Source organism: Gobius niger, assembly GCF_951799975.1.
Source record: "Gobius niger genome assembly, chromosome: 24".
NCBI lineage: Eukaryota > Metazoa > Chordata > Actinopteri > Gobiiformes > Gobiidae > Gobius > Gobius niger.
This window is the reverse complement of record NC_136875.1, coordinates 14,984,271-15,128,449: the sequence shown is the minus strand read 5'-3', so window position 1 is coordinate 15,128,449 and position 144,179 is coordinate 14,984,271. Positions and strand designations below refer to the sequence as shown.

Genomic DNA, 144,179 nt, shown 5'->3' with positions numbered 1-144,179 from the left:
GACATGACCTCCCACCTGCTGCAGAGGGCGGAGGTCAGGGCGCTCACGGAGGTCGCCAACACAGCAGGTACCGCGGAGATTACTGCCAATCGGCTTGTTGCGCGGTGTGGCTATGCTAGCTCCTCTGACCTGGAGGTGTGAGCGCCTGGACTTCCTGTCGGTTTTCTTTTCCTGGAATAATAATCAGATTTTCTAAAGATTACGTTGTGGGCGGTGAGTTCCCGGTAGATGATCATTTACTGTGTGTTCAAATCATGAAGTTCAGATCAGAGACGCCTGTGATCATGAAGGATCGATAGTTTGTCTTGAAGCTAAAGGCTAACATGCTATGAAAAATATATATATAAAGGCACTATTTCAAGTTGTGTAATGCATTAACCGCTTAACTCCCATCTGAACCGAGCACGTTTTCTCGACGAAAACAATGATGGAAATGTGGCAAAAATGTCACAAAAATGTCACAAGAAATTGACAAAAAATTGACGAAAAATGACAAAAATGTGATAAAAAATTGACAAAAAAGGGACGAAAAATTGATGAAAAAGTGGCAAAAATGTGATAAAAATTTGACAAAAATTGACCAAAAAATGACCAAAAAATGACCAAAAAATGACCAAAAAATTACAAAAATGTGACAAAAATGTGATAAAAATGTGATAAAAAATTGACCAAAAAATTGACCAAAAAATGACCAAAAAATGACCAAAAAATTACAAAAATGTGACAAAAATGTGATAAAAATGTGACAAAAATTTGACCAAAAAATGACCAAAAAATTACAAAAATGTGATAAAAATGTGACAAAAATGTGATAAAAATTTGACCAAAAAATTACAAAAAAATTACAAAAATGTGATAAAAATGTGACAAAAATGTGATAAAAATGTAACAAAAAAATGACCAAAAAATGACCAAAAAATTACAAAAATGTGACAAAAATGTGACAAAAATGTGACAAAAATGTGATGAAAATGTGATAAAAATTTGACAAAAAAATGGCAAAAAAGTGGCAAAAATGTGACAAAAATGTGACAAAAATGTGACAAAAATGTGATGAAAATGTGATGAAAATGTGATGAAAATGTGACAAAAATGTGACAAAAATGTGACAAAAATGTGATGAAAATGTGACAAAAATGTGACAAAAATGTGACAAAAATGTGATAAAAATGTGACAAAAATGTGACAAAAATGTGATAAAAATGTGACAAAAAAATGGCAAAAAAATTACAAAAATGTGATAAAAAGTTGACGAAAAAATGAAAAAGAAAAAAAAATGTGACCAAAAAATGACAAAAATGATGGGGAAAAAAATGTGATGACGTGAGGAAAAAAGATCCCCTCGGTTCAGGCGGGAGTTAAGAGGTTAAATCAGCCTTTATCTTCAAGACAAACTCACTGATCCTCACAAACATAAACGTCTCCTCTATGGAAATATTTCTACCAGAAACTCACTGGTCTGAGCTCATCTTAATGGAAATGAATACGAACAGGAAGTACTAGCGCCCACAGCTTCAGCTCAGAGGAACTAGCGTAGCCACATTGTGCAACAAGCCTATAATACTGCGAATAATACTGCCAATAATACTGCGAATACAACAACGACGGCCCCGTGTCTGTGTCCAGGCCTGTGCCCCCTCCACGTGGCCGTCCGGTCCAATCGCCTGGGCTCGGTGCGGACGCTGCTGCGACACGGGGCGGACGTGGAGCTGCGGGAGCGGACCAGCGGGCGCACCTCGCTGCACCTCGCCACCGAGGCCGACAACGTGTCGCTGGCCGGCTGCCTGCTGCTGGAGGTGCGCACATCAGCCAGTCTAACGTCTCTGGGGGAGCTGTGTTTTCGCACATCCTGGGTGTGACCTGCCGAAATAAAAGCAGCCATTTCAAAATAAAAGTCTATGATGCAATGTACTGGAAACATCCACACTTTTAGATTCTGGTTTGTTGTGATGAAACCTTTTTGATTGGATGATCAGATGAACAGCGTGGTCAGAGCGAGTTTCTCTAAAAGACTGAGGCTGTGTCCGAATGTCCACACTCGTCCCTAATATAACCCCTCATTCACTACATAGACCCGCACTATATAGTGGGGAAAAAAAGTATTTGGTCAGTTTCACATAGACATTGTATTGGATTTTGGCCAAATACTTTTTTTCCCCACTATATAGTCACTATATAGTCACTGATTCTGTTGGCGATTCGGACACAAGACACTACTTTCTCCAAGCTGCAGATAAGTTTTTTTTTTTTTTAATTCTGAATTTATTTATTTTTACAAACGTTTATTTCATGAAACAGAACGACTGTTTTGGCACTTTTACAGGCGTTTTATTTGTCATTTAAATCAAAATTAAAACTATCATCACAAAAAAAAGTCACTCCAGCGTGAGCTCAGAGACGCCGAAAGTCGGTCAGAGCTCGGTGTCCGAACACCAGCAGATTGAGCGACTACGTCTGATAAAAGTTCAATAAACTCCGGGAATAAAGTATTTCCGTGATAAAAACCAAACTCCGAGACAGTGGAATATTTATGGATTAATACGAGTCAGATACTTTATATTTAACATGGATTTTACATGAATGGCTTGGATTATTCGAGAGGAAGCTCTCAGTCATTTAGCTCCAGCTAAAGGTTAGCAGCTAACGTTAGCATCTTTTCACCGTAACCGTTTTATTTAGGTCGTTTATTCATGAGAAACACAAACACTCGACTGAAACAGCTGATTTACTTCAGTCGTGTTTAGTTCACAGACCTGTCTCTGTCAGGCTCTTCTCCCACTCTCGCAATGCATTGTGGTCTATATTGACCCGTGTAGTGACCATCGATGCTCACTACTATTTCCAGATGCATTGTGGGAAATTTCGAGTGCACGACTTTTTTCTCTCTGGACATTCGGACACCCCTACAACATGTGACCACTATATAGTCACTATAAAGGGAATAGTGTGGACATTCGGACACAGCCTGAGATGTGTGTGTGTGTGTGTGTGTACTTGTACTTACAGCTTTGTCAGGACCAACAGAGTGAGGAAATTTTGGGTGGTCCTCACTTATCTGAAGGACTGTTTGAGGGTCAAGATGTGGTTTTAGGGTTAGGATTAAGGTTGGGGTTAGTCTGGGTGATACATTATGTCCTCACTGAGATAGAAGTCCGAGATTGTGTGTGTGTGTGTGTGCAGAGGAAGCAGCACTGACGGAGCTGTGTCTGTTTTAGGGAAACGCCGACGTGAACAGCTGCACGTTCGATGGATCGACTCCTCTGCACGTCGCGTCAGGACGAGGCTCGGCCAAACTCACGGCTCTGCTCATGGCCGCAGGTCACTCCTCTTTTCTGTCATGGACTTCCCTACAGGGGCGGGGCATCAATGCCGTGGGGGGGACAGTGTTTGCTCAGTTCCCCATAGACTTCCTATTGGGTTTCGGGCCAAATGCTTTTACTTTAAACACTGCAAAAGGTAATCTTTCCGGAGTCCCTCTGGGGGTGATACAGATAATTCAGAGTCACCAATACACACTAATGGAAGCGCGAAGAAGAAGCTAACAGGCTAACGGGCAAAGCTAACTGCGGGCGAGCGTCACTTAGACAGTGTTTACAGCCAAGTCTGAGGGGGAAAAAAAGATCTCCGTCTGAGCCAAACACGTTTTCTCCTGTTCTCACAAACTGATCTAAACAACTCTTTTTCATTTTCTTTTTCATCTCATTTTTGCCACATTTTTGTAGTTTTTTTTTGTAATTTTTTTTCTCACATTTTTCTCACATTTTTCTCCTTTTTTTCTCCTTTTTTTCTCATTTTTTTTCTTATTTTTTTCTCATTTTATTCTCACATTTTTCTCACATTTTTCTCACATTTTTCTCACATTTTTCTCACATTTTTCTCATTTTTTTCTCATTTTTTTTCTCATTTTTTTTCTCATTTTTTTCTCATTTTTTCCTCATTTTTCTCATTTTTTCCTCATTTTTTTCTCACTTTTTTCTCATTTTTTTCTCACTTTTTTCTCATTTTTTCTCATTTTTTTCTCATTTTTTCCTCATTTTTTTCTCACATTTTTCTCACATTTTTCTCACATTTTTCTCACATTTTTCTCACATTTTCCTCATTTTTTTCTCACATTTTTCTCACTTTTTTCACTTTTTTTTCTCACATTTTTCTCACTTTTTTCACTTTTTTCCCTCTTTTTTTTCTCACCTTTTTCTCTTTTTTTCTCAAATTTTCCTGACATTTTTCTCACTTTTTGGTTAGTCTTGTTGCTTTTTTATTCTTTTATGCTGCATTTTCATCCTCGTTTTCTTCTTGCCGCTCCTTTGATGCTTTCGTTTGAGCTCTTAGATTTGGGTAAAGCCGGCGTCAATGTCCTCGCTTCAGGCTAAAGCCCAGACGTCTTCTCGTGTGCAGGCGCCGACCCGCTCAGAGAGAACATGGAGCCTCTGTACATGTGCGAGGACGAGGAGGGCGACGAAGGCTACGTCCCCGGCACCACCCCGCTCAACATGGCCGCCACCGCGCAGGTACCGCGGGACCGCACGGCCGCGCTCGCCACGGCCGCCGCACACAGCTGACCAATGCTTTCTGTTTCAGGTTTTAGAGCTCCTGAACGGGAAAGAGTACGAGCCCGTCACTCCGCAGATCTCAGTCCCGCCTCCTCAAGGTCAGTCCCGCCTCCTCAGATCTCAGTCCCGCCTCCAGGGGCGGGGCGTAAATGCAAAAGGCCACCTAGCATTAAGCATCTCATTGCAGAGTTTTTCCTCTTTCTAACCCATGTTATAACACGGGTCGTTCGAGAGATGAAAGCAGCACTAAGTAACTTGTTTACCTTAATAAATCCTTTCCGTAGTGATACAGATACAGATAATTCAGAGTCACCAATACACACTAATGGAATCATGAAGAAGAAGAAGCTAACAGGCTAACGGGCAAAGCTAACTGCGGGCGAGCGTCACTTAAAGAGTATTTACAGCCAAGTTTGAGTGAAAATAAATGAACTCTGTCTGAGCCAAGCGGATTTTCTCCTGTTCTCACAAAACTGATCTAAACAACTCTTTTTCATTTTCTTTTTCATCTCATTTTTGCCGCATTTTTGTAGCTTTTTTTTTCTATTTTTTTTCTAATTTTTTTCTCACATTTTTCTTCTTTTTTTCTCACATTTTTCTCACTTTTGTCTCATTTTTTTCTCATTTTTTTTCTCATTTTTTTTCTCATTTTTTTCTCACATTTTTCTCATTTTTTTATCATTTTTTCTCATTTTTTTCTCATTTTTTTCTCATTTTTTTCTCATTTTTTCTCATTTTTTTTTCTCATTTTTTTCTCTTTTTTCTCACTTTTTTCTCACATTTTTCTCACTTTTTTCTCATTTTTTTCTCACATTTTTCTCATTTTTTTCTCATTTTTTTCTCACTTTTTTCTCATTTTTTTCTCTTTTTTTCTCATTTTTTTTCTCATTTTTTTTCTCATTTTTTTCTCACATTTTTCTCACATTTTTCTCATTTTTTTCCTCATTTTTTCTCATTTTTTTTCTCATTTTTTTCTCTTTTTTCTAACATTTTTCTCACTTTTTTCTCACTTTTTGTCTCATTTTTTTCTCATTTTTTCTCATTTTTTTTCTCATTTTTTTCTCTTTTTTCTAACATTTTTCTAACATTTTTCTCATTTTTTTCTCATTTTTTTCTCATTTTTTTTCCTCATTTTTTTCTCTTTTTTCTCACTTTTTTCTCACATTTTTCTCACTTTTGTCTCATTTTTTTCTCACATTTTTCTCATTTTTTTCTCACTTTTTTCTCATTTTTTTCTCATTTTTTTCTCTTTTTTTCTCATTTTTTTTCTCATTTTTTTTCTCATTTTTTTCTCACATTTTTCTCACATTTTTCTCATTTTTTTCTCATTTTTTCTCATTTTTTCATCTCAGTCCCGCCTCCTCAAGGTCAGTCCCGCCTCTGAAACGGGAGGAGCCGGAAAGTTTAAACACGCAGCCGTTCTTTACTTCGTCCTTTTCCGCAGGCGACCTGTCCAGCCTGGAGCCGGCTCTGAAGCAGGACGTGTGCCGCGCCCTGGACACTGGGGGATTGTGGGAAACGGTGTCCCACAGTTTGGGGTTGGGGATTTTAAACAACGCCTTCAGGCTCAGCCCCACGCCGGCCAAGACGCTCCTGGACAGCTACGAGGTTCGTTCTGGAAAGATGATTGGATTAAAGTTGAGCTGGGTTAAAGCGTGGCGACTGTGCAGGTTTCCGGGGGGACGGTGAAGGAGCTGCTGGCTGCTCTGAACACCGTGGGAGACTGCACCGCCCTGAGTGTCCTGAAGGGGGCGCTACTACAACCCGACACCTCCACACACTCGCCTGCAGACGCCACAGGTCAGATTGTTATTATCATCATCGCAGGGAGGGCTCGCGCTCTGGAGGTGCGTTCATGGGCTCCTCGGGAACTACGGCTTCCCCAGTGCGGGAGTTCACGTGGACGCTCGGCTGGGCAAAACGGCGGATGGGCTCGGGTCTTACTTGAGAAAAAAATGAGAAAAATGTGAGAAAAATGTGAGAAAAAAGTGAGAAAAAAGTGAGAAAAAAGGGACAAAAAAGTGAGAAGTGAGTTGAGATTAAAAAGAGTGTCCAGGCCAAGATTGTTTACAATTAAAATATGCAATAATTTGCCACAGAAAGTAAAAGGAACCTGTAATACATAATTATGAATAAATTATATTTACTTTACAGCCTGCAATGGCATTTTTTGTGTAGCATGTGATTGGGATTATTCATTGTTTTTACTTATTTACAACTAGCATAAACACTATCTTTAGCAGAACATTAATGTGTCATGTTATCTTTATCAAACAACATTAATGTGTCCATCCATTTTCTTCCGCTTTATCCGGGGCCGGGTCGCGGGGGCAGCAGTCTTAGCAGAGATGCCCAAACTTCCCGATCCACACACACCTCCTCCAGGCGACACCAGGCCAGGCCTGGAACACCTCCCGCGGGACCTGTCCCCGACCCGGAGGCGTAGGGACGCGACCCTCTCGTCCACTGACACGTGACGGCTGAGCTGGGGGGATATGAGCAAACCCACCCCAGCCCGCCGCCTCTCCCCGCGGGCAACTCCAGAAACATGGAGAGTCCAGCCTCTCTCCAGGAGTTGGGATCCGGAACCCAAGCTGTGCGTGGAGGTGAGCCCGACTATATCTGGTGTCTCTCAACCTCCCGCACAAGCTCAGGCTCCTTCCCCCCCAGCGAGGTGACGTTCCATGTCCCGAACGCCAGAAGCTGTGCATGTGGACCAGGTCGTCGAGGCACCTGCCTCTGACTGCCACCCAGTCCTCTCCGCACCCGACCCCTACGGATCCCTCTGCGGGTGGTGGGTCCACAGGAGGGCGGGCCCACGTCGTCCCTTCGGGCTGTGCCCGGCCGGGCCCCGTGGGCAGAGACCCGGCCACCAGACGCTCGCGTTCGGGCCCCAACCCCAGGTCTGGCTCCAGGGTGGGGCCCCGGCTGCGCCATGCCGGGCGACGTCTCGGTCCTTGAATGTGTCACGTCCATAAGAGTCTGAACTGCTCTTCGTCTGACCCGTCACCTCGGACCTGTTTGCCATGGGAGACCCTACCAGGGGCATGAAGCCCCGACAACATAGCTCCTCGGATCATTCGGGCTCAAACAACCCCACCACGTTAAGGTGGCAGTTCACGGGGTCGATTAATTTCTTTATCAAACAACAGAAGCATCTACCATTTCAAAATTGGTTCAAAAGAAATCAAAAAATGAAATAACTCGGTTAAAGTCTCACGTTCGTTGAGTTGATCAAATCAATCTTCCCAAGATCTAATACCGTCGTACATCCGTCTTTACCAGCAGAGGGCGCACTGTCACGGTGGATTCGCTTCACGGTATTTCTGTCTCGGCAGCTTCCCCGACTCCCACGACCCGGAAACGGAGAGTGGAAGAAAATGGATGGATGAAACGTTATCCTTAATCTGAAAGTTCATTCTAATATTTCACACCTTCTGCTTTATATTTCTGTATTTTCGATGAAGTTTTCCTCCGGTTTTCACCCCTCGCTCTCCGCAGACGAGCTCCCGCCGCCGCTGCAGGACCTGAAGCTGGACGTGCGGGTGGACAGCGGACTCTGTGACAGCGGCGTGGAACTGTCCAACGCCTGATCAAGCTCCGCCCACACCAGGACAATCCGCCCAATCACAAGGCAGCGACACGACATTACAGAGGGCGACCGGCCAATCGGAGGCAGAGGAAACACCCGGGGACTGACTGAGGCGACCAATCAGGGCCCGGCACCGCCTGACTCCGCCTTCATGACGCCTTGGGAAACACCAGCTCCAGACACCAGTGAATAATGATCACGATGATGATGATGATGATGCAGCCGTGTCTTTACAAACCGTCACAAATGCACGACTTTAGGGCAGAAAAAACACCTCTGATTCTTTTCCCTATTTTATCTCAATTTATTCAATAATGCTCCCTGTTATTTGGCTTTTTCCACTTTTTTATGCTATTTTTCCCCCATATTTTCTCCTCCATTTTTTACATTTTTTTCTGCCATTTTGTTCCTCGTTTTTTCCCCCGTCAGAGAAAAGGAATGAAACAGAAAACCAGAAAACTCTGATTAGACAAAGTAACGAGACATTACAAAATACATTTGAAGTAAAGTACTTTCACATCACCCGTGTTCGCCTCAATAAGCCCCCCCTGAATCCTGAAAGTGTAGCTTCACCCGAGTACAGTTACTCAAAATGAGTACTTTAAATACATGTATTTAGTTCCTCCCCAGCCACGAAACAGTTTCAGTCACAAATGACTCCACATCAGCGCTGGGTTTTTCCACAGTCGCAGCAGCTCCTGAAGTGAACACAGGGGCCACTCGGGGGCTTTGATTCTAATGAGACTTCAGGCTGTGAAAATAGCAACAAAACTGAGACGAAAACAATGATGGAAATGTGACAAAAAAGTGACTAAAAATTGATGAAAAAGTGGCAAAAATGTCACAAGAAATTGACATTAAATTTACGAAAAAAATGTCACAAAAAAATTACAAAAAATTGATAAATAATTGACAAAAAAATGACAAAAATGTGACAAAAATTGACGGAAAAAAATCTAAAATGTGACAAAATGTGACAAAAAAAATGACAAAAAAATGATAAAAAAAAGACAAAAATGTGACAAAAAATTGACGAAAAAAATTCTATAATGTGACAAAATGTAACAAAAAAGTGACAAAAATGTAACAAAAAAATGGACAAAAAATTGACGAAAAATTGACGAAAAAAATTCTATAATGTGACAAAATGTAACAAAAAAGTGACAAAAATGTAACAAAAAAATGACAAAAATTTGACAAAAAATTGACGAAAAAAAATCTATAATGTGACAAAATGTAACAAAAAAATGTGACAAAAAAGTGACAAAAATGTGCCAAAAAATTGCCGGAAAAAATTCAAAAATGTGACAAAATGTGACAAAAAAATGGCAAAAATTTGATAAAAAAAAAAGACAAAAAATTGATTAAAAATATGACAAAAAATTTGACAAAATGTAACAAAAATATGACAAAAATGTGACAAAAAAATGACAAAAAAGTTACAAAAATGAGTTGAATACCCAACAAAAAATGTTGGAAAAAAAATGTGATGACGTGAGGAAAAAGACCCTCTGGGTTCAGGCGGGAGTTAAGAGGTTAACCATTTCCCTGGCCCTAACCTTAGTTTGTGTCATGATATCTCACGTTTTCACAGCAGACCGTCCCTCCGGAGCAGAACATCTAGCACTGACCCTGATGAAGGCGTTGGTGTGTTTTAATGTCTCTGGCCCATTAATAAAGCCTTTTATACTTATACTATATATGAGAGCCTGGACCTGATCTTTCCCTCCACACGACACGGACACTTTGATATTATTATTATCATTTGAGGAAGTCTCTGCGGCTCAAGGCAGCGTCACTGGTGTTGTTTTTTCCCAGGCGTCATGAAGGCAGCGGACGGCGGGATCAGGACCAGGCCCGGGTCTGAATGTTTGACGAATGTGACGGACTTTGATATTATATTATTATTATTATTATGTTTGAATGTGTCCTTTGTGTTTTTGCTGAAATGTTGAAGCCAAAGAATTACGACTGTTTCTCTTCTTTTGTTTGTGGACGTTTCCATGGAGACGATCCGAGATGGCGGATCACTGTGGTTCAAACAGGTGCTAAGTGTTTGTGCAGGGAAGGAGCGAGGCATTCTGGGAGATGTGGTGTCCTCGCGCAGAGCGGTACAGACGACGGCTTTTTATGGTTTGATGTTTTTAATAAAACTCTGGAAGAAACGGATCGAGTTGTTTGTTGTTTTTGTGTGAAGGAGGTGCCGGGGGTTCAGTGAAGGCGAGGCAGGTTTGAAAACAGGTAAGGGGGAAACAATTTGGAGAAAAATCTCAACTTTCTCTAATTATTCAAAAACTGCTTTAACTTTTACCTCCCGCCTGAACCAAATGCCTTCTGTCCTCTTTGGCCATTATATAGGTCTGTGTAACACCTCATTTGAAAGCTAAGACCCACAAAACTGATCTTTTTCCTTGCGTTGTTGTTGTGTTGTGTCACCTTTTGTATGTTTTATTTTTTGTATTTTTGTCACATTTTTGTTGAATTTTTGTCACTTTTTTGTTGAATTTTTAGAAAATAGCAACAAAACTGAGACAAAACATTGATGAAAATGTGACAAAAAAAATGACCAAAATTTGATACAAATTTGACGAAAAAATGAAAAAAAGTGACAAAAAATGACAAAAAAATGACAAAAATGTGACAAATATTTGATAAAAATTTGACGAAAAAATAGAAAAAAAAATGACGAAAAATTGACAAAAAAAATTACAAATATATGATAAAAAATTTACAAAAATATGACAAAAATGTGATTTTAAAAATGTCCCGCTTGGTCGTATATAATGTTAAACAGTGATTCTCTGCTGGGGGGCCGGGACCCTAAAGTGGGTCACAGAACCATTCTCAGTGGGTCGCTATAGGGAACTTTTATTCAATATTTCCATCTGAAACTGCTCAGAAAAGTCTTAAATTGAAATCTACGGCTTGTTCAACAAAAACTTGGGTGGAAAATACCATGTTTTATTCGATGTGTGACGTGTTGCTGTTTGATTTGGGTCCTCGGTGATGGTGGGTCCCAAAGTCCTCACACTTGGGAACCACTGATGTAAAACATTGGCATTTGCAGAAAACAGTTTTTTTCATTTTCACTTTAAAACCCTTGACAAATGAGCAGGGACTGAAAACACGGATTGATTCTGATCAGGAAAGTCCAAGAGTTCAAATCCAGTGCCGTTAGTTTATGAGTTTATGGCTCCGTTTCCTTATCCACCAACGGGCCCTGAACAGACACGCTTGAATTTTGCATAAAGTCCATTCAATTATTCAAAATACTGCATTATCGAAGTTCTGCCCCACAGTACTGTAATACCCCATGTAAGGAAACTACACGGCTCAGATAACACCCAGAGTTTATGAGTTTATGGGGTCATTTCCATTTCCACCAACCGTTATCCAAACGCTGCACAACAACGAAGAAACACATCGGGAAAACAGTCATAGAAATATGATGAAAATGAGAAAAATCTGTTGTTTTCCTGTTGATTTCGTGATTATCGCGACGTGAAATGACCCTCAGAATGTCCCTGAGTCTTTGGGCAAGACACTTCACCACCGCTGAATGAGTGTGGCGTGTGAGTGAGTGGTCCCAGGCAGCTGTGGCTACAATAGAAGATAAACTTTGCACATCAATACAATAGAGTGACGTCACGACTTCCGGGTCGTAGCAGAGCGGCTAATAAATAATAAAACTCTTTGGCTCATGGGCCTGATAAATAAGTCTGTTCAGGAACTCTCGGTGGAGTTTCACAAATATCGATTGTGGTTTAAACCTCTTAACTCCCGCCTGAACTGAGAGGATCTTTTTCCTCACGTCATCAGATTATTTTTTAATCGTTTTTTTGTTGGGTATTCAACTCATTTTTGTAACTTTTTTTTTTTTAAATTGTCAAATTTGTATCAAATTTTTGTCACATTTTTGTTTTGTTTTTTCGTCAATTTTTTATCAGATTTTTGTCATTTTTTTGGTCACATTTTGTCACATTTTTGCCACTTTTTCATCAATTTTTCGTCCCCTCGGGCCGTGGCCTCACTGAGGGGGAAAATAGAATCTTTTAAGAAGCATAATTTTCTGGTTGAAAATCAACGTATTTCTCACATATAAGTAAATTCCAGTGTAAATCAGGTCCATATGGATGTTTATTCACAGCAGATTGTTCTGTAGAAGTGAAAAAACAGCAGTCAAAGCAAGCGCTAGCTAGCATTAGCATTAGCACGCTGCTAATATTTAGCACCAGGTTAGCATTCTCTGTTATTTATGTGTTTATGGGCTGTTGAACCACTTTGCTCCTCTCCATGTCTTTGCATCTTTATTTAGTAGAAACTATATTCATAATTCTGTGTTTGTTAAAGTAGTTTTTGAATAATTAGAGAAAGTTTAGATTTTTCTCCAAATTGTTTAACTGTTTTCAAACATGACCATGTATTAACATCAGTCACTGGGTCCATGACGCTGTGATGTTCCATGTTCCATGTTTGAGCGTCCTGAAAAGCGTCGTATAAAACGAACAGCGGGGCCATAAAGTCCTGACCGCCGCTCTGACCCTCGCCCGAGTCAAATGAAGGACTTATCTCTGCTCTGCTCGTTTCCATCTAACGTCTGGGACATGATTTGCTTAAGCTCCGTGTCCGTGTCCAGTATAAGAGCCCAGGTCCAGAGCCGTCCTCCACTGCTCTCTCTGAGGACAGAAGCTCACAGAACAGCGCCCCCTGCTGCACAGCCCACTCTCTCCAAGGTAAGACTTTGCTTCTGATTTTCTAGTTCAGACCTGACTCTTTAAAACGTTCATAGAGGCCGTTTGAGGACCAGCCCGAGTTTAGTCCAGGTGGTCAACCCTCTTCCCTCACAGCCAGAAGATCCCGGGTTCAGTCCTCCTAAACTTTACTCACTTCTCCAAAGAAGTAAGGAAAGTTCACCCCTGGTTTGAGGAACCCGTCCATCTTCTTCCACTTGTCCGTTACCGGGATCGTAACGCAGGTGGTGGGTCCACAGGAGGACGGGCTCATGGTTCTACCCAGGTCTGTTGGTCTCTCATAAGGGGCCGTCACCTATAGGACCTGTTTGCCCTGAAAGACCCTACAGGGGCACGAAGCTCCGATAACAGAGCTCCAGGATCATTCAGAATCAAACCCCCACCACGTTAAAGGAGGCGGCTCCAGGAGGGGGGTAGACACTTAAAATTGGCCATTTTACAATAATCATTAGTCTGGAAAGTGTTTCCCAACCAGTGATATGGGGGCCCCTAGGGGTACTTGGAACTACCGAGGGTTTAAAAAAAAAAAAAAAAAAGCGCTAGCTAGCATTAGCATTAGCACGCTGCTAAGATGTAGCACCAGGTTAGCATTCTCTGTTATTTATGTATTTATGGGCTGTTGAACCAAACGAAAAAAATACACAAAAAAACAAAAACGAAAAAAAAGAAAAAAAGAAAAAAAGAAAAATAAATAATAAAACGAAAAAAAAGGAAAAAATAAAAAAAGAAAAATAAATAATAAAACGGAAAAAAAGGAAAAACGAAAAAAAAAAACACAATTTTTTTCCCTACAAAAACAGGAACAAGGAAAAAAAAGGAAATAAAAAAAGACAAGAAAAAAAGGAAAAATAAAACGAAAACCGACAAAAAAGGTAAAAATGAAAAAAAAACACACCTAAAAAACAAGGAAAAAACACCAAAACAAAGGAAAACCGAAAAAAGGAAAATTACGCCTTACAATATAGTCAATTATAGTCCCCCCTTTTATCCGCTTAGAAAATCCACACTGTTTAATTGTGTGTAATTATACTTTGTAGTGGAACACTTCACGTAACCATATTTAAATAGGGAAAACGTGGCAGAGCTTGGTAGCTTCTATCTTGACCTGTTTTGGAGCTAAAGAGGAGAGAGGGAGAGGCTAAATGCTAACGCCGTCTGCGCTGTGTTTACGTGACTGAAGATCAGACAGGTCCTAAAGAACTCGTCACAGCTCAGGTAAGAACATATCTCAGTGTGGAAAAACGCTGGCCTGTTCCTTTAAAGAAACCAGGCTGGTTTTCGTAAGAAGAATTTCTGAAATCTGGTGCTTAATGAGGGTCGGACTGTTAGCATTGGAGCAGCCCGAGCTACACGTCACACAAGGGCGGAGTCTACGGTGAAGATCCCGCCCTTATGCCCTTTTTAGGAACACGCTTCGTCAGAGCTGGGGAGGCGGAGTCTGTGAATCCTCCATGAATTCCCCCACGGCCGTGAGGAGCGAGGAGGAGACGTCCATGATTTTTTACATTCTGTGTGTTTTTCTTACAGCCATGAAAACCCCCGTGTCGGTCCTGGTCCTGGTCCTGGTCCTGGTCCTGGTCCTGGCTGTGGCTGAAGTTCACGCTGATGCGTTTGGAAGCTTCCAGGATAAGCACATCTTCACAAAGACGGAAGATAAGTTGGTCTGCACAGACTTCATGAAGCCTGTCAATCGCGATTACCCGGTCCCTGGCGAGGTGTATCGTGAACACAACCACGTCATCATCGCCCCCCCTGGGTCGACTGTCGTGAATGATGTGAAGAACATTTGTATGAACGGAAATGTTGCAAAGCCCAAGGACACTTACCCGAGCGAGAGAGAATTTCGAGTGGTTCGGTGTGATATTAACGTGGCGGGTGTATCTAGCTGCACATACCACACCACCAGTGAGGGGGACAGAAAAATCTCTGTGAAGTGTGACAACGGTCAACCATACCACCTTAATAGTCCCCAAATCATAAATACATAAATATGCTTCTTAGCTTCATTATCCACGGATGAAGCTTCAACATGAAGAGAAATAAAAGTCCTTCAGGCGACATCGTCTTGAAATAAACGTGAAACATAAACTTGGTGTGGCGTCTTCCTTTGGTTCATTCACTCTTTACACTTTAGTCCTGTGGTTCTCAAACTGTGGCCAGCGTCCCGGAGGCGGAGCTTGGACTCCTCCAGGCGGAACAGATCACCAGGGCACAGGGAGGATTGGGTCAGTTGATTTGGGGGGTCCAGACCTGGGTCAGCAGGGTGGGCTCTACAGTAGCAGATTGTTCAGTAGAAGCAAAAAAACGGCCATCGTAGCAAGCGTTAGCATTAGCACAATGCTAACATGAAGCATTCACTGTTATTTATGTATTTATGGGCTGTTGAACCACTTTGCTCCTCTCCATATATATGTATATAGAGAGAGAGAGGCCTCTAGGCTTTATGTTTAAATAAATGTTATTGCTAGCTAGGGTGCATCAAATGCCCCAATGTCAACCAATGATGATGTCCCCAGTTTTAAGAAGAAGAAGAAGAAGATCTTTATTTATATAGCGCCTTTCACAGACATATAGTCACAAAGCGCTTTACATGAGACAATTGTACATTCACTCCATACTCGGTGGTGGTAAACTACGGTTGTAGCTTCAGTTTCCCCTGGGGGAGACTGTCAGAAGCGCTTTCGCGACTACACACGTCTGCGCCAACGGACCCTCTGACACCACCATACATTCACTCACACACATCATTCATCCTGGCCTATTGTGCATGTTTTTAGTGGTGGGGAAACCGGAGAACCCGGAGGAAACCTACGCAGACACGGGGAGAACATGCAAACTCCAGAAAGGCCCCGTCCAGGTGGGAATCGAAACATTCCTTTGGTCATAAAAAGAATTTCTACCAATTTTTGTCTCATTCCAGCATTGTTTAGGGCGTCCACGTCAATAAGCAGGATTTCCATTATGAAGTACATGTGATATTCATTTAGCTGAATGTTTTGTGCTGTTGATCTCTTTACTTATTTCATATTTTACAATGGTTTTGAAGTTGATTCAATGACTATTCTTTGCTTGTTTATTCAAGTTGTTTGTGAAGTCTGTAATCTTTGAGTTTTTACAAAATATTTAGTATTAAACCTTCACAAACTGTTGTTACAGGGCTGTTAGATTTAGCACATTCTGACTGTAACACATTGAGCGCCAACAATCCAGACCATTCTTTGATCTTGGAAGCTGAGCAGGTCAGGCCTGGTTAGTGCTTGGATTGGAGACGCCTGAGAATACCAGGTGCTATGAGCTTTTACCTCCTGTCCAGGCCGGGGCTAAGACCTCCTGTCCTAACAGCTCCAGGGGTCTGATACTTCGGGCCCGGTCCTAACAGCCTCAGGACGGGGCTGAGACCTCCAACTCACTCCCATCAGCTCCGGGCCGGGTCTGAGACCTCCAGCCCTGTCTCAAGACCTCCAGCCAGGCCCCATCACCCACCACAACCCCCCCTCTCTCTCATCCACTAACCCTTCCCCGGTCAGGGCACCCCCAAACCCGCCTACCTGCACACACTCAGCCCCCTGGCTCCTCCGGACCTCCAGGGACACCCTGCGCACCCCTCGGACACAGGGACCCACTCCTAAGCACCTTTCCCCGGACCAGACCCTAACTGGAAAAACTGGAAATATTTTGACAATTCATTCATTCATTTGAATGGTGAACCACCTAAATGTACTTCAAACTTCACCAAACTTTGCCATACATTTTCTTATATATATATATATATATATATATATATATATAAAACAGCTAGACTAGGGACAAAATGATCCATTGAAGTTTTAAAAAATATGGGGCGTATGATGCACCCTAATGCGAGCATGTGTTTTATGAAAATAGATTAGCAACTTGACTTATTTTTGTAGAACAGGCGTCACCAACCTTTTTTCAGCCGAGGGCGAATTCAAGAGCTTTAATGGGTCTAAATCCTGCAAAATCAACTTTTTGGAGCTTTTAGCCGAGTTGTTTTGCTATTTCCTTATAAAAAAAAAAAACCTGAGTGTTTTTGGCTTCATTCACGCAGCTCTCAGTTCCTCCTGAATCCTGCTCTGAGCAGCTGCTCCGCCTCTGCTGGAAAACCCCTGAAGGGAACAAGGGGAACCCCTGAAGGGAACAAGGGGAACCCCTGAAGGGAACAAGGGAAACCCCTGAAGGGAACAAGGGAAACCCCTGAAGGGAACAAGGGAAACCCCTGAAGGGAACAAGGAGAACCCCTGAAGGGAACAAGGGAAACCCCTGAAGGGAACAAGGGAAACCCCTGAAGGGAACAAGAGAAACCCCTGAAGGGAACAAGAGAAACCACTGAAGGGAACAAGGGGAACCCCTGAAGGGAACAAGAGGAACCCCTGAAGGGAACAAGGGGAACCCCTGAAGGGAACAAGGGAAACCCCTGAAGGGAACAAGGGAAACCCCTGAAGGGAACAAGGAGAACCCCTGAAGGGAACAAGGGAAACCCCTGAAGGGAACAAGGGAAACCCCTGAAGGGAACAAGGGAAACCCCTGAAGGGAACAAGGAGAACCCCTGAAGGGAACAAGGGAAACCCCTGAAGGGAACAAGGGAAACCCCTGAAGGGAACAAGAGAAACCCCTGAAGGGAACAAGGGAAACCCCTGAAGGGAACAAGGAGAACCCCTGAAGGGAACAAGGGAAACCCCTGAAGGGAACAAGGGGAACCACTGAAGGGAACAAGAGAAACCCCTGAAGGGAACAAGAGAAACCACTGAAGGGAACAAGGGGAACCTCTGAAGGGAACAAGGGGAACCCCTGAAGGATACAAGGGGAACCACTGAAGGGAACAAGGGAAACCCCTGAAGGGAACAAGGGGAACCTCTGAAGGGAACAAGGGGAACCCCTGAAGGATACAAGGGGAACCCCTTCTGGTTTAGTCCTGGTTTAGTCCTGGTTTAGTCCTGGTTTAGTCTTGGTTTAGTCCTGGTTTAGCCCTGGTTTAGTCCTGGTTTAGTCTTGGTTTAGTCCTGGTTTAGTCCTGGTTTAGTCTTGGTTTAGTCTTGGTTTAGTCCTGGTTTAGTCCTGGTTTAGTCTTGGTTTAGACCTGGTTTAGACCTGGTTTAGACCTGGTTTAGTCTTGGTTTAGTCCTGGTTTAGTCCTGGGTTAGTCTTGGTTTAGACCTGGTTTAGACCTGGTTTAGTCTTGGTTTAGTCCTGGTTTAGTCCTGGTTTAGTCTTGGTTTAGACCTGGTTTAGTCCTGGTTTAGCCCTGGTTTAGTCCTGGTTTAGTCTTGGTTTAGTCCTGGTTTAGTCCTGGTTTAGTCTTGGTTTAGTCTTGGTTTAGTCCTGGTTTAGTCCTGGTTTAGTCTTGGTTTAGACCTGGTTTAGACCTGGTTTAGACCTGGTTTAGTCTTGGTTTAGTCCTGGTTTAGTCCTGGTTTAGTCCTGGTTTAGACCTGGTTTAGTCCTGATTTAGATCTGGTTTAGACCTGGTTTAGTCTTGGTTTAGTCGTGGTTTAGTCGTGGTTTAGTCCTGGTTTAGTCTTGGTTTAGTCGTGGTTTAGTCGTGGTTTAGACCTGATTTAGTCCTGATTTAGTCCTGATTTAGTCCTGATTTAGTCCTGGTTTAGTCCTGGTTTAGACCTGGTTTAGTCCTGATTTAGACCTGGTTTAGTCCTGATTTAGTCCTGATTTAGTCCTGGTTTAGTCCTGATTTAGACCTGGTTTAGTCCTGATTTAGTCCTGATTTAGACCTGGTTTAGACCTGGTTTAGTCCTGGTTTAGTCTTGGTTTAGTCGTGGTTTAGACCTGGTTTAGACCTGGTTTAGTCCTGATTTAGACCTGGTTTAGACCTGGTTTAGTCCTGGTTTAGTCTTGGTTTAGTCCTGGTTTAGTCTTGGTTTAGTCCTGGTTTAGTCCTGGTTTAGTCTTGGTTTAGTCCTGGTTTAGTCCTGGTTTAGTCCTGGTTTAGTCTTGGTTTAGACCTGGTTTAGACCTTAGACCAGGGGAACCCCTGAAGGGAACAAGGGGAACCCCTGAAGGGAACAAGAGGAACCCCTGAAGGGAACAAGGGGAACCACTGAAGGGAACAAGGGAAACCACTGAAGGGAACAAGGGGAACCCCTGAAGGGAACAAGGGGAACCTCTGAAGGGAACAAGGGGAACCCCTGAAGGGAACAAGGGGAACCCCTGAAGGGAACAAGGGGAACCTCTGAAGGGAACAAGGGGAACCCCTGAAGGGAACAAGGGGAACCTCTGAAGGGAACAAGGGGAACCTCTGAAGGGAACAAGGGGAACCCTGAAGGGAACAAGAGAACCTCTGAAGGGAACAAGGGGAACCACTGAAGGGAACAAGGGGAACCTCTGAAGGGAACAAGGGGAACCTCTGAAGGGAACAAGGGGAACCCCTGAAGGGAACAAGGGGAACCTCTGAAGGGAACAAGGGGAACCTCTGAAGGGAACAAGGGGAACCCTGAAGGGAACAAGAGGAACCTCTGAAGGGAACAAGGGGAACCACTGAAGGGAACAAGGGGAACCTCTGAAGGGAACAAGGGGAACCCCTGCCAAGCCCGGCAGCTCAAACACCAGAGCCGCTCGTGTTCGGGCGGTTCCTGGACCACGTTCTGCTCTGACGGTTTTGGAAACAAAGTGTTTGAGGCGGATGATGATCGAGATCTTCTTAGTCGGGATCTGTCCTTCACTGCAGTCTGGTCTGGTCCGGTGTGAAACCATAGAAAACTATAACCTGCAGTCTGTGAGTCCTGCAGAGGCCCTGAAACTGCCCGGTACAGACGCTACATTCATGTTTCACTGTCAAGGTCAAGGTCAAGGTTTATTTATATAGCACATTTAAAAAAACGGGTACTGCCCCAAAGTGCTTTCCATATTCAGTGCAAAATTACAGACACAAAAAAATAAAAATAAAATGCAGCATAATCAAATGTCCAGCTCAACTTGGATTAAAAGCCAGTGCAAAGAGATGCGTTTTCAACAACGACTTGAAATTGTCAACAGTGGAGGCCGCTCTGATTGGCAGAGTCAGAGAGTTCCAGAGTTTAGGGCCGGCGACAGCAAAGGCTCGATCTCCTCTGGTTTTTCGTTTGGACCGTGGGCTAAAGTCTAAGAGCAACTGCTCCGAGGACCTCAATGATCTGCCCGGAGTCTGCAAATTCAGCAAGTCTTTTAGGTACGAAGGTGCCAAGTCAGGAAGAGATTTAAAAACAAACAGTAACATTTTACACTGGATTCTAAAAGTGACAGGAAGCCAGTGGAGAGAGGAAAGCACAGGTGTAATGTGCTCCTGTGGTCTGGTCCCTGTGGTCTGGTCCCTGTGGTCTGGTCCCTGTGGTCTGGTCCCTGTGGTCTGGTCCCTGTGGTCTGGTCCCTGTGGTCTGGTCCCTGTGAGCAGACGAGCTGCCGCATTCTGGACTAGCTGGAGTCTGCGGATGGACGACTGGTCAAGGCCGTAATATAGTGAGTTGCAGTAGTTCGGCCGTGACGTTATGAGTGCATGGACCACTCTCTCAGGTTGGCATGGTGGTAGGTAGGGTGTGAACTTGCCCAAAAGCCTCAGCTGGAAGAAGCTTGTTCTGACCACATAACTTATTTGTTTGTCCATTTTAAAAGCACCATCAAAATAAACACCAAGACTCTTTGCAAATGGACGACAGAAAGAGGACAGGTGGCTACATGCACCAGTAAAAACAGGAAGCTCAGGCGGGCCAAATGTGACAATTTCTGTTTTCTTGTTGTTTAAATTTAAAAAATTGAGTGACATCCAGTCCTTTACATCATCAAGACATTTCTGCAGGGCTTGGATTGAGTTAGATTTTACATTAAATGGAAGATAAATCTGAACATCGTCAGCAAAGCAGTGGAATGATATGTTATGTCATGTCGATGGTTCACCGTGGGAAAAATCATATTAATAATATTTTTAAAACTAAACGTCCATCGCCCGGGATCCTTTCTACAGCCAGGCTTAACGTCAGAATCACCTGGTTGGAGGATTATCCTATTGTGCATGTTTTAGTGGGAGGGGAAACCAGAGGAAACCTACACAGACCCGAGGATCAAACCTGGGACCTCCTGAACCTTTGGATTCCTGCCTGGTCATTTACCGTTTGTGTCACGGTCGGTCACGTTTCCCATCAGCCCCTGTGTTTACGGGACCGAGCTCAAAGTCTGTGTTTGTCAAACTGTGTCATCAGAAAAACAAAAGAAAAGGTTTTCTGGAATAAATATGTTTAGGGTAAAGTTGATACAGAAGAATAAATGTCATTTTAAATGCATTGGGCCTGTTCCTTCACGACTGATATAGACTTGTTTCTATGGGAGGGGCTCATGCACTCACTATAAGCTCTGCTGGGCTGTTCCATTCACTCAATGGTAACATGTGTTATGGATTTCATGTTTCGAAGATGAACATGATTAAATCATAATGGATGAATCAAATCAGAAAAAAACTCTTTGAATGAACGTAAACAAATCATGGAAAGTGTTTCCACATGATTAAATGTCTTTCTTTCAGCTTCTGTCCAACGTGGTGCCCCCGACTCGGTCCAACGCCCAATATTAGGGTTGATCAGGTGCCGGTTCAGTCCGGGCTATTGGACGCCATTGGACACAAGGGGGCGCACATTTGAGCTTGAGGAGCTTTGGTTACCGCGGTGACTGTCACAGAGTCGTATATTTGGGCTGAAGATGGTGCACGACGGTGTAAAGAAAGATCTAAAGGCTGTGCTTGATTTGATTTTCACTTTTTCAGGGTAAAGGATCCGGGAAATATTTAGGCAAAGAATGAATCTGATAAACTGCAAAAAGTGGATTCTAAGCAAGTAAAAAATGTCTTATTTTATAAAATAAGTTCTTATTTTTCCCCTAAAAAGTAATAATGTTTTGCTGAGCAAAGTTTTCTTGAGAAAAAAAATCTTGTTTTAGGAAATTAAATCTAGTCATTTCTTGTTCAGATAAATTTACTAAAAACATGAGAATTTTTCTTGTAACAAGAAAGAAAAACTTTTTGAATCTTCTTCAGTTTTAGACAAAGAATATTTTTCTTATTTTAAGAAAAACTCAGATCAACAACTCTTAATGTAAGAACTGCTTCTCACAGAGAGATAAAACATTCCATTCTTTAAAGTGGGCGGCTCGGTGGCACAGCGGTTAGAGCCTCAGCCTCACAGCTCGAAGGTCCCGGGTTCGATTCCCACCAGGACGAGGCCTTTCTGTGAGGAGCATGTTCTCCCCGTGTCTACCACTAAAAACATGTACAATAGGTGAATCCTCCAGCAGGTGATTCTGACCATCAGCCTCCACATCATGGAGGCGGGTCTCCGGGCGCAGCAATACTTTCCCTAAATATTAGTATTTATTAAGAACATTTTGCTCAAAAATGTGTAATTTAAAACATTTTACTTAAATCAAGCAACATTTAAGTAAAATATCCACAATTTTTCACTAAATAAGAATGTTTTCCTTAAATTATTCCATTTTCTGAGGACATTTTGCTTAATTCTAGTTATTTATTTGCTTAAATTTAGTGTTTCTTTCTTGTTTTATGATGAGAAAAATATTCTAGAAATAAGAATTCTTAGCAAGAAAAAAACACTGAACCCGTTGGCAGAATTTTTTCCTTAAAACAAGACAAAACGTCTTTGTTTTTCCTTGTTTTTAGGAGGGCAGTGTATGTTTAATGAGAGAGACCCAGCAAATGTTTTGTCCTGTTCTCCGAATCCGTCACATCAGACATAAAGTGTTCCTGAAAACACTCATGTACAAAACAAGCTCCGTCTAAAACCAAATCATGGACCAGTGTCAGAAGTGACTTTTTCCAAACACTTAAAGAGCTGAAACTGTGAAAAGGATGAGACACAAAATACGCAGCTCAGACATGGACCTGCTCAAAGATCACGGATCAAACTTGTTCCTCACACGTTTACTGTAACTGTGACGTGTGTTTTGGCCCCGGTCCAGTTCAAACACGTGATAAAGATTCTGTAAATGATTAAATAACATGTCTCTGTTCTGCTGATTTCCATCGAGCGTCTGGAAAATGATTGTGCAAGTGTCTGTGTCCAGTATATAAAGCCCAGGTCCAGAGCCGTCCGCCACTGCTCTCTCTGAGGATCTCTCACAGAACAGCGCCCCCTGCTGCACAGCCCACTCTCTCCAAGGTAAGACTGTCCTGCCGCTTTCCCGGACGCCGCTGGACTACGTGATTTTAACGGTTTTCAGGTTTGAATTTTCATTTTGCTTTATGACCTCGACACCGGGGGGCGTGAGGAGCGAGGAGGAGACGTCCATTTTTTTTTACAGTCTGTGTGTTTTTCTTACAGCCATGAAAACCCCCGTGTTGGTCCTGGTCCTGGTCCTGGTCCTGGTCCTGGCTGTGGCTGAAGTTCACGCTAATGGGTTTGGAAGCTTCCAGGAAAAGCACATCTTCAAAGGGTTGGAAAATAAGTTGGTCTGCACAAACTTCATGGTGAATATCAATCGCAAATACCCGATCCCTGGCATGCTCTGGCGTCAAACACACCACGTCATCATTGCCCCCCCTGGGTCGACTGTCGTGAATGATGTGATGAACATCTGTATGAACGGAAATGTTGCAAAGACCAGTGACGATTACCTGAGCGACACAGCATTTCGAGTGATTCGGTGTGATCATCAACGGGCAGGCATCAATGTCAACATATACTCCACCAGATCGGAGGACAAAAAAGTCATGGTGCATTGTGACAACGGTCTACCAGACCACTTTTATGGTGTGGAACCTACTGCAGCACATTCCACTATCAACGGATGAAGCTTCAACGTGAAGAGAAATAAAAGTCCTTCAGGCGACATCGTCTTGAAATAAACGTGAAACATAAACTTGGCGTGGCGTCTTCCTTCGGTTCATTCACTCTTTACACTTTTGTCCTGTGGTTCTCAAACGGTGGCCAGCGTCCCGGAGGCGGTGCTCGGACTCCTCCAGGCGGAACAGCCCGAGGGTCAGATCACCGGGGCACAGGGAGGCACACGCTGAGGAGTTACATTACTATTAAAGGTGACAGAAGTATTTAAGGCACTGATGGGGTTCAGCTGTGGTGGTTTGGGGAGTGGGAGGAGCTTGGGGGACGGGGGGGGTGAAGGGTCAGGTGATTTGTGTGGGGGGAGCGGGGGGTTCAGGCTTGGGTCAGCAGCAGAGAGACACGAGTCGGACTTCAGTGATGATTTTCAGGACTTGACTCGACCAAAGCTCCAGAAAGACTTGACTTGGGACTTGAGGCTAAGGCCGGATTCATGCAGGGGCTACACTGCAAAAAGTGAATATCAAGCAGTGGCTTAAATGACTTGAATTGAGGAAATGTTTCTTGTTTTGAGCGGTTTTCACTCATTTAGACACTTTTCCTGATCGGACCCAGTTTGCTTTGCTTGTTTGAGGACGTTTCAGACCAGTTCTCGGGTAAATCTCGCTTGAAATAAGAAAGTAAAATTGCCAATGAGATAAGACCAATTTTCTTTCCCCATTGGCAAAGAAAATGACCTGAAATAAGGACGAAATGTATCGAAACGAGTCAGAAACATCTCAGAACAAGTGAAATAATCTAAGACAAATGACCAACAACTTCATAACTCGTCAAAACAACTAAAATTTGGATTATTGTGCTCAAATTGAGATGTTTATACTGATCTAGTTCATTACTTTTTGCAGTGTAAGGCCAGGGGCCCAGCAGGCTGAAGGGCCCCTTGGCATAAGGACGTTGCAGACTCCCTCACATGTAAGACTTGGTCAGATGACTTTGTACCATGGACTAAACCAAGACTAAACCAGGTCTAAACCAGGTCTAAACCAAGACTAAACCAGGTCTAAACCAGGACTAAACCAGGTCTAAACCAGGACTAAACCAGGTCTAAACCAGGACTAAACCAGGACTAAACCAAGACTAAACCAGGTCTAAACCAGGACTAAACCAGGTCTAAACCAGGTCTAAACCAGGACTAAACCAAGACTAAACCAGGTCTAAACCAGGACTAAACCAGGACTAAACCAAGACTAAACCAGGTCTAAACCAGGTCTAAACCAGGACTAAACCAGGTCTAAACCAGGACTAAACCAGGACTAAACCAAGACTAAACCAGGTCTAAACCAGGACTAAACCAGGTCTAAACCAGGTCTAAACCAGGACTAAACCAGGTCTAAACCAGGTCTAAACCAGGACTAAACCAGGACTAAACCAGGACTAAACCAGGACTAAACCAAGACTAAACCAGGTCTAAACCAGGACTAAACCAAGACTAAACCAGGTCTAAACCAAGACTAAACCAAGACTAAACCAAGGCTAAACCAGGTCTAAACCAGGACTAAACCAAGACTAAACCAAGACTAAACCAGGACTAAACCAGGTCTAAACCAAGACTAAACCAAGGCTAAACCAGGACTAAACCAGGTCTAAACCAAGACTAAACCAAGACTAAACCAGGACTAAACCAGGTCTAAACCAAGACTAAACCAGGACTAAACCAGGTCTAAACCAAGACTAAACCAGGACTAAACCAGGTCTAAACCAAGACTAAACCAAGACTAAACCAGGACTAAACCAGGTCTAAACCAAGACTAAACCAAGGCTAAACCAGGACTAAACCAAGACTAAACCAGGTCTAAACCAAGACTAAACCAGGACTAAACCAGGACTAAACCAGGACTAAACCAAGACTAAACCAGGACTAAACCAGGACTAAACCAGGTCTAAACCAGGACTAAACCAAGACTAAACCAGGACTAAACCAGGACTAAACCAGGACTAAACCAGGACTAAACCAGGACTAAACCAGGACTAAACCAGGACTAAACCAGGACCAAGACTAAACCAGTTCTAAACAAAGTCTGAGCCATTTTCATTGAGTTGGCACTGGACAAAAATAAGTACCTATTGGTCTGTTAAAATGCACCAAAATGCACCATTAAAACATCATAATCTCTGTGGGAGGGACCCCCAGACCCCCCTTTTAAACGTGTCCCCCCATCAGTCTGGCAGTAGCAAAGGTTGTTCTGTGAGGGCCACGGAGCTCAGATTGAGGTCATTATGTTAAAAAAAGAAAGAAATCAGACAGACATATGGGGGGCCCTGAAAATATTCTAGCCCCGGGGCCCATTTTACTTAAATCCAGCCCTGCCTCTCATCCCAGAAGCTTCATCAGCAACACTAAAGATGGCAGGTGAACTTTTGAAGACCGTCGCTTGTTTTAGTATCACCCGTCTGTACTCAATACTTTGAAATAGTATTTAGTTACAGAATACTTGAATGTTACTTTGTCCAGTCAGAGTATTGTGTTCTGAATACTTGGATTTGTGTGATGTTTATGTACATGTAACCCTGTCTTTGTGAGGCTGGACAGACACTCCTCATTCACTCCTCTTGTAAAACACAAAAAGAAGTGAACTGATGCCCTCTGCTGGTGGACAAGTAAATCACACCCTTACATATACATTTAGATGGCACTCAAATGTATTTCCTGTTAGCTGCAGACCCGGAGACAGACATACCGTGAAGCGAATCCACCGTGACAGTGCGCCCTCTGCTGGTAAAGACGGATATACGACGGTGTTAGGCCTTGGGAAGATTGATTTGATCAACTCAACGAACATGAGACTTTAACCGAGTTATTTCATTTTTGGATTTCTTATGATTTTGAAATCGTAGATGCTTCTGTTGTTTGATAAAGATAACATGACACATTAATGTTTGATAAAGATAACATGACACATTAATGTTTGTTATACCATGGTCTGGGTGAATACTGGATTCTGATTGGCTGGTGCATTATCTTGGTATAACCGCACACGTAGTCCGGTAGTTAAATCACTGGGATGTCACTCCGCTGTGGCGTCACCATAGCAACGCCTGACACAGCTGAATCAGATAAAGGCGTAATTAGTGACTGACAGGAACGTATGAGATGGATTTAGTGTTTGCTAAATGTTTGTAGAGGAGAGTGAGCAGCTAGGTTAGCTACTGTTAATAACATATGAGCTTTACATTTCTATTGGAAACGGTTAAGGCTATTCATCATGTTCAGACGTACATAAAATGATCCTGCATTGAAGCATCTTTGTCTGGATCAGTAAAGTCAAACATAAAAGTTTGAGTTGGGGGGGCCCAGGTGTGAGCGACTCCACCGCAGCTGTTTCCATAAACAGTTGAGCTGGTTGAGCTAGCTAGCTTTAGCTTCAGGTTAAACAGCGTAAAAGGTAAATAACTCCTGCCCACGAGTGCCGCATATCGGTGTTTCCTTCCAGGGAAAAGTGTTTCCGGGTTAGTCCTGTTGTGTTGTGATTCTGTGCTGATGTTGTGTCGTTGAGCCTGACTGAGATCCTCGTAATAGCTGCGGAGAATGACTCGCTCTGAGACCAGCCTTCAGTGACCGGCTAATAACCCACACAAAATAGTCCCGTAGTCTGGCAGATTTAGGGAGTTTAGTCAATGAAACAAATATTTATTATGAATGTTACGTTTGTGGGACCCTGGTATAAGCGGATTAAACAACGAGGAGCCGCATTCGACGGTTATAATGCACTTCGCGTCTTACATGTCATGTTATCTTACATAAAGATAACATGACACATTCATTTTCTGCTAAAGATAGCATTTATGCTAGTTGTAAATGAGTAAAAACAATAAATAATCCCAATTACACACTACCCAAAAAATGCCATTGCAGACTGTAAAGTAAATATATAATTTATTCATAAATATGTATTACGGGTTCCTTTTCTGTGTTAAATTATTGCATATTTTAATTGTAAAGAATCTTGGCCTGGACACTCTTGAGAGTTTTATTCTCAACGAGTTTTATCCTGGATAAATAAAGGACAAATACATTTAAAAAACAAGTTAGGCACCATTATTAAAGGAACAGGCCACTGTTTTTACACACTGAGATATGTTCTTACCTGAGCTGTGACGAGTTCTTTAGGACCTGTCTGATCTTCAGTCACGTAAACACAGCGCAGACGGCGTTAGCATTTAGCCTCTCCCTCTCTCCTCTATAGCTCCAAAACAGGTCAAGATAGAAGCAGTAATCTTCACTTTACTGTGCGGATTTCGAACTACTCCTGGTATTATTACGCCTTACAATATAGTTCCCCCTTTTATCCGCTTAGAAAATCCACATTGTTTAATTTTGTGTAATTATACTTTGTAGTGGAACACTTCATGTAACCATATTTAAATAGGGAAAACGTGGAAGAGCTTGGTAGCTTCTATCTTGACCTGTTTTGGAGCTATAGAGGAGAGAGGGAGAGGCTAAATGCTAACGCCGTCTGCGCTGTGTTTACGTGACTGAAGATCAGACAGGTCCTAAAGAACTCGTCACAGCTCAGGTAAGAACATATCTCAGTGTGTAACCACTGCGCTTAGTGCTCTCGCTTCACAGCTAGAAGGTCTGGGTTCGATTCCCACCAGGGACGGGGCCTTTCTGTGTGGAGTTTGCATGTTCTACCCGTGTCTGAGTAGGTTTCCTCCGGGCACTCCGGTTTCCCCTACCACTAAAAACATGCACAATAGGCCAGGATGAATGATGTGTGTGAGTGAATGGTGGTGTCAGAGGGTCCGTTGGCGCAGACGTGTGTAGTCGCGAAAGGGGAAACTGAAGCTACAAACGTAGTTTACCACCACCGAGTATGAAGTGAATGTACAACTGTCTCATGTAAAGCGCTTTGTGACTATATGTCTGTGAAAGACACTATATAAATAAAGATCTTCTTCTTCTTCTGTAAAAACGGTGGCCTATTCCTTTAAAGGCAAATTGTTTTAGCAGCTACGTCATTTACTAATTACATGTAGAATAGACTGCCTAATTCGACAGTAAAATGTATGAAATCATGTTATTTGCTGAAAAAGCGGAACTCGACGGCTGAATGTGAAATGACTCGATAGTTCTGCACATGCGCAGGAACGAGAAGTAGTGCAACTCGACAAGCTGCAGCGCCCTCAGCACCCTGGGTTCCCACAGTCTTGCCAATACAAGTGTAAACCATTTTTTTTGGTAACATTTTGTCACATTTTTGTCATTTTTTATCAAATTTTTGTCATTTTTTTTGTCATTTTTTGTCTTTTTTTTTTTATTTATTTTTATTTGTCAAATTTGTATCACATTTTTGTATTTTTTTTTGTAACATTTTGATCAAATTTTTGTCATTTTTTTGTCATTTTTTGTCATTTTTTTTAATTTATTATTTTTTTGTCAAATTTGTATCACTTTTTTGTATTTTTTTCCGTAACATTTTGTCACATTTTTGCCACTTTTTCATCAATTTTTCGTCAAATTTGTATCACATTTTTGTATTTTTTTGTCACATAAAAAAATATTATTACTATTTGTCCATTGTGAGATCAATAAAGGTTTATTCTAAAATATTATTACTATTTGTCCATTGTGAGATCAATAAAGGTTTATTCTATCTTATTATTATTATTATTATTTTTTTTATATATATATTTTTTTATTAACCAATCAACAATTTACTTCATTAAGCCATAGACAGATTTTTTATTAGGAAGATTATTAGGAAGTATTATTTCAACATACCTTTGAATCTAAATGCGGTTTACTGTCAGACTGTTACATTATTCAGCTGACGCCACGGATCCATCATATGTAACGGTTAGCACCTAACCCTATCGTCTGCTCCGGAGGGACGGTCTGTTTGTATAGATCTATGAGTTGGTTTGTCTAAAAATACAAATAATCCTAATCCGTAAGGTTGACCCCTTAACTCCCACCTGAACCGAGCACATTTTCTCCAGTTTGGCTTTACCCCCAGTCCAAAAGCTTCTGGAAAAAAGCTGTGAAAATAGCAATAAAACAATGATGGAAATGTGACAAAAAAGTGAGAAAACATTGACAAAAAAGTGACGAAAAATTTATGAAAAAGTGGCAAAAATGTCACAAAAATGGATAAAAAATGGACAAAAAATGTAAAAAATGTGACAAAAAAATTGACGAAAAATTGGCGAAAAAATGTCAAAAATGTGACAAAAAATTCAAAAAAAACGATAAAAAATGTCAAAAATGTGACAAAAAAATGATTAAAAATTGACGAAAAATGGACAAAAATGTGACAAAAAAGTGACAAAAATGTGACAAAAAATTACAAAAAATCGATTAAAAAAAAGTCAAAAATGTGACAAAAAATGTATCAAAAATGGACGAAAAAATGACAAAAATGTGATAAAAAGTTACAAAAATGAGTTGAACACCCAACAAAAAAATGTTGGAAAAGAAAATGTGATGACGTGAGGAAAAAGATCCTCTCGGTTCAGGCGGGAGTTAAGAGGTTAACCATTTCCCTGGCCCTAACCTTAATTTGTGTCATGATATCTCACGTTTTCACAGCAGACCGTCCCTCCCGAGCAGACGATCTAGCTCTAACCCATATGTAACGGTTGTGAAACGGACAGAGTGAGACGTCTGTCCCCGCCTCGCCCTTTTACTCTCCGCTGATTTCCGTCAGAGTGAGACCTCCGCTCGTGTGTGTGTGTGTGTGACAGCTGCTGCCGCTCCGCGTTTGTCGGTACCGGGAGGACATTTTGAGCCTGTGCGGTGTCTTTCCACTGTCTCTGCCGTAAACCCAGGGCACGGGGCTCGTCGAGTGTCTCCCTCTTTTTCCTCTCTCCACTCGCCGGAATCCGCCCGAACCGCGAAACAAAACAAAAACGCGCTATCACCAAAGCGTTAACCTTAGCTCGCTAGTTAGCACAGTCCCATGCTAGTGTTGTTAGCCTGCTAGCTCTGGCCTCTTCCTCCTCCACCTGCTTCACCTCGACAGCCGGTCCCTCAGCGCAGACGCAATGGCTTTGAAGCGAATTTCTAAGGTAGGTGCCCTGGTTGCTCGAGTTCTACCGAAAAATCACATTTGTGTCCCGTTTGGCCGAGAAACGGGGCGATGTTTTGCGCGTTAGCCGCGTTAGCTCCGTGTCATCGCCGCGGCTAGCCCGTTAGCATTAGCAGCAGGTGTTTTCGTCGTATTTCCGAGCCAGAATAACGAGCTAAACTGTCATCTGTTACGAGGGAATCACAGTGGGATGTGTGAGCGATACTGGCTGCGTTTAAAGTGTTAGCTAAATGTGAGGATTATGACGTTATTGACAAAAAACCACCGCGTTGATTGGGTTTGATTGTTGGCCCATATTTTGTTATGGATAAGCCCTTTTAACGCTTTGTTTTGCTGTAAAGGAAAACAAGGTTAAAGCTAAGCAACGCGCCATCCATCTTTATCAAGAATAAACACGGCTATTGTCATCCGTGAGTGTAATGGACAGGATTACAGTGACATTGTGTTGATTTGACATTTAAAATCTGACCTCTTTATGATCACGGTAAGGAAGTCCTACCGGGAAACGCACATAAAAACATTTCCACGCAACACACTTAGTCATGAGAAGAAGAAAAAAACGTGTTTGAAACCGGCCCTGGGTAAAATACCAGCTAAGCCTGACTCAGGTAAATCTGAGCTCGAACTTGTAAACATGCCAGGACAAAACCAAAGGGGCTAAACCGAGAGTTTTAGCCTCGTTTAGGTCGGGTTTAGTTGGACTCGTGCGAAAAGAAAGTAAACTGTGGCGTGGAATACGTTTGTGTGACAGTGTTATTTAATGTTATGTGTTATCTTCTCAAAGATTCCTCGGTGTGAACCTGTTTGTAACCATGGCAATAAAGCCGATTCTAAAAAGAGTGAAATGTGTCATCAGATAAACTGTGACAATGCAGGCCTTGATTGTCATTTAACCTCTTAACCCCCGCCTGAACCGAGGACATTTTGTACAGTTTGGCTTTACCCAAATCTGAAAGCTTCTTGGGAAAAACATTCAATATAGCAACAAAAATGTGGATGAAAATGCAACAGAAATGTGACAAAGAGCATCAAAAGAGCGATGAAAATGGAAAACAGGAAAGCAACGAAAAAAAGTGACAAGTTAAAGGAATAGGCCACAGTTTTTACATACTGAGATATGTTCTTACCTAACCTTAGTCGAGTTAATATATCCCCGTCTGGTCTTTGTCCGTGCGCTCACACATACGCAGCCTCTCCCACATGTCACATAGCTCCAAAAAAGCTCACGATAGAAGCTACCAAGCTCTTCCACGTGTTCCCTATTTAAATAAAGTTACGTGAAGTGTTTTCATGCGAAGTATCTTTACACAGAAATGTAACATGTCGATTTTATAAGCAGATAAAAAGGGGGACTATATTGTGAGGCGTAATGATACGAGGAGCAAAACGTCTGCGCAGTAACTCCTAAAGGTTATTGACGGAAGTGAGCGGGGAAGTCTTTAGGAGTTACTACGCGGACGTTTTGCTCCTCGTATCATTACGCCTCACAATATAGTCCCCCTTTTTATCTGCTTATAAAATCAACATGTTACATTTCTGTGTAAATATACTTATAAGAGCTTGGTAGCTTCTATCGTGAGCTTTTTTGGAGCTATGTGACATGTGGGAGAGGCTGCGTATGTGTGAGCGCACGGACAAAGACCAGACGGGGATATATTAACTCGACTAAAGTGAGGTAAGAGCATATCTCAGTATGTAAAAACGGTGGCCTGTTCCTTTAAGGCGAGACACTGCAGGTGAATAGGGGAAAAAACATAAATGTAGAGATGTCAATTTGAAACTTTTGCTGAACATCACAGATATAAACATGAGAAAAAAAATGTATTGCACTTTTTCTGTCATTTTATGTTTTCACAAAAAAATAAGGCATTTTGAGCTTTAAAATGGCCAAAATTGCCTATATTTCATATAGAGCTGCTCGATTATTGAAAAAATAATAATCATGATTATTTTTGTCATAATTGAAATCACGATTATTCAAACGATTATTTCTTTTTTATTATATCTTTATTTTATTTATTTATTAATCAAAAAACAATGCTGATGTTTTCTGTCATAAAAGTACAAATGATTTCAAGTACGCCTTGATTAAAGACAGGTCTCTGCTTCACACCTGCCCCCTGCTGGCCGGCCCTCACACCTGCGCAAGCAAACTGAGCAGCGCGGCCTGATGACATCATCACACAGCGCCGTTTGTTTTTCTGTCAGGCAAAAGCACGAGCCGTGACACCTGAAATGAGAAGGGAAAACAATCCCAGCGGCCTGAAAAGCAAGTTTGCTTTGCCAAAAAAATATTGCAAAAAAAAAAAATTGAAAAAATCAGCGATTATGCTAATTTTGTAATCGTTTAGTGTAGTAATCGAATTTCGATTAATTGCACAGCCCTAATTTCAAATCAAAATAATGAATTGAGCCAGACTAAATTTTATGGTTTTATTTTATTGACATATTAGTAGCTAAGATTTTTTCAGAGGGGATGTTTTTTTGGGTTCAAAGCTGAATAAATCAGGCTTGGAATTAGATATTAAAAAATCCCTCTGAAAAAACCTTCAGAATCTTGTTGTGTCTCAGCCTGTAAAGTGTGGAGTCTGTGGGAGCTTCTATAAGGGCTCAGGCTCTGCCCGAGTGCGGCTTCTCTCATTCAGAGAAAACCAGCCCTGAAGTTTCGTAGCGAGTGCGCATGCTCGGCCCGTTCTTCCACTTTTCCGCTCCAGCGTCTCGTAGGAGGAAAAACACCATATTTGGGTGAAAGCGTCATCACGGGGCCCCTTAGCAGGACACGTGGATGTCAAATCTGTCAATATTTATGAATGAAAACCCGCGGGAAAGACGGCCTTTCTACTTCCGGGTCGCCCCCACCTCGCAGACAAAACATCATCAAATAAACATCATCATTTTTATATCTGACATGAAAACTAAGATGTAAAGGGAGGAAAACAGATACAAATCTCCACTTCCACCACTGCGGGAAACATCAATACTTTCACCTAAAGTGTCTCGCCTTAAGCAATACAAGCGCAACGAAAACAGGCCAGAAAAGCAGCAATAATACAACGACAAAAACGACTGAAGAGCGACAAAACGGTGACAAAAATATGTCGAAACTGCACAGAAAAGCAGCAGCGACAACAAAAACTATGAAAACACAAAAAAAAAACGTTTCGATCAGGTTTTTAGGCCTTTGTGGGGACGCACCCAGTGATATTTTTGACGACTAAAACTAAATTAAAAGTTTCTCATGAGACTAAAACTGTGACTAAAATGTCCAGATATTTGAGTCGACTAAAATCAGACTAAACTAAAATGAAAAGGAGAGACTAAAATCATCCAAACTTGTATTGAGCGTCTGAAAGAGCCTCAGATCATGTGAATTCTCTGTTAAAGGATCAGCTCTGAGCTTTGTTCATGTGGAGCAGCTCCATGAAGCAGAGGAACAACATTAAATATGATTAGAATCAATATTATCAATGCAAAGGCTGGACATTATTATGAACAAAGTTTCATATCCCGACATCGATGCAATATAACTATGGGTTTGGAGAAAACTGAGCATTTTTCAGAAGAGTAAAATCATAAAACAAACGAGTGCAGTTTTATTGATGGAAATCCTTCTCGTTTATATCTTGCACTGCAAAAAGTGAATATCAAGCATTGGCTTAAATGACTTGAATTGAGGAAATGTTTCTTGTTTTGAGCGGTTTTCACTCATTTAGACACTTTTCCTGATCGGACCGAGTTTACTTTGCTTGTTTGAGGACATTTCAGACCAGTTCTAGAGTAAATCTCGCTTTGAAATAAGAAAGTACAATCACCAATGAGATGAGACCAATGTTTTTTCCCCATTGGCAAAGAAACTGACCTGAAATGAGGACGAAATGTATCGAAACGAGTCAGAAACATCTCAGAACAAGTGAAATAATCCGGGACAAATGCCCAACAACTTCATAACTCGTCAAAACAACTAAAATTTGGATTATTGTGCTCAAATTGAGATGTTTATACTGATACTGATACTTTTTGTTTTTTCAGTTTTAATATTTTTAATGTTCATAATTCGATATATCTTTCAGCCCTAGGCCCGATACCAGAAGCCGATATCAGCAGGTTTATATCGAGCCAAAATGAGCTGCAGCAAAACGATGAAAATGCTGAAGCTCCTGGAAAAGTTTGTATAAACACAGGAGAAAATCCACACGGAGCTGAAGTAGGGCTGCAACTAACGATTATTTTGTTATCGATTAATTTATCGATTATTTTTACTATTAATCGATTAATCGCTTGGCTGTGAATGGTGCAGGAAAATGTTATTGTTTCAATTTTTTTGTATCACATTATAGCTTAAGCGGCGCTGTTTGAGGATGTGTTGATGGAGTAAACTAAAGGGACATGTTTTTTGAAGGCTCTATTAATTAAACTCGCAATGTACAAAACACTACAGACCCTAAATATAGAATGAAAGTAGGTTTTCATCCAAAATACTACATTTTTTTATGTCATTTTTGCTCCATTTTAGCCTGTGTGAACCAGAAAACGATTAATCGATCCTAAAATAGTTGTCGACTATTTCAATAATCGATTAGTCGTTGATTAATCAATAAGTCGTTTCAGTAAAGGAGAAAAGAGAGCATTTATCTGCAGTAATAAGTCACATCTCAATACTATTGTTAAATACAAATACATAAATGAATAAAGCACAAGCATTGAGGAGCTTTAGGACCTGAGATGTTCTGTCTGTGATGGAGAGCGAGATAAAAGTAAAATAAAATGGCATCGTTCAATTCTGAAATAACTTCTCTTAAAAGTGTTGCCGACTTTACTCAAGGAAATGTAGATGAACTAATTACAAACCGATCTGCTGTGGAAAAGTCCGTCTATAAACCGTCTATTCACTTCAAAAAGCCTGTTAAAGAAAATGCCTTGTGCTCGTATCGGTATCGGCAAGTACTTCAGTCAAAGTACTTTAGTAAAAGTTTGTAGATTTGGGTGGTCGGCCTCTCCCAGGTCTAAACCCGGGTCTGGTCCACATGGGTCTTGGCTGTTGCGACGTGGCCTTTCTGCGCTGAAAGTCGATGCTGTCGGTCCACATACCGGAGCGTGAAAGTCTAAACCCGGGTCTAAACTGGGTCCGGGTCCCGTCTTGGTATAAAAATATCCGAGCGCTGAGTCCACAGAAACATCCCCCCCCCCCCCCCCCCCCCCCCACACCCCGTCCCGGGACTAAATCCGGACCGGACTTTACTGTAACTGTACTACAAAACGGTGTTACCGGATCGGGCTGCGATCAGGACGGGATCCTATTGTGGTAACCATGGCAACGGTCAAAACTAGGGCTGCTCGATTATTGAAAAAATAATAATCACGATTATTTTTGTCATAATTGAAATCACGATTATTCAAACGATTATTTGTTGCCTTTAAAAAAAATCCATCAAAAAAAGTGACAAAAATCCATTAAAAAAAAGACAAAAATCCAGCAAAAAAGTGACAAAACTCCAGCAAAAAAGTGTCAAAAATCCAGCAAAAAAAGACAAAAATCCAGCAAAAAAGTGACAAAAATCCAGCAAAAAAGTGACAAAAATCCAGCAAAAAAATGACAAAAATCCAGCAAAAAAGTGTCAAAAATCCATTAAAAAAAAGACAAAAATCCAGCAAAAAAGTGACAAAAATCCATTAAAAAAAAGACAAAAATCTAGCAAAAAAGTGACAAAACTCCAGCAAAAAAGTGTCAAAAATCCAGCAAAAAAAGACAAAAATCCAGCAAAAAAGTGTCAAAAATCCAGCAAAAAAAGACAAAAATCCAGCAAAAAAGTGACAAAAATCCAGCAAAAAAAGACAAAAATCCAGCAAAAAAGTGACAAAAATCCAGCAAAAAAATGACAAAAATCCAGCAAAAAAGTGTCAAAAATCCATTAAAAAAAAGACAAAAATCCAGCAAAAAAGTGACAAAAATCCATTAAAAAAAAGACAAAAATCCAGCAAAAAAGTGACAAAAATCCATTAAAAAAAAGACAAAAATCCAGCAAAAAAGTGACAAAAATCCATTAAAAAAAAGACAAAACTCCAGCAAAAAAGTGTCAAAAATCCAGCAAAAAAAGACAAAAATCCAGCAAAAAAGTGTCAAAAATCCAGCAAAAAAAGACAAAAATCCAGCAAAAAAGTGACAAAAATCCAGCAAAAAAAGACAAAAATCCAGCAAAAAAGTGACAAAAATCCAGCAAAAAAGTGTCAAAAATCCATTAAAAAAAAGACAAAAATCCAGCAAAAAAGTGACAAAAATCCATTAAAAAAAGACAAAAATCTAGCAAAAAAGTGACAAAACTCCAGCAAAAAAGTGTCAAAAATCCAGCAAAAAAGTGACAAAAATCCATCAAAAAAGTGACAAAAATCCAGCAAACAAAATGACAAAAATCCAGCAAAAAAGTGACAAAAATCCAGCAAAAAAGTGACAAAAATCCATCAAAAAAAGACAAAAATCCAGCAAAAAAGTGACAAAAATCCAGCAAAAAAGTGACAAAAATCCAGCAAAAAAATGACAAAAATCCAGCAAAAAAAGTGACAAAAATCCAGCAAAAAAAAGACAAAAATCCATCAAAAAAATGACAAAAATCCATTGATAAAATAAAAAAAATCCAGCAAAAATAGTGACAAAAATCCAGCAAAAAAAAGACAAAAATCCAGCTGAAAAAGACAAAAATCCATCAAAAAAGTGACAAAAATCCAAACATTAAAAAAATTGAAAAAATAAAATAAAATTGAAGAAAAAAAAAAATATTTGAAGAAAAAAAAAATTATAATCGATTTTTTGCGATTATGCTAATGTTGTAATCGTTTACTGTTGTAGTCGAAATCGTAATCGAATTTCGATTAATTGCACAGCCCTAGTCAAAATGTACAACCCCCTCACCTGAACCGAGCACAGGTTTCCCAGTTTGGCAAATCTCAAAGCTTCTTGGGGAAAAAAGCATCAAAATACAACAAAAATGTGACAAAAACATGGCAAAAAGACGACAGTAACAAAACAAAAGAGCGACGAAAATGCAACAAAAAAGCAATGAAAAAAGTGGCAAAAGAAACCAACAAAAAAACTCACAAATGAGCGACAGAAAAGCGTCATGAAAGAGACACAAAGGGTTAGTGATGGCAAGATGAAGCATTGAAGCCTCACAGCCAATTGCGTCACACACGGTTCGAAGCATCAAGGTGCTTTATTTGCTCCACTACGCCATCATGTGGGCAAGAAATGTATCAATCGATCAGTAAAAGTTTATTTATAGCACTTTAAAATAGGGCTGTGCAATTAATCGAAATTCGATTACGATTTCGATTACAACAGTAAACGATTACAAAATTAGCATAATCGCAAATTTTTTTGGGTAAAGCCGAAGTGGAGAAATGCACTCGTTCAAGGCGGGAGTTCAGAGGTCAAATCATGAAATGCTCGGAAAATAATACAGTTGTTGCTGATATTCATTTTGTTTTAGCTCCAGAGTTTCCGGTAGTGTCCATTTTCCATTTGAATATCAAAGTTTGCAAATCTAACATGGAAAATGCACAGGTTTTTTTTGCATTTGTGGCATTGAAAATATTGCATTTGGCCTTTTAGAAAGCATCAAACTTCCTGTATGAACCTGTTGTAACACTTTAATAGGTAAAAAATAAAATAAGGTGTAGCAGCTCGTGGGAAACGTCGTCCCTGTTATGTACCTTTTTAATTTATGGAAAAGTTTGGGACGGGGGCCAAGAATTCACACAGGTTTCATCTTGCTAAAGAAAAGCAGTTCGAGGTAGAGACACGGCCACTATTCTACCAATGTGTCGGATCCTCATCACTTAACCTTGTGTTGTTGCTGGTTTTAGCGCCTTAACTCCCGCTGAACCGAGCACATTTTTGGCTTTACCCCAATCCAAAAGGAAAAAAGCTGTGAAAATAGCAACAAAACTGAGACGAAAACAATGATGGAAATGTGACAAAAAAGTGACGAAAAATGGATGAAAAAGTGATGAAAAATGTCACAAGAAATTGACAAAAAAATGTTGAAAAAAGGACAAAAAATTGACAAAAAAAATGACAAATGTGACAAAAATGTGGCAAAAATGTTACCAAAAAATTGATAAAAAATGGACAAAAAAATGACAGAAATGTGACAAAAAAGTGAGAAAAAATTGATGAAAAAGTGGCAAAAATGTCACAAAAATGTCATAAGAAATTGACGAAAAATTGACGAAAAATTTGACAAAATGTGACAAAAAATGACAAAAATTTGATAAAAAATTGACAAATTAAATGACAACAATTTGAGAAAAAATGTGACAAAAAATGACAAAAATGTGACAAATAAAATACAAAAATGTGGCAAAAATGTGACCAAAAAATGGACGAAAAAATGACAGAAATGTGAGAAAAAAGTGAGAACATTGACAAAAAAGTGACGAAAAATGTATGAAAAAGTGGCAAAAATGTCACAAGTAATTGAGGAAAAATTGTTGAAAAAATGACAAAAATTTGACAGAAAAAATGACAAAAATGTGATAAAAATTTGACAAAGAAATGACAAAAATGGACGAAAAAATTAAAAAAAATTGACAGAAAAAATGACAAAAGTGTGATAAAAATTTGACAAATGTGATAAAAAAATTAACGATTAAATGACAATGTGACAAAAAATGACAAAAAAATGACCAAAAAGTTACCAAAATCAGTTGAATACCCAACCAAAAAATGATGGAAAAAAAATCTGACGTGAGGAAAAATATCCCCTCGGTTCAGGCGGGAGTTTAGAGGTTAACATATGGAAAGAATTCTTCCTTGAATGTTCTTCTGTAAAAGTAATAAATGGTTGGATTATGCTGTGAACCGTGACTAACGTTTATTGTATTATTTTAAATCTTCATGCCATGTCTTTTCCTTCCTGAATTCTTTATTTTCTCGTCCTCAGGAGCTAACGGATTTGTCGAAAGACCCTCCCGCTCAGTGCTCGGCCGGACCCGTCGGAGATGACTGTAAGTCACCGAGAACACGCCTCTTCAATATACAATACAATATACACGTACAATATCGGCTTCATCTCCAATGGCAAGAAATGTGTGGAAAAACTGGAACTAATTGGTGGGAAAATGTGGCTCAAAATAAGGAAAAATTGCGCGAAGACATGGGAGAAAAATAAATGGGGAACACATTGGGGAAATAGAGAAGATATCGGCTTGTTGCACAATGTGGCTAGGCTAGTTCCTCTGAGCTGAAGCTGTGGGCGCGAGTACTTCCTGTTTGTGTTCATTTCCATTAAGATTAGCTCAGACCAGTGAGTTCCTGGTAGAAATATTTCCATAGACGAGACGTTTATGTTTGTGAGGATCAGTGAGTTTGTCTTGAAGCTAAAGGCTAATTTAACCTCTTAACTCCCGCCTGAACCCAGAGGATCTTTTTTCCTCACGTCATCACATATTTTTTTCCATCATTTTTTTGTTGGGTATTCAACTCATTTTTGTCCATTTTTTGTAATTTTTTTGTAATTTGTTTGTCTTTGTTTTTGTCACATTTGTTTTTATTTTTTCGTTAAAAAAAATGTATCAAATTTCTGTCTTTTTTTTAGTCACATTTTTGCCATTTTTTTGGTCAAAATTTTGTCCTTTTCTGTCAATTTTTTTTGGTCAAATTTGTATCACATTTTTGTCCTTTTTTTTCGTCAATGTTTTATCGCATTTTGGTCATTTTTTCGTCATTTTTTTAAATAAAATTTTTGTCATTTTTCTCTCTCTTCTCTTTTTCATCAATTTTTCGTCACTTTTTGTCAGTGTTTTCTCACTTTTTGGTCCCATTTCCATCATTGTTTTCGTCTCAGTTTTGTCGCTATTTTCACAGCTTTTTCCCAGAAGCTTTTGGATTGGGGTGAAGCCAAACTGGAGAAAATGTGCATTACACAATTAGAAATAGTGCCTTTTTATGTATATTCTTTTATAGCATGTTAGCCTTTAGCTTCAAAACAAACTATCAATCGTTTATGATCACAGGCGTCTCCTCTGAACTTGTTACATCATGATTTGAACTCACAGTAAATGATCATCGACCGGGAACTCATCGCCCACAACGTGATCTTTAGACAATATGATTATTATTCCAGGAAAAGAGCACAGACAGGAAGTACTGGCGCTCACAACTTCAGGCCAGAGGAGCTAGCATAGCCACACCGTGCAACAAGCCAATTGTAATAAAAAAAATGGGGAAAACAAGCAAGTCTCTCTGATTCTCAGTCGTTCCGAGTCTAATCGAGTCGCGTCTGGTCGAAGGCAAAAATTTGAGAAAAAATTGACGAAAAAAAAGACAGAAATGTGACAAAAAAGTGACGAAAAATTTATGAAAAAGTGGCAAAAATGTCACAAGAAATTGACCAAAAAAATGTTGAAAAAATGATAAAAATGTGACAAAAAAATTACAAAAATGTGACAAAAAAATTACAAAAATGTGACAAAAAAATTACAAAAATGTGATAAAAATTTGACCAAAAAAAATGACAAATGTGACAAAATGTGACAAAAAAATTACAAAAATGTGACATAAAAATTACAAAAATGTGATAAAAATTTGACCAAAAAAACAGACAAATGTGACAAAAGAAAAGACAAAAAATTGATAAGAAATGGACATAATGTGACAAAAAAATTACAAAAATGTGGCAAAAATGTGCTAAAAATTTGACAGGCGGTCACACAGAGTCGGGCCGTGTGGTGTGGTGTGGGGGGGGTCACGACTGGACTGACGTTGGAATCGTGTCGTGTGGGCGGTGGAAAGACGCGACTAGACTCCAGTCGTGGGAAATCAATTTTACCGACACAAATGTGAATGACGGAGTGATATAAAGACAGGAAAACACCGCCGCGCCTCCTTTTTTTTCACTTCTCTGTTAAACCAGCGGCACAAACGACTCATTTCACGGCCACAGCCCCACACACGAAACAGCACAACTTTATATCAGCAAAAGTTCAACACAACCACCTTTTCCAGCTACATTTCAACCACGAACAGAGTTTAGCGGCTCTTACTGAGTTTGGAGACGAACTGTTTAGCTTCACCTCACCGCTAACAGCAGCTAGCCTCCCCGCTTTCTCCGCTGTCTCCTCCGCTGTCTCCTCCATCCTGAGGTCGACGCCCGTCTCCTTTTCTTATTAAATCCACTGAAACACGTCCCGCTTCTTCCTGTCGCCAACTTTTATCTCCATTTTTCCTGAACTATAGCCCAGTTGAAGCTTGGTAGTAGCAGTAAGCTAGCGCTGCGGTGTTGTGACGTTGTTGACACCGTTGACCAATCGGGACACACACGTTATCCCGCGCTCACAAACACAGGCCTGTCTTTGCTGATCTGGGGTCAGTTTTGAAGCCGTAGAGACGACAGACGCGCTGTGTTATAAAACATCAGCTGTTTGTCAGAATCGTGCGTCGCTCTGACGATTCTCAGTCGTTAAGTGTGAACCCCCAGACGTTCTATAATCACTCTGAATCCAGTCGTTTAGCGTGAACCCCCCATTATATATAAAATCGTTTACAACTAGAAACGTCGTGTAGTGTGTGCTGGACTTTAGATACCAGTAGAACCTAAACTTTTTCCCGATACCAGACTATCGTTTAATGGTCGCCCTAATCGTGTACATGCAACGCTGGCATTTGTACAAAATGGTGCTTTACATTGGGCTAAAACTGGCAGGTCCGGCCCTTGGTCTTTTTACAATGAAGAAAATCGGCCCTACCCCTGCCCTAAAATCCATCAAAAAAGTGACAAAAATCCATCAAAAAAATGACAAAAATCCATCAAAAAAATGACAAAAATCCAGCAAAAAAGTGACAAAAATCCAGCAAAAAAATGACAAAAATCCAGCAAAAAAAGAGACAAAATCCAGCAAAAAAGAGACAAAAATCCAGCAAAAAATGACAAAAATCCAGCAAAAAAATGACAAAAATCCAGCAAAAAAATGTCAAAAATCCAGCAAAAAAATGTCAAAAATCCATAAAAAATGTCAAAAATCCAGCAAAATAGTGACAAAAATCCATCAAAAAAAATGACAAAAATCCAGCAAAAAAAATGACAAAAATCCATCAGAAAAATGACAAAAATCCAGCAAAAAAATGACAAAAATCCAGCAAAAAAATGTCAAAAATCCAGCAAAAAAGTGACAAAAATCCATAAAAAATGTCAAAAATCCAGCAAAATAGTGACAAAAATCCAGCAAAAAAAGAGACAAAAATCCAGCAAAAAAGAGACAAAAATCCAGCAAAAAAATGACAAAAATCCAGCAAAAAAGTGACAAAAATCCAGCAAAAAAAGGACAAAAATCCAGCAAAAAAGTGACAAAAATCCAGCAAAAAAGAGACAAAAATCCAGCAAAAAAGAGACAAAAATCCAGCAAAAAAGTGACAAAAATCCAGCAAAAAAGTGACAAAAATCCAGCAAAAAAGACAAAAATCCATCAAAAAAAATGACAAAAATCCAGCAAAAAAAATGACAAAAATCCAGCAAAAAAATGACAAAAATCCAGCAAAAAAATGTCAAAAATCCAGCAAAAAAATGTCAAAAATCCAGCAAAAAAGTGACAAAAATCCAGCAAAAAAAGAGACAAAAATCCAGCAAAAAAGAGACAAAAATCCAGCAAAAAAGTGACAAAAATCCAAAATTAAAAATTAGAAAAAAAAATAAAGATATATAATCGTTTTTTTGCGATTATGCTAATTTTGTTATCGTTTACTGTTGTAATCGAAATCGTAATCGAATTTCGATTAATTGCACAGCCCTAAGTTATCGATTAATTGATTAGTTGTTTCAGCCCTACTAATATCATAAAAAATAAAAAAATAAGGGTATTGTAAAGTAGTGAAGTTTACATTGATTTGTTCATTCAATGTATTTCTTTTAAGGCAAAATAATGTTAAAGCCTTTATTTTTTATCATTAAAAAGCATTTAAAAGCACTCGGGCAGCTGCAGCCTTTGGGAACAGCCTCAGGAAGGTCAAGAATCAGGCGAATGTGGTGACTTTAAGTTTAGATAAATCTATAAAGTAAAATCACAGTATATTGTCAGAGTTCAGTTTGCCACGTGGACTTACAGTTTCGTTCATAAGCGAAAACAAAACTACACAAACAGCCTTTGTTTCTGTTTAAACGTTGAGGAACTGGTTCATGTCTGAGTCGTTTAACCTCTTCACCCCCACCTGAACCAAGCACAGTGTCGTCGTCTTCTTCCAAAAAAAGTCAGTAGTAGTAGTGACGAAAACGAGGGTGGAAAAGCAACAAAAAAAAGGCACACTGGCTCTTCTCCTTAACCTCTTGCCCCCCAGCTTAACCGAGCTTTACCCAAATCTAAAACCTTAAAAGAAAAGCATTAAAATAGCGACGAAAACGAGGAGGAAAATGGAAAGAAAAATGTGCCGGAAAAGCAACAAGAACGCAACGAAAAAGTGATAAAAATGTGATAAAAGCACAACAACAAAGCGATAAAAAAACCTATGGAAAAGCAGCAAAAAAGCGCAACCATAAAGTGACAAAAAACGTGGTGAAAACACGACAACATTAATAAAAAAAGAAACACAACACAAAGTGACAATAACACCAGAAAGCCACAAAAAAGTAATGAAAAAGCAACGATAAACAACATAAAATGCGCCAATAAAAAGTCACAATCACTTTTGTAGGCCTTGGCTTTCAAATGAGGCGTTGCACTGCTGCTCTCCAGTCGAGAAGCTTTTAGATTTGGGTAAAGCCGAACTCGGTTAAGACAGGAGGTTAGAGGTTTGTGGAGGTGCTGCATTTGCTCTCATTTTGGTCCAGGCCGGTCCTGAGTCCAGGGCCCTTTTTCAGTCCCGGTCCGGCCCTGGACGAACAGACTTTTAGACGCCACACGGGGGCGCTCACGTTTCAACATGCATTTCCCTAAAAGGTTTTAAGATGTATAAAGTTATTGTTAGTATGAAGTCATTTAACCCCTTTAACTCCCACCTGGACCGAGCACATTTTCTCCAGTTTGGCTTTACCCCAAAATAACAAAAAAGGTGGCAAAAATGTTACAAAAAATGACAAAAAAATGATTTAAAAAAGACAAAAAATGTGACAAAAAATGACAAAAAAATGATTTAAAAATGTGTCAAATGTTACAAAAAATGACAAAAAAATGATTAAAAAAAGACAAAAAATGTGACAAAAAATGACAAAAAAAGATTTAAAAATGTGACAAATGTTACAAAAAATGACAAAAAAATGATTAAAAAAAGACAAAAAATGTGACACAAATGTGACAAAAAATGTGACAAAAAATCCATCCATCCATTTTCTTCCGCTTTATCCGGGGCCGGGTCGCGGGGGCAGAAGTCTCAGCAGAGACGCCCAGACTTCCCGATCCACACACACCTCCTCCAGCTGTTCTGACCCCGAGGCCACACCTCCTCCAGCTGTTCTGACCCCGAGGCCACACCTCCTCCAGCTGTTCTGACCCCGAGGCCACACCTCCTCCAGCTGTTCTGGGGGGACCCCGAGGCCACACCTCCTCCAGCTGTTCTGACCCCGAGGCCACACCTCCTCCAGCTGTTCTGACCCTGAGGCGACACCAGGCCAGCTCGGAGACATAGTCCCACCACCGTGTCCTGGGTCTTCCACGAGGCCTTGTCCCACTAGGACATGCCTGGAACACCTCCCGCGGGAGGCGACCAGGAGGCATCCGGAACAGATGCCCGAGCCACCTCAGCTGGTTCCTTTCGACGTGAAGGAGCAGCGACTCTACTCCGAGCTCCTCCCGGGTAGCTGAGCTCCTCACCCGATCTCGGAGGGTGCGCCCAGACACCCTGCGAAGGAAACTCATTTCGGCCGCTTGTATTCGCGATCTTGTCCTTTCGGTCATTACCCAAATCTCATGACCATAGGTGAGGGCGGGAACGTAGATCGATCGGTAAATCGAGAGCTTTGTCCCCGACTCAGCTCCCTCTTCACCACGACAGACCGATACAGCGACCGCATCACTGCTGACGCCGCACCGATCCGTCTGTCCATCTCACGCTCCATCCGTCCCTCACTGAGAACAAGACCCCGAGACACTTGAACTCCTCCACTTGAGGTAAGGACTCCCCACCGACCTGTAGAGGGGAAGGAGAACCATGGCCTCAGATTTGGAGGTGCTGATCCTCATCCCGGCCGCTACACACTCGGCTGCAAACCGCCCCAGAGCAGCTGAAGGTCCAACAGAACAACATCATCCGCAAACAGCAGAGATGAGACTCTGAGGCTCCCAAACCGGACGCCCTCCGGCCCCTGGCTGCACCTAGAAACTCTGTCCATAAAAGTAATGAACAGAACCGGTGACAAAGGGCAGCCCTGAGGAGACCAACACGCACCGGGAACAGGTCTGACTTACTGCCGGCAATGCGAACCAAGCTCCGGCTGCTCATACAGGGAACGGACAGCCCTTAGCAGAGGGCCCCGGACCCCATACTCCCGGAGCACCCCCCACAGGGCACCACGAGGGCCCCGGACCCCATACTCCCGGAGCACCCCCCACAGGGCACCACGAGGGCCCCGGACCCCATACTCCCGGAGCACCCCCCACAGGGCACCACGAGGGCCCCGGACCCCATACTCCCGGAGCACCCCCCACAGGGCACCATGAGGGCCCCGGACCCCATACTCCCGGAGCACCCCCCACAGGGCACCATGAGGGCCCCGGACCCCATACTCCCGGAGCACCCCCCACAGGGCACCACGAGGGCCCCGGACCCCATACTCCCGGAGCACCCCCCACAGGGCACCACGAGGGCCCCAGACCCCATACTCCCGGCGACAAAAAATGTGACAAAAAATGATTAAAAAAAAGACAAAAAATGTGACAAAAAATGATTAAAAAAAAGACAAAAAATGTGACAAAAAATGACAAAAAATTATAGAAAAAAGACAAAAAATGCGACAAATGTGACAAAATATGACAAAAAAAATGATTTTAAAAATGACAATAATGTGACAAAAAATGACAAATGTATTTAAAAAAAAATGACAAAAAATGTATTAAAAAGACAAAAAATGTGACAAATGTTACAAAAAATGACAAAAAAAATTATTAAAATGCGACAAAAATGCGACAAAAAATGATTTAAAAAATGATTTAAAAAATGACAAAAAATGACAAAAAATGTATTAAAAAAGACAAATGTGACAAAAGTGACAAAAAATGACAAAAAAAAATATAAAAAAAGACAAAAAATGCGACAAATGTGACAAAAAATGACAAAAAATGTATTTTAAAAAAATGACAAAAAAGCTACAGAATGAGTTGAATACCCCCCCCCCCCAAAAAAGATGGAAAAAGATCCCTTTAGATGAGTTTTGTAGATCTTAGCTTCACTTCACTTCACTTTATTTCATGTCCCCGATAGGGCAATTAGTTTTGCAGCACAAGATACATAAAAATAGATACATAAAAACAGACAAGAAAAATAAAAATTCATTCATTCACCAGTTCAAGCAAGATGCCGAAGTGCAAAACCTTACAACAAAACAAGAGTATACGACAACTTTTTTTTTTTCCCCTCACACTGAATTTGGTGCCTGTAAACTCCTTTTATACTCAGCGTTTAGAGTGGAGATGGCTACAGGTATGAAGGAATATTTGTATCTGTTTTTCCCCACCAATGGAGCCCTAAGCCTCGAACCAGAAGGCAAGTAACAGAATTCACCATGAAGAGGATGAGCATCATTAGCCAGAATACTCAGAGCCTTCCGCGTCACCTGTCCAGAATACAGGTCCGAAAGTGGAGTCTGAGGAGCTCCCAGAATCTTAGCACTCAAATTTACAATTTTGCTGAGTGAGTTTTTCGCTTTGATGTTAAGGTTACCAAACCAACACATCATAGAAAACGTTAGCACTGACTCGACACAAGATTTATAAAACAGTCTCATTATGGTCCTGTCCACATGAAAGTAAGCCAGTTTCCGGAGGCAAAACAGGTGCTGCTGCCCTTTCTTACACAGCTTCTCTGTGTTTTCATTAAAGTTGAGCCTGTTGTCAATCAGCGTCCCCAAATATTTGTATTTTCCCACAAGCTCCACATTTTGACCCTTGATCGCAGTGGCTTGAGGTGATGTGACCTTCCTCCGAAAATCAATAGACATGTCTTTAGTCTTAGCAACATTCAGTTGCAAGAATGAGTCATCACACCACCGTATCATGTCCTCAACAACAGGACCATGCTCCTTTTCATCACCGTGCAGAAGACTAATTATGACAGAGTCATCTGCAAATTTAAGTATGTGGCGATTCTCATGGCGGCTGCGACAGTCATTTGTGTACAAAATATACAGAAGTGGGGACAGAACACAGCCCTGGGGTGATCCAGTGGAGGAATACAAGACATCAGATAAACAACCATTTACCTTCACTCTTTGCGATCGCCCAGTTAAAAAATCTAAAATCCAACCCACCATATTAAAATTCAAATTAAAGTCTTTGACAAGCTTATCAATTAAGATGTGTGGTTGGATGGTATTAAAAGCCGAAGAAAAGTCTAAGAATAGGAGCCGAGCATGCGCCTTTGTGTTTTCCACGTGTTTGAGGACAAAGTTCAAGAGGGTGGCCGTGGCATCCTCCACCCCACGACCAGCCCGATAGGCGAACTGAAGAGGGTCAAGCAAGTCCTCTACCTTAGGAAGAAGTTCTGTTTTCATCAGTCTCTCAAAGGACTTCATAACTAGTGAAGTAAGAGCCACTGGTCTAAAATCATTGAAAACTTTGGGGCGTTTGATTTTGGCCAGAGGAATTATTGTGCTCTGTTTCCATATGTTTGGCACCCTCTGTTGGCTGATTGACAGCTGAAAAATATAAAAAAAGACAGGGCCTAATTGTTCAGCACAGGAGGACAGCAGCCGGCCACAGATGTTATCTGGCCCTGGACTTTTCTTAGCCTTGGTTCTTCTGAAACAAGTAACTACTGCCTGTTCATTAAAAGGTGGGGAGCCAGGGCAAAGTAAGTCCTTTTTTAATTTGCCAGTATAGTCAGTGAAGTCGAAAGTGTCATATCTCAAGTAAAAGGAATTGAAATCCTGAGCCAATTGTTTGTCTGATTTAATTCCATCAATAGCCACTATAGATTTTTTCTTTGTGTTGGTACCTAAAATTGTGTTTAGGCCGTCCCAAGCGGAGCCAATATTGTTCTGTGTTAGTTGTTTTTCAAGTTTAGTCGTGTAGCATAGCTTTGCTTTCCTAATTTCACACTTGATCTCTCTTTGTAGTTTCTTCAACTCTAAAATGTTCCCCTCCCGAAAAGCCTTCATTTTTTTATTAATTAAAATATTTATAGTTTTTGAAAACCAAGGCTTACGGTTCGGGTATATTTTCACTGTCTTTTTAGGAATCACATGGTCCACACAGAAAATGGAATAGCTACTCATAACATCAGTCAACTCATCGATGTCAGAGGAAGACTCTTTAAAGATATCCCAATTTGTGCATTCAAAGCATCCTTGTAGGCTCATAATTGCATCCTCAGTCCACAGCTTAATCTCCTTTGTGGCGACGTTGCCTTTCCTCAGGACAGTGCGATACGTTGGGATCAGCTGCACGCAGTTGTGGTCAGCACTCCCTAACGGTGGGAGCGGGTATGACTTATACGCTCCTTTCACTGAGCCATAGCACATGTCCAGTGTTTTATTCTGCCGAGTTGCACACGTGACATATTGATGAAAGTTTCTCAATACATGTTTCAAAGAGCACTGATTAAAATCCCCAAGTACGAAAACGGGCGCATCTGGACATTTGGACTGCAGCTTTTGGGTCACGTTAAGAATAGTCTCAGAGGCTTTGTCCACGTTGGCTTTGGGGTGCACATATACAACGATGACAAAAATTTGTGGAAATTCTCGAGGTAGATACGAGGGGCGTAAAGACACCGCTAACAGTTCTGCGTCTTTATTGCACTGGCTGTCTCTCACGATGACATTTTTACACCAGCGCTCATTGACGTAGAGGCACACCCCCCCGCCCTGGGATTTCCCAGTGACAGCTGCGTCACGGTCGAGGCGGAGGGGTTCCCCGAAGTTGTCCAATGTCAAATTTGGTTGCAAGTCACCATCCGTAAGCCAGGACTCCGTAATAGCTAACAGGCACGCATCCCTGAATTCCTGTTGAAACCGTACAAGAGCCTGTAGCTCGTCCACTTTATTCCTGAGTGATTGTGCATTCATCAGGATCATAGACGGCAGGGGAATTCTATTCAAGCGCTGTCTCCGCAGCCGCTGGCGCGCGCCGCCCCTTTTGCCCCGCTTCCTCAATTTGCGAGGAACCGCGTTTTGAGAGTTAAAGTGTTCAAATAGGTCAATACTCCGCAAAAGATCCGAAATATGGTTGGCAGGGGATGAGTTTTCCCATTTAAGAAGGGGTTCTCTGCTGTACTGGATACGCGTTGATTCCTCAGTAAGAGGCCTGAGACTCTGCGCGGCATGGTACACAGTCCACAGCAGCAAAAACAGTACCATAAACTCCATTTCCCCGACACTCCTCCAAACAACCACCGTAAGTTTCTCTGCCAAGACTCAGTCAAGTTAGAAGCACTGCCATCGACACCCTGGCATCCAAAACGGGATCATTTATTCCAAAAGAGAAGAAAAAACGAGACAGACATTCCTTTGCTGCAGGTCGCTGCACGAGCATGCGCCCCCCTGGTTTGCATTAGCTTTCAAATGAGGCGTGACACTGGCCTACAGGATTTGGGTAAAGCTAAACTGGAGAAAATGCTCTCGGTTCAGGCTGGAGTTAAGAGGTTAACCTTCCATCCTGGTCACTCGATAAGACCTGTGCAGTTAATTATTTATTTAAAGTTATTTTATTTCTTCTTTATCGCTCCGAGCGCCGCAGTAAACATAAACCAGCGCTATATCGATAGATGTTTAGCTACGACTTACTGAGGAACTGATCCGCAATTGTCGTCATGATAAACTTGATTGGTGAAGAGCTGCAGGAACGCCCATGGGGGAGTTTTCGGTTTACAACTGTAACTAATATAATGCAGCCCTATGACATAATGCTGATGTAGTGGCTGTCTCTGTAGCTTTCAGAATGACTGTGTATTATTATTATGAGTAACTCTGTTTTCTTTTCCCCAGTGTTTCATTGGCAGGCGACTATAATGGGTCCTGTGAGTATCATTCATTCACACTTTACACTTTTGTTCTGAGACTGTTGTGTCCCGTTCAGCCCGATACGATTACCCGGCCACGAGATGAGTTCCTCACGCTCTCACTTACTGACTGAGCTGCAGCAAGAAAATACATATATTTTATGAAACCGTGTACTTGGCAAGCATATATTTACATTTGTTTCATACTTTTAGACACTTGATTACAGGACTGTATTTACATCATATTCAGTATATTTAGCCTTTATTTAACCAGTGGTAGAGGTGTGTTCATTTCATCGAGTAAAATATTTAGGCATCGTTTTCGTCAAAGTAATATTTTTGTGACTAAAACTAAATTAAACGTTTTTCATGAGACTAAAACGTCCAGATATTTTATTGTCGACTAAAATAAGACATTGTTTTTAGCCGATCACAGGATTCTTATCATTTATTTCAAACGTAAAATGCCGACCACGGCCCCGGATGTGACAATATCGCCATCGCTCAATAGACAAATGACTTCAGTGATATTTTATTCTTTTCTTTTTAATGCCGTACTTATTTCCTCACAATAGCAGTTCACATCCTTCATTCCATTTAACTTTTTAAGCTCCGGCCCCGTGTTCCACAGTCAGTGTTTCTGCTGCTCTGATGGAGCGGAACACACATAACGTTATCCAAAGATTAGATCCCAATAACGATACGACCCAGCCCTAAAGGGCCTCGTATCCTTTAAGGAGCAGCTCTGAGCTTTGTTCATGTGGGAGAAGCTCCATGAAGCAGAGGACCTGGACTAATTATGATTATAATAAATATTAGGGAAGGGCGGATCGATACCAAACGGCTACTTTTTAAGTATCAATATTGGGAAAAAAGTATTGATACTAATTTGCATATGTAAAAGTAGCAATTAATCGAAATTCGATTACGATTTCGATTACAACAGTAAACGATTACAAAAATAGCATAATCGCAAAAAAACGATTAATTTTTTTATTCTTCAAATGTTTTTTTTTTTTTTTTCAATTTTTTTTCCACATTTTTTTCTTCTAATTTTGGGATTTTTGTCTTTTTTTTGATGGATTTTTGTCACTTTTTTGATGGATTTTTGTCTTTTTTTTGATGGATTTTTGTCTTTTTCTGCTGGATTTTTGTCTTTTTCTGCTGGATTTTTGTCTTTTTTTTGATGGATTTTTGTCTTTTTTTTGCTGGATTTTTGTCACTTTTTTGCTAGATTTTTGTCTTTTTTTTATGGATTTTTATCTTTTTTTGATGGATTTTTGTCTTTTTTTTGCTGGATTTTTTTAAAGGCAACAAATAATCGTTTGAATAATCGTGATTTCAATTCTGACAAAAATAATCGTGATTATTATTTTTTCAATAATCGAGCAGCCCTATGTAAAAGGAAGGCGGGGCAGCGATTATCAACACAAAAGGATGATTTATTTCTTTGTTCTGAGCCAAAACAGTCACAACAGCAAAGGATTGAACTGAGCCAGGCTGATCATTCTGTTTTAGGTTCTATTTGTCATTTAAGTATTAATTTTAAATGTTGTTTATGTATTTAATTTCACATTAGCATTGTTTAATTGACCATTTAAAGTAATATCATTTTAATTGACCAATTAATTATATAAAACAACCAGTTTTAGAAATGTATATTGCTACATTCACCCATATGAAATGACCAGTATCGGTGTCGGTATCAACAAAAAAAACCCCAAAAGTATCGGTATCGTATCGATTCCAAAAAATGTGGTATCGCCCATCCCTATTAAATATTATAAATGCAAAGTCGACTAAATTTTTCTTGAATTTATTCTATTAAATGTACATGCATTTAGTCGACTCAAACTAGACTAAAATTGAAGAGAATGTTTTGACTAAACCTCGACTGAAATTTAATTACATTTTTGTCATAAGAATGAAGCTAAATTCAAATATATTGTCACAAATAACACTGCTACACAGACACAGGGAGAACATGACTTCACAGAAAAGGCGGGAATCAAACCCAGGACCTTCTTGCTGTGAAGCACACGCGCTAACTGCTGTGCCACCGTGCTGGCCACTATAGTTTGAAGGTGCCCAGAAGTTCTTTAAGCAGGCGTGTCTTCATGAATACCAAGAGAGTCCAGTGGAGTCATTAAAACTGATTTTTTTGAGCTGACGATGACTCGGTTAGAAATCATATCGCCTCTGCGTCTTTCCTGTCCTTTATAACAGGTGTGTCTCCTTACAAGAAAAGGTAAACCAGGAGGCACGCACACACATAGGACAATCAAAATGGCTCCTACACATAACATTAAGCCAAGTTCTTAAAGGTTAGTGCTACTACTGTTGTCATAATTGAAATCACGATTATTCAAACGATTATTTGTTGCCTTTAAAAAAATCAATCAAAAAAGTGACAAAAATCCATTAAAAAAAAGACAAAAATCCAGCAAAAAATGACAAAAATCCATTAAAAAAAAGACAAAAATCCAGCAAAAAATGACAAAAATCCAGCAAAAAAAATGACAAAAATCCATAAAAAAAGACAAAAATCCATAAAAAAATGACAAAAATCCATTAAAAAAATGACAAAAATCCAGCAAAAAAGTGACAAAAATCCAGCAAAAAAGTGACAAAAATCCAAAAATTAACAATTAGAAGAAAAAAAAAAAATAGAAATAAATAATTGAAAAAAAAAAAAAAAAAGAAAAAAAAATATTATAATCGATTTTTTGCGATTATGCTAATTTTGTAATCGTTTACTGTTGTAATCGTAATCGAATTTCGATTAATTGCACAGCCCTAGTATAGAGTTAGTTCCAAGTCTATTTTTTTGCTGTGCTGATGATCACAAAGCAGAATAAATTAGTATCTTCATTCAATCTTTTTTTCTTCAGTGTGTAATTTAAGTTATTTTTGTTACTATAAAAAAAATCGTGATAAAATCGAGATCGGGAGTTCAAAAATCGTGATATTCTAATTGTGTCATATCGCCCACCCCTAACAACAAACCAAAACCAATGATCCAACTGTGTTCCAACGTTTATATGACTTACTATTGGCTTTAGCCTCACCGTTCGCCACGTCTAGAGTTAAATTAAAGATCTTTCCCTCAAAGTGATGCTTTAGAAACTCTGTTAGCCGGAGCTCTTCTTGGATATGAAGTCCTTTGTGTCCTTTGCTCTTCATGAGACCGACTGAAGACTCCATCACAGTTTTTGTATCGTATCATCCTTTCATTGCACAAACAAGAATCTCATGTGAAGTGTTTGTGTTTTTGTGTTGCAGCCCGACAGTCCATATCAAGGCGGAGTGTTCTTCCTCACCATTCACTTCCCCACAGACTACCCCTTCAAACCTCCCAAGGTCAGGCTCCAAACACCTCCTTTGTGCTGCTGTCCAATCCTGACTTCTTTTTAAGGATGTTTTGTATTCTCGCGCATTATTTTTCATCAAAGTTTTACCGTGTAAAGCTGCAGGCAAATCCATCAGAGCTGAGCCATCGAAGAAGCTGAGATATTACTGCGACAGCTCTAATGATATACGGTGATGAAGGCGAGCACAATTCATACAGAAGGCAATTCAAGGTGCTTCACAGTTGCTTAAAAACAAGAAAGCAAATGGAATCAATAAAAACATCAACATTACAGCAAGTACAGTAAAAGGCAAGAGTGCAGATAAGATACTTTGGGTCATATCCACGGGCAAAAAGAACTGTTTTCAGCCTGGATTTGAACATTGTCGGAGTTGAGTCCTGTCTCACATCCTCATGAAGACTGTTCCGGAAACTGAAACGCAGCCTCACCGTGTTTAGTCCTGACTCTGGGAACCACCAGGAGGCCCCTCCCTGAGATGGTTCATACGGCTGTAACATGTCAGAGATGGACTTCGGTGCTAAACCATGAAAAGACACAAGCGGAGCTGTTTTAAACTCGATCCTCTGAGTGACAGGAAGCCAGTGCTTCTCCGGACGTAAACGCGAAGCGCAGGTTGCGTTGTGTTTGATTGGTTTGCTCTCGTTTAAACTGCGATCGTTAGCCCCGCCTCCAGTCTTGATTTGGAAATTGCGTTCTATTACCACAATTCCAGACTGTTTTATATGTAAGGGATAATGTATAGAACGCTGGTCATTATCAGGAAAATAAGCACTGACAGGGCGAACTGGACCCCGACGCGAAGCGGAGATAATGTATGTTCTATACATTATCCCGCCGTAAAATAAGCGGCAAATGGCCCCTTATTTTACGGCCATTTGCAACTGAACACACGCAACATAAACTTCGTACACTTTTATGAAGGTCGAAAGGTTTATTTAATGACTTCCGCGTCAAATAGTTCCCAAAAGTTTGCGCGTTACTCGGCAACGTTTGGCTAGGCTAGTAGCAGCAAGGCTAGTAGTTAGCCTAGCTACTTAGCTGAAGGCGCAGTTGGAGGAATGGTGGTGAATCTCTGGGTAAGTTGAAAGTCAGACTCACGCTAACTTCACGAGGGATTCCCCGACTTCTCTCTCAGTGACGGGACAGATAGTGTCGCTGCTACGTACGTGCGGAGTGATATGAAAGCAGAGTTGACATTGGCAGTAGGGCTGTGCAATTAATCGAAATTCGATTTTGATTACAACAGTAAACGATTACAAAATTAGCATAATCGCAAAAAATCGATTATAATTTTTTTTTTTCCAATTTTTTGATTTTTGTCTTTTTTCTGCTGGATTTTTGTCACTTTTTTGCTGGATGTTTGTCATTTTTTTGCTGGATGTTTGTCATTTTTCTGCTGGATTTTTGTCATTTTTTTGCTGGATTTTTGTCATTTTTCTGCTGGATTTTTGTCATTTTTCTGCTGGATTTTTGTCTTTTTTTGCTGGATTTTTGTCTTTTTTTCTGCTGGATTTTTTTCATTTTTCTCCTGGATTTTTGTCATTTTTTTGCTGGATTTTTGTCATTTTTTTGCTGGATTTTTGTCATTTTTTTTGCTGGATTTTTGTCATTTTTTTTGCTGGATTTTTGTCATTTTTTTTGCTGGATTTTTTTCACTTTTTGATGGATTTTTTTTTAAAAGCAACAAATAATCATTTGAATAATCGTGATTTCAATTATGACAAAAATAATCGTGATTATTATTTTTTTCAATAATCGAGCAGCCCTAATTGGCAGCGTCATTATTTTTTTCAGACGTCCTTTATCCGACAATAATGACCGGTACAACGTTGGAAAATCCCATTCAAATCAACGGAGCTTCTACTTACGTTGTGAAGAGCCGGATAATAAGTATTTACAAAGTCAGTCTGGCTTTATGCCAGGCTTATCCGACCCACACGCCTCCGGGTCCTGGAGGTGAACGTGTCCTGGAGAGATGGAGCTCACAGCCAATCACCTTCTCAGCAGCAGCACAATGCACACGGTGATGGAGGAGGAGAGGACGGACCACACGGTGATGGAGGAGGAGAGGACGGACCACACGGTGATGGAGGAGGAGAGGACGGACCACACGGTGATGGAGGAGGAGAGGACGGACCACACGGTGATGGAGGAGGAGAGGACGGACCACACGGTGATGGAGGAGGAGAGGACGGACCACACGGTGATGGAGGAGGAGAGGATGGACCACACGGTGATGGAGGAGGAGAGGATGGACCACACGGTGATGGAGGAGGAGAGGATAGACCTGATGATGGCCGTGTAGAACTGCACCAGCATCTCGGTCGGCAGCTTAAGTTTCCTCAGCTGCCGCAGGAAGAACATCCTTGATGAGGGAGCTGATGGTCGTGATGGTGAAGGAGTCTGTCAGGGCTGTGTCTTTCCTGAAGTCCACGATCATCTCCACTGTCTTCTAGGCGTTCAGCTCAGTAGTCGGACTCGTCACCGTCCGAGATGAGCCCGATGAGGGGGGTGTCGTCCACAAACTCGATCAGGTTTAGGGACTGATGACTGGAGGTGCAGCAGTTTTTTTTGCCTCTGAATGATTCCAAAATACTCTGACCAGCTTTAGTCCACGTTGTTCTCGTCACGGCTCACTGAACTGTTTAGCTCCGGGTTATCCTCACTTGTTCTTGTCCTCTGTCTGACCCGTTGTGTTTTCCAGGTGGCCTTCACGACCAGAATCTACCACCCGAACATCAACAGTAACGGCAGCATCTGTTTGGACATTTTGAGATCGCAGTGGTCTCCAGCGCTAACAGTCTCAAAAGGTGACTCCTCTCTCCCCATGTTTGGTTGAAATTATTAGAGATCCAGCTTTTTTGCTTCCGATACTGGGGTTTGAGCATCTGCTGATATCCGATAGTAACCGATACCAGGAGACTTAAGTGTCTTTGGGGATAAAAAGGTGAATGTTCCTCTTTTCTCCACCGATAAAGGCTGATATTTTCTTCTCATGATGTTACAAATCAATTATCCGTTATATCAATTAATAAACTACTTGAAAATATTTAACAAGGGTCACCGGGCCTTTCATATTCCCGGCAGGCTTTAGGTTGCATTAATATAAATAGCCATTCTGACGCCGTTTTAAGCCCAGGGGTTTATTCATCTGAAAAACGAACCCAGCAACTAAAAAGCCCTCAGAAAATCCAAATTACAGACATACAGCATGTTTATATTGGGGGAAAATGAGCTGCAGCAGAACAATGAAAACGCTGTAGCTACTCGTTACTACAAACACACGAGAAAATCTACAGGAGCCGAAGTAAAGACGAAAAGAGACCATTTAAGGAACATCTCAATACTATTGTTAAATAAAAACACATAAATGAATAAAGCTCAGGCATTGGGAGCTTTAGGACATGGGCTTTTCTGTCTGTGATGGACAGAGACATAAAAATAAAATAAATATAACTGCTCTTAAATGTGTCGCCTACTTTACTTGAAGGAATAGGCCACCGTTTTTACACACTGAGATATGTTCTTACCTCACTTTAGTCGAGTTAATATATCCCCGTCTGGTCTTTGTCCGTGCGCTCACACATACGCAGCCTCTCCCACATGTCACATAGCTCCGAAAAAGCTCACGATAGAAGCTACCAAGCTCTTCCACGAGTTCCTTATTTAAATAAAGTTACGTGAAGTGTTTTCATGCGAAGTATATTTACACAGAAATGTAGCATGTCGATTTTATAAGCAAATAAAAAGGGGAACTATATTGTGAGGCGTAATGATACGAGGAGTAAAACGTCCGCGCAGTAACTCCTAAAGGTTATTGACGGAAGTGAGCGGGGAAAGTCTTTAGGAGTTACTACGCGGACGCTGTGCTCCTCGTATCATTACGCCTCACAATATATTCCCCCTTTTTATCTGCTTATAAAATCGACATGCTACATTTCTGGGTAAATATACTTCGCATGAAAACACTTCACGTAACTTTATTTAAATAGGGAACACGTGGAAGAGCTTGGTAGCTTCTATCGTGAGCTTTTTCGGAGCTATGTGACATGTGGGAGAGGCTGCGTATGTGTGAGCGCACGGACAGGTTAGGTAAGAACATATCTCAGTATGTAAAAACGGTGGCCTATTCCTTTAAGGAAATGTACATGAGTAAATTTACTAATTACAAACCAATCTGCTGTGGAAAAAGAAAGAACGTTGAAGAAAATGCCTTGTACTCGTATCGGTATTCGGTATCGGCGAGTACTTAAATCCAAGTACTCGTATCGGTTTTAGAAAAAGTGGTATCGGTGCATCCCTAAATATAAACAACTGGCATAAAGTGATCAGATCATTACTTATAACTAAGACACTAGACGCAAGTTGGTCCTTTTATACTCACTACTGCCACCTTAGGTCTTATGTGTAACTGCAGTCTCTATATTAAGTAACACCTTTCTGAGTGACAGTGCAGGATTTTAGAGGCAGTTGTGGTGAACAGGTCTGAGCTCATTCTACACATTAGGACATGGCTGAACATGTAGGGCAGGGGTGGGCAACGTCAAGCACGGGGGCCAAATCCGGCCCTCGAGCACAGAACCTCTGGCCCTCAAGATGATTCTGAGAAACATTATGACACAAATCAGAAAGTACTTGAACATTTTTACGGTTAAATGGCAGAAATACTGTCAATACACCCAATTAGGTCACGTTATGTACAACTCTCATTCAGAGAGAGACATTCACAAATACTGACATGTCTGGAATGTTTCTTTGTCTTTTTTCTCCGCAGTCCTATTGTCCATCTGTTCTCTGTTATGTGACCCAAACCCCGACGATCCTCTAGTGCCCGAGATCGCTCGCATCTACAAAACAGACCCCAACAAGTGAGTCCCGGTACTGCAGCGCCTCATACTCGTACTGCAGCACCTCATACTCATACTGCAGCACCAGCACCTCATACCCCTGTACTGCAGCACCTCATACCCCTGTACTGCAGCGCCTCATACTCATACTGCAGCACCTCATACTCCTGTACTGCAGCGCCTCATACTCATACTGCAGCACCTCATACTCCTGTACTGCAGCGCCTCATACTCATACTGCAGCACCTCATACTCATACTGCAGCACCAGCACCTCATACCCCTGTACTGCAGCACCTCATACTCATACTGCAGCACCAGCACCTCATACCCCTGTACTGCAGCACCTCATACTCATACTGCAGCACCTCATACTCATACTGCAGCGCCTTATGCTCCTGTGAGACGAGAATGAGAAAGGTTTAAGTATACGGTGAATATTCGGGCTTCTTCTTTGTTGCGGTTTGGGAAACTGTTCTTCTCTATACTTTTGGTTCTCGTCTCTGTTATGCTCTTCACCCCCAGTTTAACGGAGTGTATTTTCTCCAGTTTCGAATGCACCGTAATCGGTTGTTTTTAGGGTTTCTGGTAGGGTTTTTCACTGCTGATTGAACCGTCTCCGTGGTTGCGCTTGTATTTCATTCCAAGCCCCAACCAGAGACCCTTAAAAACCTGAAATAAAATGGATCCTATGGTAAGTTTGGTGCTAAGCTAACCACCCACACAGCCGCTGGGTCACGGAAAGGGCAAACACGCACGAATGTTCACTTTTCTAGCATAAATATTAGTGATGCACGAGAATGCCGATTTTAACCGATAACCGATAATTCCGCATGTCCCGATACCGATAATGACACCGATTATTATGTATATATATATTTGCACTTTATTTTGTGACAAGAACTCAATGTAACAGTTCTCAGTTCTGCCCAAAATTTATTAACTCTACCAAACAATATACAAGTGTATAAATATAAATCAAATAATGAGTTTTACTTTGGGTTTGAGTCTCCACTTTTTTCTAAAGCTCTGGTTTTTTACAGTTCATCATCTGAGCAGGTCTGACTCTGTTCATCTGTGTCACATCTTATTAAAGAAAAGAGGAAGAATATTACTACTGCTACTTCCTTCCTAGTGTTTTTCTTTTTGTTGACATCATACTAATGAATTCTTATTTACAACACTGGAATATAGACAGTGTTAGTATTTCACTGAGTCTAGAGGCGTCTCTGACATGAGAGAAGTGATGCCAAATCTGTGACAGATTCTGATTAATAATAATACGATACTACAGCACAAAAACCAGACTCTCTCCTGCACTGGGCTCATTTATGCATTTGTGACGAGGCTCATTTCATCAATGTAAAACTTCTCTCGTTCATAGCGCTTCAATCGTGTTTATTTGATCAGAAATACTCAGATAATACATGTGTTTTCAGGCCCCGCTCTGTTCCAGTAACTCACGTGAGCGGGTCAGAGGTTCACATTTCCTCGTCTTTTTCTCATTTTGTTGCGGTGCTAATGTTCAAGTTACTTCGATGTAAAAAGTGGAAAAGCTCTTCGTTCTTCGAGCGCCTGCACAGCTGTTTCCCTGGAATACTCGTCGTGTTTTTCAGCTAAAACCGTGCAGAAGTCGGCCGTGGAGAGCGTATATCTGCTGCTGTAAACGTGCTGTCCTGAGTCTGCAGCAGCTCCGGGCTGCAGGACAAGCGGGCGGCGCCGCAGAGAGAAAGGCAGCGAGCTGGAGCCGCAGATTCAATGCAATTTGAGCTTATAATTATCGGACGATTTTTTTTTTTTTTTATCGGCTTTATCGGGTATGGCGCCAAAATGCCGATAAATGCCAATAATTAGTGGCGGCCGATATTATTGTGCATCCCTAATCAATATTGCTTACTGCTCCTCTAAAGAAAGTAATCGTTTCAGGTCAAATAAATGATAGTAAGTTAAAAGAATAAATGAACCATGGAGACGGAGACCTACCAGAAACCCTAAAAGCAATTGATCCCGGAGAGTCCTACAGGCCACAGGGATCAAAAGTACAATAGCCATGTTCCCCACACGGGGTCACTGAAACATCAAGGCAAAAAGTCGCACCTTTTGAGGTTTTAACTGTGTAGAATTATGAAAGTAAAAAGTACCATCTCTGGCAACATGTGACAATTGAAGAAGAAGAAGAAGAAGCCACGGGGCCCTCAAAGATTGGTCTGAGGGCCCTGTATTCGCCCCCTTGGTTAAAGCGTGTGGTTGTGAACCGTAGGTACAGCAGACTAGCCAGGGAGTGGACAGAGAAGTACGCCATGTTGTGAGGGGTAAGCGCAGGACTGAGCATGGCTTCATGAAGGTTTGAACAAGGCCTGGGCATGGACTGGACAAACTCACCTCTGCTGCCCCCTGGTGTCGTGTGTGTGTGGGTGACGCGTTGTGCTGCTTTGTTAAAGATTGGCCCCTTTATTCGTGTGTTTGGGGCCAGACGCTCAGTTTGAAACGGTTCTGGGATTCCACACACTGCAAAAAGTGCCCGACTAAAAACAAGGAAAACAATCTTAAAATAAGACGTTTTGTTTTAAGGAAAAAATTCTGCCAATGGGGTCAGTGTTTTTTTCTTGCTAAGAATTCTTTTTCCTAGAATATTTTTCTTATCACAAAACAAGAAAGAAACACTAAATTTAAGCAAATAAATAACTAGAATGAAGCAAAATGTCCTCAGAAAATTGAATAATTTAAGGAAAACATTCTTATTTAGTAAAAAACTGTGGGTATTTTACTTAAATGTTGCTTGATTTAAGTAAAATGTTCTAAATTAAACACATTTTTGAGCAAAATGTTAATAAATACTAATATTAAAGGACAGTATTGCAGCGCCCGGAGACCCGTCTCCATGATGTGGAGCCAGGCTGAGAATCACCTGCTGGAGGATTCACCTATTGTACATGTTTTTAGTGGTAGACACGGGGAGAACATGCTCCACACAGAAAGGCCCCGTCCTGGTGGGAATCAAACCCGGGACCTTCGAGCTGTGAAGCTGAGGCTCTAACCGCTGTGCCACCGAGCCGCCCACTTTAAAGAATGGAATGTTTTATCTCTCTGTGAGAAGCAGTTCTTACATTAAGAGTTGTTGATCTTAGTTTTTCTTAAAATAAGACAAAATATTCTTTGTCTAAAACGGAAGAAGATTCAAAAAGTTTTTCTTTCTTGTTACAAGAAAAATCATCATGTTTTTAGCAAATTTATCTGAACAAGAAATGACTAGATTTTATTTCCTAAAATAAGATTTTTTTTCTCAAGAAAACTTTGCGGCACAAAACATTATTACTTTTTAGGGAAAAAATAAGAACTTTTTTCTTAAAGTAAGACATTTTTTACTTGCTTAGAATCACTTTTTGCAGTGCACTGAGGCTGATGTGACTTCACGCTCGGCCCATTAAACAAACCTGGTCAATTAATGCCTGGAAGTCGCTTAACAATAAAACAAAAAGAAAAAACTGAACAATGTTAAGTGATTGTGGAGAAACAGAGCAAATGTCAAAGGATTAATCTTTCTGCTCCTTTTATGTTTTGTTGTCGTCTTTGCAAACTTAAAGCAGTACTAAGTAACTTCTTTACCTTAATAAATCATTCCGTAGTCCCTGTGGGGGTGATACAAGTGTTAATGGGATGATTGGGGGGTCTTTCATCGCCCCCTGGTGTCTCTGGCCAGAAAACCACAATTGCAACTTGACGGCCACCCGGGAGTTGCCACTTAAGGCGAGACACTTTAGGTGAAAGTATTGATGTTTCCCGCAGTGGTGGAAGTGGAGATTTGTATCTGTTTTCCTCCCTTTACATCTTAGTTTTCATGTCAGATATAAAAATGCTGATGTTTATTTGATGATGTTTTGTCTGCGAGGTGGGGGCGACCTGGAAGTAGAAAGGCCGTCTTTCCCGCGGGTTTTCATTCATAAATATTGACAGATTTGACATCCACGTGTCCTGCTAAGGGGCCCCGTGATGACGCTTTCACCCAAATATGGTGTTTTTCCTCCTACGAGACGCTGGAGCGGAAAACCGGCCGAGCATGAGCACTCGCTACAAAACTTCAGGGCTGGTTTTCTCTGAATGAGAGAAGCCGCACTCGGGCAGAGCCTGAGCCCTTATAGAAGCTCCCACAGACTCCACACTTTACAGGCTGAGACACAACAAGGTTCTGAAGGTTTTTTCAGACACATTTTTTTAAATATCTAATTCCTAGCCTGATTTATTCAGCTTTGAAACCAAAAAAAACAGGCGGAATTTGAGTTTTTACAGATTTTTTCACTAAACGAAATATCCAAAATCACCTCAGAAAAAATCTTAGTTACTAATATGTGAATAAAATAAAACCATAAAATTTAATCTGGCTCAATTCATTATTTTGATTTCGATTTGGGCCATTTTAATGCTCAAAACGCCTTATTTTTTTGTGAAAACATAAAATGCAACACATTTTTTTCTCATTTATATCTGTGATGTTCAGCAAAAGTTTCAAATTGACGTCTCTACATTTAATTTTTTTCACCTGCAGTGTCTCGCCTTAAACAGTATTTACAGCCAAGTGTGAGTGAAAACAATGATCTCCATTGTGTAATTGGATGAACAACATCCCTCTGTCCCTTTTGCCTTTTCTGTCAGCGAAGAATTTACTCTCACGGACAATTAATGAGTAAAACATTGCAACTTGCTACGACGCCTGCAGTGGCGCTTATGGCCTCTAGGGGCGTGAGTTACTTGGTACTGCTTTAAGTTCAGATCCTGACAAAACATTTGCATCATGTCTGGGTTTAATTAGATGATTTTAATCGCTTCTCCTTAGAATAGGCCGATATCAATAAAAACAAAAACAAATCGTTAAATCGTTTCTAAGGTCGTGTATTTCAATCGACAATAACTTCAGAACCAAATGAGATCGAGACTTCTTTTTGCACCACGTTCGGCGAGTCTCCGGAGAGCAAAGTTACAGCGTGGCAAAAAAGTAGTGAAAAATATACTGGATATAAAACGGCTGTTCGTCCGCCGCATATCTTCCAAACAAAGATCAATTTTCTTCCACTTCCGCCAGCTGCACCAGCCCCTATAGCGCCCCCTGGAGGCGGTGGGTCCAGAGAAGGACGGCGTCATGGTTCTACCCGGGCCTGTACGTCTCTCATAAGGAGCTTCTGACCCATCACCTATAGGACCTGTTTGCCCTGAAAGACCCTACAGGGGCACGAAGCCCCGACCACAGAGCTCCAGGATCATTCAGGCTCAAACCCAACAACAAAGGGGGGTTAAAAATCCTGAAATATCCCTTTAATGTAAACATTCATATTTTTGCCAAAGTAAAATTGGTGCTGCGTGATTTCCTGAATCCAAAATGAATCTGTGAATCGTGAATCCAATCGGGCCCTTGTGAAGTGAATCGAATCAATTTGGGAAATCTGAGAGAGACGGTCATTCAGAGAGACAGACGTTCAGAGAGACAGACGTTTAGAGAGACAGACTTTCTGAGAGACACTCGTTCAGAGAGACGGACGTTCAGAGAGACAGTCGTTCAGAGAGACAGACCTTCAGAGAGAGACAGTCCTTCAGAGAGAGACAGTCCTTCAGAGAGAGACAGACCTTCAGAGAGAGACAGACCTTCAGAGAGAGACAGACCTTCAGAGAGAGACAGACCTTCAGAGAGAGAGAGTCCTTCAGAGAGAGACAGTCCTTCAGAGAGAGACAGTCCTTCAGAGAGACAGTCCTTCAGAGAGACAGTCCTTCAGAGAGACAGACGTTCAGAGAGACAGACGTTCAGAGAGACAGACGTTCAGAGAGACAGTCGTTCAGAGAGACAGTCGTTCAGAGAGACAGACCTTCAGAGAGACAGTCCTTCAGAGAGACAGTCCTTCAGAGAGACAGTCCTTCAGAGACAGTCCTTCAGAGAGACAGTCGTTCAGAGAGACAGTCGTTCAGAGAGACAGTCGTTCAGAGAGACAGACCTTCAGAGAGACAGTCCTTCAGAGAGACAGTCCTTCAGAGACAGTCCTTCAGAGAGACAGTCGTTCAGAGAGACAATCGTTCAGAGAGACAGTCGTTCAGAGAGACAGACCTTCAGAGAGACAGACCTTCAGAGAGACAAACCTTCAGAGAGACAGACGTTCAGAGAGACAGACGTTCAGAGAGACAGACGTTCAGAGAGACAGACGTTCAGAGAGACAGACGTTCAGAGAGACAGACCTTCAGAGAGACAGACCTTCAGAGAGACAGACCTTCAGAGAGACAGACCTTCAGAGAGACAGACCTTCAGAGAGACGGACCTTCAGAGAGACGGACCTTCAGAGAGACGGACCTTCAGAGAGACGGACCTTCAGAGAGACGGACCTTCAGAGAGACGGACGTTCAGAGAGACGGACGTTCAGAGAGACGGACGTTCAGAGAGACGGACGTTCAGAGAGACGGACGTTCAGAGAGACGGACGTTCAGAGAGACGGACGTTTAGAGAGACGGCCGTTTAGAGAGACAGACCTTCAGAGAGAGAGAGAGAGACAGACCTTCAGAGAGACAGACCTTCAGAGAGACAGACCTTCAGAGAGAGAGAGAGAGACAGACCTTCAGAGAGAGACAGACCTTCAGAGAGACGGACGTTTAGAGAGACAGACGTTTAGAGAGACAGACGTTTAGAGAGACAGACCTTCAGAGAGACAGACCTTCAGAGAGAGAGAGAGAGACAGACCTTCAGAGAGACAGACCTTCAGAGAGACAGACCTTCAGAGAGAGAGAGAGAGACAGACCTTCAGAGAGAGACAGACCTTCAGAGAGACGGACGTTTAGAGAGACAGACGTTTAGAGAGACAGACCTTCAGAGAGACAGACCTTCAGAGAGAGAGAGAGAGACAGACCTTCAGAGAGACGGTCCTTCAGAGAGACGGTCCTTCAGAGAGAGAGAGAGAGACAGACCTTCAGAGAGAGAGAGAGAGACAGACCTTCAGAGAGACGGTCCTTCAGAGAGACGGTCCTTCAGAGAGAGAGAGAGAGACAGACCTTCAGAGAGACGGACGTTCAGAGAGACGGACGTTCGTTCTCTCCGAGCGTGTTCCTAAAGCAGACCAGAACAGGCCCTTGATGCGAGCCTGAGCCTCAGAGCCTCAGAGCCTCAGAGCCTCAGAGCCTCAGCGCCTCAGCGCCTCAGAGCCTCAGAGCCTCAGAGCCTCAGAGCCTCAGAGCCTCAGAGCCTCAGAGCCTCAGAGCCTCAGAGCCTCAGAGCTCCAGACTCTATCAAACAGGCTCCAGTCTTTATGGTTCTGCTGCACAAAACCCCGCTGGGTTGTGAACCGGCCGAGCCGCAGCTGTTTTTGCCTTGAGTTTCCGAAGCATGGCATCGTCCTTCCTCCTCTCGGTCGTTTCCTAATCTAACTCTTCTTCTGTGTCTCTGTCTCCTCCAGATACAACAAGACAGCTCAGGACTGGACCCAGAAATACGCCATGTGAAGCCCCGCCCTCTCACCTTTTGATTTGCCCTCTGCCCTTTGACCTTTGGGTTGTCATGATGAAATGCTTTGGAAGTGTGTCGTTTTCTGTTTCTCTTGGGGACTTGAGTGTGTTAGTGCCAACACGCCGGAGCCCGGATCACGTGCTGCATGTCTCAGAATCATGTTTATTTAATTTGTTCCGGTTTTTAGTCGACGAGCCGCTGTCTGCAGGATTTTATCATTAAATAAATAAAATGGAACCCAAACTTCTCTCTCTGGATTCATTCACATGTGTTGTTGTTGCTGCTGGGAACAAAACGTCGCACAGTTCTGTTTTTTTTAGAGTCGAACTAAAGAGATTTATCCAGGAAGTGACTCTGTGTCGCTGCCTATTCATTCACAAATACTGATTTCACACAAATTTCATGGAAACACATTTGTTTCTCATATTTATGTCACAAATCTACAGTAAAAGTTTCAAATGAAAGTCTTAATGTTTCCCTTCCCCTCGTTTGTTTTGTACTGTATCATGATACAAAGAGGAAGTAGTAGTACTCGTATTTGAATAATGTGTACTGGTGGATGTAAATGTCCTGGATTTGACTGAATGACAGGAGCAGATAACAGTGTCTGATACAGAGTTAACCTTTATTTATCCTCCTTTGCTCCTGCTGCACTTTTACTATCTGATGTTACAGGCGACGCCGAATAAAAAGTCATATCAATACGAAACTTCTGCTGTGACGTAAATATCAGACTAGACTAGTGTGAACATCTCAATTTGAGCATAATAATCCAATTTTTTTTTGTTTTGATTGGTTACGGGCATTTGTCCTAGATTATTTCACTTGTTCTGAGATGTTTCTGACTCGTTTAATGTTTAATTCATCAGATCAAAGTTTTTTTTTAATGACTTTTAAAACCAAGGTATTCGCATCAAATTAGAATATTTGTGTTTCTTTTTTATTTGTTCAGGACATCAACCATTCTGTGACTTTTTGCATCTCTTTTGTTGATTTCTCAAACTCATTTTTCATCAAAAGTTAACCGTATGATCAGCGTGAAATATTACACTTCAGTTAACGCATCATTTATATATTAAAGAACATGGGCCCCAAAATAGACCCCTGTGGCACTCCCATACAGGTAGCTCTAAACAGGAATTGGATGTTGCTCTGGTAAGATCTTATCCAAAAAGTATTTAACTAGATCAGTATAAACATCTCAATTTGAGCAGAATAATCCACATTTTAGCTTTTTTCACTAGATAAGAAGTTGTTGGGCATTTGTCCCAGATTATTTCACTTGTTCTGAGATGTTTCTGACTCGTTTCGATACATTTCGTCCTTATTTCAGGTCATTTTCTTTGCCAATGGGGAAAGAAAACTGGTCTTATCTCATTGGCAAAATTACTTTCTTAGAACTGGACTGAAATGTCCTCAAACAAGCAAAGTAAACTCGGTCCGATCAGGAAAAGTGTCTAAATGAGTGAAAACCGCTCAAAGCAAGAAACATTTCCTCAAAACCCCAGTCTCACAGTGGCTCAGGGGTTAGTGGTTCTCACACGGGGGCGGGGCCTGAGCTGTTGAAGCTAAATTGCTAACCGGTAGCATGCTAACGTCTTGAGCAGCTAAACCTCTTAACTCCCGCCTGAACCGAGCACATATTCTCCAGCTTTACCCCAATCCAAAAGCCTCTGGAAAAAAGGTGTGAAAATAGCGACAAAACTGAGACGAAAACGAGGATGAAAATGTGGAAAAAGTGAGAATAATTTGATGAAAAAGTGACAAAAAATCTACAAAAAAATGACAAAAATTGACAAAAAAGTGAGAAAAATTTGATGAAAAATTAAGAAAAAATGGACGAAAAAGTGACAAGAATCTGACAAAAACTACGAATAATTTGACGAACAAGTGACCAAAAAATGTACAAAAAAATTACCAAAAATTTAGAAAAAAATCTAAAAATTTGACGAAAAAGTGACAAAAAAGTCATGAAAATTTGACAAAAATGGGATGCAAAAAGTATTTAACCAGATCAGTTTAAACATCTCAATTTGAGCACAATAATCCACATTTTAGTTGTTTTGACGAGTTAAGAAGTTGTTGGGCATTTGTCCTGGATTATTTCACTTGTTCTGAGATGTTTCTGACTCGTTTCGATACATCTCGTCCTTATTTCAGGTCATTTTCTTTGCCAATGGGGAAAGAAAATCGCTCTTATCTCATTGGCAATTTTACTTTCTTATTTCAAGCGAGATTTACCCTAGAACTGGTCTGAAATGTCCTCAAACAAGCAAAGCAAACTTCAGGAAAAGTGTCTAAATGAGTGAAAACCGCTCAAAACAAGATACATTTCCTCAATTCAAGTCATTTAAGCCAATGCTTGATATTTACTTGCAGTGTAGTTTTCATACAAAATTAAGGGACTTCATACATTTTCAGGGATGAAATTTAAATAAAGTTCAGAACCAGGTTTGAATGTGTGGGTTTATTTTGTGACATATTTGTTCCAACGGTTTGATCAGAGGGATTTTGGATCTTGTTTAGGAAACTAGTTATTTGTGGAGTGTAGGGCTGCAGCTAACGATTATTTTGACAATCGATTTATCTACCGATTATTTTCACGGTCAATCGATTAATCGCTTGGCTGTGAAAGGTGCATGGAAATTGTATTTTTTCAATTTTTTGACCACATAAAGCTAAAGTGGCGCCGCTTGAGGACATGTTGATGGAGTAAACTTAAAGTAAACATTTGTAGGAGGCTCTTTGTGCTAATTCTGCTTTCTGATTGGACGAGGCAAAGACAGATATTTATGAAATTTACAATGTACAAAACACTGCAGACCTGCAAAAAAAAGACACAAATCCATTAAAAAAAGACAAAAATCCAGCAAAAAAGTGACAAAAATCCAGCAAAAAAAAGACAAAAATCCAGCAAAAAAGTGACAAAAATCTATAAAAAAAAGACAAAAATTCATAAAAAAAGACAAAAATCCAGCGAAAAAGTGACAAAAATCCAGCAGAAAAAAAGACAAAGGCAACATGGACACAGACTTTTCTTCCTGAAAGGTATGATTTGGGGTTCCCCAGGGAAGCATTCTAGGTCCTATCCTTTTCAGCCTTGTCTTGGATGAGCTCTTACAAGTTGTATCACGGTTAGTGCTAGATCGTCTGCTCGGGAGGGACGGTCTGCTGTGATTTCGTGTAGATCTATGAGTTGGTTTGTCTAAAAATACAAATAATCCTAATCCTAAAGTTAACCATTTCCCTGGCCATAACCGTAACCTCTTAACTCCCACCTGAACACGTTTTCTCCAAATTCTGCAAATCTAAAAGCTGCTTCAAAACAGAGGCAAAAAAACGAGAAGAAAATGAGGATGTAAACGCAACAAAAAAAAGCTGAAAAGTGACCAAAAGAAGCGACAAAAATGACAAAACCTCAACAAAAAAGTGACAAAAATCCAGCAGAAAAAAAGACAAAAATCCAGCAGAAAAAAAGTCAAAATTCCATAAAAAAAGACAAAAATCCAGCAGAAAAAAAGACAAAAATCCAGCAAAAAAAGTGACAAAAATCCAGCAAAAAAGTGACAAAAATCCAGCAAAAGAAAGACAAAAATCCAGCAGAAAAAAAAAAGACAAAAATCCATCAAAAAAGTGACAAATATCCAGCAAAAAAAAAAGAAAAATCCGGCAAAAAAAAAGAAAAATCCAGCAGAAAAAAAGACAAAAATCCAGCAGAAAAAAAAGAAAAATCCAGCAGAAAAAAAGACAAAAATCCAGCAGAAAAAAAAGAAAAATCCAGCAGAAAAAAAGACAAAAATCCAGCAGAAAAAAAAAGACAAAAATCCATCAAAAAAGACAAACATCCAGCAAAAAAAGTGACAAAAATCCATTTAAAAAAAGACAAAAATCCATCAAAAAAGACAAAAATCCAGCAAAAAAGTGACAAAAATCCAGCAAAAAAAAAGACAAAAATCCAGAAAAAAAAGACAAAAATCCAGCAAAAAAGTAATAAAAAAGTGACAAAAACACATATGGGAAATAGAGGAGAGAATGGATTTGGTTTTGGCGAGTGGTAAGAGGTAAATTTGTGTCATGATATCTCATGTTTTCACAGCAGACCGTCCCTCCGGAGCAGACGATCGAGCACTAACCGCTGTATCACTGCCTCGCTCGCTAACTTTCCTGACCCGGGCGCTAACAACAACATGGGGAAGAAAACCACGATGCAAACGCGGTTAAAGGCTAATAATATCCTTCCCTGTTGCTTTAAGGCGGGGGTTCAGAGGCTAAGACACATTTATCTTCTGCTGAAAGTCCTTTAGTCTCTTCTGGACGCCTTTATGAGTCATGTGACCTTTGTTCAGGGGTAGGCAATGTCAGGCCCGGGGGCCAAATCTGGCCCTAAGGTTAGGGTTAGGGGTTTAGCCCTGGCCCCCAGATGATTTGGACAAATATTGCATAAATCAGAGACCAAATACACAAGAAAATACTGTAATATGTGTTAGATTTTCTTGCAAAACACCTAATTAACCTCTTAAAGGAACAGGCCACCGTTTCTACACACTGAGATATGTTCTTACCTGAGCTTTGACGAGTTCTTTAGGACCTGTCTGATCTTCAGTCACGTAAACACAGCGCAGACGGCGTTAGCATTTAGCCTCTCCCTCTCTCCTCTATAGCTCCAAAACAGGTATAGATAGAAGCTACCGAGCTCTTCCACGTTTTCCCTATTTAAATATGGTTACGTGAAGTGTTCCACTACAAAGTATAATTACACAAAGTTAAACAATGTGGATTTTCTAAGCGGATAAAAGGGGGAACTATATTGTAAGGCGTAATAATACCAGGAGTAGTTTGGCATCCGCACAGTAAAGTGAAGATTAATATAGTATAATATAGTCCCCCCTGCGCGGATTTCGAATTACTCCTGGTATTATTACGCCGTATAATATAGTCCCCCCTTTTATCCGCTTAGAAAATCCACCTTGTTTAATTTTGTGTAATTATACTTTGTAGTGGAAGTTTCAAGTTTAATGGTTTTGTACAGCCCAATATCACAACAGAAGTGGCCTCACAGCTGCACCAAACATTAAGGCAATAAAACAGAGCAATAAATATGACACTTAAAAGTTCAGGTGAATCCAGGCAAATATAATGTCCAATAGGAGGTAGCGACGAGCAGCACGGGCATCCCCTGTCCTAGTCAAAGCTAAGGTAAGAACATATCTCAGTATGTAAAAACGGTGGCCTGTTCCTTTAACCCCCGCTTTAACCCAGCGCGTTTCTACAGTTTGTTTTTTACCAAATTCTAAAAGCTTCTGGACTGGAGCAGCCAGCCTATAAGGTCAGAGTAATGCCTGACTTGAAAGACCTTAAGAACTGATCTACGATTTTTCCTCGTGTTGTTGTCACTTTTTCGTCCTATTTTCTTGTTGCTGTCATGTTTTTGTTGATTTTTGTGATTGTTTTGGTCACGCTTTCATCCTTGTTTACGTCTTGTTTTCGTCGCTATTTTGACACTTTTTTTCAAGATGCTTTCAGGTTTGGGTAAAGTGTGGGAGACATTGCGGGAGCTAAGAGGTTAAGACATGTATGATGTAGAAAACTTGCGGAAAATGGTGCTTTACGTGGGCTATATGTTTGAGGTTTGGCCCTTGGTGTTTTGGCAATGAAGACAATCGGCCCTCCATGCCTTAGCTCATATGTGTTTCCTGTGCAGCTTTGAGCAAAAGATTCATCTGTACAGACTTTTTTCAAGCAAATGTTCACTTTAAGTTTCTGTGGGAGAAAGTATTTCAAGCTAATGATTAATCCATTCATAATAATAATCTACAGACTCATCCATTTGCCTCGTGGCTTGTTCTTGACCCTGCGGTGCTGGTTTTTTCCTCAGGTTTTGTCCTACAAACTTTTTCTTTTGACCTCGTTTTTAACCAGGAAAGTCCCCCTGGAGGAAACTTTACACCGAGGAAGAACAAACAAACCCCCACCCCTGGCTCTGGAATGGAACCCGGGACCGACCCAGGAGGGGCTGGTGAAGCTCGACTTGATTCACGGTTGTTTTGCGAGCGGCAGACGGAGACGGCTCCTGCGTCTCTGCTCATTTGGATAGAGGACGTTATGCAAACACGGGCAGAGGCAGGACGCGGCGCTCGGGGCTGACCTCAGGGAGAGGAAAGTACTTTCTGTCCACGCAGTATCGCAGTATCGCAGTATCCTCGTACTCCTGTGTCCGAGCCGGGTTTGCAGATGGAGCCGGTCTTTCTCGGAGCCGTTACGATCCTGGCTTTGCTTGAACAGGGTGAGTTCTTCTAAAAACTAACACTTATTACTGTCTGTGCTGTTTACTTCTGCTTCTGATTACACTGTTAAAAGTGTGACAAAGTGACAAAACATCTTAAAACAAGACAATTCTGCCAATGGGGTCAGCATTGTTTTCTGCTGAGAAGAATTCTTATTTCTAGAATGTTTTTCTTAGAAAACAAGAAAGAAACACTAGATTTAAGCAAATAAATAGCTAGAATTAAGCAAAATGTCCTCAGAAAATGGAATAATTTAAGGAAAACATTCTTATTTAGTGACCAATTGTGGGGTATTTTACTTAAATGTTGCTTGATTTAAGCAAAATGTTCTAAATTACACACATTTTTGAGCAAAATGTTCTTAATAAATACTAATATTTAAAGGGGGGGTATTATGCAAAATCGACTTTTTCAAGCTTTCCATCATGTTATTATGTAATTCCCTCATTAAAACCATGGCTGAAGTGTTGCCTTGGCACATTCACGTATTTTCGAGTAATCTGTAAAAACTCTTATGGCGGCCATTTTAGGGATAAAACGCCTGAGTCCTCCTAGGAACGCCTCCGACCTCCAGGATACGCCTCCGACCTTTCGTCACCAGCCGAGTAACCAACCACTGCTCCTCAGCAGAACCCCCTCCCCGCAGTGTCTAGCCCTAAGATGTAAACAGAGTCATCATGGAGGATTAGCTTCATGTGTTGTGAACCGGAGCCACAGCAGACTTTTACAAAGACACACATCAGTGTTTCTGTTACCGAAACACCCAGGATTCAAACCGGTGACAAGAACGCTTATTTCAGTGTCTGGTTCTGCGCTGGGCCTTGATGATCCACAGAGTCTCCGGAGAAAGCTAATGCTAAGCTAAACCTCGAGTCATCACGTGGAAACGAGAAATATGCACAAATAAAGTCAATAAAACCACCACACACATAAAGAACCGTTTAACAATGATCACACACGGAGCCAGTTTATTGCTCACATTTCATCTACAATGGGTCATAGCCGAGTGGTTTTCTCCCGGAGCTAACAAGCTAGCCGCGAGGTGCTAACGGCTAGGTCGAAAAATTCACTGAATACAAGCAGCATATTATGCATTGAAAACGTCACTAAAACAGGCAACTGCTTGAAGCAGCCTTTATGACGATCACACACTGAGCCGGGCTTGTTGATTTCGTAGTTTATTGCTCACATTTCATCTACAGTGAGTTGTAGCCGAGTGGTTTCTCCCGGAGCCAAGGCACTATTAGCCGCGACAAGCTAACAACCTTCACCTTCACAACATTCATTAAAAACAGGCAGCATATTATGCACAAATAACGTCAATAAAGCAGCAACTACTTGAAGCAGCCTTTACGATGATCACACAATGAGCCTGGCTTTACACATGTGTGGTTTATTACAGACTTTTCATCAACAATGAGCTGTAGTCGATTATAACAAGCTAACGGGTAACTGTAGTATTCCTAATGCAGTATTTGTGTCTGTGCAGTAACTGTAGTATTCCTAATGCAGTATTTGTGTCTGTGCAGTAACTGTAGTATTCCTAATGCAGTATTTGTACTTGCAGTAACTAGTTTTTCTAATGCAGTATTTGTGTCTGTGCAGTAACTGTAGTATTTCTAATGCAGTATTTGTGTCTGTGCAGTAACTGTAGTATTTCTAATGCAGTATTTGTGTCTGTGCAGTAACTGTAGTATTTCTAATGCAGTATTTGTGACTGCAGTAACTGTAGTATTCCTAATGCAGTATTTGTACGTGCAGCGTACTTCTCTCTGCAGGTGATCTACGCTCGGAGGAAATACTCGGTGTCTCCGCCGTCGACCACAGGACCGGCCGAGTTCAACCGGGTCTACAGAGCACAGTAAGTACTACTACTACTACTACTATGACTACTACTACTACTACTACTACTACTACTACTACTACTACTCTGACTACTACTACTACTACTACTACTACTACTCCGACTACTACTACTACTACTACTACTACTACTACTACTACGACTACTACTACTACTACTACTCTGACTACTACTACTACTACTACTACTACAACTACTACTCCGACTACTACTACTACTCTGACTACTACTACTACTCTGACTACAACTACTACTACTACTACGACTACTACTACTACTACTACTCTGACTACTACTACTACTACTACTACTACTACTACTACTACTCTGACTACTACTACTACTACTACAACTACTACTCCGACTACTACTACGACTACTACTACTACTCTGACTACAACTACTATTACTACTACGACTACTACTACTACTACGACTACTATTTTTCATTACACTTATTTAAACGGATTTGTACTTTCTACTTTGATTTTCTAGAGCAAATACTTCAGTACTTTCACTTTAATCATAATTTCACTACTTTAACTTTTACTGCAGTAATATGTGACCTGTAGTGTCTGTAGTTTTCCTAAAGTACTGAATGAAGTACTTTGACCATCAGTTCTGAACTCAGACAGGAAGTACGCTGTGGTTTGAGCTCCCTCTACTGGACACGTGTGGTATTACCAGTGTTGGGAATAATACTTTGAAGAGTACTGTATTCTTAGGATACTTTCTTCTTCTTCTTCTTCTTCTTCTTCTTCTTCTTCTTCTTCTTCTTCTTCTTCTTCTTCTTCTTCTTCTTTAATTTAGTAAGAGCCAAAATGACTGTATTAAAACTACTGTACTACTACTACTACTACTACTACTACTACTACTACTACTACTACTACAGCACGTAAATGAAGTATATCTGTTTCCCAGAGCCAACTGTTCCGAGTACTTCCCGCTCTTCATCACTGCTCTGTGGACCAGCGGAATATTCTTCAGTGAAGGTACTTGTACTTTTACTGCAGTAACTATTTCAACATTTCACATTTTATTACATCAGTGTAAACAGACCGAGCAGCTGAAAATCTCCCCGGTGTGCGCTCCGGTGTGTCTTGTGAAATATTGTTATTTATGAATAAAAAGGACAAAATAACCATTTTTAAATAATTACAGGGTGTGTGTGTGTGTGTTCTTGTGCTTACGACATTGTGAGGACCAGCGTGAGGTTTTAGGAAAGTGAGGACATTTTGGGTGGTCCTCACTTATTTGAAGGACTGTTTGAGGGTCAAGATGTGGTTTTAGGGTTAAGGTTAGGATTAGGGGCTTCGGGTTCAGGGTCTGAGTAATACATTATGTTTATGAGCGTCCTCACTAAGACAGAGCCACAGACATGTGTGTGTGTGTGTTTGCAGGTGTGTCCAGTCTGTGTGGCCTGCTCTATCTCTACGGCCGACTGCAGTACTTCTGGGGATACGCCTCTGCTGCTCAGGGACGGTCAGTACTTTACTAATACTGCAGGAGAACACACGAATGAGACGCCCATTTAGAACTTCAGCTGTAAATGACTGACGTAAGGAAATGTATGTGTAAAAAAGATCTATTTTGGGGCTGAAGTTGAAAAATGGATAGACGGCTTTAATTTCAGAGACAATTTATGAAAATTAGTCTTTTGGGACCCTCTCGGGGATCGCAAGATGTATACATAATATACTATCCAATTGTAACTTTCTAACATTGATCCTACAGACTTTTATTTTGAAAACCTGGCCACTCCAGCTCCCCCTCACTCACTGTCAACGACGAAATAATTGAAAAGGTTAATTCATACATACCTGGGTTCCATAATCGACCATAAACTTAAATTCAAACTCAATGCTGGACACATAACAAAAAGGGCGACCTCCATTTTGCTCCCGACCTCCATCCGCCCACTATATTGTTTTTAATGTATTTATTATTGCACGTGTTGATTGCGCTGTATGTCTGTGGATGTACTGTTTTTATCGGGCCCGTACTGGCACTTCTCTTGCAAATGAAGTTCCTAACGGATAAATAAAGTGAATTTGATTTGATTTGTCCCGACAGAAACGCTTGTACGTAATGTGTTAATGGAAATGTGTACCTCCAATTCACTGATGAGCTGAAAAAAGAACTAAAAGGACAACATGGCCTGTGTTGTTCTTAGCTAGCCAGGCACAGCACAAATAAACATCAATAAAGCAGTTTTATTATGTTTTGCCCCTGAATTTGTTGGTCTATAATTTTTACATTGTGCATCTGAATGACAAAGAGACGTCCATTTGGAAATGAAGCTGTAAATGAGGTTCTGCTCCACCGTAGTTTACTTCCACAGACAAACTGCACTGAACATTCAATACAACACGGATTTCTTTTAAATAAGATGGAACTGGTGAAGAATTACAATTTGGCTATATTTAAAAACTGGTTTATATCCTTGTTTTGCGGTCCTAAAACTAAGGAAAGATATGTGTGAATTCAAAATGTAGTAAATGTACGTGTAGAGGAGGTCCTGTGGAGGGAATATTTAACAACAGTTATGGGACACAATCATAGCTGGATACATTAAAATGAATGGAGAGCTGCTGCTGTGAATTCAAATGCTTTGGGATGGAAACATGATAATGGTTTCATATCGAACAAATGAAGTCGGTACGAAAGGTCAAACACAGAAAAACATGCAGGGTTCACAGATCTCCATAGAAATGAATGTAACTATTTCACAGACTCCTCCTCCCTGTGCTTCCAGATTGGCCCCGTTGTACTTCTGCGCTAACGTCCTGTGGGCTCTGATCGGCTGCTCCGCTCTGGGAGTGTTTCTGTCTTTCTCCAAGATCTACCTGGACGTGGACGTGCGTCAGACGGCCAGCGCTGCCCTGGGTCTGCACTGACAGGCAGCAAAGAGGAGGAGAAGCTCACGCAAACAAACCTGTTACTGCACACGTTAGATTACCGGGTCATTCCGTCCCAAATCACACAAATTCTCAGAATCTTCCCAGGTGACCCTCTCAGATTTGGATGATTTTTTTTTCCGTTCCTCTACATGTGACACTTAAAAAGTGATTTGTTCTTACTCCCAATAGTAAAAATCAAAAAGGAAATAACAATTTACAAAACAGGGAGTTGTTACCACCTTTTCTGCTCGCGGGTGCGTTTTGCATTTGCACTTTTAAAAAGCTGTAGCTCAACAATGGAATGAGTTAAAAACGAACAGCATTCAAAATATGTTTTCACCATTTAGGGTGTGTTCAGACCAGAAAAGTCCTTTGCTCCGCTTGTTTGTTCCGGATCAGAAGCAAACTTTTTTTTTTTTCGTTTGGTGCAGCTCGTATTCAGACTGTACTTTTCGCCAGAGAACTATATTTTGTAAACGCATACACGTGTGTGACGATCGAGGCTCCCATTGGACAGCAAGGACCACAACAAATCAAATAAAAATGAAAAAAAACAAGAGAGGCTAAACCACTGACCTTTAACCTCAGCTTCACCGGAGCAGCTGAGGAAGAGGAGTTTGTGTGGATGAAGGGTCGTCTGCTGAGCTGTTTGTTTCCATTATGTCCACGGGACAAACTGTTGGTCTTGATCCTCCTCTCTTCTTTAATGCGTCTCGTACTTTCATTTAAGTTTGGCGAAGTTTTTTCCACTTTGACACCATTTTCTCGCTAAACACGAACGCAGTTGTGTTAATGCATCTGCCCAAATATCCAGGAGGCTCCAGGTCTGTCCACGGCTCATTGTTTGTAGCATCCATCCAGTATTAGCGTTAGAAGCCGCGAAGGGATAACTTTTCTCACGGTGCCTTGCTACGGTGGCCTGTTAAGCCCAAAAAGGCGCATGTTTCCCGCAGTTGTTTCGGATCAACAGTGGTTTATATTCACACCTGGAGCGAACTGGACCAGAGTCCGTTTGGAAGCCGGACCGAGACCACCTGAAAAAGTGGGTCTCGCTCCGGTTCTTTGATCCACAACAGGATTCGTTTGTTGTATTCACACCTGCATAAAAAATCCGGAGCAGCGTTGAAAACGAAGCAAACAGTGCAGGTCTGAACACACCCTAAGTCATTTGAGATAGATAACAATTTTCTGGCTGCAGACTGACTGATGTGGCTTCTATCTGGAAAAAAAAATTGAAGTTCCTCAGTAGTGACTACATGGTCAAATCAATAGACCAGACGGCCATTTTTTTAGATTTTCCAAGTAGGACCCATCTTTGTGAAGCTATAACTCAAAGACTCTTTATCTGACCGACATCCTGCTTCTACTGTGGCAAAGTTATATCCTAATAAACTAAAATCTAGAATATGAAGATGATCACTCAAAGCACTTCTTTTGTAGAGCCCCTGACATTTTTGGGGAAAAAATTTTTAAATAAAAAAAATGCGATTTTTAGCTGCCTGTAAATCCCAAACTTTACAATCTAGCACATTGATGATGTTCCTGGACATATTGTTAGTAGACATGACAGATCGCATTCCAGCCCTGTGCGTGTTTTCATTGCTGGATTAGAGGGCTTTCAAAGTGCACACAAATGCAAAACTGCACCCACACCCTGTTTTATGAATTATGTAAAAAGAAAATATTGGGAGTTAGAGCAAATCACTGTGTTCATTGCACATGTGGAGGAACTCGAGAATAACATTTCATTCAAATCTGAGAGGGTCACCTTGGAGGCTGTTGGTGAAAACACATGGGATGACCCTACTGTCAAACCGCCCATGGCTACGTACAGACTGTCCCTGCGCCTCCTTCACCTCCGTCTGAGTGGAGACCTGACGATTCGCAGTGATATTTGGATCTACTCCTGAAAAACTATATCCGTAGTAAAAAGAAGGGGCTAAAAACATTCAAACTTCAGTGACACTGTTATAAAGAGCCTCATCTCTTTCAATCGGAGGAGGTTCTACAAGAGCTGCCTCTTAGTCCGACAGAGAAACTGAGGAGCCTGTAAACCAGAGCCCAAACCCAGGGAGCAGAGGCTCAGTGAGGGTGGTGTTGAAGGTGTGGAGGTGGATCAGTCGCTCAGAAGAGACTTTGTAGAGCCCAGAACTCAAATCTGTCCTGATGATCTGGATACGGCTGCTCCTCCCTCACACGTGTCGCTGTGTTGTTGTTGTTGGACAGTTTGAGTTTTCTGTGAGCCGTGTTTGGATCCAGAGAGACAGGACAGAAATCTGACAGAGAGAAAACACAGTGAGTCTCTGTCGCTCTGCTGATGTGGAGACTGAGCTTTGACACAAGTTTATTCTAATGTAACAGGAGTTTTTTCTAATGTGACAGTTTATTCTAATATGTCAAGAGTTTATTTTAATATAACAGGAGTTTATTCTTATGTAACTCTTATGTCGTGTGTTAGTTTGAAATGGTTTAAAGTTACACTCACACTTCCTGAGTCCTGGTTTTAACCTCTCAGCTCCAGCAGGCTCCAGTCTGAAGGAAACAACACATCAGTTTCTATCAGAAACAGCAGCTCCATGAGAAGCTCCTGTACAAACATGTTACTGATATTTGAGCTCAAATATCTTCATTTTCCCTTCAGGACAGTTTTCTAAAAGGTGTGACTCTTTTTCGCTTAAAACAATATATTTTTTACATCAAAATAAGACTTTATTTTGTCCTTTTCCTTCAGCTTTAACCAATGAGACTGGGAAATAAGTAATTCTTCAAATAGGCCTTGTTTCGAATAGTTGTATGATTAAACTGTCTCCGCACAGCTGTGGACAGTGGGCGGAGCAAACAGGCACCTGTCGCTGTGAGGCTCTGAGTCCCAGACCTTTGAGACTTTAAGCTTCGGCTTCGGTTCAACAGCAGTCAGACAGAGTCGAGTGAGAGGAGGCGGAAAACTTTGAAAACTGTCAAATGAATAAATACATAGTAAAAAAATGTCTTTAAATGAATAAATAAATAATTATTAAAATATCACTGGAGATGTGGAAATAAAACGCATTTGCATTGAAAAATAAAATATATTTTTAATCAACAGGTTATGTTTAGGATAACGTTGATTATTGATAAGTTCTCATTATTTTCTGCCTAAGTGCTGATTTGGTTCATTTCAAAATAATAAAGTTCTCGGGGGAGGGGAGGACGTCTACAAACATGAGCTGAACTATTGGTCACGTTTCTGAAGCAAGATGAGAGTGAGTCTCAAAGAGGAGGTAAATATGAGTTTGTTTCCAAAGTCCGGGTTCAGAACAACGTCTGCCTTTAACACAACTGTCACTCACTGCTCACACTCTCCATCCAACAGTGGACAATGTTCAGCTGCTCCTGTGGCTCTGTCTGACCTTTACACTCACAGCTTTAGGAATGTTGTGCTCACATGTTTATAAAGAGACTTCATTAGACAGGACAGGCTGAAGTGATGGACTGATCTAGATGTTTAGTGGACAGTAGGTGTGTCCTCACCTCAGAGTGTGCAGGGAGCAGTGGGGCTCCTCCTGTAGAGCAGACAGCTGCTTCACTCCTGTGGCTCCTGGATGGTTGTAGCTGATGTCCAGATGTGTCAGATGGGAGGGGTTGGACCTCAGATCTGAGGCCAGAGCAGCACAGCCTTCCTCTGAGATCAGACACCCTGAGAGGCTGAACAACAGGTTCAACAGAGTCACAACACATGACAAACTCACAGAGATGAAGAGTAAACCCTCTGACCTGAGCTGCTGCAGTTTACAGTGAGGACTCTTCAGTCCAACAGACAACATCTTCAGCCCTGCAGGTCGTTGTTACTGAGGTCCAGGACTGTCAGACTGGAGTTGCTGAGGACTGAGGACAGAGCTTCACAGCTTCTCTCTGACAGGTTACAGCCGCTCATTCTGGAGAGAACACACTGTTTTAGGAGACGTTTAGAAGTTTAATATGAGCAAAGTTAAAGCTTATTAACTGAGTTTTGTTGGAGGCTTTGACCACTGGCAGCAGCCTCAGCAGAACCTCCTCTGAAGCACAGTATCTCTTCAGCTCAAACTGCTCCAGAGCTTCTTCTGATGACAGTAAGATGAAGGCCAGAGCTGACCACTGAGCAGGAGACAGTCCACCTTCAAACAGACGTCCTGAGCTCAGGCACTGTTGGACCTGCTCCACCAGATAACCATCTTTCAGTTCATTCAGACAGTGGAGCAGGTTGATGCTTCTCTCTGCAGACACTCCCTCACTCAGCTTCTGTTTGATGTATTCCGCTGTTTTCTGAGCTACTTCCTGTCTGTGTCAGCAGACCTTGGAGAAGACTCTGATTGGTCGGCAGAGAGAGACCCAGGAGGAAGTGCAGGAACAAGTCCAGGTGTCCATTTGGACTCTGTAAGTCCTGGTCCACTGCAGAGCAGTAGAATTCTTCAGGACTGATGCGATTAAGCTGATGCTTCAACAGATTGACTCCAGTGTCGACCAAGGTCTGATGGACGTGAAGAGCAGCCAGAAACTCCTGCACAATCGGGTGGATGAAGCAGTAGACCGCGTCACCAAATCCGTGTCCATGGTACTCTGCCATAGAGAATACATGGGGGACTAAAACGTTAAAGAGTCCCAGCGGCCGGGTGCACACATCTGCGTGTGCTCTCCACTACAGCCATATATATTTTTTGTTTGGATTACAAATAATTTTCTATTTTGTGAAAATCACACTGCTTAGGTAGATTTCACAATGAGTCCCGGGCATTTTGCGTGTGCCTGGTACTCTGCCATATAGAATACATGGGGGACTAAAACGTTCATATCTCCCCGAAAAAGAGTCCCAGTGGCCAGGTGTGCACATTGGGGTGATTGGGGGACTCCCTCCTAGAGCCCTTGCTACTTTTGCTTGGATTAAAAATTGCATTAAATTAGTTTTTTTTACTTTTGTTTCTGCAGCGGAGTACCAGCGTCACCAAATCCATGGCCCTGGTACTCTGCCATAGAGAATACATTGGGGACTAAAACGTTAATTTCTCCCCAAAAAAGAGTCCCAGCGGCCGGGTGCACACATCTGCGTGTGTTGGGGGCTCTCCACTACAGCCATATATTTTTTTTGTTTAGATTAAAAATCATTTTCTATTTTGGGAAAATCACAGTGCTTCGGTAGACTTCACAGTGAGTCCCGGGCATTTTGCTTGTTTCTGCTACTCTGCTATATAGAATACATGGGGGACTAAAACATTCATATCTCCCCGAAAAAGAGTCCCAGTGGCCAGGTGTGCGCATTAGGGTCATTGGGGGACTCCCTCCTAGAGCCCTTGCTACTTTTGCTTGGATTAAAAATTGCATTAAATTAGTTTTTTTTACTTTTATTCCTGTGGCGGAGTACCAGCGTCACCAAATCCATGGCCCTGGTACTCTGCTGTGGGATAACATGGAGCAACATAAACGTGAATAACTCCTCGAAAAAGAGTCCCAGCGGCCGGGTAAACACATCAGCGGGATTGGGGGACTCCCTCCTAGAGCCCTGGATACTTTATGTTTGGATTAAAATCTTGTTTGTTTAAAAGGAAAAAGAAAAAAAAAGTATTATAGTGCAACGTTTCGATGGAGCCAGATAGTCAGTTTGAAGGGTTTGAAGAGGAAGTTTTATGAGAAGAGTAAAATCGCAGACCTGATGCTGTTTTGGTCATCAGAGCACACGGGAAGAAATAGCTGTTGTTGCGTGTCCATGGTACTCTGCCGTAGAGAATACATAGGGGACTAAAACGTTAATATCTCCCCAAAAAAGAGTTCCAGCGGCCGGGTGCACACATCTGCGTGTGTGGGGGGCTCTCCACTACAGCCGTATATATTTTTTGTTTGGATTACAAATAATTTTCTATTTTGTGAAAATCACAATGCTTAGGTAGATTTCACAATGAGTCCCGGGCATTTTGCGTGTGCCTGGTACTCTTCCATATAGAATACATGGGGGACTAAAACATTCATATCTCCCCGAAAAAGAGTCCCAGCGGCCAGGTGCACACATCTGCGTGTGTGGGGGGCTCTCCACTACAGCCATATATATTTTTTGTTTGGATTACAAATAATATTCTATTTTGTGAAAATCACACTGCTTAGGTAGACTTCACAGTGAGTCCCGGGCATTTTGTGTGCGCCTGGTACTCTGCCAGAGTCCCAGTGGCCAGGTGTGCACATTGGGGTGATTGGGGGACTCCCTCCTAGAGCCCTTGATACTTTTGTTTGGATTAAAAATTGCATTAAATTTCTTCTTTTACTTTTATTTCTGCAGCGGAGTACCAACGTCACCAAATCCATGGCCCTGGTACTCTGCTGTGGGATAACATGGAGCAACATAAACGTGAATAACTCCTCGAAAAAGAGTCCCAGCGGCCGGGTAAACACATCAGCGGGATCGGGGGACTCTCTCATAGAGCCCTGGATACGTTCTGTTTGGATTAAAATCTCGTTTGTTTAAAAGGAAAAAGATAAAAAAAAGTATTGTAGTGCAATGTTTCGATGGAGCCAGATAGTCAGTTTGAAGGGTTTGAAGAGGAAGTTTTATGAGAAAAGTAATATCGCAGACCTGATGCTGGTCATCAGAGCACACGGGAAGAAATAGATGTTGTTGCTTGTCCATGGTACTCTGCTGTAGAGAATACATGGGGGGACTAAACTGTTAATATCTCCCCAAAAAAGAGTCCCAGCGGCCGGGTGTGCACATTGGGCTGGTTGAGGGACTCCCTCCTAAAGCCCTTGCTACTTTTGTTTGGATTAAAAATTGTATTAAATTTCTTTTACTTTTGTTTCTGCAGCGGAGTACCAGCGTCACCAAATCCATGTCCATGGTACTCTGCCATAGAGAATACATGGGGGACTAAAACGTTAATATCTCCCCGAAAAGAGTCCCAGCGGCTGTTTGCACACATCTGCATGTGCGGGGGTCTCTCCTCTACAGCCATATATATTTTTTGTTTGGATTAAAAATCATTTTCTATTTTGTGATAATCACCCTGCTTAGGTAGACTTCAGAGTGAGTCCCGGGCAATTTGTGTGTGCCTGGTACTCTGCCATATAGAATACATGGGGGACTAAAACGTTCATATCTCCCCGAAAAAGAGTCCCAGTGGCCAGGTGTGCACATTGGGGTGATTGGGGGACTCCCTCCTAGAGCCCTTGCTACTTTTGCTTGGATTAAAAATTGCATTAAATTAGTTTTTTTTTTTTACTTTTGTGCCTGTGGCGGAGTACCAGCCTCACCAAATCCATGCTCCTGGTACTCTGCTGTGGGATAACATGGAGTGACAAAAACGTGAATAAGTCCTCAAAAAAGAGTCCCAGCGGCCGGGTAAACACATCAGCGGGATCGGGGGACTCCCTCTTAGAGCCCCTGATACTTTCTGTTTGGATTAAAATCTCGTTTGTTTAAATGGAAAAAGAAAAAAAAGTATTATAGTGCAACGTTTAGATGGAGCCAAATAGTCAGTTTGAAGGGTTTGAAGAGGAAGTTTTATGAGAAGAGTAAAATCGCAGACATGATGCTGTTTTGGTCATCAGAGCACACGGGAAGAAATAGCTGTTGTTGCTTGTCCATGGTACTCTGCTGTAGAGAATACATGGGGGGACTAAACTGTTAATATCTCCCCAAAAAAGAGTCCCAGCGGCCGGGTGTGCACATTGGGCTGGTTGGGGGACTCCCTCCTAAAGCCCTTGCTACTTTTGTTTGAATTAAAAATTGTATTAAATTTCTTCTTTTACTTTTGTTTCTGCAGCGGAGTACCAGCGTCACCAAATCTGTGTCCATGGTACTCTACCATAGAGAATACATGGGGGACTAAAATGTTAATATCTCCCCGAAAAGAGTCCCAGCGGCTGTTTGCACACATCTGCATGTGCGGGAGTCTCTCCTCTACAGCCATATATATTTTTTGTTTGGATAAAAAATCATTTTCTATTTTGTGAAAATCACACTGCTTAGGTAGACTTCAGAGTGAGTCCCGGGCATTTCGTGTGTGCCTGGTACTCTGCCATATAGAACACATGGGGGACTAAAACGTTCATATATCCCCAAAAAGAGTCCCAGTGGCCAGGTGTGCACATTGGGGTGATTGGGGGACTCGCTCCTAGAGCCCTTGCTACTTTTGTTTCGATTATAAATCGTATTAAATTTCTTCTTTTACTTTTGTTTCTGCGGCGGAGTACCAGCGTCACAAAAGCCGTGTCCATGGTACTCTGCCATAGAGAATACATGGGGAACTAAAACGGTAATATCTCCATAAAAAAGAGTCCCAGTTGCCAGGTGTGAACATTGGGGTGATTGGGGGACTCCCTCCTAGAGCCTTTGCTACTTTTGTTTGGATTAAAAATGGTATGAAATTTTTTTTGTTCCTTTTGTTTCTCCGGCGGAGTACCAGCGTCACCAAATCCGTGGCCCTGGTACTCTGCTGTGGGATAACATGGAGCAACATAAACGTGAATAACTCCTCGAAAAAGAGTCCCAGCGGCCGGGTAAACACATCAGCGGGATCGGGGGACTCCCCCCTAGAGCCCTGAATACTTGTGTGGATTAAATTCTCGATTTATTGAAAAATAGTGACATTGTTTCACAATTTGTACGGTATTAGTTCATCGAAAATCCCAAAATTATGGTCTGAAACATGTTCAGCTGCAGTTTGGGATTTGGGACCAAATTCTTTCTGATTTTAACCATTTAAAAACTCAGAGAAATGTTAAAATCTCAACTGTTTCGATCATTCCATGTGAAGCCGCTCTGCTTTGTCAAACACCACGCCCCCTCAGACTAACAGGACGCCCCCTCAGACAAACACCACGACCCCTCAGACTAACACCACGACCCCTCAGACTAACACCACACCCCCTCAGACAAACACCACACTCCCTCAGACAAACACCACACTCCCTCAGACAAACACCACGCCCCCTCAGACTAACACAACGCCCCCTCAGACTAACACCACGCCCCCTCAGACTAACACCACACCCCCTCAGACTAACACCACACCCCCTCAGACTAACACCACGCCCCCTCAGACTAACACCACACCCCCTCAGACTAACACCACGCCCCCTAAGACTAAAAAAGAAAAGAAACACTGTTGCACAATTAGGCACAAAACTGAATTTGAAAATATAAAATATAACAGAGTCTTATTCATTTGATTTTGTTTACTCACATTTTTTATGAAATAAAGCTAGACCTTCATAGAATCATTAGTGCAGAATCAATACACAAGGCAAATGTATTTGCAGAGCACAATTCATACATAAGCCAATTCAAATTGTTACACCATTACATAAAATTACAAGAAAGCAGATCAAACCAATCCATTAAACATCAACAGAAAATAATTAATTACAGTAAAAATAAAGAAGCAGATAAAATACTCTCAGGGTCCCAATGCAAGAGGTTTGGTGCTTGAGCTGAGCAGAAAGTTAGAGTGCTGATGATTTTACCTGGTTTTACTCAAAGAACACAGAAATAATTGTTTCGCTTTGATATCACTTGTTTTTATATCGAACATAAATACATTTAATTCAAATTAAATGAGATTAACGCTGTGACTTATTTATTTTGCATGACACAGTATGTCCTGTAAAAAGATATATTAGTTCATTCCTCCTGTGAGGAGGAGGTTCTACAAGAGGAGCCTCTCAGTACGACAGAAAAACTGAGGAGTTATAATAGAGCCTAAACCCAGGGAGCAGAGGCTCAGTGAAGGTGGTGTTGAAGGTGTAGAGGTGCGTCAGTCGCTCAGAACAGACTGTGTAGAAGGACAGAGAGCCGGAAGCACAGTCCACATACACCGCTATTGTCCCAGAGGAGGAGGAGGAGCCGGGCTGTGGGAGGAAGATCTGTTTGTTTTCATGAAGAACAGAGAAACCACCTCCAGAGCAGATCAGACTCCAGGACTGATCATTACATCCAAACAAACTGTCAGCACCTCCTCCTTTCCTGCTGATTCCCATGTAAGACACAGATATATAAACATCTCCCCACCACTGGACCTCCCAGTAACAGCGCCCAGTCAGAACAGTGTCACACAGAAGCTGAAACCAGTTCTCAAATCTGTCCTGATGATCTGGGTAAGGCTGCTCCTCACTGACATATGCCGCTGTCTTGTTGTTGTCGAACAGTTTGAGGTTTATCTGAGCCGTGTTTGGATCCAGAGAAAGCGGATAGAAATCTAATGGAGAAAAAACACAGTGAGTCTCTGTCGCTCTGCTCCTGTGGAGACTGAGCTTTGACAGGAGTTTACTCTAATGTGACAGGAGTTTATTCTAATGTGACAGGAGTTTATTTTAATATAACAGGAGTGTATTCAAATGTGGCAATTTATTCTAATGTGACAGGAGTTTATTCTAATGTGACTGGAGGGGCGGACGGGGCTGGGTTTGCTCATAGCCCCGCAGCTCAGCCGCCACGTGTTGGAGTTCACACAGGTAAACAGGAGGGTCGCATCCCTACGCCTTCAGGTCGGGGACAGGTCTCTCACCATTGTTTCGGCCTATGGGCCCAACGTCGGTGCAGAGTACCCGGCCTTCTTGGAGTACCTGTACTAGATAGTGCTCCGACAGGGGAACCCATTGTTCAGTGAGACCTGGATAGGGGTGATTGGGATGAACGGCCTCCCCGATCTGAACCTGAATGGTGTTCTATTATTGGACTTCTGTGCAAATCACAGTTTGTCTCTAACGAATACCATCTTCGAGCCTGGTGTCCATAAGTGCATGTGGCACCAGGACACCCTAGCTGAGATTTCTGCCTCGACCTGGCCCCGGATAAAGCGGAAGAAAATGGATGGATAGAGTTTATTATAATGTGACTGGAGCTGGTGCATTGTGTCTGTTTACAGTTTAAATCAGTCTTGTATTAGTTTGAAATGGTTAAAAGTCAACACTCACACTTCCCGAGTCCTGGTGTCAACCTCTCAACTCCAGCAAACTCCAGTCTGAAGGAAATAACACATCAGTTTGTATCAGAAACACGTGGTGCCTGTTAAGTACAGAAATACACAGAAGAGTAACAAAATGTGGATATAAGATTCTTAACAGGAAGACAGGTGAAAGTACACAATATCTGATCAATCCAATCCTGGCCAGTGGTACAGCGAGAAGTACACCAAGGAGGGCAACAGTGCACTTGACTTGTTCCTCCAGCTTGGCACTCTGTAGCTCGGATAGCCCTTCTGCAACAGACCTCTTGGTTGATGAGTCAGTGCTGGCTCAAGATATCGCTCTGCTACGATGAGAAGATGCTGAGGATCGACATGATTCCGCTCTCACAAGTGGCAGTGAAAGCGGATTAGTGATTGCGAAGTCGGGACCTGGGGCTGCTGCTCCAAGTTCCTCAGCTTTGGTGGTAGGAGGTAATGTGACTCTCGGGGTGTATCCATCTTCAAAGTTTGCAAGGGATGCTGGTAACTGTATCTCCCGCTGGGGTCAAGAACGCACTGCTGGATCTGCAGATGGTTGTCCTGGCTTCATATTGTCAAATCAGGCTCGAAGGACCATGTGTCTACTCTACAGTCTAACACGGCTTATAAAATGCACGCAGAAAACTGTTATTAAATTTGTTTCTGTGCGATCTAGAAGACTAGAAAACTCAAACCTATACTAATTTGCTACAGGATGTAATAAAGCATGTCCCATTGGAAAATAATAATAATAATTTCAATTGAAAAGTAAAGGACTTTTATCCATACTCAGATCCTCCTCTTTGATGGACTGATCTAGATGTTAGTGGACAGTAGGTGTGTCCTCACCTGAGAGTGTGCAGGGAGCAGAGCGGCTCCTCCTGTAGAGCAGACAGCTGCTTTACTCCTGTGGCTCCTGGATGGTTGTAGCTGATGTCCAGATGTGTCAGATGGGAGGGGTTGGACCTCAGATCTGAGGCCAGAGCAGCACAGCCTTCCTCTGAGATCAGACACCCTGAGAGGCTGAACAACAGGTTCAACAGAGTCACAACACATGACAAACTCACAGAGATGAAGAGTAAACCATCTGACCTGAGCTGCTGGAGTTTACAGTGAGGGCTCTTCAGTCCAACAGACAACATCTTCAGCCCTGAGTCCTTCAGGTCGTTGTTACTGAGGTCCAGGACTGTGAGACTAGAGGAGCTGAGGACTGAGGACAGAGCTTCACAGCTGCTCTCTGACAGGTTACAGCCGCTCAGTCTGGAGAGAGGAGACGCTGATCATTACAGGAAACTCCACAGACTGAAGGGACAGAGGCTGAAGACTTTCTCTGAGACCAGTGACACAAACATCAGAGACGTAAATCAGTCTGAATGTGGACTTTGTGTTCACTAATGTGCACTCTGTAAATATAGAAGAACAATGTAAAGAGGGATTTGCTCTGGAACAAAGCGTTGTTTTAAACTAAGAGGCCAATCTCTGGAGGATTTAGGAATAATTTAATATTAGTTCAATAGTTTTAAAAGTATTATTTTTAACCTACGGTAAGTGTAATAATAGATGCAGACTGAATCTGTAGAAATGTGGAAATTATCTGTGGGGTTTGTTTGTTATTTGTAGAAAAGTTCCTCTGTCGCCGACTGATCCAGATTAAGAAATAAAGAAATAGAGATGAAGAGAGAGGAGCAAAGGGGTTTGTACATAAATACCAGAATGTTAATGATAGCAGCATGCTACATGCTAACACTGTGCTGAATACATTTATAACAACTGGCTTCTGTTCAGCCTGAAAACGTCTTAAAACAGTCAAAAAGTGGAGATTTCCATCGGTCAGATTCAGAGCTTCATTTGTAAATGACTAGTTTCAGGAACACATTTAGACTGATGTGATGATTCAGGAACAGGCAAAAAAATTACCGGATCACTCTCATTAAAAATATCAGCTCAAATCTGCTGGATCCTCCAAAATAGTTTGCGGATCCTTTACCCTGAAAAACTGAAAGACGGGGGAATATGTTTCCAAAACAGAAGATCAAATGAAGCACTGGTTGAATTATATGGTCCTGATCACATCCGGCCTGTATCTCTGGTCTATTATTCATTTTTCTAAAGCAGGAAACACAGTCTGTTCTGTGGAAGAACAAACCAAAACCAACAGTGATCGACTGGAGTCACATGACCTGCCATCGATACTCCAGCTCTAACACGTGTTTAAAAACATGAATGAACTGGAGCCACATTAGAAGCTTCAGTGACAGGTGGACATCTGCATCTCCAGACTGTGACTGAGGGATTTCTCACATTAGAGAGGATCATTTATTTGGTGAATTATAAGTTTAAGTAGCGACAGAAAGATCCAAACCTGAGCTGCTGCAGTTTACAGTGAGGACACTTCAGTCCAACAGACAACATCTCCAGCCCTGAGTCCTTCAGGTCGTTGTTACTGAGGTCCAGGACTGTCAGACTAGAGGAGCTGAGGACTGAGGACAGAGCTTCACAGCTGCTCTCTGACAGGTTACAGCCGCTCAGTCTGGAGAGAACACACTGTTTTAGGAGAAGTTTAGACGTTTAATAGAAGCAGAGTTAAAGCTTACTCACAGAGCTTTGTTGGAGGCTTTGACCACTGGCAGCAGCCTCAGCAGAGCCTCCTCTGAAGGACAGTATTTCTTCAGCTCAAACTGCTCCAGAGCTTCTTCTGATGACAGTGAGATGAAGGTCAGAGCTGAGCACTGAGCAGGAGACAGTCCACCTTCAGACAGACGTCCTGAGCTCAGGTACTGTTGGACCTGCTCCACCAGAGAACCATCTTTCAGTTCATTCAGACAGTGGAGCAGGTTGATGCTTCTCTCTGCAGACACTTTCTCATTCAGCTTCTGCTTGATGTACTCAGCTGTTTCCTGACTGGCCTGGGAGCTACTTCCTGTCTGTGTCAGCAGACCTTGCAGAAGGATCTGATTGGTCGGCAGTGAAAGACCCAGGAGGAAGCGCAGGAACAAGTCCAGGTGTCCGTTTGGACTCTGTAAGGCCTGGTCCACTGCAGAGCGATGAAGAATCAGAAGGTCAGATTTGCCAGTAATTTGTTCTTCTGAGAGAAGATTGACTCCCGTGTCGATGAAGGTCTGATGGACGTGAAGAGCAGCCAGAAACTCCTGCACACTCAGTTGGATGAAGCAGTAGACCGTGTCCTCGTACAAGCCTCGCTCCTCTCTAACGGCCTCTGCAAAGACTCCGGAGTAACGAGCGATCTCTGCAGCGTCCAGCCCACACTCTCTCAGGTCACTCTCGTAGAAGATCAGCTTTCCTTTCTGCAGCTGCTCAAAGGCCAGTTTTCCCAGAGACTTCACCATCTCCCTGGTCTCTGGAGTCCAGTGAGAGTCTGCTCCTGTTCCCTCATGATACTTGATGTTGACTTTAACCTGCACCACCAGGAAGTGGACGTACATCTCAGTCAGAGTCTTGGGCAGCTCTGGTTTCTCTGTTTGCTCCAGAAGCTTCTGTAAAACGACAGAGAGGATCCAGCAGAAGACTGGGAGTTGGCACATGATGTACAGGCTGTCCATGCTCTTGATGTGGGAGATGACGGCTGTGGCCTCGTCTCTGAACCTGTTCCTGAAGTACAGCTCCTTCTGTGGGTCGCTGAACCCTCGCACCTCTGTCATCGTGGAGACGCACTCAGCAGGGATCTGATTGGCCGCCGCGGGGCGTGTGGTTATCCAGAGGCGAGCGGAGGGAAGCAGGCTCCCCCTGATGAGGTTCACCAGCAGCTCCTCCACTGAGGCGCTCTCAGTGTCCGTCAAGACCCGGGTCCGGCTGAAGTCCAGAGGAAGTCTGCACTTGTCCAGACCGTCCAGGATGAAGAGCACCTTGAGCTGCTGGAAGCTGCTGAGGTCTTTGGTTTCTTTGAAGAAGCGGTGCACGAGTCCCACTAAGCTGTACTCTGAGCCTCGGAGAACATTGAGCTCTCTGAAAGTGAAGGGGAACAGCAGCTGGACGTCCTGGTTGGTGTTGCCTTCAGCCCAGTCCAGACTGAACTTCTGAGTCAGAACTGTTTTCCCCACGCCGGCCACGCCCTTCGTCAGCACCGCTCTGATTGGCTCTCCTGTCTCTGTGGTGCCTTTGAAGATGTCCTGGCAGTGGACGGTGGTCTCTTGGGCTGATCTCCTGGAGTTTTTCTCGATCAGTCCGACCTCATGCTCCTCCTCCTGCTCAGGGTCTGTGACAGTAATGTACAGCTCGGAGAAGCCATCATGAAACAGCCTTCTGGGGCCTTTTGTGGAGAGACTCTCGATCAGGAACTTGAACCTGGACTTCAGTGTTGGTTTGAGGAGATTCTGACACTTTGTGATCATCGCTGTGAACAAACAGAAACAAGATGAGCGAGGCCCACAGAGCAGGTGAACACTGGAGCAGATATTTAACTATGACCTCATCCTCAGAGTCATGTCCTGTTCAAACATCTAAGTATTAAAACAAATGCACTCAAACCTCCCCCAGAGCAGCAGTGACTGAGCCTCCATCAGGTACATCTGGAGATGTTTCTCTGGGCACTGCCCTGACACATTCAACACCAGGACGACTGAAGGGTCGGTCAAATGGATGGAAGCTTACTTGAATAGAGTTTCACATGGCACAAATCACAAAAGTACGGAGCACTGGAAGTGACATCAGACAAAAAAAATTGGGGGGGCTGATAAAATAAAAAATATGTCTTTTTTTTCACCACAGATTTTCTTGGTGTAAAAAAATGGTGTAAAAAAAATAAAATAATAATAATTATGATTTTTAAAATATTTCTTAAAGAAAAAACCCCGAGATAATTTTCTCATTCCCCTGACATCATAAAATAAATCTATATGATTTTTTATATTTCTTAATAATTTTTTTTTTTTTTTTTCAAATTTCTTCCTTACCCCGAGATAATTTGTGGTGTAAAAAATATTTTTTCACCCCCCAAATGTTCACCCCCCATATAACTTGGGGCAGGCGGAGTGGAACGGCGGGACCACGGAGACCACAGGGGTCAGAGGTCAGTCTTACCCTCGGGGTTGTAGGGATACTGGCTCAGCTCCTCCAGGATGCTGCCCATCCCCACTTCCTTCAGGACTCTCTTCATGACTCTGAGGGTGAAGATGCCGTAGTTGTCCATCATGGCCTGCAGGATCTTGGTCCTGTCTTCTGTCTCCAGTCGACTTCTCTTAATGACCTCAAACTCTTTTAACAGAGTCCTGTCCGTCAGGTACAGCTTGAACGTTTGAAAGTCATTGTCCTTTAAATCGTTCAGAGCTCCCAAGAGCATATAAGACAGAGAATAAACTTTTCCTTTGTGTCCAGCTTCAGTTTGTCTGAGAAAAGAAACACATTATCTTTATAAGAAGAGGTGAACGTCTTTATTATTATAGTATTTGGCCCCCAATTTTTCATATTTAACACATTGAGGCGGTGTTGTTTTTGGGATTTGGCTGTAGAGTGCCCACAATCCAGACCATTATTCATGATATTTGTAGCACCACAGCATATTCTATGTTATAGCTATGGACACAGGCCGTGGCTCGTTTGAAAGACGAGACTCTATGCTCTCCATATAGGCGGCTGCATATATGAAAAAAAACACCTAACCCCAAAAAATTGCTACAAAAGGTTTTCAATGGTTTTCTGTAGTATCAGATGTGCTTATGTTAATAAGCACTTAATACTAAAAGTCTACCGGCGAGATCCTTAAAATGCCCATTACTCCTTTATTATTCATCCTAGACAAGTCTAGGATGGGTGTCTAGGAATCCAATGGGCTTGTTCAAATTGTAGTCACATGATCACATAATTATGATATACAAATCGTGGACAAAGACTCATTAGCGAGTTGTCACGGCAACGGCACACATTTTCAACGCAACCTTACTTTGCTTCCCAGAGGCTTAGAGGGGCAGGGATGGGCTCGTTTTAAAGCCCCAACCCTCGTTTCTACAACATTTACTCGCGGAGATATTCACTAAAGTCTGCGAGGCAAGCGACGACCCTGACATGGTAGATCTGGAAGGTTAAAACCCTTCCAGGTCCACTATGTCAGGGTCGACGTGGCCTCTCTGTTATCTTAGCATTTTATCAGTTAGCATATTTACATTTTAGTGAAATGACTACAATTACAAAGTGATAACAAATCTTCATTATTTTTGAAGAAATACCTTTGATTTGCACCAGATTTACAAATAGTCATTGTCACACTGTTCCTCCCGTAAAGGTGGATTATGTGGATTGGCACAATTTTCCACTTGACGTGGTCCACAAGCAGGTGTGTGCGGTAGTCCATTTCCTCTGCAACTACACCGTGGTGGTCGGCAGGCAGTTGTGCAATTACAGTGGACCATCTACAGGAGACTTTTCAGGGCAGCAGTTTTATCGGTCAGAACTGGCACAAACCTATTGTCCTCCAGTTTCCGTCCCCAATCCACCACATTCATGTCACTCCCCTTTCCAATCCACACCATAATCTGGTAAAAAACTCTGAGCAAATGACATTAACTTGAGGACTTGGTATGAGGGATACAATGTGGGGTAACAAATGATTTGCCGGAAATTATTTTCTTGCTTAAAGGTTATAGCACAAAGAGGCTAATGAATCAGTACTCTTGCCACCAATTGAGAATCATATGTTTACATACACTTCATAAAAAGACACCTTTGAATTTTTTTTCTTAAATCCAAATTTTTTCTTTTTAATTTCAATTTTCAGAAGACTGAGAGACATCATTTTCTACACCATTTTTTATTTTTTTACAAAGTCAGACGTTTCCACACAGTAAGATTACTATAACTTCAAACGGACACAGAAGATCATCTGTCTGGATTCGGATTAACATAACCTCACCTCTGCTCATCCTAAAGACACAAGTCAAACGGATCAGAGGAATTACACGCTTCAAAAAACAAAAGACACAGGACGCGATAAAGAAGCACTGGATTACAAGCATGTTTTAAAGGGACTGCAGACGGAAACGAGCTCTTTAGATATAATCTGGTGCAGAACATGTCTGTCTTTGAGCTTAATGTCTCTGTGCACGGTCCCTTCAATAGAGACTAAACTAAACTAACTAAAGGGGATGTTGTTGTGACATGAGGCTGGAAGGTACAGCACACCCAAAAACACACTTGTATTATTCAAATTAGATGAAATATGCCTAAAGAATATGAACGGATGTATAGGCTGTATGAGTTGGGTTTGTGGGTGAGAAAACCACAGCCAGGGGCAGGAGGTCGTGAGGCCGGGGGGGGAGGGACGGTTTCCGAAAGAGGCAGGAGGGTTGAAAGCTGGGCCAGGTCTGTGTTAAGTGTTGGAAGGTAAAACTATTCCACTGTCAACGAAGCACAAACAAACAAGCAGGAAACAATTCATTCACAACTTTGGGTTTTTCCCACGTGCTGTTCGGGAGTTTTCTCAAAATCGTGCACAAAATTGTGGATGAAAATGTTATTTCAACACTGGGTTACACTTTCTGGACAGTGCGATAGTTTTACTAACTTCCTCCGACACTTTCCGCAAACCTCGTCCAGCTTTCACCCCTCCTGCCTCTCTCAGACTCCCCTGACCCCGGCCTGAGCTGCAGCAGATACACATCTCCTACAGCAGTGCTTCTCAACCTGGGGGTCGGAACCCCCAAGAGGGTCGCGAGACAAATTTGGGGGGTCGCCAGATCATGTAGATAAAATACACATACTTTTTTTAGCACATAATATTATGCCTTTTAGTGTCTCCCCGTAAATGTTTGTAATCCAGTGTGTTCTTTATTGCGTCTGAGTCTTTAGTTTCCATCCTCTTATTGAAGCGTATGGTTCCTCTGATTGAATGTCTGGGCTGCTCTGTCATGAAGCTTTCCCTCCTCGGTGTTTGTGTCTTTATGATGCAGCAGAGGTCATGTAGCTCCATGATCTTCTGTGTCCTTTTACCTCCTGCCATGTCGTGTTAACCCGCTGTATAGACATGTCAGGTCTGAGCTTTAGGACTACGGTCAGGGTTAAGTGTTTGGTGCTGAACCTTCTGTGCTCAAAGGCTCTTCTTGTGAGAGACGGTGGGTCGACAGGAACGAGACGCATCATTTCAGTCCAAACCAAAGTGATAATGGGCCTAAAGCCTGAGAGGACAGTGAGTTCAGTCTCACCTCGGAGGAGCGGCTCTGTCCCCGGTCTGCTCTCGCTCGTCCATCATCTGTCCAGCTCGGACTCGCTCTGAGAGGCCTGAGGCGCCGCTTCAGTCCGACAGGGAAACTAGGAAGGAAAACAAGTCTTTGAGAATGTACTTTCAGAGTTTTCAGGCCTTCATGACTTCTTCTTTTTTATTAGTATCTGATACTAACATTAAACTTAAACAGAACACTTTTGTTTTTGCTCCTGTCATTTGTTAGCGCTTTGTTATTGCGCTAAGGAGAAAATAAAGAGTGTTTATTGATGGCACACTGCTCCTCAGCTACAAGGTCCCGGGTTTGATTCCCGGGCGGGGCCTTTCTGTGGATTTTGTATAATCTTCCCGTGTCTGCGTCGGTTTCCTCCAGTTTTCCAAACATCTATAAACATGTACAATATCAGCAGCACTGGCAACAAAGGCAAACCCTCTCTCTAACTGAAAAGTCAATGTGCAACAAAGATTGTTAAACATCCATTTATACTGTATTTGGATTGAACAATAAAAACAGCAAACAATCCGTAGGTGGGCTCTGTTCTTCTTAGCCTTTGATTCTAATCTATGTGACGGATTCTCTCTTAAAGGAGAGTCACTAAATCCCTAAAACTTTGTGAACCATATTTGAGAGAAACGCTTCTGTTGTTGGAGCAAATGTTTCATATCTTTGAGTTTGGAGCAAAAACAAAAGTGTGTATTTTTGTTTGTGAAGGTTTTCTGTGGGAAAAGTCGAGAGAGCAAACTGAGTGTTTCCTGCTCTTATGACACTTCCTGTGCAGCTGATAAACGAGGGGAGGTTTGAGTCAAAGCTTTTCTGGGTTTCCTGAGTCATTTTCATGAACATCTGACAGTTATTCTGGTCTGTAGGCCTTGTTCAATGAATGAGTAAAATCATTAATGACCCACATAGAACCACACAAGGTTGAAGTGCAAAGACAGGTTTTAATCCTTTGGAAAATATGACTTATTTTGATGGATGACAGATATTTGACGAAGCAGCAAATTAATGAAGAAATGTCTGTGCAGACGCCTGGACTTAGTGACCGGTGTTGGAGCAGCTCTAGAACATGGCAGAACTGTGTCCGTGGTGAATCTCTCCAGACTCTTGATGACTTTAATGCTGTTGATTTGTCCCTCTGTTTTAATCCCGCGGTGAGAGACGTAATTATTATCTTACAGCTGACGGCTCTGCAGCCCAGCCCTCGCTGTGCAGCTGATGAGGTCAGACCTGCGCTGGCTCGTAGATCCTTCTGTCTGAGCTAAAGTAGAGATGAGTGGACCATGACCTGCCGCCTCCATCGTCTCCACGCACAACGTTATGTTTGGATTTGAGCTGTTGTAGAAATGTTCTCACATCGTTCTTTCATTAGGATTAATCGTGTTTTTGAACCCATTAAAGCACTCGTGTAACGCTCTGTCTAAATGAAGACGGTTATTTATATATTTTAATGGCCGGTTATTATGTGAATGGCCGCCCAAAGTGGCCGACAAAAATAAACAGTAATTCTGCAATTCCAAAAACTGAAATAATTGTTTTGAGAAACTGTCGTTTACGGATGACACATTTGCATTTCAATCATTTGACCAGTCCCCAGCCTGAACAAATTAGAATGATGAGCAAAAGACATTTACCGCATTTGGCATATTAATGTTGTACACTCATGTAAATAGTGCTCGTTTCTATTTCTTACTCCATTTTAACCTGGTCACCCTGGCTCCACTGCCTCTCCAGCCTCTACCTTCGGGTGGTCATTCCTCCCCTGACCAGAACCTCACCTCAAAGCTCCTTCGCTCAGAGTCTCTGTTCGTGTCCGAGCCTGAAGATGAAGCCTGTGCACAGTCTGGACAGCGATAAGCCTCACATCGCTGGAGAAAAGAGTCTCTTTGCCACTTCCTCATTGTGACACCGTGTGCTATACATACAGCCCCTCTACCCATAATGCATCTCTCTGTTTACAGTCTGTGGTGACGGGTCTGCTGCGTCTCTTTTCTTCATGTTTAATGTAAATCTGTGGATTACCAGGTCTGTAAACTGGAGGTGTTTAGTCCTGACTCTGGAGATGAAAGGGGCACATTTTATAATAATGAACAAGTCAGGCTCAAATGTTAAAAACTCCTCCTGGACTCTGGGGCGTTTATCGGATCGAGCTCATTAAAGGTGAAATCATCTGGAGCAGTGTTTTTCTTTGTGTATTTTTCTGTTTCCACTAAGATTTTTCACCTTCTTTATTCAACGGATCAAATGAAAATAAAAGGAGAAAGATCGACTTCCTGCCTCATAATTTGAGTGAAATCCTGTATTTAGCTTCAGTAAAAGCTAAGAAACCTGACAGTATCATCTATCTATTTATTTGTTATTTCTTAGTCACTTCACTCGCTCATGTACAGCTGGTCTTTAAGATTGTTCACAACCTCCACCTCCACTCAGAGCTTTTGTTCACCAAACAGCAGGTACAGCTACAAGGGTGACGAGATCTACCACCAGAGGGCAGTGTAGTATCCCAAGTTTGTTTGCTCAGTCTGCTCCTCATGCATAGGCACAATGGAATGAGCTCCCAGATTTCAGAGCCTTTACATAAATTACAAGAAACTCAAGACATTCAAGTAAATGGACAAAAAAAAAGTAAAAAAAAAAAAAAGTTTTAAAAGTCACATAAGAAAAACTTAGAACTTAGAAAAACAAACTGAAATTTAACTTGATGAACTATAAACATATTAGAAACTCATTAAAGGAGCCATCCTTGATTTTTTTCATTTTCTGTTATTGGAATAAAATTCGTTTTGTCCTGTAGAATATGGTAAAAGCACGTTTATCCAAAAAACACTGGTTTTAAAGCCTTTTAACCTCTTAACTCCTGCCTGAACTGAGAGGATCTTTTTCCTCACGTCATCAGATTTTTTTTCCATCATTTTATTTGTTGGGTGTACATACAACTCATTTTTGTAACTTTTTTTGTAATTTTTTTGTCGTTTTTTCATCAAATTTTATCAAATTTTTGTCATTTTTTTGTCACATTTTTGTCATTTTTTTGTCACTTTTTTTTTAAATTTTTTCTTCGATTTTTTGTCAATTTCTTGTGACATTTTTGCCACTTTTTCATAAATCAAATTTTTGTAATTTTTTTTAATCACATTTTTTGTCACATTTTTGTCATTTTTTCGTCATTTTTTTCATCAAATTTTTGTCATTTTTTTGTGTTAGTTTTTGTCACATTTTTGTCATTTTTTTGTCTTTTTTTGTCACTTTTTTTTTTCATTTTTTCCTCAATTTTTTGTCAATTTCTTGTGACATTTTTGTCATTTTTTCATAAATCAAATTTTGGTAATTTTTTTTCTCACATTTTTGTCATTTTTTGTCACATTTTTGTCATTTTTTTGTCAATTTTTTCATCAAATTTTTGTCATTTTTTTCTCACATTTTGTCACTTTTTTGTCAATGTTTTCTCACTTTTTTCTCACATTTACATCATTGTTTTCATCTCAGTTTTGTTGCTATTTTCACAGCTTTTTTCTAGAAGCCTTTGGACTGGGGTAAAGCCAAACTGGAGAAAATGTGCTCGGTTCAGGTGGGAGGTAAGGGGTTAAACAGTCATGAAATGTCAGGCATATTTTACAGTGAAGTGACAGTTTTCCTCCTGAAAGTTGTGAAACCTGGTTTAAACTCAGTCCCTGTGACAAATATTGATGTTGTAAATGCATTAGGAGATGACTTTGGACCGGAAAATAGACTTTTGACCTCTGAGTGACCCTGTTTCTTTGTACAATCAGGTAAAGCTCCTTTAACTACAGAGGCCTCAAATACTGACCTCAACACTGTGATTGTTCCTCATCTTCTGTATGGCATGTCGAGTTGGTCTCAGGCGTAAAACATCATTAAAACCACTTGAATCATGATATAAAAGGGCCATAAAAAATGAAATAGTTGAATGTCTTGGTCTCGGTATGAAAACCTTTGATATTTCATGAAAGATGAAGCGTAATCATCGTACTGATAAGAGATTTGTGGATGATTCAGACACACACGGGTTTGTGCAGATAAAGGCACAATGAGGACGGTTTCTGCCAGACAAACACATCAGATTAAGAGAACAGCTGCTACAAAGCTCTGGAGTCTCCCGAACATGAAGGTGTAGGACCCTCCAGTGGCTGCAGTTGTGCATAAACCTTCTATCCGGCCTCCCCTAAACTGTTCATTGAAGCTGATGAACAGAAACGGCTGCAGTGGCACAGAAATACATGAGGACTCATTTTCAAACAGTCTTGTTCACTGATGAGGCCGTGTGACCCTGGATGGTCAGATGGATGGAGTAGTGGATGGTTGGTGAATGGCCACCATGTCCCAACAAGGCTGTGACGTCAGTAAGGAGGGGGCGGAGTCATGTTTTGGGCCAGAATCATGAGGAGAGAGCTGGTCGGCCCCTGAAGGTGTGAAAATGACCTCTTTCTGACTGACCACTTTCTTCTATGGTACAAAAAGAAGAGCCGTGTTTTCCCGAAATCCTCTGCATCATGACAACGCACCATGTCCTGCTGTAAAGAATCCCTCTGCACTACTACGAATTTAGATCAACAACCTTAAGATGAATTTATATAAGACAATCAAACAATCGAACACTTCAGACAAGATAAAAATGTGTATAAGGATGAACAGAACAAAGGAGGACTGGTGGAGTGCCCATTCTTTGAGAGCCACTGTAAAATATAAAATATAATGTGATCATGTAAATAGAATGTAAAATATAATGTAAAAAATATATGAAGGACTTGTATGTCTTGTCTTTGTGTTTGTTTGTCTTGTCTTTGTCTTGTCTTAGTCTGGAATTATCTTTCTGTGAAATGTATTGTGATTTTGGTATTGTTGTGCTATTTATGTTTTTTGTTTTATTCAATGTCTACTGTGACTGTGTCTTTGTCTGAGGCGAATGAATGAATAAATTAATTAATTAATTAAAAAAAAGAATCCCTCTGCATCACTGGCTGATCTGGGCATAAAAGGAGAGACACTCATGATGTGGACCCCCTCCTCCCCTGACCTCAACCCTATTGAGAACCTTTGGAACCTTAACAAAAAAAAACTTCTATGAGGGTGGGAGGCAGTTTTCATCCAAACAGCAACTCTGGGAGGCTATTCTAACATCCTGCAAAGAAATCCAAGCAGAAACTCTCCAAAAACTCACAAGTTTAATGGATTTAAGAATTTTAAGAAGGTCCGATGGTAAAATATAACTTGACCTGTTAAAATGTTTTTGATTGAAATATCTTTTGATTTCAGTAAATATGACCTCCTAATGCTACAAATTCAACAAATGACCATTTTCAGTTAATTACAAGCTTTAAAATGTATTGAGTTGCATAATAATTTGGAACAGTGGATTTTGAGGTTTTTACTATATTTATTTTTGAAAAAAATACTGTTAACACTGGGAGATTTTTTGAACCACATTTAAATGATCCTCGACCAGTTAAAGACTTGAAAATGATGCTGACTCTCATTTGAGTTGACAATTTGGGAAATCGGTGTAGTGTTGTTTGTGTATTGTCCCTGATCAAATAAAGAACGTTAAAGCTTATATTGTATGTAAAATGTATATTATGTTTATGCACTTTTATGATGAGGACACAATGTGTATCCCAATGTAAGGGTAAGAACACTGCAATAACAGAGAAATGTGGGCCCTCTGAAAACTATAATCCTGCATATGTACTTAGCCCTTTTACTTGATGTGGTTGCGTGGCATGGATGCTCTCAGCCTGTGGCTCTGCTGAGGTGTTGTGAAGACCATGGATGCTTCAATATTTCCTTCAGCTCTTCTGTATTGTTCGGTCTCATGTCTCTCATCTTTCTTTTGGCAATGCCCCATAAAGCACTTACTTACTTAGATTCAGGTCAGGTGAGTTTGCTGGCCAATCAAGCACAGGAATCTGATGGTCACTGAACCAGGTTTTGGTACTTTTTGCAGTGTGGGCAGGTGCCAAGTCCTGCTGGAAAATGAAGTCGGCATCTTCATGAAGCTTGTCTGCTGAAGGAAGCATGAAGTTCTCTAAAATCTCCTGGTTACGCTGACTGTGGAGTTAATAAAGCAGAGTGGACCAACACCAGCAGAAGACATGGCTCCTCAAATCATCACAGGCTGTGGAAACGTCACACTGGACTTCAAGCATCTTGGATTGTGTGCTTGTCATCACAAAGAGAACTTGGAACCACTGAGCAACAGACCAGTTCTTTGGTTCTTTAGCCCACGTAACACTCTTCTGACTTTGTTTGTAGTTCAGGAGCGGCTTAACCAGAGGAATCTGACATCTGAAGCCCATGTCCAGGTCTGTGTTTGAGGCTCTTGATGCTCTGACTCCAGCCTCAGTCACTCCTCGTGAAGGTCCCCCACACTTTTGAATGGCCTTTTCCTGACAGTCCTCTCCAGACTGAGCTCAGCCCAGAGGCTTGTGCTCCTTTTTCTTCCACACTTTTGCTCTGACCTGTCGAGGCTTTTGTCAGTGATGGTTTTCTGCACATCTGTCAGGTCAGCATCTGAACCCATGATGGAGAATTCTACTGAACCACTAAGAACATTTAAAGTCTCAGGGACCCTTTGCAGGTGTTTTGGATTCATTATCTGATGAGAGGAGACACTTTGAGCTACAATATAGTCCCTTTAACAATATTCTGATCTAAAGAGATTTTTGAATTTGAGTTTTTACAAACTGTGACCCAAAATCATGACAATAACAAATCAAGGCTTGACATGTGTCACTTTGCATATCATGAGTCTATATCATATATTACTTTCACGTTTTAAGTTGTATTACAGAAATAAATGAACTTTAATTTTCCGGGTTTCCCCCGTATACTTGAGGCAGTCGTAATCTGATCTAATCTCTATCTACAATATGATAAATACCAAGTAAACCTGACAGTCAGTGGCTTGGCCTGTTGTTGTCAGTTATTTGACAGTGTTGCTGCACCACATACCACTGAGGGTCACTCTCAGCGGGGAGGAGAAGGCGGAGCTCCTGCGTTCTCTTGATGGATCCAAACATTTGCAGAGGAGGTGGTCTGACTCTGATTACTCAGATTTTTTTTGGCCCATAATTTCAGGGATGCTTGACATATTTTCGGGCTCGCCTCGTCCATGGGCAAAAGAGTTTCTGTGGAAAGTTTATAAGAGTCGGTCACTATCACCGGACCATGACAGGAAATACTCGGCCACAATATGTCCGTTCTTCATGTCACAGTCTATGCTACAAACCTCACAGATTACAGAACATGCTGAACTCTCACCCCTAAACCTAAACTTCTGACTGTGGGGATTTCACTGAAACTGCTCACGTTGTGGAGGTTGTTTGAGTTCATAAGAATTCATGTGCCAGGAAGTCAAACCTTGATTGGCAAAACAATAGCAGTTCTAAAATAACCTCATAGGTGTGTGCACACATATCATTTAAACTTGATAAGCTGCATAGCTGTAAACTAAAAAGCCTTAAACAAACAATTCAAAACATGTAATTAAAGGCGTGTTCCACCCTCAGGCCTTCAGTGACGCAGCACTGACACAAAGCATCACCTCAAAATAGGTTCATCAATCAACACTTCATTTCAGGAGCATTTAAACCCACAAAGAATGCATTCCATTCACAATCAAGAAGAACGATTTAAAGATGCCAAACAAAATGACGCTATGTGAGCTTCAACAAGTCTGTCCAGTAAAATGCGCAATGTCGCCGCTTCATATGAGACACAAACCAGACAAGAGCCAAACAAACTATAAAGTAAACAGATCATTTGTGTTTTTAGAGAATAGGCCAAACAGCAGCAAAAGACTGAAAATGTGGCACAGTTTTAACTCGACTTCAATGTGTCACGTTAACATTACACATTACAGATGATCACTTTAATTTGGTAAATTTTGTTAGTATTGATTTAATACAAACGAAATAAAATGACTAGAAGAAATCAAAAATAAAGTGTTTGTACTCACCAACACAGATCTCCTCCACAGCAGCAGCTGTTTGGAAAATAAAATCCATCCTCCTTTCTTTCCTGAGGATCCGTTCAGTGGCTTTTGTGCAGGTCATCTGTGCGTCTCAGCTCCATCAGAAGGCCTTAATAATAGTAATCGTAATCATAATAATAATCATAATCATAATAATCATCATAATCATAATCATAATAATCCCCTCCTGGAGCCGCCACCTTATCGTGGTGGAGGGTTTGAGCCTGAATGATCCTGGAGCTCTGTGGTCGGGGCTTCGTGCCCCTGTAGGGTCTCCCAGGGCAAACAGGTCCTATAGGTGACGGGTCAGAAGCTCCTCATGAGAGACCGACTTACCGGTTAGAACCATGAGGCCGTCCTTCTGTGGACCCACCACCTGCAGGGGGCGCCATAGGGGCTGGTGCAGCTCCAACAGCTGCCCGCACGACCCGGCAACGGACAAGTGGAAGAAGATGGATGGATAGAAAATAATAATAATAAATATTTATATATTACATCACAAATTATCTCGGGGGAGTGTGATAATTATCTGGGGGTGTGATAATTATCTGGGGGTGTGATAGTTATCTGGGGTGTGATAATTATCTGGGGGTGTGATAGTTATCTGGGGGTGTGATAGTTATCTGGGGGTGTGATAGTTATCTGGGGGTGTGATAGTTATCTGGGGGTGTGATAGTTATCTGGGGGTGTGATAGTTATCTGGGGGTGTGATAGTTATCTGGGGGTGTGATAGTTATCTGGGGGTGTGATAGTTATCTGGGGGTGTGATAATTATCTGGGGGTGTGATAGTTATCTGGGGGTGTGATAATTATCTGGGGGTGTGATAGTTATCTGGGGGTGTGATAGTTATCTGGGGGTGTGATAGTTATCTGGGGGTGTGATAGTTATCTGGGGGTGTGATAGTTATCTGGGGGTGTCCCCACCAATAGTAGCACCAAACCTACGCCCTTGAAACCAAGGCATGATTATTTTTGCCAAGATACTAAATATGCACATTCTCCAGAACAACGACTACGTTTCCGCTGCCAATATGTGAGTTATCAGATAATTGTGAAGGAAATTGCGGAATATTGGAATAGTTCCACATGATCTGAAATTGATAATAAAAAAACTAAAATAGTTAAAGGATGAAATTAGGACAATGTTTCGCATGTTCAGACAAACACGTGGAGGTGAGAATAATGAGCCTGTCTTCAATAATGACTTAAAGAGGAGCAAAAGAGTTTCAGAGGAAAGTCCATAAGAGCCGGGAACGTCCGGAGCCAGTCACTATCACCGGACCATTACAGGAAATACTCGGCCACAATATGTCCATTCTTCATGTCACAGTCTATGCTACAAACCTCACAGATTACAGGACATGCTGAACTCTCACCTCTAAACCTAAACTTATGACTGTGGGGATTTCACTGAAACTGCTCACGTTGTGTCTGTTTCAGTTTATGAGAATTTATGTACCAGGAAGTCAAACAACCTTGATTGGCAACAGTGCTTTAAAAGCTGGCACGCATGACAACAACAATTCTAAAACACGCTCACAGGTGCGTGCAGACATATCATTGAAAGGTGTGTTGCTGGATCCTGCCCAAAAGATTCCGGCAGCCTGTTAGTGATCAAACCGCCTTTGCTCTGCCCGATCCCGCTCAGCAGGAAGGGCCAGGTCGGTGCTTGGATGGGAGACCGTTTAGGAAACACCAGGAAGCCTGGGGCGAATGGAGAGAGAGTGGTTGGTGGTCGGAGGGGCCGATGGCGTAGACTGGTTGCCTTGCTTCCGTCAGTCTACCCCAGGGCAGTTGTGGCTGCAATAGTACAGTGCCTTTCGACAGTATTCATACACCGGGGAACTTTTGCACATTTTGTCATGTTTACAACCCCAAACATGCTGAACGTTCACACACAAGTAACAGACAACTGTGAAGTGAAAGCTAAATGATACATGATTCTGTTATTTTTCAAAAAAATAGAAAAGTGAAAAGTGGGGCTTGCATAAGTATCATACAGCATTTTCTGAGTGCATTAAATTGCCTTTATAACATTCCTCATGACTCCAGAATGTTCACTCCTTGGCCTAACGGTTAAATAGAGGCACCTGTGTGTAATCTACTCTCAGTATAATTTCAGCTGTTCTTTCAGGCCCTCAGTGCTATGGTCGGAGTGTATTGGTCACTAAACAACATCATGAAGGTCCAGGAGCACCAGAGAGGTCAGGGATAAAGCTGTGAAGTTTAAAGGAACATTAAGTTATACAAAGATTTCCCAAGATTTGAACATCTCACGGAGCAACTGTTAAATCCATCATTCAGAAATGGAAAGAGTAAAGCACCACTGCAGACTTACCAAGACACGGCTGTTCACCTAAACTAACAAACTGAACAAGGAGAACACTGGTGAGAAATACAACCAAGTGCCTCAAGATAACTCTGGAGGAGCTGTGAAGTCCTGCCGCTGAGATGGGGGAATCTGTACATGGGACAACTATAAGTCGTATCTACACAAATCTGGCCTTCATGGACGAGTGGAAGAAGGAAGCCATTATCGAAAGAAGGCCATAGCAGGACAATGACCCTAAACACAAAGATAAATCTACAAAAACAAACATATTAATGTGTTAGAATGCCCCAGTCAAAGTCCTGACGTAAATCCTTTTGAAAATCTGTGGAAAGATCTGAAAACTGCTGTTCACAAACGCTCTCCTTCTAATGTGACAGAGCTTGAGTTGTTTTGTAAAGAGGAATGGGCTAAAATGTCAGTCTCTACATGTGCTAATCTTGTAGAATCAAACCCCAGAAGACTTGTGCTGTTATTGCAGCAAAAGTGGGTTCCACAAAGTATTAACACATGCTGTATGAATACTTATGCACGCCCCGTTTTTCACTTTTCTATTTTTTGAGAAATAACAGAAATATGTATCATTTTGCTTTCACTTCACAGTTGTCTGTTACTTGTGTGTGAACGTTCAGTAAAAAAAATTGAAATAAAATCTTTATGTTTAGGGTTGTAAACATGACAAAATGTGCAAAAGTTCAAGGTGTATGAATACTTTCGAGAGGCACTGTAGCTTACAACCACCGAGTATGGAGTGAATGAATAATGTATTATTATGATTATTACTATTTTTATTATTGATCAGGACATAGTTGGGGCATTAACCTCATATTTGCTGATGATTGTTTTCCGTTTGGCCTGATGACTGAACAAAGAGACTTACAGTCGGCCCTGATCGTTGGCACATGTTTCTTTTACTCCTGCTCCTCCACGTTCTTGAACACGGCCGTGGTAGCTCTATGTTTTGAATGTTTAGTGTCGGGCTAGGGGCTTTTTATTGAAAAAAAAAGAACTCTGTGCGAGACAAACAGCGAAAGAAGCATCTGTGAGACAAAACATCTCTGAGCGTCAGACACACAGGAGAAGGCGGAGCTCCTGCGTTGTTTTAGTTCATGATAATCTGTGCGCCAGGACGTCAGACAGCCTTGAATGGCATCAGTGCTTTAGAAACTGGCAAAGATAAAAACAGTTCTATAATAAGCTCATAGGTGCGTCCACACATATCATTGAAAGGCGTGAACGCAAAAGATTCCAGCAATCTGCACTTGATAAGCTGCATGACAGTAAAAACAAAAACAAACAATACATAGCATGTCATTAAAGGCATGTTGACTGATACAAAGTGTACAGGTGAAACTCTGAAAATGTTAATATCGTGAAAAAGTTCATTTTTTTTCTGTAATTCAACTTAAAAAGTAAAATTTACATATGACAGTGACTCATTGCATGCAAAGTGACATACGTGACCAGACACAGGTCGGTTCTGGGACATTTTGAGCTGTTCACAGATTATGAAAGTGTCGCATCCAAACTTTACAACAATGTGCAACACATGGAAATCTGATCATATTTGGAGAATCTGGTGTTGGGAGTGACAATAGGGCTCATTTACATCTCATTTAGATAAGCCACATACAAAAATACAGAGTCAAACACAAATACAACGTGTCAAATATACAATACTCATATAATCATTTCCTTTATGAGTCTCTGCTCTGTACTCAGCACAAATACTCAGCCATTAATGTATGTTTTAGTTTCTTTTTATACATGTATAATGAGGTGGATGAATCCAGAAGATGGATATGTCTGTTCCAGACTTTAACTCCATCATGTCTAATTGACCGTTGATCGCGAGATGTTTTATATAACGGCAGATGAAGGTGCCGTTTTAGAGCCTGCCTTGTAGAATAACAATGAACCTGATGGTTATGCATAAAATAATGTTTTATATACGAAGGCCAGTCCTCATCATACAGTGATCTAAACACAAAGGTACAAATCATTAAAGCATTTATATCAAAAATATTCAAGAGGTTCATTTCAAATAACAAAGGTGCACTTGGAGCATCAGGTTTGGAAAGAGTAGCTTTACGGACAAACTTCTTTTGTAGAATGAACATTGTGTTTAGGTAAGTGGTGAAATTATTTCCCCAAACAATAGTACCATAATTTAAATAGAGATAAATAAGACTGTAGTAAAGTGTTAACTTTACTACAGCGAGAGAAGCATCTGTGAGACAAAAACTCTCTGAGTGTCAGACACACAGGTGCAGACGGGGAGAAGGCGGAGCTCCTGCGTTCTCTCAATGGATCCAAACATTTGCAAAGGAGGTGGTCTGACTCTGATTACAGCGTACTTAACAAAACATTATTTACAATCCATTGTTTTTTTGGCCAATAATTTTAGGGGCGCTTGACATATTTTTGGGCGAACCTCCATAAGAGCCGGTCACTATCACCGGACCATTACAGGAAATACTCGGCCACAATATGTCCGTTCTTCATGTCACAGTCTCTGCTACAAACCTCACAGATTACAGTACATGCTGAACTCTCACCTCTAAACCTAAACTTATGACTGTGGGGATTTCACTGAAACTGCTCACGTTGTGGAGGTTGTTTGAGTTCATAAGAATTCATGTGCCAGGAAGTCAAACCTTGATTGGCAAAACAATAGCAGTTCTAAAATAAGCTCATAGGTGTGTGCACACATATCATTTAAACTTGATAAGCTGCATAGCTGTAAACTAAAAAGCCTTAAACAAACAATTCAAAACATGTAATTAAAGGCGTGTTCCAGCCTCAGGCCTTCAGTGACGCAGAACTGACACAAAGCATCATCTCAAAATAGGTTCATCAATCAACACTTCATTTCAGGAGCATTTAAACCCAAAAAGAATGCATTCCATTCACAATGAAGAGCTGGAAACTAACTTTACACATTCTGTCAAAAATGAAAAAGAACGATTTAAAGATGCCAAACAAAATGACGCTATGTGAGCTTAGGCAAGTCTGTCCAGTAAATTGCGCAATGTCGCCGCTTCATATGAGACACAAACCAGACAAGAGCCAAACAAACTATAAAGTAAACAGATCATTTGTGTTTTTAGAGAATAGGCCAAACAGCAGCAAAAAACTGAAAATGTGGCGCAGTTTTAACCTGACTTCAATGTGTCACGTTAACATTACACATTACAGATGATCACTTTAAGTTGGTAAATTTTGTTAGTATTGATTTAATACAAACGAAATATAATGACAAGAAGAAATCAACAATAAAGTGTTTGTACTCACCAACACAGATCTCCTCCACAGCAGCAGCTGTTTGGAAAGTAAAATCCATCCTCCTTTCTCTCCTGAGGATCCGTTCAGTGGCTGTTGTGCAGGTCGTCTGTGTGTCTCAGCTCCATCAGAAGGCCTTAATAATAGTAATCATAATCATAATCATAATCATAATAATCCCCTCCTGGAGCCGCCACCTTATCGTGGTGGAGGGTTTGAGCCTGAATGATCCTGGAGCTCTGTGGTCGGGGCTTCGTGCCCCTGTAGGGTCTCCCAGGGCAAACAGGTCCTATAGGTGACGGGTCAGAAGCTCCTCATGAGAGACCGACTTACCGGTTAGAACCATGAGGCCGTCCTTCTGTGGACCCACCACCTGCAGGGGGCGCCATAGGGGCTGGTGCAGCTCCAACAGCTGCCCCCACGACCCGGCAACGGACAAGTGGAAGAAGATGGATGGATAGAAAATAATAATAATAAATATATATATATTACAGCACAAATTATCTCTAGGGAGTGTGATAGATATCTGGGGGTGTGATAGATATCTGGGGGTGTGATAGTTATCTGGGGTGTGATAGTTATCTGGGAGTGTGATAGTTATCTGGGAGTGTGATAGTTATCTGGGGGTGTGATAGTTATCTGGGAGTGTGATAGTTATCTGGGGGTGTGATAGTTATCTGGGGGTGTGATAATTATCTGGGGGTGTGATAATTATATGGGGGTGTAATAGTTATCTGGGGGTGTGATAGTTATCTGGGGGTGTGACAGTTATCTGGGGGTGTGATAGTTTTCTGGGGGTGTGATAGTTATCTGGGAGTGTGATAGTTATCTGGGGGTGTGATAGTTATCTGGGGGTGTGATAGTTATCTGGGGGTGTGATAGTTATCTGGGGGTGTGATAGTTATCTGGGGTGTGATAGTTATCTGGGGGTGTGATAGTTATCTGGGGGTGTGACAGTTATCTGGGGGTGTGATAGTTATCTGGGGGTGTGATAATTATCTGGGGGTGTGATAGTTATCTGGGGGTGTCTCCACCAATAGTAGCACCAAACCTACGCCCTTGAAACCAAGGCATGATTATTTTTGCCAAGATACTAAATATGCACATTCTCCAGAACAATGACTACGTTTCCGCTGCCAATATGTGAGTTATCGGATAATTGTGAAGGAAATTGCGGAATATTGGAATAGTTGCAGGAAAGTTCCACATGATCTGAAATAGATAATAAAAAAACTAAAATAGTTCAAGGATGAAATTAGGACAATGTTTCGCATGTTGAGACAAACACGTGGAGGTGAGAATAATGAGCCTGTCTTCAATAATGACTTAAAGGGGAGCAAAAGAGTTTCAGTGGAAAGTCCATAAGAGCCGGGAGCGTCCGGAGCCAGTCACTATCACCGGACCATTACAGGAAATACTCGGCCACAATATGTCCGTTCTTCATTTCACAGTCTATGCTGCAAACCTCACAGATTACAGTACATGCTGAACTCTCACCTCTAAACCTAAATTTATGACTGTGGGGATTTCACTGAAACTGCTCACGTTGTGGATGTTGTTTGAGTTCATGAGAATCTGTGCGCCAGGACGTCAGACAGCCTTGAATGGCATCAGTGCTTTGGAAACTGGCAAAGATAAAAACAGTTCTATAATAAGCTCATAGGTGCGTCCACACATATCATTGAAAGGCGTGAACGCAAAAGATTCCAGCAATCTGCTCTTGATAAGCTGCATGACTGCAAAAACTAAAACAAACAATACATAACATGTCATTAAAGGCGTGTTGACTCATACAAAGTGTACAGGTGAAACTCTGAAAATGTTTCTGTAATTCAACTTTAAATGTTAAACTAACATGACATTGACTCATTGCATGCACAGTGACATACGTGACCAGACACAGGTCGGTTCTGGGACATTTTGAGCTGTTCACAGATTATGAAAGTGTCGTCTCCAAACTTTACAACAATGTGTAACACATGGAAATCTCATATTTGGAGACTCTGGTGTTGGGAGTGACAATAGGGCTCATTTACATCTCATTCAGATAAGCCACACGCCTCATGATTTTGGCTTAGAGTTTGTAAAAAACCCAAACTCAAAATCCAATAGCAGAGAAATGTGGGCCCTCTGAAATACTCTCTGCCTGTGGCTCTGCTGAGGTGTTGTGATGACCAGGATGCTTCAATATCTCCTTCAGCTCTTCTGTATTGTTTGGTCTCATGTCTCTCATCTTTCTTTTGGCAATGCCCAGAAACACAGAAATAAATACACTTTTTCATGATATTGTAGTTTACCGAGTTCCCCCACATTTCGCTCTGACTTTATCCAGTGACATTAGGTGTGTTTGAGACTGCCTCATTTGTTTAAGAAAGCTCTGCATTAACAGTCGTAATCTATGAGAGTCGAGCAGCTGTTATGGTGAATGGACTCAACTTATAAAGTGCTTTTCTACCTTTATCAGGCCCAAAGCGCTTTATAATGTCACATCTATTAACTCCTGACAGGAGGGCTGGCTAGCTTTATGTTTTGAATGTTTAGTAGCGGGCTCGGGGATTTTTTATATAGAAAAAAAACAAAAAAACAGCGAGAGCAGCATCTGTGTGTCAACAAAAAAACGTCCAAAGTACTTACACCTGATCACACACACACGCCACGGAACGCACAAATGTCGCTCGAGCACTCGCACTGTTCCGACTGTGGTTAGAACCATGAGGTCGTCCTTCTGTGGACCCACCACCTGCAGGGGGCGCCATAGGGGCTGGTGTAGCTCCAACAGCTGCCCCCACGACCCGGCAACGGACAAGTGGAAGAAGATGGATAGAAAATAATAATAATAAATATATATATATATATATATTACACCACAAATGATCTCGGGGGAGTGTGATAGTTATCTGGGGGTGTGATAGTTATCTGGGGGTGTGATAGTTATCTGGGGTGTGATAGTTATCTGGGGGTGTGACAGTTATCTGGGGGTGTGATAATTATCTGGGGGTGTGATAGTTATCTGGGGGTGTGACAGTTATCTGGGGGTGTGATATTTATCTGGGGGTGTGATAGTTATCTGGGGGTGTGACAGTTATCTGGGGGTGTGATAGTTATCTGGGGGTGTGATAATTATCTGGGGGTGTGATATTTATCTGGGGGTGTGACAGTTATCTGGGGGTGTGATAGTTATCTGGGAGTGTGATAGTTATCTGGGGGTGTGATAGTTATCTGGGGTGTGATAGTTATCTGGGGGTGTGATAGTTATCTGGGGGTGTGATAGTTATCTGGGGTGTGATAGTTATCTGGGGGTGTGACAGTTATCTGGGGGTGTGATAGTTATCTGGGGGTGTTATAGTTATCTGGGGGTGTGATAGTTATCTGGGGGTGTTATAGTTATCTGGGGGTGTGATAGTTATCTGGGGGTGTGACAGTTATCTGGGGGTGTGATAGTTATCTGGGGGTGTGATAGTTATCTGAGGGTGTGACAGTTATCTGGGGGTGTGATAATTATCTGGGGGTGTGATAATTATCTGGGGGTGTGATAGTTATCTGGGGGTGTGATAGTTATCTGGGGGTGTGATAGTTATCTGGGGGTGTGACAGTTATCTGGGGGTGTGATAATTATCTGGGGGTGTGACAGTTATCTGGGGGTGTGATAGTTATCTGGGGGTGTTATAGTTATCTGGGGGTGTGATAGTTATCTGGGGGTGTGACAGTTATCTGGGGGTGTGATAGTTATCTGGGGGTGTTATAGTTATCTGGGGGTGTGATAGTTATCTGGGGGTGTGATAGTTATCTGGGGGTGTGACAGTTATCTGGGGGTGTGATAATTATCTGGGGGTGTGATAGTTATCTGGGGGTGTGATAGTTATCTGAGGGTGTGACAGTTATCTGGGGGTGTGATAATTATCTGGGGGTGTGATAGTTATCTGGGGGTGTGATAGTTATCTGGGGGTGTAATAGTTATCTGGGGGTGTGATAGTTATCTGGGGGTGTGATAGTTATCTGAGGGTGTTACAGTTATCTGGGGGTGTGATAATTATCTGGGGGTGTGATAGTTATCTGGGGGTGTGATAGTTATCTGAGGGTGTGACAGTTATCTGGGGGTGTGATAATTATCTGGGGGTGTGATAGTTATCTGGGGGTGTGATAGTTATCTGGGGGTGTGATAGTTATCTGGGGGTGTAATAGTTATCTGGGGGTGTGATAGTTATCTGGGGGTGTGATAGTTATCTGAGGGTGTGACAGTTATCTGGGGGTGTGATAATTATCTGGGGGTGTGATAGTTATCTGGGGGTGTGATAGTTATCTGGGGGTGTGATAGTTATCTGGGGGTGTGATAGTTTTCTGGGGGTGTGATAGTTATCTGGGGGTGTGATAGTTATCTGGGGGTGTGATAGTTATCTGGGGGTGTGATAGTTATCTGGGGGTGTGATAGTTATCTGGGGGTGTGATAATTATCTGGGGGTGTGACAGTTATCTGGGGGTGTGACAGTTTTCTGGGGGTGTGATAGTTATCTGGGGGTGTGATAGTTATCTGGGGGTGTGATAGTTATCTGGGGGTGTGATAGTTATCTGGGGGTGTGATAATTATCTGGGGGTGTGATAGTTATCTGGGGGTGTGATAGTTATCTGGGGGTGTGATAGTTTTCTGGGGGTGTGATAGTTATCTGGGGGTGTGATAATTATCTGGGGGTGTGATAGTTATCTGAGGGTGTGACAGTTATCTGGGGTGTGATAGTTATCTGAGGGTGTGACAGTTATCTGGGGGTGTGATAGTTATCTGGGGGTGTGATAGTTATCTGGGGGTGTCTCCACCAATAGTAGCTCCAAACCTACGCCCTTGAAACCAAGGCATGATTATTTTTGCCAAGATACTAAATATGCACATTCTCCAGAACAATGACTACGTTTCCGCTGCCAATATGTGAGTTATCGGATAATTGTGAAGGAAATTGCGGAATATTGGAATAGTTGCAGGAAAGTTCCCCATTATCTAAAATAGATAATAAAAAAACTAAAATAGTTAAAGGATGAAATTAGGACAATGTTTCGCATGTTCAGACAAACACGTGGAGGTGAGAATAATGAGCCTGTCTTCAATAATGACTTAAAGAGGAGCAAAAGAGTTTCTGTGGAAAGTCCATAAGAGCCGGGAGCGTCCGGAGCCAGTCACTATTACCGGACCATTACAGGAAATACTCGGCCACAATATGTCCGTTCTTCATTTCACAGTCTCTGCTACAAACCTCACAGATTACAATACATGCTGAACTCTCACCCCTAAACCTAAACTTATGACTGTGGGGGATTTCACTGAAACTGCTCACGTTGTGGATGTTGTTTGAGTTCATGAGAATCTGTGCGCCAGGACGTCAGACAGCCTTGATTGGCATCAGTGCTTTGGAAACTGGCAAAGATAAAAACAGTTCTATAATAAGCTCATAGGTGCGTCCACACATATCATTGAAAGGCGTGAACGCAAAAGATTCCAGCAATCTGCTCTTGATAAGCTGCATGACTGTAAAAACAAAAACAAAACAATACATAACATGTCATTAAAGGCGTGTTGACTCATACAAAGTGTACAGGTGAAACTCTGAAAATGTTTCTGTAATTCAACTTTAAATGTTTAACTAACATGACATTGACTCATTGCATGCACAGTGACATACGTGACCAGACACAGGTCGGTTCTGGGACATTTTGAGCTGTTCACAGATTATGAAAGTGTCGTCTCCAAACTTTACAACAATGTGCAACACATGGAAATCTCATATTTGGAGACTCTGGTGTTGGGAGTGACAATAGGGCTCATTTACATTTCATTTAGATAAGCCACATGCCTCATGATTTTGGCTTAGAGTTTGTAAAAAACCCAAACTCAAAATCTCAGATAAGAATATTACATGAAATCAATAGCAGAGAAATGTGGGCCCTCTGAAATACTCTCAGCCTGTGGCTCTGCTGAGGTGTTGTGAAGACCAGGATGCTTCAATATCTCCTTCAGCTCGTCTGTATTGTTTGGTCTCATGTCTCTCATCTTTCTTTTGGCAATGCCCAGAAACACAGAAATAAATTAAGTTTTTCATGATATTGTAGTTTTCCGAGTTTCCCCTGTATACTGCCTCATTTGTTTAAGAAAGCTCTGCATTAACAGTCGTAATCTATGAGAGTCGAGCAGCTGTTATGGTGAATGGACTCAACTTATAAAGTGCTTTTCTACCTTTATCAGGCCCAAAGCGCTTTATAATATCACATCTATTAACTTCTGACAAGAGGGCTGGCTAGCTTTATGTTTTGAATGTTTAGTAGCGGGCTAGGGGATTTTTATAGAAAAAAAAACAAACAAACAGCGAGAGCAGCATCTGTGTGTCAACAAAAAAACGTTCAAAGTAATTACACCTGACCACACACACACGCCACGGAACGCACAAATGTCCCTCGAGCACTCGCACTGTTCCGACTCTTCACTTCGATAAAGTTGGTGGAAAAATCTAATAAATACCAAGTGAGCGTGACAGTCAGACACTCATGATAATGGGGAATTTATGTGCCAGGAAGTCAAACAACCCTGAATGGCATCAGTGCTTTAGAAACTGGCACGCATGACAATAAAAGTTTGACAATAAGCTCACAGGTGCGTGCAAACATCATTAAAACGCCCTTTAATTGCTGGATCCTCCCAAAAGATTCCCGCAATCTGCACTTGATACGCTGCATAACTGCTAATTACAAGGGTTTAAAGGAACAATTCAAAACATGTCTTTAAAGGCGTGTTGCCGGGTGCCGTTTTGTTTGGTTTGTTTATTTATCACGACAGTGTACAATTGACTCGTCACGACTTCCGGCTTCAAAATAAAAGCACCGTCTCATTCATTAGTTCAGCAGGTACTTGCTACGTAAGAATATAATTAAACACACACATTTTAACCTCTTACCACCCGCATAAACCAAATACATTCTGTCCTCTTTGGCTTTTATATAGGCCTGTGTAACACCTCATTTGAAAGCTAAGACCCACAAAACTGATCTTTTTCCTCGTGTTGTTGCTGTGTTGTGTCACCTTTTTTTATGTGTTTTTTTTTTCTTTAATGTTGGTCACATTTTTGTTGCTTTTTTGTCACATTTTGGTTGAGTTTTTGTCACATTTTTGTTGATTTTTTGTCACATTTTTGTCACATTTTTGTTGATTTTTTGTCACATTTTTGTTGAATTTTTGTCATTTTTTTGTTGAATTTATGTCATTTTGTTGTTGAGTTTTTGTCAATATTTTGTCACATTTTTGTTGCTTTTTTGTCACATTTTGGTTGAGTTTTTGTCACATTTTTGTTGAATTTTGGTCACATTTTTGTTGAATTTTGGTCACATTTTTGTTGATTTTTTGTCACATTTTTGTTGATTTTTTGTCATTTTTTTGTTGAATTTATGTCATTTTGTTGTTGAGTTTTTGTCACATTTTTGTTGCGTTTACATCCTTGTTTTCTTCTAATTTTTTGTGGCTGTTTTGGTGCTTTTTTCCCAAGAAGCTTTTTGTTTAGGGTAAAGCCAAACTGGAGAAAATGGGATCTGTTCAGGTGGGAGTTAAGAGGTTAATAAGTGCCACTGTAACCAGGGCCTGTAGACCAGGGCCGAGCCGAGACCAGGGCACCTCCTGGGCACCCACAGGACAGCACCCACACAGCATCACCTCTACCTGGGCACCCACAAGACAGCACCCACACAGCCACAGCTGGTCACCGCTCCCGAGGCAGAGGGCTCCCTCAGAGGAAACACTGGAGATTCTAAAAATATAAGAAGCAGTTTAAAAACATTGATAAAAAGTTTAAACAAAGTGAAAATCAGTAAGAAAATAATAAATATCAGTAAATATCAAGTAATCAAAATTAATAAATAGATAAATAAATAAATGGGACTAGAATAAATAAATTAATATCAGCTAAAAGCTAAGCTAAACATGAACGTTCTCTGCAGCCCTGAGCTCCTCCTCAGGCCTGAGCTCCTCCTCAGGCCTGAGCTCCTCCTCAGGCCTGAGCTCCTCCTCAGGTTGTTCCAGAGGCGAGGGCCGTAATATTGAGTGTTTTTGTTGACTTTAGTAATAACTAGGAGACCCCTGCCGGAGGAGCGAAGGAGCCGTGAAGGTTCGTGAGGTAAAAGCAGTTCTGAAAGATAAGAAGGACCAAGACCATTAAGACATTTAAAAACCATTAAAAGAACGTTAAAATCGATCCTGAAACACACAGGAAGCCAATGCAGCGATTCTCAAACCGGTGTAATGTGGTCCCGCCTCCTGGTCTTCGTCAGGACTTGAGCTGCTGAAGTTTGTAAAAGTTGTAAACCTGAGATACTCTTTTTGTGAAGAGCAGAAAGCAGGTAGTGGATACGACTGGTGATAAAAGCATGTATGAGCGTCTCCGTGTTGGCCCGAGAGAGAATGGGGCAACTCTGTCTATGTTCTTTAGATGGTAAAAACCTATCTTTGTGATATTCTTAGTGTGTGGAATAAACGCCAGCTCAGGGTAAAAAATCACACCCAGGTTCTTCACCTGTGAGGAAGGATTCAGAGACAGTGACTGTAGTTTGGGTAAAAGTCTCTCTCAGGGCCGATGATTAACATTTCAGTTTTGTCCTGGTTAAGCTGGAGAAAGTTTTAGTTTTGGATTTATTGGTTTATTTGGTTGGGACAGTGCATGTTAATGAACATACATGGGTCTCATGCATGTAAACAAGCCACACCGGAGTGTAGCCTTGGGCTAATTTGCATCCGCCGTCCCCCATGCGCACTCACATTCATCCTGGCCTCATGTTTTTTTATTTTTTTCTGCTAGGATCTGATTCTAAAATGCAGTTAAAAAGTGCATCCATTGGCCTGGTGTCATCAGGAGACATGGAGATGTATAACTGTGTATCATCAGCATAACTGTGAAAGTCGACCCCGTGTCTCCTGATGACATCACCAAGAGGAGCATATACAGGTTAAAAAGCACTGGGCCTAAAACTGAACCCTGGGGCACACCACATGTAATTCCATGGCCCTTAGAGGAGAAGGTATCCACAGTCACCATGAACGTCCTGTCTGTGAGGGAGGAAGTAAACCATTTGTGTTCAGCACCGGAGAGGCCGATGTGTTTTAAACGAGTTAAAAGAATAGTGTGGTCGACTGTATCAAAGGCTCAGATCCAGGAGAACCAACACTGTGACCTTCTGTGAGTCAGAGTTTCATCTAAAGTCATTTAAAATCTTTAAGAGGGCGGTCTCGGTGCTGTGGTTTACCCTGAAGCCAGACTGGAATTTCTCAGGGACATTTTGTGCAGTAATAAAATCATTAAGTTGGATAAAGACAAGTTTTTCTAAGATTTTGCTTAAAAATGGTAAGTTGGATACTGGTCTGAAATTGTTAAAATCTTTACAGTCCAAATTGCTCTTCTTCAACAGGGGCCTCAACACCGCCCCTTTAAACGCAGCAGGGAAGACCCCCATCTGAAGAGAGCAATTCATCATGTTTAGAAGCTCGTCTCTAAAAGATCCATAAAATGTTTTAAAAAAAACGCGTTGGGACCGGGTCTAAAGGACATGTGGTGGGCCTCACTGAGGAGAAAGCTTTATCAAGCATCTCAGCATTAACCAGGACAAAACTGTGCAGTGTTTCCTCTGGAACAAATAGACCATCAGATGTATTTAGAACCGTGTTACTTTGGTAGATAAAATATTATCAATCAATCAATCAAAGTTTATTTATATAGCACCTTACAACAACACAAGGAAGACCAAAGTGCTTCACAGAAAGATAAAACAATATTTAAAAAATCAATCAATCAAATAAGTGCGATCTAAGTCTTAAAAGCTAGTTTGAAAAGATGTGTCTTCAATCTAGACTTAAAGAGGGACAGCTCAGTGAGAACACGCAGACTGAGGGGCGGCTGTTCCACAGTTTAGGCGCTACAACCCTGAAAGAACCATCGCCCCACTGTTTGTACCGGGACCTGGGCACATCCAGAACCATCTGCTCAGAGACCGGAGACTCTGCTGGGGTGATGTGCGGTCAACAACTCAGTCAGATATAACGGAGCGAGACCGTGGAGGGCTTTAAAAACAAACATTAAAATTTTGAAATCAATCCGAAAACGGACCGGGAGCCAGTGCAGGGAGGAGAGGACGGGAGTGATGTGGCTGTGTCTGGATGAACCGGTGAGAAGACGAGCTGCTGCTTCTGCACTAACTGTAACCGGTGGAGTGACGAGTGTGGGGGACCGGAGTAGAGAGCGTTGCAGTAGTCCAACCGAGAACTGATGAACGCATCTGATAGTGTCTATCTTTCCCCTGAAGTGGTCTGCAAACGCCTCACAGAGGGCGTCTGTGGGGTTAAAAGGCGTTTTGTTAAAATCAGGATTTAAAACATTTCCTATTTTTTTGAAGAGGACTCTTGGATTGTTTTTATGGTTTCTAATTATTGAGGAAAAGTAGTTGTTTCTAGCGTCTCTAATTGCGTTATTGTACATTTTTTGTTGAGTGCAGAATATTTGACGGTTTATTGTGATTTTGTTTTACCTCCATCTCCTCTCGGCCTTCCTGGAGTTTCTTTTTTAACAGTTTTAGCTCCTCGTTTCTCCATGGAGGTAGGTTTTTTTGTTTGTGTATTTATTGTGTTGAGTGGAGCGAGAAAGTTGAGAGCTGACCGTCAAAAATAAAATCGCAGTTAGCCGGTAAAACCACAGGAGGAAACTGTTCTAAAACCTGTATAAAATTTGCAGCCACTTCAGGGGTAAGATGACGTTTCCTCACAGTTCTCACCGAGGCCTCTTGCTGGATAAAACTGGTGACATTAAAGAACACACAATAGTGATCAGAGACAGCCAAGTCTCTGATCACTATCCCACCTCCTGGAAGTGGGCAAGACACTTCACCCACATTGCCCCCAGTGTCTGCGTACATTGGTGTATGAATGAGAGTATGAAGTGTGGATCCTCGCTGTAAAGCGCTTTGAGTGCCTAATGTAGGTGGAAAAGCGCTATATAAGTTGAGACCATTTACCATTTACCATGTAAATGAGCCCTATTGTCACTTCTAGCAGAGTGAGGTGAGAACAGTCCAAGCTTCAGAGCAGTGGTCCCCAACCACCGGGCCGGGAACCGGTACCGTGCCGTGACGCATTTGCTACCGGGCCGCACAGAAATGAAAACAAAAAACAAAAAAACATTTTCTCCTATTTCTCTTTGGCCGGTCCACACGCCAATTAACTCGTATACATGAAACACCTGATACAAAGTCTCCCTACAAATCCTTTGGACTTGAGTTCATGTGGTTATACAAAGATAATACCTCCAGACTTGTCAAACATTGTCACTTAGTCACATTAATATGACTCTTTGTTTCAGTTGTTTTGTCTTTGTAACTGAAATCAGTCTCTGATCTCCCGGTGAAGTTGGTGGGGACAACTTGGCCATCCTGAAATATTGGTGGGGACATGTCCCCATGGTCCCCACACAAACCTACGCCCATGCTTGGATTTATGTAGCACTCAAAGACGCTTTACATTATTCATTCACTCCATACTGGGTGAGGGTAAGCTGTTATTTTAGCCACAGCTGCCCTAGGGTAGACTGATGGAAGTGAGGCTACCAGCCTGCACCATCGGCCCCTCCCACCACCAGCCACTCACTCAGTGTCTGCATTCACACCAGGCTTCCTGGTGTTCCCAAACGGCCCTGAGGTCTGATGGGCTCAGGCAGAGCAAAGGCAGTGAAACATTTGTGAAACAATCAGCCTGATGCCTGACATTTGCACCATATTATGATTGGTTGATGTTGTGTATGGTCAACCCAAATAGACGCCTGTGAGGGTGAAAATGCTCTTTTCGTCACATTGCGACGAAAACGGTTGAAAATGAGGTATAGTCCCTTTAAAGCTTTGGCAGCCAAGCTTTAAAGTCTGTGGTGACCCTAAGAGTCTCCAGTGCAGAGTGGGGGCTGAAAAAAATGCTGGTTCCTGTCTCTCCTCCATTCAAGAAGTCTTCTGTTGAATCACTGTTTTGTCCTTGCGTGCGACATCACAAGTTTCCCCGGACAATAGAAAGATCAAAATAAACCCACTGATGATTGATGAGCGCGGATCGGCAGCAGCACAAAAGAAGTAATTACAAAATGTGTTTGTCCACATTCCACTCCACTTATTCAGGCCAATCTTTCGTAAGTCTTTTGATGCAAACAAGTTCTGCCAGTTTTGTTTTGCATTTCATATATAGTCTGCAGCGCATTTATAAACCACTGTGATGAGCTGACAGCGTCCAATCCACTAACCTCGCCCGCGCTCATCTCTCCGGACAACGAGCCAGTTCCACTCTCTACCTGTGAGCACCTACTTGGTAAGACAATGATCAGGGTGTATTGTATGTGTTTTTGTTTTGTTTTACTATGCAATATTGGAGAACTTTATTTATAAAAAGCACACACACACACACACACACACACATAGTGCCAAGATGACACCCTGTATATGAGTTTAGTTTAGTTGCATTAAAAAGATGTCTGCACCAGATTTAGCACGATGCTTATTTCCATCTGTAGTGCTTAAAACATTGAGGCCGCGCTGTTTATAGGATTTAGCTGTTCAGTGCCAACAATCCAGACCATTTTTCATAATATTTGTAGCACCACAGCATATTCTGTATTATAGCTGTGGACACATGCTGTGGCTCGTTTGAAAGATGAGGATCTAAGCTTCCCATAGGTGAAAACAGTTTAATTCTATGGGCCATTGGTTCCTGAGAAATCTAAGTAAAACAGAGGCTAGTTTGATCAAAATCAAAGATTTTTATCTAGATTCGGAGATACACTGCGTTCCAAATTATTATGCAAATGACATTTTTCTCTGATTTTCTAAATTGTCAACTCAAATGAGAGTCAGCATAATTTTCAAGTCTTTAACTAGTAGAGGATCATCTAAATGTGGTGGAAAAAAATTCCTAGTGATAACAGTATTTTTTTCAAAAATAAATATAGTAAAAACCTCAAAATCCACTGTTCCAAGTTATTATGCAACTCATCGTTTCAGTACATTTTAAAGCTTGTAATTAACTGAAAATGGTCCTTTGTTGTATTTGTAGCATTAGGAGGTCATACTTACTGAAATCAGAAGCTATTTCAATCAAAAAATATTAATAGGTCAAGTTATATTTTACCATAGGAGCCCTTGTGTGAAGCAGCTTCAAAATTCTTAAATCCATTAAACTTGTGAGTTTTTGGACAGTTTCTGCTTGGATTTCTTAGCAGGATGTTAGAATAACCTCCCAGAGCTGCTGTTTGGATGAAAACTGCCTCCCACCCTCATAGAAGTTTTTTTTTTGTTAAGGCTCCAAAGGTTCTCAATAGGGCTGAGGTCAGGGGAGGACGGGGTCCACATCATGACTTTCTCTCCTTTTATGCCCATAGCAGCCAGTGATGCAGAGGTTTTCTTTACAGCAGGACATGGTGCGTTGTCATGCATGAGGATGATTTTGTTAGGGAAAGCACAGCTCTTCTTTTTGTAGCATAGAAGACAGTGGTCAGTCAGAAACTCCACATATTTTTCAAAGGTCATTTTCACACCTTCAGGGAGCCTAAAAGGGCCTAATGGGGCCGACCAGCTCTCTCCCCATGACTCTGGCCCAAAACATGACTCCGCCCCCTCCTTACTGACGTCACAGCCTTGTTGGGACATTGTGGCCATTCACCAACTATCCACTACTCCATTGATTTGACCATCCAGGGTCACACGGCGCTCATCAGTGAACAAGACTGTTTGAAAATGAGTCCTCATGTATTTCTGAGCCACTGCAGCCGTTTCTGTTCATCAGCATTCAATTAACCGTTTAGGGGAGGCCCGGATAGAAGGTTTATGCACAACTGCAGCCTCTGGAGGGTCCTACACCTTGATGTTCGGGGGCACCAGCAGCTTCAAATACCTGTCTGCTGCTTTGTAGCATCTGTTATTCTAATCTGATGTGTTTGTCTGGCAGAAACAACTCTCTTATCAGTACGATGATTACACTTAATCTTTCATGAAATATCGAAGGTTTTCATACCTAGACCAAGGCATTCAACTATTTCATGCTTTTCATCAGCAGAAAGACCCTTTTTCTTTCCCATATTGCTTGAAAATGATGATCTGCATAATAAAGTGGAACACCCTTTTCAGCAGTTTTTCCCTTAACTGGGCTTAACCTGAACACTAATTATCCCAGGTCTCTGAAATTAATGTCAGTGATTCATAGAGCCCCGAGACACGACACCATCCATGAGTTTCATTATTATTGTTTTTTTTTTAAATCTTTTTGACACAAAAATCCAATTTGCATAATAATTTGGAACGCAGTGTATATGATAAATGGAGTTTTATGAAACACTCTCATCTCTCCTCCTCTCCTCTCTCCTCCTCTCTCCTCTAAATAAAAACTTAAATAATTTCCACCAGAACAAAGGAAGACTGGTGGAGTGCCCATTCTTTGAGAGCCCCTGTAAAAAATAACTAAAACATGTCAAGGACTTGTCTCTATGTCTTGAATGTCTTGCCTTTTCATCTGTTCGTCTTGTCTTTGTCTTGTTCTAAGTTTAGTCTTGAGTTACTGTTCTGTTAAATGATTTTTGTTTTTATATTATGTTTTTTCTCGATGTCTACTGTGACTGTGTGTGTCTGTGGTGAATTAATGCATACAATTAAAAAACAGGTTCTGTATCTATTGAGTTATCAAAGCTGCAACGCTTCAGTTTAAGGGGCACATTCAAAATGAAGTCCTGATGAACTCATCATTAGATCATTTTTAGTTGTAAGTTTATACGAAGCTTGGTTCGTGGCGTGGTTGGTTTCTTCGCAACAAAGAATGAACCATAGTCATGATGAATTAATCATTATCATTAATGAGTATTTCACCATGAAGCATCATGACCTCACATTAATTCATAATGAATGAATTAATTAATTCATGTGTCCTCATTATCAAGCCTTACCTATTTTTTTTTCCAGCCAGCAAAACCATGTGGGCCCCGCATGGGTTTGCCCACCTGGGTTATAAGTGGGTGTGTCCACAGTTTCCATGTGGGCCCCATGTGTGTTGGCCCATGTGGGCTGGACCTTTACAAGTCAAACTGAAGTTTGGCTTCCAGGTGGCAAAATCCACATTGTTTTGCTGGCTGGGTAGTTAATGGTTGTGTGAAACATCTGTATGGAATCAGATTGGAGACAAAACTATTCAAATCATAATTCATTCATTCCAACATTAAAATAAACAATAAAAAAGAGAAACACTTTTAAATGCCAAACATGAAGAGTAAAAATTGTTCAATAAAAAAAAAAAAAAACAGTAAAAAACAATATAAACATAAATTTCATAAAATGTTTTCATTTTGAAAAGTTTTGTCTTTGACTCGTGAATTTTTGCCCCTTATTCACTCATAGTTAGTGGTTGTGTGAAGCCAATTATGGTGAAACATCTGCATTGAATCAAATTTGAGACAAAACTATTCAAATTCCTTTTAAAGGAACTAAAATAAAAATAAAATATAATATATGTTTGGGGCTTTCATTGTTTTCATTCAACATGAAACAAATAAAAAATAAAAAGAGAAACTTTTAAATGCTAAACATGAAGAATAAAAATTGTTATTCAATAAAATATACTCTTTTATCACAATGATTTAAAAAGAGCAAAGTCAGTTGTTTCACCATAAATGGCTTCACACAAGCACTAACTATGAGTGAAAACAAACTTCTTGTGTTACCTTTCATATTCTCTGAAAAATTGTCAAAAATTCTGCCAGGGTATGTAAACTTTTGAGAACGAATATATCGGCGCCGTTGTGACAAAGTGGATTTGTCCCATTATGTATTTTAGTTATTTTGCTTTGTTTGTTTCATTTGCAATATACGCCAGTCAACAATAACCCCAGATTCATTTTATTAAGTTAATAATTACTTCACATTGTCCATTTAAAACTTTGTGTATTTATTTATATAGACATTTACTTGTACCACCTGTTGAGAAACGAAGGGGCGTGGTCTGTGTCGGTTTTTGATTTGAACACTAATAATTTCATTTTATGTAAAATGTTTAACATTTACCTGTTGAACTTGCTATTGGAATGTGGAACTTACCCATTGAGCTAATGGTACCTACCGGTGGGAGGTCCTTTCCCATTAGGGGAGGTATAAAAGCTGACTGCTTCTAGTCACTGGTTGCCATTTTGTATGTGACATGTTCACTGAGAAGTTTGAGAAATAAATGTCTGGTAAGAGCTATATTTGTTGTCAGTCTGCCTGCCCATTTCGACCCTTCGTGGCCAGCTTCCTCACAGCCGTGTAAAAGGCCTGTTTGAGGTGGTGGTACTGAGCCATCTTATAATATTTACTCTCATTAATCCCACGGAAAACTTGAACTAACTGAGAACTAATTGTTGATGGGAATTCCTTGCTCATTTGGTAATTAAGAAAATATAACAAAAATCAAACAAAAATAATCAAATAAAAACAGTTGTACAGTAAATCATGTGTATTATATGTTTTACAGAAGACGCAAGATGGAACCTCGTGTCTTCGTGCTGGTGTTGGGTAAGAAAAAATGCACACACGAGAAAAGAGACAAATAAATGTTTGTATCGACTATTTTGAGAATAATGATGTGTATTTTCAGGAATATTTGTTGGGCAAATAGCTGTACGGCCAACAGCTGCATCAACACACACAACAGCAACTACAACAACAGCCGCTCCAACTACAACAACAACAGCCGCTCCAACTATCACAACAGCAGCTCCAATTACTACAACAGCAGCTCCAATTACTACAACAGCAGCTCCAATTACTACAACAGCCGCTCCAATTACTACAACGGCAGCTCCAACTACAACAGCAGCTCCAATTACTACAACAGCAGCTCCAATAACAACAACAGCCGCTCCAATAACAACAACAGCAGCTCCAATAACAACAACAGCCGCTCCAACTACTACAACAGCAGCTCCAATAACAACAACAGCAGCTCCAACTACAACAACAGCAGCTCCAATTACTACAACAGCAGCTCCAATTACTACAACAGCAGCTCCAATTACTACAACAGCAGCTCCAACTACAACAACAGCAGCTCCAATAACAACAACAGCCGCTCCAATTACTACAACAGCAGCTCCAATTACTACAACAGCAGCTCCAATTACTACAACAGCAGCTCCAATTACAACAACAGCCGCTCCAATTACTACAACAGCAGCTCCAATTACTACAACAGCCGCTCCAATAACAACAACAGCCGCTCCAATAACAACAACAGCAGCTCCAATTACTACAACAGCCGCTCCAATAACAACAACAGCCGCTCCAATAACAACAACAGCCGCTCCAATTACTACAACAGCCGCTCCAATAACAACAACAGCCGCTCCAATAACAACAACAGCCGCTCCAATAACAACAACAGCCGCTCCAATTACAACAACAGCAGCTCCAATTACTACAACAGCAGCTCCAATTACAACAACAGTAGCTCCAACTACAACAACAGCCGCTCCAACTACAACAACAGCAGCTCCAATAACAACAACAGCAGCTCCAATTACTACAACAGCAGCTCCAATAACAACAACAGCAGCTCCAATTACTACAACAGCAGCTCCAATTACAACAACAGCAGCTCCAACTACAACAACAGCAGCTCCAATAACAACAACAGCCGCTCCAATAACAACAACAGCAGCTCCAATTACTACAACAGCAGCTCCAACTACTACAACAGCAGCTCCAATTACTACAACAGCAGCTCCAATTACTACAACAGCAGCTCCAATTACTACAACAGCAGCTCCAATTACAACAACAGCAGCTCCAATTACTACAACAGCAGCTCCAATTACTACAACAGCAGCTCCAACTACTACAACAGCCGCTCCAATTACTACAACAGCAGCTCCAATTACAACAACAGCAGCTCCAATTACTACAACAGCCGCTCCAATTACTACAACAGCAGCTCCAATTACAACAACAGCAGCTCCAACTACAACAACAGCAGCTCCAATTACAACAACAGCAGCTCCAATAACAACAACAGCAGCTCCAATTACTACAACAGCAGCTCCAATAACAACAGCCGCTCCAATTACTACAACAGCAGCTCCAACTACAACAACAGCAGCTCCAATAACAACAACAGCCGCTCCAATAACAACAACAGCAGCTCCAATTACTACAACAGCAGCTCCAACTACTACAACAGCAGCTCCAATTACTACAACAGCAGCTCCAATAACAACAGCAGCTCCAATAACAACAACAGCCGCTCCAATAACAACAACAGCCGCTCCAATAACAACAACAGCCGCTCCAATAACAACAACAGCCGCTCCAATTACAACAACAGCAGCTCCAATTACTACAACAGCAGCTCCAATTACAACAACAGCAGCTCCAACTACAACAACAGCCGCTCCAACTACAACAACAGCAGCTCCAATAACAACAACAGCAGCTCCAATAACAACAACAGCCGCTCCAATAACAACAACAGCAGCTCCAATAACAACAACAGCCGCTCCAATTACTACAACAGCCGCTCAAATAACAACAACAGCCGCTCCAATTACTACAACAGCCGCTCCAACTACTACAACAGCCGCTCCAATTACTACAACAGCAGCTCCAATTACTACAACAGCAGCTCCAACTACAACAACAGCCGCTCCAATAACGACAACAGCCGCTCCAACTACTACAACAGCAGCTCCAATTACTACAACAGCCGCTCCAACTACAACAGCAGCAGCTCCAATAACAACAACAGCCGCTCCAATAACAACAACAGCAGCTCCAATAACAACAACAGCCGCTCCAATAACAACAACAGCCGCTCCAATTACTACAACAGCAGCTCCAATAACAACAACAGCCGCTCCAATAACAACAACAGCAGCTCCAATAACAACAACAGCCGCTCCAACAACAACAACAGCCGCTCCAATTACTACAACAGCAGCTCCAATAACAACAACAGCCGCTCCAATAATAACAACAGCCGCTCCAATTACTACAACAGCCGCTCCAACTACAACAACAGCAGCTCCAACTACTACAACAGCCGCTCCAATTACTACAACAGCAGCTCCAATTACTACAACAGCAGCTCCAACTACAACAACAGCCGCTCCAATAACAACAACAGCCGCTCCAACTACTACAACAGCAGCTCCAATTACTACAACAGCCGCTCCAACTACAACAAGAGCAGCTCCAATAACAACAACAGCAGCTCCAATAACAACAACAGCAGCTCCAATTACTACAACAGCAGCTCCAATTACTACAACAGCAGCTCCAATTACTACAACAGCCGCTCCAATTACTACAACAGCAGCTCCAACTACAACAACAGCAGCTCCAATAACAACAACAGCAGCTCCAATAACAACAACAGCAGCTCCAATAACAACAACAGCAGCTCCAATTACTACAACAGCAGCTCCAATTACTACAACAGCAGCTCCAATAACAACAGCCGCTCCAATCACTACAACAGCAGCTCCAATAACAACAACAGCCGCTCCAACTACGACAACAGCAGCTCCAATAACAACAACAGCCGCTCCAATTACTACAACAGCAGCTCCAATAACAACAACAGCCGCTCCAACAACAACAACAGCCGCTCCAACAACAACAACAGCAGCTCCAATAACAACAACAGCAGCTCCAATAACAACAACAGCCGCTCCAATTACTACAACAGCAGCTCCAATAACAACAACAGCAGCTCCAATTACTACAACAGCAGCTCCAATAACAACAACAGCCGCTCCAACAACAACAAAAGCAGCTCCAATAACAACAACAGCCGCTCCAATTACTACAACAGCAGCTCCAATAACAACAACAGCCGTTCCAACAACAACAACAGCCGCTCCAACAACAACAACAGCAGCTCCAATAACAACAACAGCAGCTCCAATAACAACAACAGCCGCTCCAATTACTACAACAGCAGCTCCAATAACAACAACAGCCGCTCCAATAACAACAACAGCCGCTCCAATTACTACAACAGCAGCTCCAATAACAACAACAGCCGCTCCAATTACTACAACAGCAGCTCCAATAACAACAACAGCAGCTCCAATAACAACAACAGCAGCTCCAATTACTACAACAGCAGCTCCAATTACTACAACAGCAGCTCCAATAACAACAGCCGCTCCAATCACTACAACAGCAGCTCCAATAACAACAACAGCCGCTCCAATTACTACAACAGCAGCTCCAATAACAACAACAGCAGCTCCAATTACTACAACAGCCGCTCCAACTACAACAACAGCAGCTCCAACTACTACAACAGCAGCTCCAATAACTACAACAGCAGCTCCAATTACTACAACAGCCGCTCCAATAACAACAACAGCCGCTCCAATTACAACAACAGCCGCTCCAATTACTACAACAGCCGCTCCAACTACAACAACAGCAACTACAACTACAACAACAGCAGCTCCAACTACAACAACAGCAGCTCCAACTACAACAACAGCAACTACAACTACAACAACAGCAGCTCCAACTACAACAACAGCTGCAACTACAACAACAGCCGCTCCAACTGTAACAGTCATTCCATCTACAACAGCCGGCACAAACACTTTTCCTACTGTTGTCCTTACTATAAAGATGAATCGTCAATTCACAGCTGACCTCAACGACCCCACTTCACAAGCATATAAAGATTTAGAACAAGAGGTTATACAATCGGTAAGAGACATCTTTACATCTTCTGATCTTTGAATGAAATGCACTCATGAAAAGCAAACTCGTGACGTTAATATCTTTGTTTTGGTAGTTGACAAATGTTTTAAGGAATAACCCAGGCTTTATTCGCGTCATAGTCGTAGAATTCAGGTAAAGTTTTTTTTATTTTAATTCTGATTTCTTTTTCAATAGGTGGTTGTGTAAACAATGTGTTTCTTTCACAGATCCGGTTCAGTCGAGACAACTACTCAAACAATTTATGAACCAGGGACTGCCATAGATGCAGCAGCTGATGAAAACACTGTGAGAACTGCTGTTCAAAACAACGATGCAACCGTTTCAGGTTTAAGTGTTGACCCATCATCGGTAACAGCGACAGGTAAGTGAATCCCTCTGTCACAGCCCGATCCGCACATATTATGACCTGAGATGCTTGTACACTGAACCTGCGAAAGCTCAGTGGGCCTCGCTGTCACCCTACACTCTTACTACGGCAACAAATGCAGGGACAAACTTAATCTGACATGTGTCTGAAAACACATCTCAAAACTGTAAAAGTGTGCGCAACAGCACCCGTTCATCTCTGGGACACAGAACCCGCCGTCTTGTAAAAACTAATACTAATTTGTGTCGAAAAATCTCCCATTTTTCTGGAGTTTGAGAAATAGAAATAATTTCTAAAATTCGAATTGACCTAAGAAAAATAAAGTTGATTCTGGTTTTGTGTCAGACAGTGAGAAACAAATGCAAATATGTATATTTATGAAGTGTACGTAAACATATTTTTCTCACTGTATTTGCTTTACTCTGAAAGCAAACTTTGCGTAACTTGCTTTGCTAACTTTCTTGTCCTTGAATAAATAATCAATTAAGGCTTTCTACAGAGCAAAGTAAGAATTAAAATGATTCCGGCCAAATGATCATGATTTACACGGATCAGGTCAATGCCCTGTGACTCACACTGTCATTTTAGACTCTTTTGAATGTTCAAATGGTTAATGTTTTCCATGCTAATTTTTCACAGCAACTACAACTACAACAACAGCCGCTCCAACTACAACAACAGCCGCTCCAACTACAACAACAGCAGCTCCAACTACAACAACAGCCGCTCCAACTACTACAACAGCAGCTCCAACTACTACAACAGCAGCTCCAACTACAACAACAGCCGCTCCAATTACTACAACAGCCGCTCCAATAACAACAACAGCTCCAATAACAACAACAGCCGCTCCAATTACTACAACAGCCGCTCCAATTACTACAACAGCAGCTCCAACTACAACAACAGCCGCTCCAATTACTACAACAGCCGCTCCAATTACTACAACAGCAGCTCCAACTACAACAACAGCAGCTCCAATAACAACAGCAGCTCCAATAACAACAACAGCCGCTCCAATTACTACAACAGTAGCTCCAATTACTACAACAGCAGCTCCAATTACTACAACAGCAGCTCCAATTACTACAACAGCAGCTCCAATAACAACAACAGCAGCTCCAATAACAACAACAGCAGCTCCAATTACTACAACAGCAGCTCCAATTACTACAACAGCAGCTCCAATTACTACAACAGCCGCTCCAATAACAACAACAGCCGCTCCAATTACTACAACAGCAGCTCCAATAACAACAACAGCCGCTCCAATTACTACAACAGCAGCTCCAATTACTACAACAGCCGCTCCAATAACAACAGCCGCTCCAATAACAACAACAGCCGCTCCAATTACTACAACAGCAACTCCAATAACAACAACAGCCGCTCCAATAACAACAACAGCCGCTCCAATTACTACAACAGCAACTCCAATAACAACAACAGCCGCTCCAATAACAACAACAGCAGCTCCAATAACAACAACAGCCGCTCCAATTACTACAACAGCAGCTCCAATTACTACAACAGCAGCTCCAATAACAACAACAGCCGCTCCAATAACAACAACAGCCGCTCCAACTACTACAACAGCAGCTCCAATAACAACAACAGCCGCTCCAATAACAACAACAGCAGCTCCAATTACTACAACAGCAGCTCCAATAACAACAACAGCCGCTCCAATTACTACAACAGCAGCTCCAATAACAACAACAGCCGCTCCAATAACAACAACAGCAGCTCCAATCACTACAACAGCCGCTCCAATTACTACAACAGCCGCTCCAATTACTACAACAGCAGCTCCAATAACAACAACAGCCGCTCCAATAACAACAACAGCCGCTCCAATAACAACAACAGCAGCTCCAATTACTACAACAGCAGCTCCAATTACTACAACAGCAGCTCCAATAACAACAACAGCCGCTCCAATTACTACAACAGCAGCTCCAATTACTACAACAGCAGCTCCAATAACAACAACAGCCGCTCCAATAACAACAACAGCAGCTCCAATCACTACAACAGCCGCTCCAATTACTACAACAGCCGCTCCAATTACTACAACAGCAGCTCCAATTACTACAACAGCAGCTCCAATAACAACAACAGCCGCTCCAATAACAACAACAGCAGCTCCAATAACAACAACAGCAGCTCCAATCACTACAACAGCCGCTCCAATTACTACAACAGCAGCTCCAATTACTACAACAGCAGCTCCAATTACTACAACAGCAGCTCCAATAACAACAACAGCCGCTCCAATAACAACAACAGCAGCTCCAATAACAACAACAGCAGCTCCAATCACTACAACAGCCGCTCCAATTACTACAACAGCAGCTCCAATTACTACAACAGCAGCTCCAATCACTACAACAGCCGCTCCAATAACAACAACAGCCGCTCCAATAACAACAACAGCCGCTCCAATAACAACAACAGCAGCTCCAATTACTACAACAGCAGCTCCAATCACTACAACAGCCGCTCCAATTACTACAACAGCCGCTCCAATTACTACAACAGCAGCTCCAATTACTACAACAGCAGCTCCAATAACAACAACAGCCGCTCCAATTACTACAACAGCAGCTCCAATTACTACAACAGCAGCTCCAATTACTACAACAGCAGCTCCAATCACTACAACAGCCGCTCCAATTACTACAACAGCAGCTCCAATTACTACAACAGCAGCTCCAATCACTACAACAGCCGCTCCAATTACTACAACAGCAGCTCCAATTACTACAACAGCAGCTCCAATTACTACAACAGCCGCTTCAATAACAACAACAGCCGCTCCAATTACTACAACAGCAGCTCCAATAACAACAACAGCATCTCCAATAACAACAACAGCCGCTCCAATAACAACAACAGCAGCTCCAATTACTACAACAGCAGCTCCAATTACTACAACAGCAGCTCCAATTACTACAACAGCAGCTCCAATCACTACAACAGCCGCTCCAATTACTACAACAGCAGCTCCAATTACTACAACAGCAGCTCCAATTACTACAACAGCCGCTCCAATAACAACAACAGCCGCTCCAATTACTACAACAGCAGCTCCAATTACTACAACAGCCGCTCCAATTACTACAACAGCAGCTCCAATAACTACAACAGCCGCTCCAATTACTACAACAGCCGCTCCAATTACTACAACAGCCGCTCCAATTACTACAACAGCAGCTCCAATTACTACAACAGCAGCTCCAATTACTACAACAGCAGCTCCAATAACAACAACAGCCGCTCCAATAACAACAACAGCCGCTCCAATAACAACAACAGCAGCTCCAATTACTACAACAGCCGCTCCAATAACAACAACAGCAGCTCCAATTACTACAACAGCCGCTCCAATAACAACAACAGCCGCTCCAATTACTACAACAGCAGCTCCAATTACTACAACAGCAGCTCCAATTACTACAACAGCCGCTCCAATTACTACAACAGCCGCTCCAATTACTACAACAGCCGCTCCAATAACAACAACAGCAGCTCCAATTACTACAACAGCAGCTCCAATCACTACAACAGCCGCTCCAATTACTACAACAGCAGCTCCAATTACTACAACAGCAGCTCCAATCACTACAACAGCCGCTCCAATAACAACAACAGCCGCTCCAATAACAACAACAGCCGCTCCAATAACAACAACAGCAGCTCCAATTACTACAACAGCAGCTCCAATCACTACAACAGCCGCTCCAATTACTACAACAGCCGCTCCAATTACTACAACAGCAGCTCCAATTACTACAACAGCAGCTCCAATAACAACAACAGCCGCTCCAATAACAACAACAGCAGCTCCAATTACTACAACAGCAGCTCCAATCACTACAACAGCCGCTCCAATTACTACAACAGCCGCTCCAATTACTACAACAGCAGCTCCAATTACTACAACAGCCGCTCCAATTACTACAACAGCAGCTCCAATTACTACAACAGCCGCTCCAATTACTACAACAGCCGCTCCAATTACTACAACAGCAGCTCCAATTACTACAACAGCCGCTCCAATTACTACAACAGCCGCTCCAATTACTACAACAGCCGCTCCAATCACTACAACAGCCGCTCCAATCACTACAACAGCCGCTCCAATCACTACAACAGCCGCTCCAGTTACTACAACAGCAGCTCCAATTACTACAACAGCCGCTCCAATTACTACAACAGCCGCTCCAATTACTACAACAGCCGCTCCAATTACTACAACAGCCGCTCCAATCACTACAACAGCCGCTCCAATAACAACAACAGCAGCTCCAATTACTACAACAGCAGCTCCAATTACTACAACAGCCGCTCCAATAACAACAACAGCCGCTCCAATTACTACAACAGCAGCTCCAATTACTACAACAGCTGCTCCAATAACAACAACAGCCGCTCCAATTACTACAACAGCAGCTCCAATTACTACAACAGCCGCTCCAATTACTACAACAGCCGCTCCAATAACAACAACAGCAGCTCCAATTACTACAACAGCCGCTCCAATAACAACAACAGCCGCTCCAATTACTACAACAGCAGCTCCAATTACTACAACAGCCGCTCCAATTACTACAACAGCAGCTCCAATTACTACAACAGCCGCTCCAATTACTACAACAGCCGCTCCAATTACTACAACAGCAGCTCCAATCACTACAACAACAGCTCCAATTACTACAACAGCCGCTCCAATTACTACAACAGCAGCTCCAATTACTACAACAGCCGCTCCAATTACTACAACAGCAGCTCCAATTACTACAACAGCCGCTCCAATTACTACAACAGCAGTTCCAATTACTACAACAGCCGCTCCAATCACTACAACAGCCGCTCCAGTTACTACAACAGCAGCTCCAATAACAACAACAGCAGCTCCAATAACAACAACAGCAGCTCCAATTACTACAACAGCAGCTCCAATTACTACAACAGCCGCTCCAATCACTACAACAGCAGCTCCAATTACTACAACAGCAGCTCCAATCACTACAACAGCCGCTCCACTTACTACAACAGCAGCTCCAATTACTACAACAGCAGCTCCAATTACTACAACAGCCGCTCCAATTACTACAACAGCAGCTCCAATAACAACAACAGCAGCTCCAATTACTACAACAGCAGCTCCAATCACTACAACAGCCGCTCCAATTACTACAACAGCAGCTCCAATTACTACAACAGCAGCTCCAATCACTACAACAGCCGCTCCAATAACAACAACAGCAGCTCCAATAACAACAACAGCAGCTCCAATTACTACAACAGCAGCTCCAGTTACTACAACAGCCGCTCCAATCACTACAACAGCAGCTCCAATTACTACAACAGCAGCTCCAATCACTACAACAGCCGCTCCAATTACTACAACAGCAGCTCCAATTACTACAACAGCAGCTCCAATCACTACAACAGCCGCTCCAATTACTACAACAGCCGCTCCAATTACTACAACAGCCGCTCCAATTACTACAACAGCAGCTCCAATAACAACAACAGCAGCTCCAATTACTACAACAGCCGCTCCAATTACTACAACAGCCGCTCCAATTACTACAACAGCAGCTCCAATTACTACAACAGCCGCTCCAATAACAACAACAGCCGCTCCAATTACTACAACAGCAGCTCCAATTACTACAACAGCCGCTCCAATAACAACAACAGCCGCTCCAATTACTACAACAGCAGCTCCAATTACTACAACAGCAGCTCCAATTACTACAACAGCAGCTCCAATTACTACAACAGCCGCTCCAACTACAACAACAGCAGCTCCAATTACTACAACAGCAGCTCCAATAACAACAACAGCAGCTTCAACTGTAACAGTCATTCCATCTACAACAGCCGGCACAAACACTTTTCCTACTGTTGTCCTTAATGTAAAGATGAATCGTCAATTCACAGCTGACCTCAACGACCCCACTTCACAAGCATATAAAGATTTAGAACAAGAGGTTATACAATCGGTGAGAGAAATCTTTACATTTTCTGATCTTTGAATGAAATGCACTCATGAAAAGCAAACTCCTGATGTTAATATCTTTGTTTTTGTAGTTCACAAATGTTTTAAGGAATAACCCAGGCTTTATTCGCGTCATAGTCGTACAATTCAGGTAAAGTTTTGTGTTTTTAATTCTGATTTCTTTTTCAATAGGTGGTTGTGTAAACAATGTGTTTCTTTCACAGATCCGGTTCAGTTGTGGGAACTACTAACACACTTTATGAACCAGGGACTGCCATAAATGCAGCAGCTGATGAAAACACTGTGAGAACTGCTGTTGAAATGAACGATGCAGCCGTTTCAGGTTTAAATATTGACTCATCATCGGTAACAGCGACAGGTAAGTGAATCCCTCTGTCACAGCCCGATCCGAACATATTATGACCTGAGATGCTTGTACACTGAACCTGCGAAAGCTCAGTGGGCCTCGCCGTCACCCTACACTGTTCCTACGGCAACAAATGCAGGGACAAACTTAATCTGACATGTGTTTGAAAACACATCTCAAAACTGTAAAAGTGTGCGCAACAGCACACGTTCGTCTCTGGGACACAGAACCCGCCGTCTTGTAAAAACTAATACAAATTTGTGTCGAGTTTGAGAAATAGAAATAATTTGTAAAATTCTAATTGACTTAAGAAAAATAAAAGTTGATTCTGGTTTTGTGTCAGACAGTGAGAAACCAATGCAAATATATCTTTTCATGAAGTGTACATAAACATATGGTTCTCACTGTATTTGCTTTACTCTAAAAGCAAACTTTGTGTAACTTGCTTTGCTAACTTTCTTGTCCTTGAATAAATAATCAATTAAGGCTTTCTACAGAGCAAAGTAAGAATTAAAATGATTCCGGCCAAATGATCATGATTTACACGGATCAGGTCAATGCCCTTTGACTCACGCTGTCATTTTAGACTCTTTTGAATGTTCAAATGGTTAATGTTTTCCATGCTAATTTTTCACAGCAACTGAAACTACAACAACAGCCGCTCCAACTACAACAACAGCAGCTCCAACTACAACAACAGCCGCTCCAACTACAACAACAGCCGCTGCAACTACAACAACAGCCGCTCCAACTACAACTGCAACAACAGCCGCTCCAACTACAACTACAACTACAGCTGCTCCAACCACAACAACAACAGCTGCTCCAACCACAACAACAGCTGCTCCAACCACAACAACAGCTGCTCCAACCACAACAACAACAGCTGCTCCAACCACAACAACAGCTGCTCCAACCACAACAACAACAGCTGCTCCAACCACAACAACAGCTGCTCCAACCACAACAACAGCCGCTCCAACTACAACAACAGCAGCTCCAACTACAACAACAGCCGCTCCAACTACAACAACAGCCGCTGCAACTACAACAACAGCCGCTCCAACTACAACTGCAACAACAGCCGCTCCAACTACAACTACAACTACAGCTGCTCCAACTACAACTACAACTACAGCTGCTCCAACTACAACAACCACAGCAACTACAACTACAACAACAGCAGCTCCAACTACAACAACAGCTGCTCCAACTACAACAACAACCGCTACTACAACAACCGCTACTACAACAACAACAACAGCCGCTCCAACTACAACAACAGCTGCTCCAACCACTACAACTACAACTACAGCAGCCAATACGGCTCCTCCAACGACCAGTGAGGGAATTCTTTTTTGTCAGTTTTCTCTGAACCGAGATTTCGTGTCAGCACTGTCAGATTCAAACTCACAGTCCTTTCAAGACTTAGCAAACACCTGCAACAGTGAGGTAAGAAGACTTTCCCATCCGTCTTACTTCCATAAAATGTATTTATTTAACATAATTTTCCTTGTAGGTCAACAAAATTGGCAATAGTGTTTGGCCGGGAAGGTTTAAACGCTGCATTACCCAGTCCTTCAGGTAAGGAAGTGCATGATGCACTTTGTGCAATTGACATTTTTACCAATGACCATGGTGAACGTTGTAACTGTTGTAGGGCTGGCTCGGTTATGGTGAATACGACCCTCGTGTACGAAAACCAAACTGTTGTTCCGGACCTACCCACTGCAGTCACAGAGTTGAATGGGGGACTCCTTAACTCCATTTTGTTGAATTACATAAACGGCAGCGTCTCTCTTCGTACGTACCTCAGATGACTTTTTTATTTGATATGATTTTCCAGGTTAATATTAACCTTTGTCTCTCTTTCTTTTCTCAGAATCTTCTGGACAGAGGCTTCATTGCACAGTGCTTTCCATGTCTATGTTTACGTTGATTCTGCTGGTTCTCACACAGATCTTTGCAGATGTTTAGTCCAGTGAAAAAAACGAGCATTATGAGGTTAACCAACATAATCTGGTAAAAAGATGTGCTCACAGTCTTACAGTTTTTACACATTTAAGCCCAAAATATGATGATTTATTTCAACTTTGAAATCTATATATAGCGGGAACTTTAACTCTATGATTTTTGTCTCCAAGAAACACATCCAGGGGAGTGGGAGGAGTTACTTATATTTCTGCCTAAACTGGTCACTTATCTTCATAAACATCACAAGAAAGAATAAACAATGTCTGTTTGAACTAATACCCAGAGCCGGTTTTATGGAATAAGATTTTGCACAAGCCAAACTTCATAAAAGTGACAAAATCCATGTTGTCATCTCCACAGCTCAGTCACATGTCAGTGCGTTAAAGAGGAAACTCAGGAAATGGATGAAATGAAGACAGTTTGTGTTTTTGCTTTCATGACACTTAAGCCACTTGGATCATTTGCTACTGTAGCTTCTTACTTTTTCCTCCCACTGTGGTTGTTATGACTTAAATATAAAATGTACCATATGAGGTGAGAATTGTCTTGCCACAAAGACAAGGCAGGCACTTTTTAAATGCATGAAAAATGAAGATAGCTCTGAAAGGCTGCTGTTTTTGCACTCGTTATCTAAAATGAATCAATGGTTTTCTGAAGTGAGCACTGAGCAACTCTATAAAAGCTTTGCGTGATTTTTGAAATGTCCTTTTTATTCTTATTTTCTTTAATGAAAATTCAATAAACTTGTTCTTGATAAACATTCATACTTTGTCTTTCTTCTGTCTGAGTGTCACTCACACTGATGATAATAATGAATGGAAAACTAGCACTTATCCAGAGGAACATGGAAAGGATAATAATTGTAGGAGCCAGAAAAGGACTTGATAGTAAATGTTTGAGTTGGGCCATATTTGCCGCCATCTAGTGGGCACTTTGAAGTTGGCGCTTCGAAGATGGGAAACCATAAAGGGCAATGGATGTCTGCAGGAGGCGTGGCTGCAGCAGGAAGACATAGTCGACCTCCACTACTGCCCTGCTGCCTTAGTCAATCTTTGTTTAATCAAATCAATCCCAATTATTGCTTAGATTTGTACATGTGCATCTCTAATTTCCGTAATCATCATTTTTGAAATCCTTTTTGTCAACCTGCATTTTTAATTTTATGTGGCGCCCTAGAACAACTGACTGTAGATGGGAGCAACATCCGGGAACTTTTGGGAATCCTTTGGATGAAACAAAAGTTAAAATGGCATTGGTGCGTTTGTGGGAACAGGATCTCAACACGTGTCTCTGTTGTGTGCTGCTAGACAGCCAGCGAACCATCAACAAAAAACTCCAGTCAAGGCTTTCTTTTCTTATTTAGTGTTTGTGAATTGTCGATATAAATTGGTAATTGTAACAAACAGACAAAGAATGAGGCAATTACTAACATTGCATTTACAATAGAGCAGTTGCTAGCCATGTGACATTGTAATAACAAAACATAAAAAAGTAATATAACTTAAACAAAGACAACTTCTATATAAATGCTTTGCACACACAGATACCCACAAAGACGGAAATCTTCCCAGGCTCAAACATACGTTGCGACACAGTGCGTTCATGAGAGCTTACAGGCTTGTTTTCTGCCATGCGAGCTAGCTAACGTGCTACGAGAAAAAATATCAAAGACTGACTGTGCGAGAGGAGCGCTCACTCTGCAGCAACAGAACACGATCTTTACTGGAGAAGATGACTTACTTTGTTTATAATGGCTTTTAAATGCCTTTTAACATACATTTTAGCATATATATATTTTTTTTACAATTAATGAACTTATTGAAGACTTTTTAACAAATGTATGAACCTTATGAAACTATAACTGTCTTTGATCCAAAGACATGACACTCCCCGCTTGATTTAAACACATATCACTACAACTACCAAAATAACACAATAAAACATTCCAGTAGCATCAAAGATTTTACTCAGTCTCTGAAAGTAGGACCACAGCCTCTGAGATAGGTCTAAGGAATACTTTAGCAGTCCCATCTTTGACAATCCGCATTTCCACTGTGCGGACTTTCCTGTCGCTGCTGAGCAAAGTCTTTATGATAAGTCCAATGGGCCATTCACTCCTGTTTACTTTGGAATCCTTCAACAGGATGAGGTCTCCTTCCTTGATATTTTGTTTGTTGCCAGTCCATTGTGTGTGTTCCTGCAAGGTAGACAAATATTCTCCTTTCCACCTTGTCCAAAATGTATCCACGAGATGTTGTACTTGTTTCCACTGTTTTCCAAACAACTGTCCTGCAGAGAAGTTTCCAGATGGTGCAGAAACTGTGCTTGACTGTTGTGTAAGTAACGTCGCTGGAGTGAGAATTGCTGGACAGTGTGGGTCGGTAGATATTGGCACCAGAGGCCTAGCATTAATAATAGCCATTACCTCTGCCATAAACGTGCTTAAAACCTTGTGATGTCTCAGCATTTTTCAACAACATTGCATCTAGGATACACCAAGCTACGCCTATGAGACGTTCCCAGGACCCTCCCATATGCGACGTGTGCGGGGGGTTAAATGTCCACGAGGACCCCTTTTCTAGGAGGTACTTTCCAACTGCTGAGTTGTCGGTGTCTAGACCCAGTTCCTTGCTAGTGTGGTAGTAGGCCCCTTTCACCGCGGGCGGCTTATTGCGTGCCGACTGAGCCTTTAAAAGGTGGGTACCTCACCTGATCGAGCTCTCTCTCGCCTCTGACGTCACCAGCTGCCTGGGAGCTGGCAGCAGCACGAGCCGGACTGGAGCCTTGCCAAACAAATGTTGCCAATCGATTTGGGCTTAAAACCAGCGATTTATCCGAAAGCGTTATCGTTCTACACTTCCTTTGACACACAGCGTGTGCGTTGCCTCTACAGCTTGGCTCAGTCACTTTGGAATAACTTTGCGGCTCGTGCTGCACGCATCTCCGTCAACAAAGTCCCGTGCGCAGAGTCCGGCGAGTGCTTACGACGGTGTTACACCAGGCTCGTGCCGCGCCTCGCAGTTTAAGCCATCCGTTTGGCTTTTTTCCTTTCGAATACGTGCGGCGCGCCGAAGCACCATTCTCCCTTCATTGGTTGTTTTTCGCTCCTCGCCCCAATTCCTTTCCCTCCCTCTCCCGCCTCACCTGGCTCCAGATCCTCTTCCCCCGCACCCCCAACCTGAACGATATGGTGTAAAGACTGCTAGAGACTAGCGCGGACACTGCACCGGTGCGCGCAGCTGATGCGCCGTGCCAAGCCAGTCGCCACCGCGCGGCCCGGCGTGACTCTCCGGTAAGACATATAGCACAGACTTGGAACATTTGGGGGGGCTGCTGCTTTGGGAAATGTGGTCTAACTATTGTACAAATGTTGGATTTTATGTGTGAATGAGGCCTATGGTATTTTAAACAGAAACAAAACCTATCCATATGTATTTGTTGTAATTGGCCTATATGAATAAATATTGTAATTTTTCATATTTATGTCCCCTGGTCCACTCAATCATGAATTTGCGAGGTCTTCCTGACAGTGTCCCTGGCACTATAACCCAGGGTGGCGTTGTTGGGTAAATTTGATCTACTAATGGGAGCTTGTGGGTCATACAGGCAGTTAACATTCCCTAACTGTAACACAGCCATTACACTAGCTCCTACAAAATTATTCCCTCTGTCTGAGCGCAAGAGCTGAGCCACGAATCGAGAAGAACCTTATGAATGCATTCATAAAACTATCTGTGGACATGGTTTCGATCAGTTCAATGTGTACGGCCCTGGTTGACATGCGCGTAAAAAGGACAGCCCATCTTTTGCTCTGAGCACTACCCCCTCTAGTACGCCGCGTAACGACAGTCCATGGCTCAAACACATCTAAACCCACGGTAGTAAAAGGAGGTTCAGGGTTTACACGATCTGCGGGCAAGTCTGACATTTTCTGAGCTTGCATTTTGCCTCTCAGTTTGCGGCAGGTAACACAGTCATGTATCATTGAAGACACAAGTCATTTACCTCCAACTATCCAGAAACCAGCACCACGGACAGTTCCTTCCGTAACATGTCGTCCCTGATGAGCAGAACGTTCGTGGAAATGTCTTACTAGAAGTGTGGCGACGTGGCTGGCAGAAGGGATAATCAGAGGGTGCTTTTCATTGTCTCTGAGGTCGGCAGAAGAGAGACGTCCACCGACTCGTAACAGTCCATCTTTGTCCACAACTGGACTGAGCTTTTTGAGTGTGTCATTTTTGGAGTTTGTCTGTTTTCCTTCTTTTATCTTTTTAAATGTCTCTTTGCATGCTTCCCGCTGGACTGAATGAATGATGAGATTTTCAGCTTCAGTGAGTTCTTTCATGTTTGTACACTCCTTGAGACTTTT

General features: G+C 41.8%; 5 protein-coding genes across 5 annotated transcripts in view; 3 read left to right on the top strand and 2 right to left on the bottom strand.

Annotated features, from left to right (window-relative positions):
- The window catches only part of nfkb1 (nuclear factor of kappa light polypeptide gene enhancer in B-cells 1), a 51,615-nt gene extending 43,343 nt beyond the window's left edge, over positions 1-8,272 (top strand). The window contains exons 17-24 of the mRNA XM_079582358.1: positions 1-67; positions 1,627-1,796; positions 3,216-3,318; positions 4,396-4,508; positions 4,579-4,648; positions 5,995-6,158; positions 6,221-6,350; positions 8,052-8,272. The exon at positions 1-67 is cut by the window's left edge and continues 135 nt beyond it. Coding sequence (XP_079438484.1) covers positions 1-67; positions 1,627-1,796; positions 3,216-3,318; positions 4,396-4,508; positions 4,579-4,648; positions 5,995-6,158; positions 6,221-6,350; positions 8,052-8,143 — 909 coding nt within the window. The 3' untranslated portion in view covers positions 8,144-8,272. The remainder of the gene's footprint in view (positions 68-1,626; positions 1,797-3,215; positions 3,319-4,395; positions 4,509-4,578; positions 4,649-5,994; positions 6,159-6,220; positions 6,351-8,051) is intronic.
- A 22,312-nt stretch (positions 8,273-30,584) lies between these two features.
- On the top strand, positions 30,585-66,830 carry ube2d2l (ubiquitin-conjugating enzyme E2D 2, like). Its single transcript, XM_079582349.1, has 7 exons — positions 30,585-30,748; positions 39,705-39,768; positions 50,886-50,917; positions 54,182-54,259; positions 56,975-57,080; positions 59,045-59,138; positions 66,538-66,830. Exons 1-7 carry the CDS (start codon positions 30,725-30,727, stop codon positions 66,581-66,583), a joined length of 444 nt encoding a protein of 147 aa, XP_079438475.1. The 5' UTR covers positions 30,585-30,724; the 3' UTR covers positions 66,584-66,830.
- Positions 66,831-72,812: 5,982 nt separating this feature from the next.
- Positions 72,813-77,750, top strand: LOC306982410 (leukotriene C4 synthase-like). Its single transcript, XM_079582348.1, has 5 exons — positions 72,813-72,870; positions 74,633-74,732; positions 75,657-75,727; positions 76,136-76,217; positions 77,491-77,750. The coding sequence occupies exons 1-5, from the start codon at positions 72,819-72,821 to the stop codon at positions 77,630-77,632; spliced, it is 447 nt and encodes a 148-aa protein (XP_079438474.1). The 5' UTR covers positions 72,813-72,818; the 3' UTR covers positions 77,633-77,750.
- A 2,009-nt stretch (positions 77,751-79,759) lies between these two features.
- Positions 79,760-81,443, bottom strand: LOC306982508 (ribonuclease inhibitor-like; the record flags this gene model as incomplete). The annotated part of the gene is made up of 4 exons (XM_079582444.1): positions 81,389-81,443; positions 81,146-81,319; positions 80,121-80,167; positions 79,760-79,911 (listed from the first exon to the last, which is right to left on the bottom strand). Exons 1-4 carry the CDS (start codon positions 81,436-81,438, stop codon positions 79,760-79,762), a joined length of 423 nt encoding a protein of 140 aa, XP_079438570.1. The 5' UTR covers positions 81,439-81,443.
- On the bottom strand, positions 81,441-93,853 carry LOC306982507 (NACHT, LRR and PYD domains-containing protein 3-like; the record flags this gene model as incomplete). The annotated part of the gene is made up of 10 exons (XM_079582443.1): positions 81,441-81,549; positions 87,303-87,481; positions 87,650-87,828; positions 88,547-88,593; positions 89,407-89,580; positions 89,650-89,817; positions 90,920-91,087; positions 91,156-91,591; positions 91,715-92,908; positions 93,595-93,853. 10 exons carry the CDS (start codon positions 93,851-93,853, stop codon positions 81,441-81,443), a joined length of 2,913 nt encoding a protein of 970 aa, XP_079438569.1.
- Positions 93,854-144,179: the final 50,326 nt, after the last annotated feature.

Excerpts from the sequence above, each read along its gene's own strand:
- ube2d2l (XM_079582349.1), top strand. The coding sequence starts at position 30,725 with ATGGCTTTGAAGCGAATTTCTAAG. Across the intron at positions 57,081-59,044 it reads AGCGCTAACAGTCTCAAAAG|TCCTATTGTCCATCTGTTCT; the intron begins GTGACTCCTCTC and ends TTTTCTCCGCAG. Across the intron at positions 59,139-66,537 it reads TACAAAACAGACCCCAACAA|ATACAACAAGACAGCTCAGG; the intron begins GTGAGTCCCGGT and ends TGTCTCCTCCAG.
- LOC306982410 (XM_079582348.1), top strand. The coding sequence starts at position 72,819 with ATGGAGCCGGTCTTTCTCGGAGCCGTTACGATCCTGGCTTTGCTTGAA. Across the intron at positions 74,733-75,656 it reads AACCGGGTCTACAGAGCACA|AGCCAACTGTTCCGAGTACT; the intron begins GTAAGTACTACT and ends TCTGTTTCCCAG. Across the intron at positions 76,218-77,490 it reads GCCTCTGCTGCTCAGGGACG|ATTGGCCCCGTTGTACTTCT; the intron begins GTCAGTACTTTA and ends CTGTGCTTCCAG.